We start from the raw sequence: 144179 nt of genomic DNA, 5'->3' as shown, positions 1-144179 counted from the left end.
TTATGTTAGTATCGTACTTATTTAGAGTGCTCAGTAATAGTAGAGCATATATTGTTGCCAGCTACTTTTGTTTCACTAGATTGTGGATTTCGATGTTATTCTAGAGCATATTATGTTATATACAGTGACGAGTTGCAGACCACGCGAGGTGGTACTGAATGTGTGCAAGATATACAGGATATGATGAGTTAAGTATGAGTTATATATGCAGCCGAGGGCTGAGTTGATTAGAATGAAAGAGTATGAGCTATGTTTATAGCTGAATGTTGAATTGATTATATGTTATTTTCCATCGGTCTGGATGACTAGAGATTACTTTTGTAAGTATGCAAAGTGAAGTGAGGCAGACCGTTAATTATGCTGTGAGAGCAAAGAGATTATTATCAAAAGGCTGCCAAGGATATTTATATCATGTGGTGCTAAGTGATGTCACTCCTAGTAGTGTGGAAGAAGTGGGAGTAGTCAAACATTTACCTGACATTTTCCCTGAGAATTTACCTGGATTGCCGCCAGTCAAAGATGTAAAGTTCACTATTGATTTATCTCCAGGTACAAACCTTATATTATAGAATGTTGCCTTTTGAACTAAGAGAATTGGAAATTGGTTGATAAAGGTTTTTATTCAACCTAGTACATTACGTTGGGGGAACCCCAGTTTATTGGTGAGAAAGAAAATAGACGTTAAGGCTGTGCTTTGATTATAAGCAGTTGAATCGAGTAACAATTGAAAACCGTTATTCGTAATCTCACATTGATGGTTGTTTGATCAGCTTCTAGGTGGTTGTATATTTTCTAAGTTTGATTTGAGGTCTGGATATTATTAGTTGAAGATTATCGGTGAGGATGCCCTTATGATAACTTTCAGGATTCGTTAAGGTCATTTCAAGTTTTGGTGATGCCATTCGGAGTGATGAATGCATCTACTACTTTATGAATTTGATGAATAAAGTATTCCAATGATATCTAGACCGATTTGTTGTTGTTGCTATTGAAAAGATTGATAAGACAAGAGCAAAGTATGCTAAACATCTTAAATTGGTATTGCAAAGATCGAGGGAACGTCAATTATATGCTAAGCTTAGCAAATGCCAATGCTGGATGAATCAAGTAGCATTTTTGAGATATGTTATATCTGCTTCAGGTATTCAAGTGAATTCATAAAAGGTAGCAGAAATTGAGAATTTAGAACAACCACGAATCGTGATTGGGATTTGGAGTTATCCTAGCTTAACAAGCTATCATGGACGGTTCGTGAAAGATTTTTCAGTCATTGCTTTGTCATTGACGAGATTGTTGAGAAAAGAGGTTATGTATGAGTGGGAAGGAAATTGTGAGCAAAGGATTCAACAACTGAAGTATTTCCTCACTCATGCACGTATTTTAGTATTCCCAGAGAATAGTGGTAATCATAAATTTTTAGTGATGTTTCTTGAATGGTATTGGATGCATGTTGATGCAAATGTTAGGGTGATTACATACGTTTCACGACAAAAGGAACCTCATGAAATGAATTACCCTACTGGTGATTTGGAAATCATGATTACCATTCTTGCTGTGAAGTTATGAAGACATTATTTGTGGTAAGAATGCAAGATTTTTACGAATCCAAAAAGTCTCCAATATCCATTACTTGGAAGGATTTTGATATGAGGCAGCGAAGGTGGATTGAATTGTTTAATGAACATGATTGTACGACCAGGGTGATCATAAAATTGTTCTAGCTGATGCACTTGGTGAAAAGACAGTGGTAAGAATTAATGTCTGGCACGCTTGCTAAGATTGTCTTCTTGTGGATTGGAAATCAACTGAAGTAAAGTTGAGAATGGAAGTTTGAGAAGAAGTTGTAATTGCTAATTTTCAAGTTAAGTCTTTTTAGTAAGGTCGTACTCAAGACTCAAATGGTTAACGACGAAAATTAAGAATTAACCAAGGTAAAGAAAGAAGGGAAAAAGAAAGATTGCTGAGTTCGAGAATAGGATGGTTATGATTGAACTTGAAGTGATAGTTGATCAATGTACCAAGTTAGTACATTTACTCCAGTGTTGAGTAACAACCACAGTGCAACAGTACTTATATGTTTTATGGAGAAGAGATTTGGGTTACGGAACTGCTGAGTTTCTTAAGTATGTTGGTTGTGCAGTTTCCGATGTAACGCCATAAGGACCATGAAATGTGTCGATTTTTGTTGATTTGTGGAAGAAATGCTTCTGGATAGAGAAGATTCGATCACGAAAGAGTTTTGGTAGGCCCTGAAACTATGGATAAGTCTTCTCAAAGTATTCAGGTGATTAAGTTTAACCTGAGAGTAGCCAAGAATGGCAAAAGAGATTAAGAGTTGAACATGTCACTAATCGAGTGTTTAACGTAGATGATCTTATAATTTTGAAGTTTTCACTTTAGAAAAGAATGATACGGCTTGGAAAGGAAAGCAAATTAAGTCCTAAGTACATCGGACTTTATGTGATCATCGAAGAGTAAGCGAAGTTGCTTGAATTACTTCCAGAGTTATTGTAAGAGCATGATGTGTTTCATGATTCAACATTTTTAGAAATTTCATCACGAAAAGAAATAGTGAGATTTGGAAAGGAGACAAAATAAGTCTTAAACACATCAGACCGTTTTTGACCACTAAAGGAATCGATGAAGTTGCATACAAGTGGTGATGTCTTCAGAATTGACTAAGGTGCATAATGTATTATATTTCGATGTGTTGTCACTAGGTGGCAGATTCGTCACATGGAGTTCCGGTGCAACTATTGAGAATTAATCCGGATTAGACTGGTTGAGGAACCAAGGACGACCTTGGATTGGAAAAAGAATGTATTGAGAATTAAGACAGTGTAATTGGTAAAGAATTTGTGGAGAAATCAGTCAGTCGAGGAAGCTACATGGGAGACAGAAGATCAGACGAGGAATTTGTATTCTAGATTGTTCTTTGACCACTAGGGGTTGTTGATTGGTTGTTTTGAATTTCGGGACGAAATTCTATTAAGGAGGGTAGGTTGTGACATCCCGTCCCGGAAATATCGAAACGTACATTTGAAATTACAAATTTTACCCCTAGTTCGTTATTTTACGTGTAGTTTTGTGTTGTGTGGTGTTGTAGGACCACACACACACTCATACACCCCGTTTCACTCTCCCGTGTTTTCCTCTCCCTCTGTCTCTTTTCTGTCACTTCTCTCTCTCTCTCTCCCAAGCTCCGTTCTTCCTCCTTCTTTCTTCAAAAACGTACGGACAACACACAAATCACCCAAACCTTGATGGATCGAAGAAACTAAGGACACCATCGAACTCGTGAAGCTCGTACGAGTGCAACCATACCATTTTCAGGTGAGAAATCCTTCGTTTTCGTGTCGATTCGAGGTATTCCGATTTCGAGTACTGTTCATGAAAGATTAATCTAGTTAGTTTTTGGACTTTTGAAGCTTGTAGATGTGTTAGTGAGGTCCCAAGGAGCCTCGGAGTACTTCGTTGGAGAAGTTTGGACGTCGGGATCGTCGTGTTCAAAGTTGGCCGGAGCTGTCGGGGCTTTTTCCGGCGAAACCACGGCGAGTTAGGGGTCGAGACAGGTATGGATGTGTTCGTCTCGTCAATACCTTCATTTTGATATATAGTACGTTGAAAATGGTTAAGAAATGAAGAAGTTATGACACTTTGAAATTTACCCAGAAATTCCGGCAAAACACTATTTCCGGCGAAACCAGTCCGGCGACGCGAGGAAGAAGACGCGCGCGTGGGCAGCGCGTGAACAGTGCGCGTGGGGGCGCGTGAGAGCTCCAAATTGAGTTCTGAAAATTGTCACGCGTTCGTGACGTCGTGTAGATCACCGTGGTATATTCATACACCCAAATTGAGTAACGTATGAGAAAGTTATGGACGAATGTTTGGTGTATGCGCGTTAAATAACGTCAATTTGGTTACTTTTTGTATAGGTGAAAATTATACAGAGGAAGAATGTAACCAATCTAGGGGAGGCTCAGGGACCTACGAGACGTCGATGTGATATGTGAGTGGGCAGTTATTTTTCAGTATATATATATATACGTATGCTTGACGTATTTCCCAGAAAACGTATTTTTAAAAGAAATACGAATTAAATATCCTGTCATATATGCATCATATTTTAATATGTGCATTACCATAATTATGCATACTGTTGCATGGTGCTGAGGAGGCCCAGGTAAGTGCCAGGTAAGTGGTATTCATGTTGGTATGCAATATTAGTAGTTGAGATGTTTAGAGAGCTCATAATCTGCACCCCGGTGTTAGTGCTCCCGCCCAGGGCCAGGGCACAGTCCTTCACGTGATGTTCACCAGCACCACACGCTCGCCTTGGATCCAAGTTAGGTGCAAGCCTTGTCGTACAGACCACATTAGGTGGTTCCGACTCGTAGGTGACCCGCGATTATTCGCACAGTCTTCACGTGATCGTAGCACTAGAGCGTATATATTACACCCAGTCTTGTCGTACAGACCACGTTAGGTGGTTCCGACTCGTGTGCAGATTCAGATGATGAGTTGAGATTGGAGCTCTATATGCAGCGGTACATGTCACGTTAGGTGACTCCCGGCTGCCAGATTATATGTTATTGATGTGAATTATGCTTGAGCATTTACATTTGATTATGAGATTCTGTTGTGGCATATTCTCGAGCATGAATGGCATATTGCAAGCATGATTGATATATCTTTGAGCATGACTGGCATATCTATACATACGTATATATGTTTATTTTCTGGGAAACTATATTTGTTTTACGGCGAGGGGTTAGTATATTCAAAGAGAAAAGAAGGTTTTGAATAAGTTCGTTTTGCTGACCCACTCAACTTTGTTTTGCGCCCCTCCAGGTTCAAGAATTGAAAAGGTGTGGTGACTACGAGGAAATTCAACGGTGTTCTGACAGAATGGCCAAAAATTAGGACTCACCTTTGGGTGTTTCATCTTAGAAATTGTATCTTTAAAGCTTCCGTACTGTGCAAATGGTTACGTCACTCTCACGTGACGGCCAGCATGCCCTCCTTCGGGACGGGGTGTGTCATATATTGTATTAAATATGTATTATTGTATTATTCTATATAAATTTAAAACATTTAAATTTTATTTATTTATTAATTTTTATAGTATAGTATAGGCCAAGAGTGATATGAAAATTTATAAAACACACTAAAAGTAAAAATATCAAGTAATTTAAAAATACCAAACACATTACAAATTATAATAATTAATTTACAAGTACGAACGATGTGAAAAAATATGCAAACGCTCGTGATCAATTCTCTACGCTTTAAGTATAGGTACAACATCGTTTAAATTTTTAAAACCATACAAACCTCATGAATAATATTTTAAGAGAGTTCGAAATAAATAAAATTCATAATCATTAATGTACAAGTCTAAAAAATGTGAAAGCATATATAAATGTACAAGGTTTCTCAACCTTGAAACGCAACTTCATTCATTTTACATATTCTTTAACATTTGGTATTTTGTAGTAATATACTAATATTTTTTTCATTATGCTCTTATTTTGGAGAATGTAATACTTGAAAGATAAATTCCTTTTTTTTTTATTTTAATATTTTGAAGTAATATTTACGTGATAGTGTTGTATGCATATAAATATTATGTTTTCCATTTGTTTGGGGTCAAATTATGTTTTTCATTATTTATTGATTTAAAATATATTTTCTTTAACGGGTAACGGGTCGGATCATATTACCTGATAATATTAACGGATCGATTTTGAGTCGGGTCATATTATCCATTTACTTTAATGAGTGTTACAGGATACGATATGTCATGAAAACGACACGAACATGGAAAACACGACATGAATGCCAGATCTGTCTTACTCTTAATCAACAACCACAATTACAAGCTCCAAGATAATCTCAAGCTTCTAGTTCACAAGGTTCAATGACTTCTCATCCATCGGTTTCACTTTCACATGGTCCAAAGTCTTCCCAAGTATCACCTTATCAAGCCCGTTCACAAGCTCAAGGGCCTCCTCAATCTTCAAAGATTAAGCGTCCAAAAAGAAAGGGAAAGAGAAAGGTTGAATGATGCAAAATAGTGCTTGAAAAGTTAAAGCACTATTTTGCATGAACAATTTTATTTTTTTTCAGGCATTTTGATGTTGAAGTTTGTTTGAACTTTAGTTTTAGTTCGGTAAGCTTAACTTTTTCAACTGGGTTGTACTAAAGTAATGTCATAAGGTATTTTGGTGTTGAACTTTATTTCAAGTTGAATTTTAGTTTAGTGATAATGCACTCATTATCCTCCACCTCTCTTCACTTAATGCCAATGTAGATCCAACAATCAATTTGCACTTCAATTCTTCAACAAATATTAACAAAATCAAACTTGAATCAACTTCTCCTTTTCTGTTCATTATCTGACTCTAATGTTGCTACAAAAAAATGCATTTTGCCTTCATACAAATTGATCCTGGCGAGCTCTAGGAAGTAAATGGGGACAAAAATATACCTCCACATGAGGGGCGCCTAACATGTTTTAACGGAAATCTGAATAGAAAATAACGTAGGTGGTAAATTCCAACAATTAAGAGAATTTAGGTGGTAAAAATTTAAAATTGAAAGTTTAGGTGGTATTGGCAAACATGTTTGCGAGTTTAGATGGTACTTGTGCAAAATCCTCATTAATGTAATATAGCACATTTTCTCATTCAAACAATTTTTAGGGGTGTATTGTATCTGGAGTTTGAGGGGCTTTGCTTGATTCTGAAATCCAGATATATTCAATATAAAGTTTTACGGAGTTAATAAAAGTCATCATGTATTGAATAAAGACTTTTTATGACTTATAAAAAGTCTATAAAATTTTTGTGGTACTTAATTATGACTTTTTGTGTGTCTAAAAATTTTAGGTGCATTCAAAATTTTATTCATTGTAAGGATCTAAAAATTCTTGGATTTTGATGGACTTTTAGTGCTTTTATGGTAAGTTTGTTGTCATCATATCAAATTCAACCTCCCCACTAAGATTTTGATGGATTTCATTGTTTCTCAATTTTCTGATGATAAACTTCATTGCCCACCATAATGCAATGACTATTATTATTACTGAAAATATGACTTTAGTCCCTGAAACTTATTTTTCTCCACATAAAACCCGACATAAGTTTTTTACTGGAATAAAACCTATTGACTAGATTCCACATCAGCAAATTTATTAATTATATTTAACTTTACACATTTAAAAAATTTCAATGCCCAAAACACCCCTATTTGAATGTTTGATTTACACAATTAATTCCATACAAATTGTAAGGGAGAATTAATGATTTTACAAAAATAAAAAAATAATAAATTCATTGCATAATATATAATAACAATAAATCATGCCTAATAAATGTAGTAATACATGCTTAGTTAAGTCAATAAAATTATATTGTACATATAAATGTTGGTAAATTATTTCACACACACACATATATATATAACAACAACAAAAAATGTGCATGATATACATAAAAATTCATGCAAAATAATTTACCTACATAATAAAGCAAACCCAAATATATGCAGAATAATATACCTACATAAAAAAAATGTTATTATTTTATTCAATACTAGTTTACCTATTATTTGTACATATAATAATAAAATGTGCCCAATATATATGATGATACAGACAAAATAAAATACCCACATAATGAAGAAATGTTATTTGATTCAAAATTAATTTACTTGCAAAATAAAGCAATTGTATTTCCACTTCCACAACCATCTCGCCAACACTGCCTTACCGTGACCACACCTCCACCCCCACAACCACTACAATGCCAACACCGCCTTAACGTGACCACTCCTCCACCCCTACAACCACCACTATCACCATTGCCACCACCACCATCACTTCCATGAGTATCGTCGCCAACCATATTATAACTAGCATTGACACCACCATCATCATGACGGCCACCTCTACTATCGTCATCACCACCCCATCCCCTAAACCCACATCCCTACTCCTCCACCACCCCCAACAACCCTGCCACCACAATTAGCACCCCTATTGTGATCGCCGCCACTAAAGGCATCAACTTTACTACCAGCTTCTTGTTGATAATCACAACTGACACTTCCACCACTATCATTGCCACCCCCACCTCATAAAACTACTTTGTCATGGTCATCATCTCCATCTCAATAGTAAAAACATAAAAAATAATAATGCTTATTAATAAATTGGTCATTAAAAAGTCCATGACAATCCATTGAATTCTAAAATGTTCTAGCATTAAACTCTCTAAAATTATGGTAAAGTTTATCATTCAAATTCTTTTTTACAAAGTAAAAGTCTATGAAGTTTTAAAACGTTTATAATAGTCAAGTTGAATTTTAGTATAGTGATCATGCTTCTTTTTTTTTTTTTTTTTTTTTTTATCAATTGGGTTGTATTAATGGCATAAAGCATTTAGTTTGTAAATGGTTTGAAACCAAAACCAAAACCGTTTAAAACCGAACCGAACCGCAACTAAATGATTTGGTTACATTTTGCTATTAAAACATATGTAACCTGTAGGGATATTTTTATCAATTAACTTCATGGGGCTGGCAAGAATCAAATTGGCTCTAAGATAAACCGCCTGAGTCAATATGACTCCAAAATTGGGGGTTAATATAGCCCCAATTCTGTAATTCCCTCCACAAGCATTTGAAAAATTAATATTTAAATAATTAATATGAATCACACACTCACTTGCTGACTTGCAAAAAATATCTGGACTCACTGTAAACGAAAGACTAGATTTTTGCATAATTTCTATGCATGATACTTTTCATTCCATAAAACTTAAAAACAACATAAAATACACAATTTTCTACCCAAATCTGAACTCATTACACTCCACCCTCTTCACTTAATGCCAATGTAGATGCTAGCAATCAATTTTCACTTCAATCCTTCAACAACTCTCGACAAAATCAAACTTGAATCTAACTTCACTCTTTCTGTTCATGACCTGATTCTAATGCTGCTACAAAAAAAATGTCTTTTGCCTTTGTACAAATTGATTCCAGCAATCTCTAGGAAATAAATTGACAAATATACATCTCCACAAGACGGGCGCCTGGCATGTTTTAATGAAGGTGGTAGATTCCAACAGTTAAGAGAGAATCTAGGTGGTAAAAATTAAAAATTGAAAGTTTAGGTGGTATTGGTGCACATGCTTGCAAGCTCAGGTGGTACTTGTGCAAAATCCCCATTAGTGTAATATAGCACATTTTCTCATCCAATCAAATTTTATGGGGTGTACTGTATGTGGAGTTTGAGGGAATTTGCTTGACTCTGAAATCTAGGTGCACTCAAAATAGAGTTTTAGTGAGCCAATAAAAGTCATCACGTATTGAATCGAGTTTTGATGGACTTTTAGTGCTTTTATGGTAAATTTTTTGCCATCATAACAAATTCAACCTCTACTCCTAAGATATTGATCGATTTCATTATTTCTCAATTCTCTAATGATAAACTTCACTGCCCACCACTATGCAATAACTATTATTATTACCACTTCCACCACCATCTCGCCAACACCACCTTACCATGACCACTCCTCCACTCCTACAAGCACCACTGTCACCATCTCCACCACCACCGTCACTACTATGAGCATCATTGCCAATTCTACTATGACCACTACCGACACCACCATCACCGTGACCACCGCCTCTACCATCGTCATCACCACCCAATCACCAAACCCATATCCTTACTCCTCCACCACCCCAACAACACCTCGCCACCACAATCAACACCCATATTATGATTAACGCCACTAAAGACACCAACTTTACTACCACCATCTTGCTGATCATCACCACGTGACACTTCCCCCACTATCGTTGTCACCACCACCTCATAAGACTACTTTGTCATGGTCATCATCACCATTTCAATAGTAAAAACTTAGAAAAAATAAAGCTTATCAATAAATTGGTCATTAAAAGTCTATGACAACTAGAATTCTAAAAAGTTCTAGCACTAAACTCTCTAAAATTCTGGTAAAGTCCATCATTTAACTCATTCTTTTCCACAAAAGTAAATCATTAAAGTCTATGAGGTTTTAAAACGTTTATAATAGTCAGTAAAAGTCTACTTAAATCTGTGAATTTATAAAACTCAACAAAAGTCGATATAAATCTTAATAAACTACACCCCCTTAGTCACATAAGTGTCATTGTTCAACAATTATGTGCCACGTGTTATAAAAAAAAAGGGAAAACTAATGAAAATGGCTTGAAAACTTTGAGTTTTAACGATAAAGACAAAATAAAGGGTAAGGTGAATAGTATCAGAATTGACTTTTTAGTGTAAAAATGTGGTTTTTCGTTAAAATGAATAGTACCGAGAGTTTTTCATTAAAGTTTCCTAAAAAAAGTGCATTATTTGTCTAATAGACAATGGCACGTTATAAACTATGACATGAAAGAATCTCTTATCAATATGAAGGAGTTTTTATGTGCATGTACCTTCATATGGCATCAAACTGACTTGGATAAGTCCAACTTATGGTGGGTGAAACCAAATACAAGGGGGTTTGTTGTTTCTATGAGTAGTGCCACACAACACAATCACGTGTTATGGGAGAAAGCAACTTACATTCCATCAATATATTGTCATTGTAGCGTCTTGTGCCAATGATATAATTTTATGTGAAAAAAAACTTACATATTGCGTTTTATTCTTGACATGAAACACTACAATAACTATGTACTCATGTCATATAAGTCATTCTTAACTCGGGTGTTTAATGGTAGAATTTCTCTTTAAGGTGACAAGGTAGCATAACCAAATCCACATTGTTTATTGCACACTGAGAAAAGATTGTAGAAAACATGGAGTAGGTAAGATGTATTGTGTTAAGGGAAGTTTGAGAATCAGAGGGTGAGGATTATTGGATGGAGAGTTTTTCTCATTGAGTCCGATTGATAAAATGAAGGGCCTTGATTCACGGATTCAATCTGATTAAAAGGTTCGATGTATACCAAACTGAAAGCACACATATGCTTCCAAGCAAGCTTATAAAAGTGATTATGAACACTCTTTCACTATCATTTTATAAATAAATAAAAGTACACATCTAAACTAACAATAAGTTTTTCCAATAAGATTTTACTGGATACATGCCGTTCGTGAACCATTGGTTTACGAGTTGTGCTAGTTTGTGAGCACTTGATGCATATTGAGTCATTGAGTTGTGTTAGCTTTCACGTTTCGGACTAAATGTTGATCAGTAATTCATGTTTAACATGTCCATACAGACAAACACTACTTGAATTATATTCACTCATTCATAAACTACTTCACTGTAACCTTCCTTTTCTTACTACTTAATTTATGAAAATAATTTCTTTCTTTGTCAATAAGTTATAATTACAAATGAAGGGGGATATTTCTATTCATTTAAGAAAAAACTTAATGGAATTGGTCATTAGGATTTGGAGAGTTGAATTTCTCTAATCTTATGTGCATCTTAGAATATATGGTCCTAAGCCGTCGGATTAGAACATGATTTCAACAGGGCGTGGTTTGTGCGTATAAGTTGGGCACAGGTCAAAATCTTTTGAAGGACGGACCAGGCAATCAGATGGCCAATGTTGCTCCCAACGATTGACCCAAAAGAGACGGCAAAGTTTCCCATACTTATTTAGAAAGAGTTAAATAGATTGAGTTCATCGTCACGGTGACATTACATTCGTATAACAAGATATCATGTGGTAAGATAACTCAATCAAATTATTGTATTGAAACGTCATCGTAGTGGTGTACCCGTTCATGTTGTACAAATTAGATCTAACAGGGCCCATAGCTAACAAAAAATTAATTAAATAAAAGAGACCACATGGCACCAAATGAGTCCAATTCATGAGATACCCACTATGCATCATGGAACTGTATAATTCTGTCTTCTTTATTTTTCACAAAAAATCGAAATTAATTAAATAAAAGTATGTTTTTTTTGAGAAAATTAAATAAAAGTATTAAACAAGAAAATAAAAATAAAAAGAGGGAGACTTTTCTGAAATAAACCGGAAATTTCCCTTTTATGCGGTAGTGCTTTTGCATTTTGGGTTCTGTAGATTACATTCTGTGACCACCAGAAACAGTAACAGTTGACAGCTTCTACATCACCGTCGGATTACAAAAATTAAGCCACGTGGCTAACATCTGACGGGGCCCTCATTTAACATTTTGCCCTAAATTTAAGGTGAGAGGTTACTGTTGTGATTACCAATGGTAGTGTGACAGGTTATTTTGGAATTTACTATCTTGTATAATAAAGAAACATACTAATATCATCAGCATCATGTCATCGCAATTCACAAACACATAAAATACCAAAAAATTGAGTACAAAATAAAAATCGAAGCGGAATGGTTTTTGATTTCACAATTTTTACCTTTCGCTTTTAATTTTGTTTTCTATTCTCTCTTGATGTAATTCATTTCTCAAACAAAAAGCGAAAGAAATGGAATGAGGAAGAAAATAAAATGTCAAACAGACTCTTTTTGTTTCTTTATTTTTTCGTTTTTTTTTCTTATTGGCTACCGCTTATCTTTTTCCTTATTTTTTCTTATTAATTTTATTTCTCTAGTCAAATTGTTTTTCAAATTTTGTGTGGAAGCAAAGATTTTTATGGCTGTAGTCAACAGGAAATATGCAATAATAATATGTCTTTACTTTTACCCCTCATATCACAACAATTACTGGTTAAAAATAATTAAAACAAAAAGATTTAATTCCTCCTTTTTTTTTTTAACTGGTAATAAAAAGGTTGAAGAAATCTTTCAATGTCCAAAAACAAAAAAAAAAAAAAAAAAAAAAATTTAAGCAAAGAAAAGAAAGCTCAACATTTACTTCATATACAATACAACAACACAAACACACAACTCAACCTCTCTTTCCTCTCTCTCTCTCTCTTTCTCTCTCTCTCACATTTCATCTTCCCTTTTCACAACCATTTATGAGATTCCTGTAATGATCTTTTCTCTTCCATTGGATTGTACAGATTCCCAGCTAAAACCCCATCTAAAAAATCCCTGAATTTTCCTTGTTTTCCATATTTTCTGTGAATTTTTGGGACTAAAAGACATAAAACTCTTCTGGGTCTTTTGGCTTTTGCTTTCTTCTGCAATCTCTCTCTGGGTTTGCTGCAGAAAAGCTCACTGGTATTGTATGCCACCAAAAAAAAGTTGGAGAGAATAATCATCTTATTTTTGTACAAATTTTGATTATTTTTCACTTTTTAGCCCAATAAATTTCCTCTTTTTTTTCTTTCTGTAAAATTTGGTTGAATTTAGTATTTTTTTGAGTTGAGTAAAAGAGAGAGAGACATGGGCAAGCAAGGACCTTGCTATCACTGTGGAGTCACAAGTGAGTTCTTGTTTCTCCATTTTTTCTTTTTGCTCTTTTAATTTTGAGCACTGAAAAAAAATTGGGTTTCATTTCAATTGTTGTTCGGAGCATATATTTTGTAACTGGTTGTTATGCACAGAAATGAATTGGAATCACAGAATAGAAGAGATTAACTTTGCGAAAGCGTGACGAAAAGTGAAAACCTGTTTTGTTTGCCTATGAATTCACTACTTCCAGCATCCTTGTTTATTTGAATTTGCTGTACTGGGTTGAGCTTGATTGTGTTCAATGACATTTTTCAACCCTTTACTTATTTTGATTGGGTTTTGACTCTCACTCGAATTTCGACATGTCCTGCAATGCATATTGAGTTTGTAATCTGTTGTGTAATGAGGAACTATAGAGTAATGTCTGATTTTGTATACTTGCTCATTGCTCTTGAGGTCCTTATGATCCCAAAAATACCCAGTCAGAGCAAATACTTGTGTCTGTAAAATGATTCAGATGTCAACGAATGTACGTTTAGCAATGCCCATGTTTCAGTTTGTTTATCCATTCCGTAAGTTAGCGACAGTGTTGTTTCCCACACTCCTTGTTAACCATGTTTCCAACTATGTAGTAATTGCATTGCTTCTCTAGCTTTCGGTCAAGTTTCCTGTGTAATTGTTCAAAAATGTTCTACAATGCGCTATTTTGTGGAGTCAATCTATTTGAATGCTACTTGTTCTCAAGTTTAAACCTTGAAACTGATAAGTTGCACTTGAAATTATATGTATTGTAATAGAGTTAGTTTCCAGTTGAAGTTGCACCATTCCTTGTCATTCCCGAACGTTTTTGTACCATTTTCTGAACTTAGTTTGTAGTGCATTTGTTGCAAGTGTAGTCGCTGTGACTTCCAAGATTCTTATCTCTTCAAAATTCAACTCCAACAACTCTATTCCGCCTAATAAAATGAATCGTCATCCATGTTTTTTTTTTCTTTCTGAAATGCCATTATCTTTTCTCTGTGACTAAAATCTTTGTTTAGTGTCTTCTATGGTTTAACTTGTAAGGTTCGTGTTCAGTCTTGTCATGTATAATCAGTAGTGTAAACAAGGGCAGTAGCTTTATCATTTTTTGTAGAAGTGAATTTCAGGGCTACTACTCGTACTGAGCACAGGGAAAGGGTGGTGTTGATTGTTGAACGTTACACACTTGTTGTGCCTTGATTAGCCTTTTGAAATTCTGCCAGTATAACTAAAACAGGGTAGCCTTCATTTGTCCGTGGTCACTATCTGTCGTTTGTGAATTATTTAAAGCAATTTGTGTGTGCGTGTTTTTTTTTTTTTTTTTTATCCGTTACATAGATACGACAATTAACTTGGAATAGATATGCTTCGAGAGTAATGGCAAGTGGCAACGAGTAGTTTTTCCATTTTAAGAGAAATAATTAGGCTCATTCAAATATATTTAGCTGCTTTACATCCTGTTTTCATCTGCATTAAGTAATTTTCTGCGCGTTGAATGCTGACAACCGGGCATTGAAACAGGCACTCCTCTTTGGCGCAATGGACCACCCGACAAGCCAGTACTTTGCAATGCTTGTGGATCTCGATGGAGGACTAAGGGAACACTAGTAAATTACACTCCTCTACACGCTCGAGCAGAACCTGATGATATTGAAGATCACAGAGTTTCTAGGGTGAAGAGCATATCTGTAAACAAAAACAAAGAAATAAAACTGGTTAAAAGAAAGCAGAATCCTGAGAGTATGGTGATTGGAGGAGTTAATTCTGATTATTCCCATGGTTTCCGAAAGATAATTGAAGAAGATAAAAGTAATAGATCCAGTTCTGGGTCTGCCGTGTCTAACTCTGAGAGCTGCGCACAATTTGGCAGTGGAGATGCTAGTGATTTGACAGGTTGGATACTTTTGACAGTTAATATTCAATTAAAGATGTTTGAACTTTCCTCTGATTTTTCTATCTATGAAAAATTAGCCTACTTCGATCTTATTAGATTTAAGGTGACAATTACCGAGAACGTGAAAGAAGGATGAAACTCATGCCCAATGTAGTAGATTTTAGTGGTAGAGCACTCGCACGTCCATGATCAGAGATCAACCTTATCCTCCTTTCTAATTAGGCCTCCTTTGAACCACTAAAAGAAAATATTCACTGGTCAAGTGATTTCAGAATCTCTTATTCAGGCAGTTGGCCGCCAATACTTTGTGCACATTGAATTATTTCTAGGATTGGCCTCCAATCCTTCATGAAATTATCTCTCATAACGTAACCTAATAATTCTTAACTGTTCTTAATCGTTTGAGTGATCTTTTCCAGGTCCTGCGCAGTCGATGGTATGGGACTCAATGGTACCTTCTAGGAAAAGGACCTGTATAGGCCGTCTTAAGCCATCTCCTGTGGAAAAGCTCACAAAGGATCTGTATACTATTTTACATGAACAACAGTCTTCCTGCTTCTCCGGGTCTTCTGAAGAGGATCTGCTTTTTGAGAGTGAAACGCCAATGGTTTCTGTTGAGATAGGCCATGGAAGTGTTCTGATTAGGCATCCCAACTCAATAGCACGAGAAGAGGAATCTGAAGCTAGCTCGATCTCGGTTGATAATAAACAGTGCCTTGCAAATGAGGTTTATTCCCGTTCTGCAACCCTTTTTGTACATAATAATAAGGGTGTCAATATGGCCAGTACTGTATCTGGAAGGATGAATAATGTTGCAGGACAAGGAATGCAACATGAACCACTGAAAAGGTAATACTCTCCTGTACTATTTAACAGACTTTGATATGTGTTTTTGTCAATTATATGTCAAAAGGACAAACATGAGTGATATTGCTCAACTACAATGCTTTGTACATGTTGATAGGTGTTTGTAATTATCAAGCTCTGAAAGAAATTTAGGACTTTTGGTTAAGCAACTACCTTAGAAACACAAAGTAACCGACCTTTTTGCGAGTCATGGATCATTTTTAAGTATCTAGTGGTAGCAGGATGGAAATACGGCTTTTTCTGTGATAAATTTGTATATGAAGTATCTGCATGCAGTTAAAAGTAGCAGATACTTTGGAGAAAGAAAGGTGATGTAAAATCGATTTCTCACACCGTAACTAATACTGTTATCGTTTGGATTTGCAGGGATAAGTCTCAACTTGACAACTTTCAAATCTTGGGAAACCATAATTCACCACTGCGTCATGTAGATTTAAATGTAAGTTGAATTGTATGTTACAAAAGAAAGCAGTTCCCTCAAATTCCTTTGTTTTTTGTTACTAAAGAGTAATAAGCCTCATGACAATATTCGCCGTTAAATTTATGTACCCCATATCATATCTCAACAAGTTAATGAAAGCTTAGTGATGTGACTTGTTCCATGTATGTGTAAATTTTCATCCTAACCAGTATTGTGATTTATCAAACATGTTTAGGTTGTAAAACTTACAACTATTTTCCTCTTGGCAACAGCGTCTGGAGTTTCTATTATATTTTCAAGCTCGTAATTCATCTGTTTGAATAGTTGTCCTTCGTTCAATTTTGAGCCCTTATATAGTTTCAGTCCTTGTTTGGTGCAGGATATTTTAACTTTTGAAGAGTTTACGAGGCAATTGACAAATGAGGAACAACAGCAATTACTGAAGCATCTACCTCCAGTTGATGTTGTTAAATTTCCTTATAGGTTAGAAACCTTCTTGTATGATTTAGTAGCATATTTTGTGGTTAACCACTGAAGATCGAAATCCACAAATAGTTTACAAGTATAGCAGTGAACCATATATTATTCCAAAAGAAATTTATCAATGCATGTGACATTGCAAGCTTCATATGGGCTTCCAGATCCCTAAAATATGAACTATCCCATGGTACATGATTAAATCATCACCACATGCTTAAATTAAATTTAATTACTTGTGGAATGTCATTATGGTATGTTTTTGGGACAGATTAGCTACCGAGTTGAAATTTATATTTGAAAATTTAAGAAGTTAGACATATTGACATAATAAACGACATTCATGGTGGTTTGTTTGTTTTTAGTATGTGCAGCCTCAAAAGCATGTTTGATAGCCCTCAATTCAGAGAAAACTTGACTTCCTTTCAGCAATTGCTAGCAGAAGGCGTGTTTGATATCTCCTTCCCGGGGGTAAAAACCGAAGACTGTAAGACTTTGAAAAGGCTTGCATTGTCCAATTCTCCAAAATCTAAATGGGTTGAACGCTATCATCTTCTCAAGGTTTGAGCTTTTCTGAAATTTGAATATCATTACAAAGGAATTTCAAAGTGAATTTACAATAGTTGCTATCTATTGTTTTCCACAGAAATGTAAAACTAGCTCTGGAAAGTCTGTTGTTTCTGGGCTTAACATGGCATCTAGTAATCTTCGACATGTCAAGAGACTGTGGGACAACGAGACTCAAAGTTTCCCAGGTTAGCTGAAAGTTCTCTTTTCTTATATTTAGTTGAATGGTGGAATTCTTGCCTCTATATCTCTTTTCGATACATAAACATTACATAAGATCAAACAAAAGTTAACATCTTAGTAACATAACATTTGCAAGAGATTGTCTACCATGTTTTTAAATTTCCCTTGTTTCTATGCACTCATTTCTTGGGAGGACTGCTGGAATACACAATCCTGAGTTTCACTTTCATTAAACTTCTATAGTTATCATTACGGGGGTTTTGTATTTTTCATGTGCACGAAGTATCATGGGTCCATAAAGTGCTGCTGAACTCTTGGAACTAATTCCAACGAAGGCATGTTTTATAAGATAACAATCGTAGTGTATTAGGGTTCAATAACGCACTTATGCTCACTCCTGTACATTGAATGAACTAAAATGGTACGAAACCTCTCATACTCACATAGCCATGTGCTCGAAGAGCAACTTCACCACTATCTGTACATGCAATTTTCATCATTTTGAAAAATTAGAACTATTCTTAACTATCTTGCATATTTCAGATGCAAAGATTATGAAAAGCCCCAAAAGGATAATTATGAAGGGTAGCTATGAAAACAAGGATCCCATGGACTACGATGGAGGTTCTTGCTTTAGTCCAAAAAGCCTATTTGCATTGCCTACTGATGGGGGTTCTTTCCTAATGGATTCTATGAATTTTGTTGACGAGAGTTCTGACCAGGATCTCCTCCTTGATGTTCCGTCCAATGGCTCTTTTGCCCAAGCAGAGCTCCTTCACCCAGCCATGAGTTTTGGTGCCCCACAGGCAAGCACTAGTAGTAGCTCGATATACCCACATGTACTCCATCCCTGACAAGTTTGGATATGTCATATGCTATGTTGATGAATACAACTATGTAGGAACCGTACACCTTCGGCCAAAAGCCATGACAGGGTTCATGTATTTTGAATGGTCAAGACATGAATGAGGTTCGATGGTTGCTCTCTTTTGCCCCTTCAACTCTTTGAACCTGAAACTCTTAAGGGATGAAATTTGGGTGGGTTTTTTTTGTATAGGTTGACAAACAGGTTGTAATATAACTTATATTGCACAACTGCTAAGTTCCTTAGTTTTTGTATGAATTCTCCACTTTTTTTTTTTTTTTTTTTTTTTTTGGTAATAAGTTAGATGCTATTTTGGTGGCTTTGGTTGTTGTTGCTTATTAGCGTTGCTGATTGAACAAAAAAAAGAAAAAGGGTGAGAGAAAACAAATAACTTTGCGTGGTGCATGTAAAAGGAGTGGACATTTTGCCGGCTTTTATGCCTTTTTCGAATTGTACAATTTTGTTGACTTACACGTTTACGATAAGGTTTTTTTCGTTATCCAACAATTCACTCCACTAAGGTTTGTTAGTTTGCTACTATTCTTAAAGGTTTAAGGGAAGAAACGTTCATGTCATAAGATAGGCATCGAAAATATACAACCGGGAATAACTAAGAAAATTCCAAACTTTGGAAAATTACGATGTGTGACCAAACTTAGCAATATCAAACAAATAGTGCATATTCCAAAACATATGTCAATTCTTTCCAAAAGATGAACCTTTCCAAATTGTGCAACTTCAAAGGAAGAAGACATGGCAAATTTGGCCTTTTAAATAGAAGAAAAGACCAAGAAGGTGAGACATACATGCAATACAAGGAGATGCAAGCCAATACACAAGCAAGATGTTCATACAAAAATGGTTCCATGCGCCCAATGATACACTATACATGAGCAAGATGTTCACACAAAAAGGTTCCACACTTACGACTTCCAAAAGTCCTACCTCAGTTGCCATGCTTCTGTTCTTCAAGGTTGGCCACCTTGTTCAAATCCGAACCCGCCTTTCGGCCACCACACCGGTTGGGGAAAAGTCATGCCTCTGCGCCTACTTATCTCCAAAAAACTACATTTGCCAATCTCATTGTTACCATTATCATCACCGTTTTTCAGAAGTTTCAACACATCCAATATAGACACCTCCTCCTTCCCCTCCTTGCCGTCCATCGCACTCGACCCTGTCTGCCCACTGATCGATGGAGGCAGCTTCCGCCGCATCCACAGCTTGTCCATTCGGCGCAACTCCTCAATAGTCACATTAGGTATCCTCTTCATTATGTCTTCTATGCTTTCCTCTTCCTCACCGTCCGATTCAGATTCTTCGACACAACTCTCACTCTCGTCTTCAGAAGAGTCCAGCTTCCTCACCTCCAATTCTTTCTCGCTCGACTTCTCATTGGCGCCGTCAATTTCAAGACTTTTGCCTGAATTACAGCCGTGACTGTGCGGAACCGTCGCCTGAAACTCCGATTTCCTCAAATCGTCCTCGGAAACCCTCAATTTCTTCAACGGCGACTCCAATTGACCGCGTTCCGAAGCCAATTCTGCTATGAAACCCGTAACCTCGATCGTTTCCGCCTCAGAAAATCCTAGATCCGTGTCCCGCCCCAAATCAACCACACCCGCAGCCGCACCGGCGGGGCCATCTGTAAAACCATCACCGGAGGGGACGGCCACGCCGCGACCGTCTCCGGCATCCTCGTACGGACGATCGTCATCATCGTCGCTCCGATCGACTTCCGCCAGCGGGGTTATACCATCTGAGGCCGGTGGATGCGAGTCTTGGGGCGGGGTCTGGAAGACGTCTTGGAACGCTCTGTTGTTGCTGGTGCTGCCACTGCAGATGGGATCTTCGTCGTCCGAGGTCTCTGGAGGCGAGACCATAATGATTGCGGTGGAGATGACGTCATCAGCGGAGTTCAAGTCAGACGACGAGTCGTCCGGAAACTGGAAGGAATCGTCGTTGTCGTACATGAGGCCGCCTTTCTTTGGGGTGGGTTCGTTCGTCTTCACTCCTGTCATTTTAAAGGGTCTGGAATTTTTCATTTTTATTTATTTTTAAATTTAATATTTGAAGGGTTTTGGTTTAGGAGATTCCCGCCAAAGTTCTGATCGACGGTGGAGGATGACTGATGAGATGGGTTTAGGCGGGTTCACTTTTGGATATTTAAATGTGGCGGACGCTTTAATGCTTAAAGAACGATCTATTTAGGGGACGCAGTAAGTTTGGAATTTAGAGTATTTTAAAATACTATTTATAGCTGACAAATTTTAATGGATTTTATAATTTTATATGGATTTTAACGGATTTATATAAATTTTTGTAATAAATTTCTACAGATTTGTATGAACTTCTTTTATGAATTACATAGGATTTTAAAAGATTTTATAACACCAAAAGAATATATAACAGTGGATATCATACTAGTCCGGACTTCAACAACAACTCAACTCTCTCCAACAAGTTTGAGATATGATGCTTCAATGTCTTGGAAAGATGGGAAATATATTAGAGATGAAATAATAGCCATGCATGTCTTCTTGTTAATAAATTTCTAGGCCTTAAGGTATCGTTTGGTATGCAGACGGGACGGGACGGGACGGGACAGGACGGGACAGGACGGAACGGAACGGAGCGGGAGCAAAGATGCCCTCGGATGGAAACAAGGAGGAAGAAGAAGGAGACGGAGAGGTTATAGTTTTGTGTTCCACGGATGTGGAACGAGTCGTTCCAGGGGGGGTGAGGTGGAACGAAAATTCACCCAAAACTCGTCCCGTGGAATAGCTCGTTCCACCCGTTTTAGGCGCACCAAACGTGGGACGGAACATCTTGTCCCACTCTGTTCCGTCATATCCCACGTACCAAACGGTACTTAATGGAACATGGCATTGATAGTTCTTCTCACGATAGAAACTAGATTGGTTAAGTAAAGTTGGTTATGATGACAAGCAAGGCAATTCACATGAAATCGAAGCTAAGGCTAGTAAAACAATTAGAAAGTTAATGTCAAAATGCATGAACCCAAATTATGCAGATTGGATTACACTTGGACTTGAACTTCTATAACCTATTGTTGATCCGAAAAACTACCAAGCCTACGTGGCACGCATGCCGAGTAATTAATAAGCTAACTACATCATTTGGTTGTGTGTAGGGCGTGCCAACTCATCGACCAAGTTTGGCTGGGGAGTAAAATACGTTGATGTGGTGTTGGGCGCGCTGCTGACTTTTTGATCTTACGACTACGGCCGAGGAAGGACATGTCTCGACCTTCGGGTTCCAAAACCTGAAGACAAGGCTGCTAGTTATGCGAAATTCAATTTCAAATTTGGCTTTTAATGTGCCGAATGTAGTAACTTGGTAACACCTCACTTCGCCGAGAAGGCTAATAAGATGACCTCTACCAATGAGGATGATGCGAGAATTATACGCACACAAATTAAACCCTCTTTTCGTCAAATTGTAGTATATGTATAAGTAGGGATCGTTCTGGACCGGGGATTAGGAGGGATTGTTAACCACTTGGATTTGACTCAAAAACGTAAAATAACAATATGAAACACTATACTAGACTCAAAGAATGCAAAACTAAACTTTAAAACACTAAAACAAACCAAAAGACTCAAAACAACACAAACACACTCAAATCTGCCTAAAAACCACTTTCTGGGCAGATTTGAGCACAAACACAAATTTGGACGAAATTAAGTAATAACTTGACTCAAGAACGTAAAAACACAATATAAAACACTAAACTAACTCAAAGAATGTAAAACTAAACACTTAAAACATTAAAACAAACCAAAAGACTCAAACATCACCCAAAACACTCAAAACTGCCTTAAAATCACTTTCTGGGCAGTTTTGAGCACTTTGGTGAATTTGGACGAAATTGGGAAATAAAATGAATCAAAACACTTATAAACATAAACTAAGACACTTTCTAACTAAATTGGACAATAAAGTAAAGGGGGATTGAGTTTTATACGAAATTAAATAAAATGTACAGATTCGAATTAAAACAGATAGTATATATGAATGTGATGAAATGAATGGATGAATGCTAGCTAGAAAGTTCTTCTCCACACATGTTACACTTGCATAATAAAATGATTTCCAATTGCATTTCAATAAACCATGAATTCTCAACACCCCAAGTTAACCGTGATGCACTAATTAACCTTCAAATCTTCCTAACGTTATTGAATTGGATGGGTTAGCGCATACAACAATTCAAAACATTCCCCACAAGTCCCCTACATGATTGCATAATAGAGATACAAGCAAGAATCATTACGCTCTATGAAAATTATAAGTGTTGACGAGGCATTCGTTACTATGGAATACGCATGAAACTTATGCCAAGAATTCGTTTAACGCGATTGTTTATAAGCAACCTCCACTACTTGTGAATATAAGTTCGTAACTATTAGGTGAAACTCACTTATATTCTAGCGTCATATTCATGCATAAAAATTAAGCGTGCACTCTCAATAAACATACATAAATAAGTTATCAATCAAACGGTTAAACAAATTGAATCACAACTTATGAAACGCAATTAGAAGTAATCAAATCAAAATGCAAGCATAAACATATATTTTGAATTTCCTCATAACTTTGAAATCAAAGAAACACCTAAACATTCCAACAACTCAAACTTGAATTGTATGAACGTTTAGGCACTCTTATCTTCCTCTTCGTTGTAGCACAAGGTCTAGGGATAGTTTGATGGTGTGAATGGTTTGGGGAGTGGTGGAAATGGAAGGATGGTGTTTGGATTGTAAGGGAGACTCACGGCACAAAGATGGTTTGATTTCTGCAATGGATGAGTTTCTGAAATGGAAGTGTGTATGAGAATGAATGCAATGGATGCTTATTTATAGGTGAAATGGGGGGAACATGACAGCTAGGTTGCATGTGCTAATGCTTGTGTGTGCATGTGAAATCTGCCAAGATGCATGTGATTAAAGGGTGGAATGAATGGAATGCAATCTGAAATGCATGTGAATTAAAACTAGAGTGATGATGATGAATGCATGTGCAAAGGAAGTGGATTTTCTGCAAATGCAAGGTGAATGTGCATGGCTGAAAATGCATGTGAAAGCATGTGAATTAAATGGATGTGAGTGGAAATGTGGCTGCAATGATGAAGTGAATGCATGTGAAATGAATGAAATGCAATCTGAAATGGGATAGCATGTGGGTGAATGTGTGGCTGCAATGATGAAGTGAATGCATGTGTTGAATGATTAAAGTGCATGTGCAATGTTTTAAAGGATGGAATGATGGAGGAACAAGTGCATGTGAATGCATGGTGATAGCATGTGCACGGTTTTGGTTGGAATGATGGCAGATTGTGAAAACATGTGAATGCATGTGTTTGATGAATGATAAGTGGTGAATGATATGATAAGTGATAAGTGGTGAATGATAAGATAAGTGATAAGTGGTGAATGATAAGTTAAGTGATAAGTGATGAATGATAAGTGGTGAATGATAAGTGATATGATATGTGATTATGATAAGTAATGGGAGCATGTGAGAGAATGAATAATGAATGCATGTGTATGGTTTTGGGAGAAAGGTGGAGATGCACGGCATAAGGGAATTGGAAAGGTTTAAATGTCCTAAAACTAAAGGGAACAAAGTTCCAACACTTTGGTCTTCAATTTCGTCCAACATTTTGGCGCCAAGCATAAGCTATCCATCCTTAGCCCAAAAGTGCTCCAAAAGTCTCCAAAATGCATCTTTTTGCTCCTTTAGCCCTTTGGACCTACAAACACACGAAAATAGCTTAAAGGACTAAAATAACTAAAGAAACATAACGTAAATGCACGAGAACAAGCCATTTAAGTCGCATGAACAAGCCATTTAATGTCAAAATGCATGAACCCAAATTATGCAGATTGGATTACACTTGGACTTGAACTTCTATAACCTATTGTTGATCCGAAAAACTACCAAGCCTACGTGGCACGCATGCCGAGTAATTAATAAGCTAACTACATCATTTGGTTGTGTGTAGGGCGTGCCAACTCATCGACCAAGTTTGGCTGGGGAGTAAAATACGTTGATGTGGTGTTGGGCGCGCTGCTGACTTTTTGATCTTACGACTACGGGCGAGGAAGGAACATGTCTCGACCTTCGGGTTCCAAAGCCTGAAGACAAGGCTGCTAGTTATGCGAAATTCAATTTCAAATTTGGCTTTTAATGTGCCGAATGTAGTAACTTGGTAACACCTCACTTCGCCGAGAAGGCTAATAAGATGACCTCTACCAATGAGGACTCAAAAATCCTTGTTGACCAAGACTTGGATAAATAACCAGTCGACCTTGAAGAAGTGCTGTCTATCTAAACTGAAGGTGCTCCTCGGTCGGCTGATTCTACGACTCCAGTGCTGTCTATCCGAACTGAAGATGTCGCCGGTTGCCTTCACAGTGCTGTTTATCCAAACTGAAGATGTGTTGGCATGAACAAAGGGGAAGAGGATAAAATATCAAAGGTTGTGGAGAAGCTTTGCACGGGGCAATTTGTGTGTTGATTTGAAGGGGGCCTTTTATGATGTGCATCGCTTTGTATTTATAGAGCTGATGTACTTGCTTGGCGCGGCCTGAATGATAAATAGAGCATTTCAATTGCACATGAAGACTTTGTAATGGAATGTTATGAGAAATAAAATGATGACTATATGCAAATCTGGACGACAAATGGGGACTCTGCATGCTAATCCATTTCATTCCAACTTTGACTTATCTTTTATCCCATCACTGAATTAGTTGGACAATCACACACAGTTCTATTCACTTCCCAAAATAATCACCTTACTTTTCTCAATGCCCATATGCCCCACATGTTGCAGATGCCTATCCAATTTGCTACTGGAATTCATCTCATCTGCAAGTTACCTATACATGCATGAACACCATGCATCCCAACAATTCTGATCGACCCCCATGGTGCTCCAATCCGATGACAAGAATCCCAAACCCATTTGAATCGCACTGCTTGCTTGGAGATATCATTTGCATCCTATTATCCCATTTCAATCCTTTATCCAAAGAATAATAACGAATAATGAATAACAACATGCTAGCATGCGTGATCTTAGGCCTGGTTAGGTGACCTTGGTATCACAAATGTGATTGCATTCGAACACCTTGATATTTTACTCATGCAACGATCTAGAACTCTACTCATTCAACAGTCTCGATTACTTAGACTGATGGTGTAATTTTGGGTCCAAACTAGGGGTGGGCATGGGCCAGGCCGGGCCCAAATTTGGAGGGATCGGATCGGACCTGCTTAAAAAGGAAACAGGTGGGGCCGGGCCGGGCGTTGCAAATCTGATCATTGGAACCGAACCTAACCCGACCCATTTGAAACTAGCCGGTTCGGGCCGGGTACACGGGTCCTCTGTTTTTTTTTTCCCACCTAAACCCTTTGTTGGCAGCGCCGCAGTCCAATTTCCTTTGCTTGTCGACTTTTGAGTAAGATGACGACGACGACGACGGTGACGATGATGATCGATGATCGGACCGCGATGATGAGGACAACGCTGAGTTTTGAACCGGCAGAGACACCACCCAACACCTGCTAGCCATTCAATCCACCATCATAGAAAACCCCTAAATCAGTAACCTTAGGCCCTAAAACAACACAATAGATGCCACGCCCCAACCTCGAAATCACAACACATCAAGAACAACCCAGAAAATCTTAGATAGAAAAGAGGTAGCCTCACTTGAGTTCTAAGAGCTTAAAGCTCTCGGACTCCATGGAAGAACACCTCACAGTGCTCCAATGGTGCATGCAAAACCACCATATAATTCCTTGTGTCCCATAAGTCTCGAAAGTAGAAGTTTAGGGGTTTGATTTGGACAAAAATGGCGTGGGTGATGGTGGTCTCCTTCTCGAAGCTTAGAGAGAGAGTTCAAATGTTACAGAGAAAGAGTGAGGCTGATTGCAGACATAAGGGAAAAATGGTGTGGGTCACGGGTAAGGGAAAGTAACTTGACTTGGGGGCGAGTGAACAAACTACTAATAATGAGAATAGGGAGAAACGGGCCCAGCTGGGGCCCCGTTTTCTCAGGCCTTTGCACCTGCCCCATTTTGTCTTTACAAATTTAAGACCCGTCCCGAACCGCATAGAACCAACTCGCCCCGCGGGCCTAGGGCCCATTTGCCCATCCCTCGTCCAAACACCTATATAAAGAACAATTTGGCACCCAAATTAGGGTTCCTCCTTAAGTAATTAAGCTCGGATTGAAAGTATTGCAGGGACCATGCAAAATAGAGTGGGTTATTATGGGATGGAAGAAATAGCTGGCCTAAACAATCATCACAAATTCGCAAAGTCACAAAATCTGTGATTTGGCCTAAACAATTATCACAAATAAACCAACAGTCATTCCTTACAAACCAACAACAATAACAGTATTCTGTGAAATAATAAAAATAGGACCATACAAGAATTTGGAAGAGAAAATCAATACGTTAAGGGATGACGGAATCAGGAATCAGAAATCAAAGAAAACCAACAATCATTACTCGTGTGTATCTGAGAGAGGAAGACTGTTCTAATTCTAGAGCATGAAAAGAAATCAGAAATCAAAGGGGGAAGGGTTGGATTCTTGATGGCATTTGGTATTTATACCACCATCCTCAAATCCATCAAAATCCTTCACTTATTAAAATCCTAGAAAATCACTGGTATTTTGACTACACCTAGACATTTGTGGATGTTTTTAAAATCCTAATCAACTATCGGTGGATTTGGATGTATTCCTTAAAATCCTGTTAAATCATAATTTGACTACACCATGATTTCAAAGTCTTTTAAAATCTTAATGGACTACACCCAAATTTTAAAATCTATTAAAATCCTAATTTGCCTACACCCCCCTTAAATAGGGTAAATTACAATTTATTACCTCAAATTTGGGATCAATTGCAATATCTTAAAACATCTTTAAAACATTCGATCTTCTACATTTACTTATTATTTATTTCAATTTCATACATCTGTTAGAAAATTTGTTAAGTTAAAAGTTAAGTGATAACGTGACAACAGTTAGTTCTATTTTTTATGCTGATGTGGCTACCAAACTTGTGCCACAAAAAATAATTATTAAAAATTATAAAAAAACGAACATCTTCCTCACCGTCAGGCCACAGCCACCCTTTTCCCAACACTGGCGCACCTCTCTCTCGACCCCACGTGCAATAAAAAATGCTTGTTGAAAACAATTGTAGGAAATAAAATAAAAATAATTACAATGCACGCATTTACAATATTAATCCTTAAAATTGAAAATTAACAAGAAATAGTGAAAATATGGTGGTCGAATATGTAATTTTGGTAAATCATAGATTTGATAAGCAATAGAAAAGCTAATACCTTCTTCCTCTTTATCTTGGCCTTCAAAGGCCTCTCAAACTAGCATCTTTTCTCAACCAAACCAAAACCTAAAGAAAAACCGATCATGATATAACTTTTTTGTAATTGTGCACAAACAAACTCAGTCTTGCGGTGTTTTTTATACATGAAGTGGAAGGCTCTAGAATGACAATTTTGAAAATAAACTGCGGACCTAAATCTGTGTGCATGAGAGTTCAAACACCAAATACATATTTGGGTCCACAGTTTATTTTCAAAACCGTCATTCTAGAGCTTTCCACTTCATGTATTAAAAGAACTCCTAGACTGAATTTGTTTGTGCACAATTACAACAAAGGCAAATCTTGACCTGCTTTGCCTTGGATTTTGGTATCGTTGAGAAAAAGAAGACAGTTTAGAGGCATTTGAAGGCCAAGATGAAGCGGAAGATGGTTCAGAGCACTCTAACGAAAACGGCCTCCATTTGAGGTGGGGGAGAAGGACCAGAGATTTTTTTTTTACCACGGAAAAATTCCAGGGAGAGAGAGAGGGTTGCTCTGACTATATATTGTGAAGAATGTGAGAGTCACAATGTGATTTTATGGCTAAAGAGAATAGGTTGTTTATGGAATGGATTCGGTACGATTTTTCGATTTCTTCGAATTTTCCCCACTTGTTCGTTGTACGATCTACATATGGGAAATCTTAGGCACACATGGAAATGCTACGCTTGCAAAATTTTAAATCACCACCAAAGAATGGAGAGATAAGGATGAGGGAGGAATTTACAAGTGTTTTTCTTTTTTGTTTGTTTGAGTGCAAGGATAGCGGGAGTTACAACTCATTTGGAAGTTTGAAATTATATTAGAATATTAACTATTTTTGTATGTATAGATTCTCCGATCTTCTTGGATTGAAAAGATTTAGGATCGCCTATCAAAAGAAAATTATGCACTTGAATTAAGTGACTAGAATCGTATCTCTGACTTATAAGTGGTGGTGATGGTGGTGGCGGCGGTGATTGTGGTGGTGGTGTTGTTTCTCAAAGAAATCGTAATTATCAATTCAGTAAGAGAAACAGGTGAAAAGAAAAACATATCAGTAAACCGCTTAGTCAATGATACTTCCGAGCCACAAGGCGTCGTCCGCTCACTTCAAGGAAGAGCATGTGATTATTGTTTACCAATTTTAGCAGTCTCACTGATATATTTCCTTAAATAATAAAAATAAATAAATAAAACATAATTATAGCACACTTGAGCAGTTAAATACGATATAACAACTAGTTTTGTTTTATACTAGCCTTTTTTGGTGTATTTATATACGTAAATTGACAAAAGAAAAGTCAAATATTTGAAGTAAATGAATAATATTAGATCATGCTAGAAGAAACCCCTAATAAACCAATTAAAGCATCTGAATCTACATAATAAAATCGGTCTCTATTGAATTTACATTAGAAATAGAGAAAATAATATTTAATAAACAACTGATTGAATCACATTATTATTAGCCCATTGTGAGGCTAAGCTCACCCCCTCCCCCTTAGTGTGGATAATATTCAAAAAATATAAAAATAAAAACAATCATTTGACAACTAATTTAATCACATTATTATTTGCGTGCGAAAGGCCTTTTTTATAACTGGTATTACGCGACTCTTAAGATGTTTTGAACGTGTTTAAAAAATAGAGAAAATAATATTTAATAGACAACTTATTAAATCATATTATTGCTAGCCTATTGTGAGGTACTTAAAAAAACTATACAAAAAAAATTAATTATTAAAAAAAAAATACCGTTAAAATGATGAAAATACCCTTGCCACATTTGATGCATTATTTTGGATTGCTTTTGAAGTTTTTTGTTTGAGGGGCATTTCTATCCAATTATTTTTTGTGAAACTTGTGACAGCAAAAAACACTGTTCATTGGGCCCTTGGCTTTATATATAAGAAGATAAAGATGTAGTTTCATATTGATGGGGTCAAAATATATCGCAAGTCATTAAACCAACGAGCCAAACAACAAGAGGCCATACTCCTAGTCATTGAAAATTTTGGAACAAGATTTTGGCATCCATCTGCTTTCGGAAAAACCCTCCTCAAACAAACACGCTTGCGGGCGCTGCACCACCAATTGGGGCGCGTTCATTGGACTGACTGGCTTAATTTTTGGGTTCCAAAGAAACTGAATTTGTTTAGCTTATGAGATAACCTTAGGTTCTGATAAGCGTTTTCTATCGGCTAACAATCGGGAGTGTTTAGAGTCGCTTGTTGTTGAACGGGTTTAAAAGGTTCGCCCCTGCACCCGAGTTCTTGTTCTGGTCCGAGTCCCCTCCTCCCCCAAGGAGGAGCGAACAAGTATGTTTCGAAAATCTTTTCGATACAGAAAATCATTCAACATGTATAAAAGTTAGAGAAGCTAAACAAGGACCACGCCATTTCGCTACAGAAAAAGTTTGATATTTATGTTTCGAAAATATAGCCAGTACAACCATCCAGTCACCTAATCATACAAAACATTTCACGTTTGTGTGTTCAAGGGGAAAGCCACCATCCGTTCTCCATCACACCCAAACCCACTCCCTTCAACTAGAAAACCGTTGGGCGAAAATTAGAGTTTAATAGCAATTCCCACACAACCACACGAACAAAATCCTCCATCTTTAGCGCATGGAACGAATACAAACTGTAAAATCCTCTCCGAGCACAGATTCGCTTCCCACCCTTCTGCTTCAAAATCAGAGGGTCAAATGGTACTCCACGCATCTTAACCCTCTTGACTTTCATCCTTGACTAGCCTGATCATGTCATCAATTCGGAGAATGGTAATAGCTGCTTCAGTAGCAAACTGCCAAACAAGAAATGTTTCGAGTTAACAAACATTGTAAGGCTGTTATTGAACAAGACTTATCCAAAATTATTACTGATTTGTATCTAGGATTTTGTACCTGAATTATCTTCACTTTACTCATTGCAGGCTCAATGACTCCGGCTTCAAGGTTGTTACGAACTTCTCCCTTTAATAGGTCTAAGCCCATGCTGCAACAATTTTAAAGCAATCCCGATAAGTATGCAGTCACAGAATGTGCAATCTATGCATCCAAGACAGAATAATTTCAGTTGCATGCATGATCACAATGCCATAAAATTCAATATAAAGACACCATAAACAAAGAGGACTACGTAAACCAAAAAGAAAATCAACACTGACAGTAAGCATTCCCCAAAAGAAAAAAAATGTGCAATCGGGAAGAATTGCCATGGCAATAATCAGAATACCTAGAATAATCCTTATCCTTCTTGTCAGTCTTGGTTGTTGCCTTGGTTTGTGCCCTGTGGTGGTTGGCCCGTAGTATTGAAACTAGATCTGTAGAATCCTTGGCAGCATTGACGGCAAGCACCTAAACCAGATAAAAGTCACAATACAAACACCGTTAACAGACAAGAATTGCAGAAAGACCACTAAAACACAACATGCTCTAAGATGTTTAGAACCTTTGGTATAATCAACAAAGCTTCAGCAAACTCAGCAATTGCCAACTGCTCACGTGATCCTAATGTTGTAGCAAAACTCTCCAAATACACAGACAATGCGGACTCAACTGCACCTCCACCTGGTACCACCTGTATGGTAATATACCAATGAATGTAAATAACAAGAAACTCATAAAGAACCCACGATCATCAAGCTTGGTGGTGAAACCTTCCCAGTTTTATCTTTTTCTTTCCGTTGAAAAATACATTTCAAGTTCTCCCACACCTCCCCCACCCAACACACACACACGCACAAACACATGCACTCATGATTCGGAAGAATCTACAAAAAAAAAAATTGCATTGCACAAATCAAGTAAACAGACATAAAATCCATTTATCATGAAAAAGTACCTTATTAATAGCAAATAGCAGCAAAAATAATTTAGTTCAGGAGAGTGAATTTAAAATGTTATGATCCTTTTCTTGTCATTGATGTATTAAATAGATGTTACCATGTGTTATCTCATTGAAAAGCCCAAGTAAAGGGAGGAAAGGGACAAAAACATCAACAATCCAGTTGCTGATATAGGATCTACGATATCTTTTAAAAGAAAAGGACCACAAATACTCAAAGACAATGTATTCCATAAATTTCTTGCAATCATAATAATTAAAGAAAAAAAATAATTAATTTATCACCACTACTAAACAATGCACACCATTAAAAGAAAAGATCACCAACCCATTTTAAACACTGGAGAAAGAACTCAGGAAGTGCCAAATTTTACCATGTTAGATTCTAGAGTCCTCTTGACAATAGACAAAGCATCATGAAGGGCTCTTTCCATCTCATCAAGCATATAGTCATTTGCACCTCTGAGGATCAATGACACCTGAAAATAATATACGATATGATTATAGAAAATGTCATACTCGTGTAACTTCATTACTTCTTGAATAGATTGGTCACGGTCATGCGTAGTTATCTTAAGTCATATCCTACACATAAATGCATAAACTTCACAAAAACTTCAGGAATAAGAACTCAAGTCAAGCAGGGAAAAATGTTAAAAATTTAATTGAACTCACTCACCGCACTGTTATTTTTTGTTCCTTTTATCAAAATCACATCATCATCAGAAATGCGCTCCTCTACAACTTCATCGGCAGATCCAAGAAGTGACGTATCGAATGTTTCCTCCCCTTCCATATCAGCGAAAGTTGAAACCTACAGATAAAAAAACACAAGATGACATAGTTATACAGCATATGGATCTACTTTTTGACAATAAAAAACAAATACAACATGAGTGAACAAGTAGTCCACTGATTGATTGTTTTCAATTAAAAATTGTTTAGTAGTATACCGACGTACTGTTTTCAAGAGTCCAATGATATACTGTTATCAAGTATTCCACCCTAAATTTGGGTTTAGGTTCTTCACAAAAAAAATTTACATATTCATGTATTGTTTTCAATTTATAGGCTGATGATTAGGATATGACACGTGATGATTCCAAAGGAAAATAGAATTGCAAAAGAAACCATTTCCATTGAACACGAGTGATAGCTGAACTCCAAAATGATTCCAAAGGAAAATTACTCTGCAAGACAATTATATTATTCGAGAAGACATGAAGAATATTACCATTGTTGCACCTGTAGCCTTAGCAACATGGCGCATATCTTCTTTCTGAACACGTCTTACAGCGATAGCCCCAGCCTCCACAAAATACTGAAAAAACAATCAAGGATATAAAGTTAATGCAATTGATGAGCTCAATACACCCGGTGCATTGATAAACCACTCATTGTAGATAGATTGCACACTAACAACAGTGAAGCCACATAGAGGACTCTACATATACCCACACCACCAATATATAAATCATATTTCTTTGTATGCCAAAGAACAACAAAGAAGTTAAAATAAAGACAGTACAACTACTCGTTAGTTTCATAACATGGTTACTTTGAGACCTCAAGCTTCTGCATTTTTGTATTAAACAACAGCATATTTTATAGTCATAAAGATGTATTGAAGTGGATAAGAGTAACATATCATAAAGATTACACAATTTTCAAATAAGAGAGGAACCTACAAAAAAAGTATCGCCAAAAACATTAACCGTGAGTGTTGTTCAGCCATTCAAATTTTTGGCCTGGTCCAAAGGTGTATGACCAAGCTAACATTAACCATAATATTAAATTTAAAAAAAAATGATAATAAGGGATCTGCTATTGGCACTCCATCAAAGTCTTCCTGCACTCCTTAGTAACAGACAAAATGAAAGGGGAAGGACTGCAGGATGATCTTTTTGGAGTGCTAATAATCTAGAACTGAAAAATTGAATATCAGTAGTGGCTTATCTAAAATAGTTAGAGAAACAAATACAAAAGAATCTTGCCTTGAGTGCCATGTCGTCAATCCCCTTGGTAGTCAGAATAACATTTGCTCCAGCTTTCAGAAGTTTTTCAATACGCTCTTTTGTCATATCAGCTTCTCTGTAGAGATATACATATCATCAATACATTACCAAACACACAATAAAGCATCAATAGATGGCTTTTTAACATAATGATAATCATCAATACAGAAAAAGTGATTCAAATCCTTTCCCAAGTGTAAGCAATGATCAGTAACATCCTTAACTTCCCAAGCCTATCTATTTTAGGCAGTTACCATTATGTTTGAGGATTCATAGCAGTTTTTGAATCCTAGGTACATTCCATAATTCAATATGGGCCTAACAATTTCAATGATTAAAGGGTGATTGAGCCAAGTCTTTTTAGCGGTATGGACAAAAGGACTACATAATATCACAGCAGAATCACCTATTCTATACCACAGCATGCTAAACTGTGTTCATACCCTCCAACAACATGCTATGGACAGGGTCTGCAAAGCTGGTTAAGTGATATACACATGCAATGATATGATGTATAAATTAAGGTCGATCATCTTATCACCTTTGGCGAATTTTTTCAAGCTCCCTGGGATCACTAACTAAAACTTGGACACCCATTTGCATTTTGGTTTTCTGAAGATTAAAGTCAAGACAGGCAATCTTTGCAGGGGAAACTCTAAGTGGCATTCCTTGTGCAGCACGGCCTGTATTTAGTGCATAACCAGTTAAGAGATAGCTATCTCTTGCACTTTTTCCATGAGCTTTCAAAACATTAATCCCCTGAAAATAAAAAGAGCAACTAAGACAAAGTACTAAAGCAATAACAAAGAAAAGATAGAATAATATAAGGAGGCATATGAGCTTATGATGGAAACTTCATGACCATGTGTATACATAACTACCAAGTACCAACCTTGATTGGGTACTTGACTTCCCCCCGAGCATTGGTCATCTTTACAGCTTGTACTGCATCGACAACCTAGAAAAAGCAATTGTATACTAGGATCGTTAAAACATGCACAGGAAAAAAAAAAAAAAAAAAAAAAAAAACTATGGATTTAACTTCTGCTCCTGAAACCGCAAATAAGATTTGCCAACTATTTAACTTTACATGAGAAAAGGAATTCATATGAGTAACAAATCCAGTAACATTAACCCTTAAGAAAATAAATTCAACTCATGTAAAATTCATTTCTAACGAAATATAAATTCACAATAGCATACCATATTTGCAAAGAAGTCACTGTCACCGCCTATCAACTTTGAGGACATGCTTGTCTTTGCACAATTTACTAGAGAATCTTTTCCAAGCTTGTCAACCTAAGAAAATCAAGGTACAATCAATTAAACAAACAGGAACATTTTTTGTATCAAATGTTTTACAAATGAACCACACATTTCTGTATGTCAAAGCTTAAGGCCTAGAGACAATCAATGACTTATGACTATGAATGTACGAGTAGTAAGCCTTTTTGGCAAGAGTGAATTGAATGTCCAAAACTATTAATTCTTTCCACACTATATGCAATCCTTCCAAACCTCTAAAAAAATTCAGGAAAGAATTCCCACGTATTCTGTACAGCCAAAGTGAAATTTATTCCAATAACAAGAGACCCTTTTACTGCACACATTGAAAGAAGAATTTACTGGAGGAACCTTACCTTCACAGCTAATTTTTCCTCAACATATTTGCATGCTTCCCTCATAGCAAGCTGCACAGAGGGTGATACGGTCAGACATAAGCGGTTCAAATACAAAAGAACAGCACCATGTTATATGCCACAAAATATTTTACAAGCATAGGCTGTTGCTAAATATTGAATCAAAAATAGAAAAAGAAACAAGAAGAGGCGCTCACTCTGTAACCACTGATTATGGATGTTGGGTGAATCTTATTCCTTACAAGATCATTTGCTCTCTGCAGAATTAGAAGCAAATCGTCGATTACCCAGTTAAAAAAAAAAAAAAAAAAAAAAAATTCCTTTAGAACATAATATTGCTTCTAGAAAAGCATGTGGGGCCACCTTAAGCAACTCTGCAGCTACAATCACCACTGATGTCGTCCCATCTCCAACTTCTCGATCTTGGAGCTCAGCCAACTCCACAAGCACCTACACATGTATAAATGCATAGTCAGACATGTATAAACGCATCTATATTATCATATTTGCAAGAAATAACCAACTCTCACACACCTTGGCAGCAGGATGCTCAACTTCTAACATCTTGAGTATAGTAGCTCCATCATTAGTAATAGTCACATCACCAATATCATCGACAAGCATCTGAAATGACCAATCAATAAACATAGTAAACTAGCTGAAACCCATGCATACATAATTTATAATATTACACAATTAGGCATACGAATTCACTAGTGATTTTAAGCATCGACTCCACTATGAGGGGCCCGCTCAACTAGCTGAAACCCTTCCATTAGACAAACATCAACTCCACCATTGATTTTTAAGCATACAAATTCACCATAAGGACAACAACTAAAAGAATGAAACTCCATACCCTTGTGGGGACCCCGTTTAGGAGTGATTAGGGCGAGCCAAATCACTAATAGAGTGCTTAGAAAAAATTGAAGAGTGATTTATATAAGAATTAAATAACTTTAAGTAATTATATGAAGAAGCACGAGCAAGTTGCTTCTCCTTGGAAGTGAATTTTTTTAGAAAAATAAGGGAATGTCATAGGGTTTCAATAAAAATTTTGAAATTACCAAAATCACTAATGAGTAAAAGCACTTCTACGGAAGAACTATTGATGACAAATCAAACATTGACTAAAAATTTTGAAGCTTTTAAGTAGTAAAGTACACCAAACAACGTTACAAGAAGTATAAAGTAGTAATAGCCCAACTGAAACCTTAAACGCACATAACATCTCAGACTCATACAAATATATATATATATAGAGAGAGAGAGAGAGAGAGAGAGAGAGAGAGAGAGACCTTGTCGAGGCCAACGGGGCCGAGTGAAGATTTGACAATGTTTGCAACAGCTTGGCAGGCCATCACTGTGTTCAACAAAACAAAGTCGGACAAAATTAGCAGCATTTCAGTACGAAACCCTAAAATGGAAAACCCAGATGGGAGAGAGAGGCAGAACCATTTTGAGTGCGGACGTCCTGACCGTACTGACGGTCGCCCAAGATATCGGGGGTCTGAGAGGACATGGTCATAGAAGAGAGAGAGAGAGATGGAGCAGAAACCCTAGATAAACCCTAGATCGGATCTTTGGAGGAAGAACGGAAGAAAACGAGAGGGTTGTAGAAGGTGCTTACTGTAAAAGTGCAAGTGCGCGTAAAATTTGGCTTCGGCAGCCCAAAACCGACTGCGCTAAATCGGAAGGGTTTCGTTCGCTACGACGTCGTTTTAATCTCACTGCCAAAACACCAAAGAGAGTCCAGTCCAGTCCACCTTAAACCAAGAACAAAAAGCCCGCTATTCTATATGGGGCTCACTCTTTTGAGATTGTTATTTTATTTTATATTTTTGGAAAGAGGAGATAACTGGTTTCAAGCCATTCATTTCGGACCTGGAGAGTCTATGCGGAATTTCACCATGTCCTTGACCACAGTCAAACATGCTCATCATTTCGGAGTATCAAACCCAGGACCTCCCACATTTTTTTGTTTATTGGAGAGTCGTAGTCCGTACCCTTATCAGAATTAAGGAAAAAAGAGAGGCACATTTCATGATGTCAACCCAACTGTAACTTGGAAACAAAAAGAAGTCCTCAGCAGAAATTGAGAAACTCCATCTCACCACGAATAGAAGAAAAGAAAGAAGAGCAAAGGGTCTAGGCTTGGAGGAGTTTGAGTTGCTGCAAACAAAATCAGACCATGAGGAGGTGGTATGGGATACAAGGATGTTCGGGGCTTCCATCTTTCCATTTCAAAACCTTGAGTTCCTAGCTTCCCAAATTGTGCAACTTAACAGAAAAAAGAGGTTGAAATTTGGGGATGATTTGTGGAACATGGACACGGATACGGCGATGCGATACTGTACAACCCGGTGATACGAAAAATCTCTAAAAAGTAACATATGATACGCGATAGATACTGCAATTAAAATTATATAATAACAAACAAAGATAAAAATATATAATTTAGAACATATTTTGATAAAATAAAAATATATAACTTAGAACATATTTTGATAACACAAGATCATCCAAATTCAAGTTCATTTGATTTGTTGGAGAAGAAAAGTTAGAAATCTAATTCCCTTGGTCTATATAAAAGAAGGGTGACAGTTGTATTCATAGTTTCAATTAGAGGTTGGCTCTTCTTAATTCATATTTATTGATTTCAAATAAAGCTCCGTCTCTTATTAATTTTTTCTTTTTAATTTCTAATATGGAAGTGTAAAAGTAAAAGCATGATACTTGTATTCCAAATGTGGGATATGTGTATCCGTCAAGTCAAAGTGTGTTTCTTAATTATGATATGTATTTGACGAGTATTCGAGAGTATCCAGCAACTATCATATTCGAAAAGGATCGAATACAGGATACGCAACCAAGGTAAAGTATTCGTGCATCATAGGGGATGATAGTTCCTCAAACAAAGATGTAGAGGAGATCTATTCAATTGTTTTGGTTTTTCTATGTAAATGGGTTTTGGACGTTGAGGGCATTTAGGTCTATTCATGTGAATTTTTTGTTGTTTTTGATTTTTTTTTATTTTTTTATAAAAAGTGACATTTATGAAAGTGAGTGTTAAATTTTGGCTATTATTGATAAATTATCTTTGTATGAAGCAAAATATTTATCCATACCATTGGTAGAGTTTGTAAGACCACGAGTGATCATGAAAGCAACGAATGGAAAAAGCAGCATGTCATATTAATGGATAATTATGAGAATAAAAAAAAAAGAAGATATTTGGTCGAGTGAATAAATGGGTAGAGCCCTACTATGGTTCCAAGTATATATCCTCGGAAACATACAATACTCTACTTCATTTAATATTTCAAAGATCAGGAGTAATTGAAAAAGAAAAAATTAGATCCAGTACAATATGTATCCCGAAGAATCCTGAATCTGATATTAATAATATAATAATTGTACTAGTAAGCTTTAAATACCATTTTGATTTGATATCCAAATGATTTGTTATTGAGAACCATAAACGCATATGAATTGAACATAATTTGACGTCAACTGAACCATATAATTTTAATAATAAATTTAAGTAGATTTGTACCAAACCGAACGTTTGAAGGTGAAATCGGGCCAAATCGAGGAAGATCTATAACTTAAAAAAATAAAATTCATGATTATTTATATAATGACATATGGTGTATCACCTCGTGTGCCGATAATACCGAAAAATCTCCCTTGGGATTTGGCAAAATTTTGTTTTGCTGCGTGAAGAATGGAACCGGAAGTCTGGAATGGGTTGAACCCGTTGAAAGTCGAACCAGTTTGCTTACGTCACACTGGATTCAGTACGCAGATGGATAATTGATTTTCTTTCTTCTTCCTCCAACTTCAAATATAAAATATATAAAAAAGAAATAAAAGAAAAAGAAAAGAAATAGTTTTCTTCTTCCTTTCGTCTCTCTCTGTCTCTGTCGACGTCTGCGAGGGTGTTGGTGAAAAGCTAGAAGATGAAGCTCGGCTTTGAAGAATCGAAAGCGGTGTTTGGACTGCTCAGAGCAGAGCAGCGCCCGATCGAAGAGATCGTCTCTGAGTTCAACTCCCTTTTCTCCCATGGCCGCCAATTCATTCCCTGCTTCTCTCTCTCCCTTCTTTTACAGGTCTGTCTCTCTGTCTCTCTGTCTCTCTGTCTCTCTCTGTCTCTCTATCTCTCTCTCTCTCTCTCTCCCCCTCCCTCGTGGCGCCTGCTTTAGGACAAGCATTGAGAGGTGCCCAATTTCATTTCTTTACAGAATTGAAAGAAAAACCCTAGATCCCTTGCCATCATGTTGCTAGGGTGTTATGTGCAATGGCGTATCAATTATGGGGTTTTTATAATTTGAATGTATGATTATGAATACCCAAAGTGAAGACATATATTGATATTAACTGAAAATTTTTTTGTGTTAAAAAAATGTTGGGTTTTGTGATGTGGGATTCTAACTAGCTGGTGCTATGCTTCGCAGGACAAGAAGATGCTGAACTCCACTCAACGTTTGATTGCGTTCACTATTCTTCAGCAGGCATATTCGTCCCAGAAACCTTCTGCAAATCCATTCTTTAGTTTACTTATAAACGTAAGCATTGCGCATTTGTCTTTCAAGAATCGGCAGTCTTGGTTGCTTTAGGGTTCACAAACAATGATCGGTATCTGATTGAAATCAGTTTCTTGGTATCTATTTGCTAGGCATGTTGCACCAATATGCATAAAGTTGTAAGGAACCTCACTTCTCTCTGAAAAGGCTCTTTTGAATCATTTACCATGATATCAACCTCATCCTCGATATTGAACATTATCACACCTAAGATATGAAACATATAACTGAGAATATACCTACATGTATGCTATCTGCCTCATTGTTTAAGACTCAGTCAAGTACTAATTTAAATTATGAACAAAACTGATTGTCGTTTCCTTTGTTTTTCCCCTGTGTACAACGGTTTTATAATCTCTGAAATAGATCTCTTGCTGATCTTTCACCTTTTTGATTATTGAATCACTTGAATTGTTCAGTTTATTATATTCTTATCAATTAAATGACCCAAAACAAAAAGAAATACTATTAGGATATATGCAAAAGAAAGGACTCAACTCAACTAAGACACTGGCTATAACTGAATAAATTGGTTTGAAGGCCACACTTTCAAGATTCTTAGGTTTGGTTGGTCTAATAACCTACATGACCATTTAGATCAAGTCTGGGCTGATAACTCTACTATCAGTTTCAGATTTCTATATGAAGAAATTATCACAGTAAACAATGAGAATGTAAATATGGAAGTATGAAAAGTTTGATGAGCTTGTGGTTTCAAATTATTTATCATTAATTTTCATCTCAATACTTCTACTGTTTATGATTCTGTTACCAATTTGAAGCCGTTGGGGTTTTTTCCAACCCATGATAAGTTGTCCCAAGTCTTTTGGGAATTAATAGTCTTAGAGGATTAAATTGTTTTCTCAATTGGAGAAGGATTCATAACTAGATTCCAATTAGGATTAGTAATCCTTATTGAAGAAGACCTTTATTATGTCTATATAAAGGGGCTATTGTACTAGTTTTGAGGAGGGAGCAAAACAATAAATTGTATACCACTCAAGGGATTAGAGTGAGAGAATATTGTAAAGTGTGTGCGAGAGAAAAGAAAAGAAATAGTGTATTTCTTGTTCTTGTTCTTTCAGGTTTATCGTCAAGTCCTAGTTCTAGAGATTTGGCAAGATTATTGGTTGTACTCATTATTGATATAGTGAAAGATTGTTGTTGCTGTCCCGTGGACGGAGGCACATATTGCCGAACCACGTAAATTCTTGGTGTTATTTATCTTGGTTATTTGTTTTTCGATTTCCGGTGTTTGTTCTTCTTTTTCCCATTCTTAAAAGCGATATTCTCAACAAGTGGTATCAGAGCCTGATTTGGCTGATATCTGTTTAGAATGGAGGGTGCAACCCGCTTTAATTGGGTTACATGGAAATCAAGAGGAGGACATGCTTTACTGAAGTTGTTAAGAGCAAGCCAGCAAGTATGTCTGATGCTGATTGGACCAAGATGACGATAAGTGATGTTTTCTGGCAAAGAGGTCTTTAATTGCCTTTGCCAATGACGATGGGTATTGCGATCAGGGGGAGCCTAGTCAAGAGAAGTCTAATCAAGAGGGTCTTGGTTAATGAGTAGTTCGATCAGGGGGAGCTTGGTTATGGGTAATTCTATCAGGGGGAGTCTGGTCATGAAAAGTTCGATCAATGGGAGTTTGGTCAAGAGGAGCAATCCTATTTCGGTATACCTTCCTTATGGTCTGGAGGGGGAGATTGTTCGGTTTTTTCCAGCCCATGATAAGTTGTCCTAAGTCTATTGGGAATTAATAGTCTTAGAGGATTAAATTGTTTTCTCAAATGGAGAAGGATTCATAACTAGATTCCAATTAGGATTAGTAATCCTTATTGAAGAAGACCTTTATTATGTCAATATAAAGGGGCTATTGTACTAGTTTTGAGGAGGGAGCAAAACAATAAATTGTAAGCCACTCAAGGGATTAGAGTGAGAAAATATTGTAAAGTGTGTGTGAGAGAAAAGAAAAGAAATAGTGTAGTTCTTGTTCTTGTTCTTTCAGGTTTATCGTCAAGGTTTATTGTCAAGTCCTAGTTCTAGAGATTTGGTAAGATTATTGGTTGTACTCATTATTGATATAGTGAAAGATTGTTGTTGCTGTCCCGTGGACGTAGGCACATATTGCCGAACCACTTAAATTCTTGGTGTTATTTATCTTGGTTATTTGTTTTTCGATTCCCGAAGTTTGTTCTTGTTTTTCCCATTCTTAAGCGCGATATTCTCAACATAAGCAATAGTTAAACAAGCGACAGACCATTGTTTGAAGTGATATGGGGTTGAATCTATGCTTAACAGTTTATTTGGCACTTAAGTTGCTTTCTTGATGCTTTAGTACAATAACATTGTAAACTGCTTTCTTATTAAAAAAAAAAAAAAAAAAAATCAATTTGTTGATGTGAGCTTTTATGCTTGGGGTGCAGGCTGCATGTGATGTTGAAGCCGAAAAGTATGAGAGGGCACTTGTTCTGCAGCTATTACAACTATTTGGATCTGATGGCTCTAGTGGTGGCAAAGAGGTTCTCCATTATTGTTTAGCCTTTTAATTCGTTAATCTAAATTATGTTGTTGATTTAGTTTCTACAAACTTTTACTTTTATGTTTGTACCTGTGACACAAAACTGCCAACCAATATGAAATTTTTTATTTTCTTCTTTTCCCCTAGGAATGTTGCTAAATTAGCATTACAAATTTACAATGAATCCGACTTAACCTGTTGGATGTGTGTGCTTATTAGGGGCATTTAGCAGCTAATTATGAGTTATGGTTAGCATTGATGTCTGTTAGTGTCGAGTAAATTGTTAACTTCAGAACCTTTCTAATACATTACTTTGAATTGTAACCCGCAAAATTTTCATGCTTCCTATCTTGGACAATAGTAACAGCTTGGTTACAAAAGAATAACCCTTTGGGTTTCATGCTTCCTCTCTTGGACAGTAGTAACAGCTTGGTTACAAAACAATAATCCCTGTGAGTTTCATGCTTCCTTTCTTGGACGGTAGTAACAGCTTTGGTTACAAAAGAAATAACCCTTTTGGAAGCCCAAGACTATGCCAATGCCCAGGTCAAAGCATAAGGCCTGTTTGGTCCGAAGATATTGCACGTGGCATATGATGTTCAATAGAAAGAAGATAAAATAAGAAAGGGTGAATCTATTGTTAGTGTATTAAGAGTCATTTAGAAAAACTTTTTAAGTTTTATAATTCCTCATTGTAATGAGTCTTTATTTTTTATTTTTTATTTTAAGGTCTTTTTATTTTATTTTAATTAAGCTTGTAAGTATTTTTTGAAGCCACCGAGTTCTTTTTGTAAAGCAAATCAAAATTTGGATGTCTGAATTTGAAGTTTTATCTTGCAGCTGTTGGCTCATCAAGTTTTGATAAAAAAACACATCTTGTGTTCGTTCCTATATTGGTTATTGTTGTAAGATTCTTGTTGTAGATTCTTCTCTCGAAATTACAAATTTTGTCGGATAGAGAACTGATTTTCCTATATCTCAGCAAGCATTCATACCAGCTTTCATTTTCTCAACAACTCCACAAGGAAATAAAAACCCCACCAGGAGACTGAATTCTTGTTTATTATCTGTTCAAGTTTGTCAACCTTGGTTGTTTTTATTTGCAGGATGCATTGTTTTATAATTAGTTGTCATTGATATTTGTAGTATACGTAAATGAAACGTTAGTATCAGAAACCATTTTAACTACACCAGTGTGAACTGTAACCAGCAGCTGTATTACTTTGTTTTGTTACTTCCTCATCTTATCTTGAATCCTTTTTGGCAAGATTATGTTTATCTGAAGGAGAATCGTCTTTTTCAGATACTTAAACAAACTGCTACAGAGTACATCAAAAGTTTTGATCCTTCAGTACATGTAAGTTACGTAGACCTATGTATATTTTACTATTAAATACACTCATAATTAGTAAACTTTCAAGCCTACGTAGGATCCACCTGCATTCAGGGATTTTGTTACACAGTGTGTTGAGAAACATTCTCAGTCTATGAAACGTTCTCAGTCTATGTCTATAATAAATATTTTTCAATTGTCCTCTCTCTCAGGCATTCCCGCAACAAGAACAGTTGCAGCAGCAGTATGCCGATAAAGTCCATCCAGACCGATTTATTTCTCCATTCAAGGATGGTTCTGTCAGAAATGTGGTCGCAGACCCTGATGTTCCTCGTGGTTGTGATGTTAACTCATTAGAGTAAGACCTTTAACAATGGATATCTATTTTTGTCTTCTTTGCTCTTTCTCCAAATGACATTAGGATTCATGTTCTAGGTTTGATCTACAAACTGGAACAAAACCTAAAATTGGATCTGGAGATAGAGACGAGACAGTGCTTGGCTTGCTATCCAATTTAGCGCTGGAAGGGTTAGGTCCACACTGGAAAAGGCCTATTCCACCAAGGCTCCCAGTTCAGGATGATGAAGTAAGACGTAAGGGTATATTTATTGATTATTTGTAAGGGAATACTTGTTCACTTGATTTCGCTTGTCAAACATGTTTCAGCTAGTGTGGCTCAACCCTGTTGACAATCATGAACTTTTATGGGATGATGGCATGTGTATTGACACTAGCAGAGGGGCAGCTGTCAGGGACTTGATTGCAAAAGCATTAAAAGGACCACTTGCGCCTGCACAACAAGAGGTGTCGACATGTATATACAGTATACCCTTCATAATATTTAATATATCTTAATCAATATAATCATGTTTAATATAAAAATGCCTTTATACTTCTATGTATCAGTCCAAATGTTGAATGATTGAATATTTTCATATCATTTAGTCAAGTCAAACATTTTGTGTTTCGCCTTTGGGTGATGTGGGTCCTAGGATTTAGTGTATGAACCATTGTCGGGCTGGGCCTAATAAAAAAAGAGAGCGGGGGAGGGGGGGATAATATTGATGAACCATCTTTACACCTTCTCAGCCCATTCTAGTGATTTGGAAGGCTAAGGTACCTTGTAAGGTTCATACTTTGCCTTGACGATTGTTCATGGCAAGAGTATAATAAAGATGTTGATTAACAAACAGGCGTAATGCTTATACCTGACCTTCTTGTGTTATGGCCAAAAAGAGAGTGAAGCATATTGATCATCCTTTCCTTTGTAGCCCAAATGTGGATTCAATGTGGAATAACCTTTTTAAGGGGAGATTGAATTGGGCACTCTGGCTTCTTAAGAAATAGTGAAATACTGTGCTGGTGGAAAAAGGACATAAGCTCTGTGGACTTATTGTATTTAGCTATTCTTATATTTATTTGGTTGGGAAGAAATGTTAGAGTTTCCAAAGGAGGAGGAGATGGGTTTTTCATTATGGGAGAGATTACCTTGTCTGCCTGCACGCTTGTCTAGATTTTGAAGAGAAAGGATAGCCCGTATTAAATGTTGTGACGAGGTAAAGTAAATTCGATAGTTATAGAAGTGGGAGGAAGCAGTGCGGAACAGGACCTGAAAAAAGATTTAAGTACAACAAGACTCTGAAGCAATACTGAGATTGAGCATCAGAAACCCCAAACAGTGGGCAGGGTTAGAACGTAGGTCACCCAATCCAGCCATGGAATTACTTATTATTGTTACTTTTTATAGGATTTTGGCCAGGCTAAAAGTCACAGTGACGCCTATCCTCAAAACAAAACGCTGAAACTTGAAAGGAGGCCCTTCTTGTTTGGACCCCAAGGTTTATATGTAAAGATCCGCTGAAGCTTAATTAGTGTAAGGACCTTGGAGTTTTGGAGTCAATTAGAAATGATACTTTGTAAGCATCTTTGACTTTAGTCTTATGCTTGAACCTGGGGATAAAGATGTGGCTAGGGTATACTCTAGTTAGTAGTTGCACGTCTGCTAAAGTGATGGCCCTAAGGTCTCATTCTCCCTCCCCCGAATATTATTCTTGCTAAAATAAATTATTTATGATAAAGGGTTTCTGACGGCCTCATTTTACTGAAAAGTTCATGTTATTTGATAAACTGTTACGTCAGTAATTTTGAAGGAAGAGATGACGTAATGCTTGCCCTTTCCTTGTTCAGCAAGTCTTTTCGGAGTTGGCAAATGACCTGAAACTTGTATATCACTGTGGGCTGACACCAAGAAAGCTACCGGTAATTGTTGTCACATAACTATCAGTCATCAACATAAATATGATTTAATCTAACACTTGTATTATTCCTCAATTATTGTTTTCAGGAATTGGTGGAAAATAATCCCCTAATTGCAGTTGAAGTCCTCACCAAGCTGATAAATTCCCCTGAAATAGCGGAGTATGTTTTTGGTCTCTATGATTTACTTTGTGTCAAAATATACAGAGAATCAGAAATTATTTTTTAAGCCTGTTCTTATTATTTTTATTTGGTTTGTAAACTTTTAAGCCTGTTCACTTCCTCATTTTCAAGGCTTTTATGCTTTGTAAAACTTTTATATGTGGCCACAGATACTTTACAGTGCTTGTCAATATGGACATGAGTCTGCACTCTATGGAAGTGGTGAACAGGCTTACTACAGCAGTCGATCTTCCTTCTGAGTTCATACACCTGTACATAACAAATTGTATATCATCCTGTGAGAACATCAAGGTACTTGCTTACACCTTGCCTGTGGACTCTGCTTATCGGTATTCTGAGATTCAAAGGCACAGTTCAAGTCTTGATTTAGACTATATGTGGTGAAATATTTCATGCAAGGGTTTTAACTTGAAAAATAATTAGGAGCCTGCTTGAACACAAGGAAATTCTGCGCTCTTTCTTTAAAAAATATACAAATATATAGCATCCTGCTTCCCCCTATTCTTTGTTGAAGATGTTCAAATGAGGGCTTATCTATTTAAGGTTCGTTTTAAGGCCTAGCATTTTTAGGAAAGTTAAGCAAATCAATGTGTTAGTGTTTGCTGATTGAACCTCAATAGTATAGGTTGGTTTGGTTTCCTAAGTTGAAGGAACGAACAGTTACGTGTGTCTCTCTTTCTTCAATTAGGCTGGCTTTTACTGTGGTGTAAACTATTACTTGTTAAAGTTGCCGTGGTTTTATTTGGTATTCACTTATACGCTTGAAACAATATTACTAGTAGGGTCACCATATGCTTGCTTCACCAACTATTTTGATTATAATTCTTTCTTCCTCTGTCACTCTGTGTGAGAGGGTATTAAGACGATGGTTTTTGGTCATTACCAAACTCTTATTTTGTAAACTTGTTAAGCAGTTTAAATTTTTTTACTACCAGGATAAATACATGCAGAACAGGCTTGTGAGACTAGTTTGCGTGTTTCTTCAGAGCCTTATCCGAAACAACATTATCAATGGTCAGCGCCACACTCTACTTGCAATTTAATGTTATCTTGGTCATTTGATTCGGATTGAACACGCATGCTTAATGTAGAAACAGTAAATGGGATGCAAAGTACACTAGTTGTAAGAACAATTGAAGCAACACGTGAACAATTTTTAATCTCAACGTTATGTTGCTTACTTTTATTAATGGTTGTCCTTGCAGTTAAGGATCTTTTCATCGAAGTCCAAGCTTTTTGCATAGAGTTCTCGCGGATTAGGGAAGCAGCGGCGCTCTTCAGGCTCCTAAAGTCCTTGGAATGAATATGTTGGTTTTTGCTTCGCAAGATTGCTACTCTTCTATGCTTAGCAATTATTTTCTGTATGTTTTGCTCTGCCTATTTTCCGCTCAGCATGTAGATAATGTCTTCATTTAGATTTTAGAGGTCAATTAATGAAATTTTCTCCTTTATGCTGGCAGTGTTGCTATTTTTTCGCTTAAGTACGATAAAAACAGAGTAATGTTATTTAGATACACAAACCTAACGCTCAAATATAAGCGGGACTTGAATTAAAAAAAGATTAAAATGAACGCGCGCTCTTTCTCCAAACCCTTATCTGTCACCGTCGTCTCCTTGAAATTGCTGATTCTGGTGGTTTTCAGGCTGTTCCTCACCCAAGTTCTCTACCCAACTCTCAGGATTATTGCCGATCGATCATTTTGAAAAGTCTGGATGATTTTGTGCAAATAAACCAGATCTGGTACAAATTCTAGGAGATGTTCTCTCATGGCCTAATACTTGCAAGGAAGTGGTTCTTACAAAATGTGTGTAAAAAAACTGGCGGCATGTCGTCTGATATATGTGTGTGTGTGTGTGTATACAAAGCCTTTTAACAGGAGTATGCACACGTCTTTTAACAAGAGGGTTCCTCATTTTTCTAAAAAATTTGGAACATTCTCTTGACCGTTGGATTGACTTTAATGAAATTGTATGGTTGAGATTAAATCACAGGCCACACAATCTTAACCACACAATTTCATTAAAATTAAATCCAACGGTCAAAAGGGTATCCCAATTTTTTTAGAAAAATGGGGATCCCTCTTGTTAAAAGATTAATATATATATATATATATATATATATATGTATATATATCTATTCTATTAAGAGAAGAGAGCTTGTCAACTTTTTGCCCCCTTATCTTCCAATTTTGCTCACTTTTGAATATACAATGTTGACATGAGGGCAAAATAGTAATTTTGTATCTTTTGAACTTTTTTCCCCTTTTTTTCTCTTTTCCCCTTACTTTTGATACATAATATTTACATAAGGAGGGGAAAATAGTAATTTTATATCAAAATATTTACATAAGATAAAAAATATGCACTTATTAAGAGAAATTGTCCTATCAACATTTTTTCATACACGTAAGTGAAATCATGATGTTTTTTAGATAGTTTGAATGAACTGAAGCAGTTGCGCTTGAAGAGAACGTGCAAGGAGGTGAGCGGTTGTTTACACATACAAAATGTTTGCTCTTTGCTAGTGTGTGTGTGTGTGTGTGTGTGTAAACTATCGCTACATGATGAGCAATCATCGGCCCATAGCAGTGACTTGGTAATCAAAGGCTTATTACATGGTGGGAAAAAAAAAAAAATTTATAGCTTTTGAAGATGAGTATTTACCATCAACAATCCGTATAATTTTTTTTTTTGGAAATGTTAACCACACATCCTTTCTTTTTTTTTTTGTACATTGTATAAAATTGTCTATTATTTTGTTTGATTATTTAATTTAATTGTCAAAAATAAAGGAGCGTGGGTAGAGAGAAAGAGAGAGCAAAACAAGTGTAATTATCATTTGTGTATTGTGAAATTTCTCTTCCTAATATTCAATTTGATAATTTTTTTTCCTTTTCCCTTTTCATTTTCGCATAACTAATGGTGCAAACTAGATCTTTGTATCATTTTTTTTAAAAAGAAGTACGATATTCATTGAAGATTGAAATACGTATAAATCGAAAATAAGGTGCTTACATTGGGTCTCAATAAAAACCTTGCCGGGGGCTTTCAACTCGATCGAAGGGAAAAAAAGTGTCCCGCACCAAAATTAACTACTAGTACTATCTTCCAATAATAAATCGGAAATTACATCGGGAGACTCTTTGAACCAAGAAATTGGGTGATCAATAGTTAGACTAAACCTCGCAAGGCGATGAGCCACCTTATTCATCTCTCTTCGACCAAATGTAATTTTCCATTGCTTGAAATATTGTAGGAGGTGCCTTGTATCCACCAAACAGATGCCCGTAATGACCACTATACGCTCGACCTGCATTCTGAATTGTAGAAATCACCTACAACGCATCCCCTTCCACCTCGACCTGTTCCGTGACCCATCTGCTCAAGAACAGCGTTGCTACACGTGCAGCATCAGCCTCTGCTTGTAATGCTGATCGCGCGACTTCCCCCCTGCTTACTTGTGCCGCCACAAAACCTTCTTCCGAGTTTCTAACTACCATCCCAAATCCTCCAATCGACCCCTTTTCATCCCATGTTGCATCAAAATTACACTTTATCCACCCAGAAGCCGGAGAGTGCCATTTATATATTCTTGGTGTAGCATCATTCCATTTTTTAAATTCGACCAGCCACATTTGTGCTTTGATTTGGGTATCCAACGGAGAGACATCAACACTAATCCAAATAAAATCATTACGTACCTTCCAAATATTCCAAACTAGGAAATGTATCAGCTCAAAGCTTTCCTTAGATACATTCTACGCCATATACTCCAGCCACCCTCTGAACCCTTCCTTACTTCTATGAAACGAACAAAGTCCCAACGGACTTCCAAACCAAACAGCTGCCACTCTAGGACACAACAATAATGCATGTGCTACTGTCTCCGCTTCTTTATCACAGAAATCACAAGTATCCTCCGTAAGTACGCGTCTGTTCTTCAAATTCACTTTGGAAGGCAACGCATTCATATACCCATGCCATACACAAATTTTCACTTTCCCTGGAACTTTGGCTTGCCACAACGCTTTCCATAAGAAAATTGTGTCCACATTAACCACTGATCTCGTAGGCTCATCACCATCCATTCCCTGACACAATCTTGCCACAAAGTACGCACTCTTAGTTGTGAAGAACCCCTTGGGTTCTTTTGCCTAAATCATAGAAACAGCGGGGTAAAATAAACTTAAGGGTATGCTCAAAATCAAATCTGCTTCCTCCTCCAAGAACCAGCTACGAACTAAATTCGAATTCCAACGAACCCCATCATCCTCCACCATCAATGATCTCACCGTAAGATATGGGTGCACCCCCATCGGTCTGGGTTGAGAACTTTATAGAAATGCTCTTGTGGCAGCCATCTATCCCCCCAAATGTGTATTTGTAGACCATCCCCCCCCCCTCAATCTCACACCTCAAAAAATAATTATTTGAGATGCTGCCACACTGCGCCAATAGTAAAGGTTTGACTGGAGCTTGCAAGAACTCTGATGTAGGGTAGTATTGGGCTTTGAAAATTCTTGCAACAAGAGAATTAGGCTACTGTAGTAGTCTCCACCCTTGTTTCGCAAGCAAAGCAAAATTGAACGCAAATAAATTGTTAAATCCTAAACCACCTTCACTTTTTGGTTTACACAATCGCTGCCATTTCACCCAATGTATTCTACGTTTACCTGCTTCCCTTCCTCACCAAAATTGCGCCACCATTTGGTTTAGCTCTTCACAGAAGGATTTAGGCAACAAGAATGTCTGCATTGTATACAATGGCATTGCCTGTGCAACCATTTTTATCAAGATTTCTTGACCCGCACTACTCAACAAAGATCCACGCCACCCATTCAACTTTTTCCACAACTGATCTTTAATATAAGCAAATGTATCTTTCTTGGACCTACCAATAAGCACCGGTAGACCAAGATACCGGTCATGGTACTCTACACGCTCTATCTCTGTGAGATTACGACTAAATGCAACATTACTTTTGGCACCGTTTTCCCAGAGGCCCGTTCATAAGTACGTAATAATTCCTTCAATTGCAAACACTCCTGAAAAGAACTCATGGCAAATATGAAGCTATCATCCGCAAATAGAAAATGATGAACACTTGGGGCCTCGTTACATACCTGAACCACTTGGATTTAGCCTTGTGCTTCCCACGAATCAAATAAAGCCGATAAACCCTCCGCACATAAAACAAATAAGAACGGTGACAATGTATCGCCTTGACAAATTCTCCGTTTTGGATATACTAGCCCCACATGCTCCCTATTCAGTTTGAACGAGTAAGACATCGTAGAAACACACATCATTATCCAGTGCATCCATTCCTCCGCAAATCCTAGCCTTTTCATAATTTGGTCAAAGAAGTTCCATTCAATACGATCATAAGCCTTACTGATCTCCAACTTCACTGCCATCACCTGATTCCACCCATTATTCTTCCTATGCATATAATGTGCAATCTCTGAAGCTACCAAACAATTATTAGAAATTAACCTTCTAGGTATAAACGCACTTTGCGAGGGTGAAATAATTTCCGGGAGAACGACTTTCAATTGGTTAGTAAGAACCTTGGAGCAAATCTTATAAATCACATTACAAAGACTTATCGGCTGAAGTTGAGTTATTGTTGTGGGATCAAGTTTCTTTGGAATCAAAGTGACATGGGTATAATTGATTTTCGTAAGCATATGACCAGATGAAAGAAGATGCCTTACCTCATCACACACATCTTGGCCGACAGTCTCCTAATGCTTTTGATAGAAACTCGGTGACATACCGTCACGTCCTGGAGCTTTTGTCGAATGCATTTGAAACACTGCATCTTTAATTTCATCATTCGAAACCTACCGTATAAGCTCTTATTTCATCTTTGCCGAAATTTTGGGAGTCATTACCAGCATAATTTTCGACACATCCGTTGCACCCTAAGAGTCAAATAACTTCGAAAAATAATCTACAATCACCACTTCCATACCCCTTTTGTCTTCATGCCACACCTTGACCTCATCAAATAACCCTAGTAAAGCATTCCTTCATTGTCTTCCATTAGCCTTCTAGTGAAAATTTTTTGTATTTTGATCCCTAATCTTTAACCAATTTTCCTTTGACTTCTGCCTCCAGAACGCTTCTTCCTGTGCCAATAAGGATTGCAACCGAGTATTTAATTCATGCTGTTGTGCTATAGTGGTTTCAGTAAAAGGCCTTCCAAATAATGCATTCAACTTATCCTCCGTTTCTGAGATCTCCCTCGGAATTGAACGCTTTGTTGTTTTTGCCCAATTAGCCAATTGTATTCGTGTTGCCTTAATCTTCTTCGTAACTCTAAACATTGGTGAGTCATGAAACTTTGTCGCCCACCCTTGTTGTATTGCAGCTCCACAACCCTTTTCCACCGACCACCCTTCCTCATACTTGAAGGTTTTCTTGAATCTAACTTGGTTCTTTGGTATCCATTCTAACAGTATAGGTATATGGTTTGAAGAGTTTGGTTTCAAATGAGAAACTTGAAACCCAAAAAACACATCCATCCAATTCTATGTTGCTACAACTCTATCTAATCTTACTTCGATTCCCCCACACCTGGTAGTGACCCAAGTAAATTTATTTCCGACGAACCCCAAATCTTGTAATTGGCAGCTTGTAAGGGCATTCCGAAAACCTTCCATTGACATTCACTTCGTCTATCACTTCCTACCTGCTCTTCTGCACACAAAATCTCATTAAAGTCCCCCATACAACACCACGGCAGCTCTGAATTGTCATGCAGCCTTTGAAGTAAACTCCAAGTTTTGTGTTTATCCGTCTCTATCAGAAAACCATAAAAGAAAGTAAGTCTCCATTGATAATCATCTCCTATTCCTCCAACTTCCAAATCAATATGATTAGACGAATACGACCTTAGCAAAAGGTTAGCATTTGCTTTCCAAATAGCATATAAACCCTTGAACTTTCCCGAACTTGGAACTGTAAACACAAAATCAAATTTCAAATGTGATTTTAACCTCTCCATATGCTTCTTCGAGCTTTTTGTTTTGCATAGAAAAATCAACATGGAATCTTTAAAGAGAATAACTCTTTTAAGTGCTCGAATTGCCCAGAGGTTCCCAAGCCCCTGACAATTTCAGCTAATACAACGCATTGGACTCGGTGGGGCTGATCTTCGTCAGCCTCCACCGCTGTAGAACTCATTCAAATAGAAGCAACATGCTTCTTTGTGACCGGGAGCAGCCCCTTCTCTTCCTTCTCAAGCTGTTATCTTTTTTCCAACTCCGAAGGGGGGGATAAAACGTTCGATTTTTGACTGCCTAGTTTTGTTCCTGCGAGATATCCTTCCTCCTGATCGATAGCCATGTTCAGAGCCCATGCCAAAGATAAACGGATCCAAATTGAAAGGGTTGGAATCCATGGCCTGGGGAGATTCACCCCTGGCCTTCGCCTGCTCTCCAGTATCCCCGCTCGCCAAAGATAGAACTAAAGTCCCTACACCACCTCCGTGCGCCTCCTGACCGACTCCCTCATCTCCTATAGTTGATTCAATCTCGGACCTAAACAACATTAAGGGCTGCCTCATACCTGTCATTATCCCCTCCCTCCTATCATCCATAAGCTCCGGGTATTGTCTACCCTGTTCCCTCGGCATAAATGGTATCACAGCCATATTATTGACCTTGGTGTCCTGATCGTAGACTATTTCATTCAAATCAGGTATTGAGACATTGCCCCAGTGTCATCATCTTCTTCCTCATCTATTGGTTCATCCACCTCATTCGATGGCGGAGCCTTCGTTTCCTAGCCACCCTTTGCATCTAAACCGAATCGTCTCCCTGCGGGACGTCTATAATCCTTATCAAGCACATCTATTTGGAACCATCTACCATACGGTTTTGCCTTATCGTCTAATTGTTGTCCTTCGTAGCACTCACATTAGTCTTCAACATGGTCCATCATTCCACATAGGAAGCAAGTGAGTGGTAATTTCTCATACCTAGCATCAATTTGCATATGTGTGCCTTCGAATTGTATGTTCACAAACCTTCTTAACGGCCTCCTCACATCTAGTCACACCCACACTCTAAGAATACTACCATACTGTTCCTTCTTTCGACTTTGGTCCGTTAGGATTTATTCTCCTAGCAAGTTCCCCAAAAACTTCCCCATAGGCTGTGGGATAGTCCCTTAAATTGCACCCAAAATTCCTGAAAGCAAAGTAGGATCCTAGATGGGTAAGCCAGATTATCAGCCTCGCCAAGCACCAATAGATATTGCTTATTATATAACCAAGGCCCTACTCGAAGAATGGTCTTACGTTCTTGCATGGAATTAAATCCAAATGCAAAACAATCCAAAAATTAGCCATGTCCTAAAAATTAGGTTTAATTACAATAAGTTTAATAGGTTTAATTACAAATTATACATGTCCTAAAAAAAATTAGGAATTATACATTCCATTGCAGTTTTTCATCATTTAGATTAAAAAATTAGCCCCTAAGTTAATTAATAGTTTTTATTAAAATTCTAAGCAAATTGTGGCTGGACATTCCACCCATTATATTATGCTCACTAAACCCAATCTCCAATGGCTGGCTAAATGGAAAATGGCCAATTTCTCTTCCTATTCTTTTATGATTCGGCTGTCTCGGCTCTTCCCTTCCAGATTCCAAGTTGGAATTGAACTCAGAGTTGTCATACATTGCAAAATTGGTCGACAAATTTTACAAGATGACAGAAAATGCAAAGAAAGCAGATAAAGTGGTGAGACATAAAACTCAATGCACGCCATTTATTAACACGTGAAGCTAAGGATAAGAAGTGTAGTATCACGTCGACAAAATCTCATCGAAAATCTAGAGAGTTGCTCTCGAGCCGACATGTTTCATTTGAAAACCATATTTGAGAAATGATTAAGATTCATAAGTGCCACGCACACTAAAAGCTTATTTTAAATATAGGCTCTAAAGATATATAATTTTGATGTACATGTATTTCCATTTTTTTGGGTAACAATATACATTCCAAATATACTGAAAAATAATACAATATTGAGAAGGCCAAAGTATAGCTCAGAATAACTGAATTAAAAAAAAATTTAGCTTTACAATATTCAAGGCTAAAATGACACGAGCTATATTTAGCTCCAATGGCGAAGATGACTCAAGTATTGTCAAAAGAAAGGAAGTCAGTTTACCTACAGCAGTTCCGAATATATATACCGAATATATATATATATATATATATATATAATTTTTTTTTTTTTGGGACAAGCAACAATAGATTGATATTTTATTAATCATCTCAAACAATACATAGGTGTCAATTGGGTATAAAACTCCAGTGATTAAGAAAATGGTCTGGAGGTGAATTTGCTCAAACAAGACAATATAGTAAACCCCTAAGCAGCTAGCACACGTATGTAAACTTCACAAACCATCCATGCAAAACTGTCATAAGACGATAGGTATAATAGACTTGTATCAGCAATTGTAAAAAGGTCACCATTGAATAACGAGGCCACATAAAGTCATCACGGAAGTGAGACCACATAAAGTCATCGTAGGTAAATGAGACCACATAACACATCGCTCAATGCGAAAACCATATCCAGCTATTGTTGCAGTGAGGCCACAACACTCGCTAGGCAAGACGACATAACTAACTAAGCAAAACTAAATTAAACTATGCTAAATCAAACTAAACCAGACTACTCCAAACAACTACAGACTACTCTGAGAGCGGAAAAACATGTCGATTAATTCGTGGAGGGATACGAAACTCATACAAAAGCCACCTGCAATGGCATAAAATGGGTCTGCACCCTCAACAATTCAAAACAAACGGCAATTCCGAATCAATTTCTACATTCAAAGGAGTATGTCTGTTAAACCAGAAATGCATAGAAGGAAAGATTAAAAAATTCAAATTCGGAAAGCAGAAACAGACAATACTCCTTTTTTGGTAATGAGAATGCATTTCATTTAACAACCCAATAAAGTATAAATACAAAAAACAAACTTTGTTTATAAAGGAGCTTAATCATATATTCAAGGACCGAAAAGGTGGAACTTTATTCATTCATATTATATCCTCACCAACTGAAGGTACACAATTCCCACAAATTCTTGGCAAACCAAAGCTAAGTGCACTGCTGCCTAACCAGCATCATACAATATTTAATACTTCTAATTATTTTAAACTTGTAATTAATTTAATGCCCTCCTAATCGAGCTGAATGTCTGACGGATATGCAGCCCCAGCCTCCCAATCAGCAGGGATGACTTTGGTTGCCTGCATCCAGTCCACCTCTGCAGTTGCCCTGCCACTCACTATTTGGAACCTCAAGGAAAGGGCACCAGTTGGTGGGTTTTGGAGGTCCCACACTGCTCCATATACTCTCCTCATTGGCCTCCATTGCTGGCGATCCTCCTGCCCCAACAAAGGAAAAACTTGTTCGTCATCACGTGTGTAATGTTACACAAATCACATTCACGAAATAATTTTACTTTCAGACAGTTTGTCAAAAGAACGTCGCTATTCATTTTTGAATCACGTTGTATATCATATATTCCTCATTCGTACTAATAATAGAGGTGCGAATGATCAATCACTTGAATTAGCGAGTCTCACCTGTTTTAGAGATGGGATTTACAATATGACGTGTAAATACAGTTGAAATAGTGTATGCATATGTGCTATATTAACACCATGGTAATTTGCATTTCAAATATTGAGTTGGCCTTGAATTTTTACCTGCCAAACCTCAACTGCTGTGATGTCATATATCCCAGGTACATACAGAATGACTAAGGCAAAGTAAAATGGATATTTACTGCCTTCATGGACTTTGAACACAACAAGTCCGTGACCAGAGAACCTGCAAGCGACCCTTCTGTATTCGATTTCAACGACACCGGAAGCAAATAAAACTTCAGATGAATCTGGACTGTTTGCCAACTTTGCATAAGATCTTGGGCTGAAGATGAAGTCAGTTCTGTCGCCTTCGCCGTGGTCTGTCACCACCGTAGTTACCCCATCACTGTTGCAATGCTGAGGGATCTTGCACCTCACCTGATAAAGCCACACTCAAAATTAACTACTATACTTAACAAAGCAAGTTAATTATACTTTAATGAAGGCAGCAGGCGTGATTAATTGTTTATTCTTAGTGCTAATCCGCATGATTATCACTTGTTCACATACTAAATTATTGAAATTTTTTGAGGAAGTCGATGTACCTGGTAGCATGCACCACAGCCAGTTCCATTCCTGTACAGCCTAGAAACTGCGGATACGTGACCGTCGTTGACCTTTCTTCCATATTCTCCATACCCACAAGCTCCAGCTGCAACAGTATACCGTCGTGAATATATACCATAATGCAAAAATACTATAGTGCATGCATGCAAATGTTCTGTTCTTAGGCTATCAAACAAATTAACCAACGTGGACATGTTGATGGACAGTGAATCTAAACCATTAATCATGTTGAAGTTATTTAGAATGTGAGTGTGAGTACGCTCACATCCTAGCAACGTCAACATGTTTCTGTTAATACAAGTCTGGTAAGAGAATATTATCCTACTGTATACGTTCAATATATTTCTATTTCATGATAAGCTGACATGTTATTTTATCACACCATCAATCAAAATCATATGCTCAAACACGATTCTACTCGATTAATGCTCTAGCAACATAACTACGATACATACACACATATAGATATAATATATATAGTGAGTAGGCTATACATACTTGGGTTCCCATAGCAATCTGGGCTACCATAATAGGTTGCCCTAGAGGATACATATGTGTATTGGGAGGTACATAGAGCAGGCAAGAGTACCATGATACAAAGAAACCAAGTTATGTGCTTAAGGAAAAACTCCATGTTTCTGTATGAAACAGTTTTTTCCTAAACAATGCAAGTTAATTACGAAAAGTAAGGCGATAATCAGATAGATTAAGCAAATGAGTTTAGGAGGGTTGTGAGAGCAAAGGTATCGTACTACCAATATTTATAGTCGAGGCAGGGGGAGGGTGCATGCTGAGTTGGTACATACCTTTTTCTTCCACTTTGGAACTACAGCGTGCAAAAGAAATAAGAGAGCTCTGGAGTTTTGGATTAGATTGATAACGTGTACTTGAACGTGGGAGTTGTGACCTTCGATATTGATCTTTTTTGGTGGCCGGAAATGACACCAGTCTCATTCTACATGAGATATTTTCTCTTACAATTAAGATATAGTTTTAATTGTGACACATGCTTAATAAATGGTGTTGCATGTTCTAAAGTGAACCACTAGTCTAATATACGTTTGCCATGTAGTAAATTAGTAACAAGAGTATCTCTTGCCCAACAGTCTCACTCTGAAAAGGAGACTTGCCTCATTTTCAGAGTGAGACATCTGCCTAATGTAATAAGCCTCGTCTTATCATTATTAAGTTCATCTGCCTAATGTATGGGACATCTGCCTAATGTAATAAGCCTCGTCTTTATCATTATTAAGTTCATCAAACATGAAATACGAACAATTTAAATAGTGTTGTCCTGTCTAGTCAGCCTTGGTCTTAGCATAAAGGATGTATAAAAACATACTACTATGTGTTAGTGGAGGGAATATTATAGATTCACAAATAGCCTAGCTGAACTTTTTCTCTCGTTCCTTGAATCTGCAAGTTTAATTAAGGTGTTCTTAAACTATCATTACATTTGGGACCATTCTCCCTAGTTGTGTAGGTTGGCCGAAAACCAATAATTTTGCAACTTGTGTGCGAATTATTAGAAATTTAATAGTGTAATTGATCACCTCTATATGGTTGTAATTAATCGCGTAATGAGAGAGATAATTTACAATCATTGGTGGTGAGAGAAAAAAAACCAAAGCTTCCCAAGAGGGGAAGGATTGTTTCTAAATTTTGTAGCAGCAAATAACAAGTATGTTGTGATGACATAGTTTGAACTATGCTTAATTTTCAATACACAATCACCTCTATTTTGCTCATCCCTCGTTCCAACCCTTCTCTGTTCTCTAAGTTTTTTGTTTCCTCTAGCTTTATTTCTAGCGCCGATTTGGAGAACTTCAATGTGATACTTGCTCATTTATTTTTGGGAGAAGAATTCTCTCTCCTCCAAATTCCTCTCTTCTCCATTCCCCTCCTATTTAAATGGTCACAATTTAAGCCATGTCAACATCTTGTGTTGACTTCTTTATAGAGAAAGAAAAAGAAGAAAGTGAGAGAGGAGGGGGTTGGAGGGGAGGGGATTTGGAGGGAGAGAATCTCACTCCTTATTTTTGGCCAACTTTGTCGACAACTAATCACTATTACGCGACTCTTTTTTGCTATTATGTGGAGTTGAATAATTGGGGATTGACTTTTCTCTACATCCTTCCTTTGTTCTATATGTTCTTCACGGCTAGATGTGATGCGTTCAATGGATGCGTGGCTTCAATTTGTGGTGATGGTTATGATTTAAGGTTATGAATTCATTTAGGGTTTTGGGCTATGCAGGGTCATGTGGTTTATGCTAGATTTTGGTATTTTGGATATATTTTTTTAGTTGTTTAGCTTAGTCTTTTCGAGTTATTGCTTTTGCAGTTATGTTGGAAACTGTGGTATCACTCTCCAAAGTATGCCACATGCAAATCACGTGACCTAAATTGATGGAAAATTGAATAAAATGGTTTTGAATCTTAAAATAGAAAAATTAACAATTTTTAATCAATTTAACGATTTATATTTTCAAAAAAAAAAGTTGAAAAACTTAATTTTCATTCGGATAATAACTCGAGTGGTCAATTTCAATTGGAAACTAGTACATGATCCAAGAGAATGTAATTGGCGTTTTGGGTCAAATACCGGGAGCTATGGGATACAAATACGTGGATTAATTGAAACCCACCAAAGCCATCATCATGTTTGGTTGTAACGCACTGCCGGCTGGCAGGTCTATCAGATTCAGACCGACTCTCCAGTGACCAATTGCGTGTCAAAGTTTAAGATTAGAGAAGGAGCACTTATATTTCCCATAGCAAATTGCGTTTAAGATTTTGACCCGTTTGGCCTCAACCAACCAATACAAGACAACTTTATTTGAAAATGTTGATGAAATGAAGAGAATCCATCTCCGCGTTGGAGTCGAGTGGCGAGAAGAATAGGGTTTCGAGTTTGATTTTTTCTGATTTGAAATTATGATATGGTAATAAGTTAATAACAAAAGGTGAGGAGAGGTGAGGCAATAGCATATGGGATTAGGTGATCCTTCATCCTTGCCATCCATTTGCCTTGTTCCAGGCACACCAGACACCGTTTCTGTGTGCTGTGTTTGTGAGCACTTTAACATGTGTAACGTGTTTAAAGTATGTAAAATGAGATTAGTTGTTAATCATTTCCTTCATTAACTTAAACCATTAATCGTAATTAAACATGCTACCTTCATACGTGCGATGCAGATGATTAAAGAAAGAGTATTTTTCTTCGTCGAAAATTTGGTTTTCATTTAATCAGAAATCGACCAACATCTTTAACAACACCAACACCGAGTGTACATAAAAATTAAAAAGCAAAACACTTGCCTCATGTTTTTCAACTGGTTCTACACATGCTTCTTTGTGCTCGATACAATTTAAGCTATGTATTATGCATTCCTTTGCTGCACTGAAAAATGTGTTACCACTTGGAAGCTGGATGCTCAGATTTTCCCGTGCATGGTGCGACTCTTGCCCGAGCATTCTCGAAGACAATCACCGAATAAACTTCAATCTGAAAAAGTTGATCTGAAATCACAAGTTTAAATGCACAACACACAATGAGACATACAATCGTCAACACAAATTTAGAACATGTAAACTTACCTGCATGAACAGAGTTCATTGACATCAACTAGTCTTTGATTAAAGTATTTAGCATTTGCTGCATGGATATGGGCAATTTGTGCTGTTTTGACAACAGCTACTTTTTAATTAGCACCTTAGACAAAAGCATAGTCTCTGACCTAAGCTCGTTGATCCAGAATTTTTAACACAATTACGTAACAATGGGCAAGACAAAATTCACAAACCCACTAATAACAGATTTGTACCTCAATTACAATGACGCAAACTTTCTAAACACGTATTAACTAATTTGTTCACAATGATTACATCATGGCTCCAGAAGGGAGTTCCAACTCAAAGAAAGTGACTTTCACAATAAATTGGGCTAAAAATGGACATTACTAGCATAAATGGGGCAGCCACTGAGAGCAAATAATGGAAAAGAAACTGTAGATACAATCCACTAAAATATGTGTACGCGTACGGTTCATATCCCCAGATCTTCTACTTCCTAACATCTCTCTCTTACACTTGTAAATTGGGTTCAAGGGGAAAGGGCAAAAAGGTGATGCTGTCAGAGATGAAACCAAAATTACAAGCAATGAAAGATACTGTCCACAAAATCCTCACATCAGTCATCTTCACTCCCAAATTTACCAATAAACAAACAAAAAAAGGCAAATATAAACTGTAAAGCAAGCGTCAACCCACAACTTTAGCCAGCACCTCTGCCAAGTGTCTCCTTACTGAATCTTACGGAGAAATAGTGGTAAAGGTGGTATGGATATGAAAAGAACAAGCAATTACTTTGCAATTCCAGAACCAACTTGTCCTCAGACTAGAACAACGGAGTGATTGAGAATTGAAACCGGGAGAGATTGTGAGTAGTGAAATTTTGAAAAGGCATAGAAATGATACCAGAGAGAGAAATTTCCTAGTCAACAAAAAGTATCGATCCAAAAACCCAGTTACTCTTCCATACTACGATTTTCAGATTATTATGGCCATCGCACCATAACATATGAGGCGGTTCCATCTTAGCTAAAAAGAGAACTAAAATGCCGATGTTGTGGTACGATGTTATATGGTATCATCCAAGAACATGGAGTTTTCCAACCTCACCAGGGGTTGGTGTGGCTGAGGGAAAGGGGAGTACTTTATCAAATAACCAGAACTTAACATGTAAAAAGTCTACTAATCATAAGCATCGTTAATAAGTCCAGAAAGCTTAGGACAATTGCTGACTACAGTACAATGGAACTTTGAGATTCATACTCCAACATTAGCATATGGTAAATAAATTTCAATGTAATGAAAAAACAGAAATGAATCATCCCATAACATACAATCTGACAGTAGCTTGTTATTGCCCTGTACCTTAATATTCCCTCTGATAAGAATTCCAAGTCTTCCTATGGAATAAGTTGTGCTTTTTTAAGGTCTGAGACAACTCCCCTGTCTTCAGTACTCCTTTCATTGTACAGTACCTGGAAATTAATTTGAAAATGGATGACATAAGTTTGTTATGAGTTAGACTAAAATGTATAAACTCATTCTATTTGAAATACCTTGTCAATGATGCCATATTCAACTGCCTCACTTGGACTAAAATATTTTGGACGCCTAATGTCTGCTTCAATTTGCTCGGTTGACTTTCCAACATGCTTTGCGAAGAGCTTAACCTAAAGCATAAATCAGACAAAAAAAACAGTGAGTTGATAGGTGACCTAATGCACTTCTTTTGTTGGTATGTAAGTCAATTTCTACGCTCAAATGCAAAGTTCCATACAATTTGTCACTTCTATACTCACAAAACATACCACAATTAGTCATTTGTGTACTCACTTCAAGAATAACATTTTACAATAAGTTAACTTTAAAAGGAAAAAGGGGGCTCCTTGCCATGTAGAAGATTGTGTTAGTTCTTTCTCTTTTGATCGATAGATTTGTTCCATCCCTCCATGTCAATTTCTACTTTCAGGGGTGTGCAGTGTCTAACACTGGAATGGACATGACTTGCGTAGGACATGAAACAATACGTATTTTGGAATGTCCTTTGATTTTATTGACCATTTGCTTCTGGATACAGCTGGGACACGGTTAGGATACAGTTGTCAGTTTGTAATTATTTGAAAACTACATGGGTCAAATCTTAGTTTTGAAAACTGCAGTGTCAAATTATAGTATTAAAAAGATATGTTAAAGACCCAACCATCTCCCTATTCTTTCTCTCTGTATGAAAACCAAACAGGGACCTAGCGTTTTTTTACTTTGTTGTGGAACTAGATGAGAAAGCCTGAGAAAGCTCCTAGAACAGAATGAGATGAGGAGACTAGAAGAGTGTACTGTAACTGACTCTATTCACCTTCTTTCTTACATTTGCTGCACCAGCACCTTCTATCTATATTATTTTGTGTCATTTATTATATTTAAGCTATATTATTGTTAATTTATGATTATTGTTATTTAAGAGTTTATTACCGTCCTTGCTGTATCCATGTCCAAATTTTTGGAAATTATCCCTGTCGTATCCCGGAACCCATAGATGAGGACTGTGAAGTAGAAGCTGGAATTAATTAAGTCTTTCGTTTTCGTCTTTTCGTTTAAATTCCCATAAATTATTACACCTGAGCTATTTTTTGAACTTGTACACAGAGTAAACTAATTCCTTGTTTAATATAAAATTCCAAAAATCAATACACATCCAAGATAGAAAACATATCACACCTGCTACAGAAAAGAGAAAATGGAAGAATAGAAATGAACTGAGCTAAAGGAAAATCTCTACCATTTGTTGAAAATTATGAGAAATCATAAACATCTAACCAGCAATTAAACTAGTCAATGAGAACAGAGTGAAGAATGGGAAGAAATATGTTTGTGACCACTAATCTTACCAACTCGTCTTTAACATTCCTCACTTCCCTTCTTGCGAGTTCAATATCTGTTGCTTGGCCTTGAAACCTTGCAATCGGCTACAGAGATATAAAGAAAGAAGAGAAAAGTTCAGGGAAGAATTTAATACATGTATAAGTTCCACTGAACCAGATAAAAAGTACAAATCCCAGCCTTCACAGTAAAAATCAGGAAACACATTAGATAATACACCGTCATGAAACTCAACAAATTAGTGCTAAAGATCAAACCTGCTTCATCATGATTGTTGATGAGGGTAAAGCAGAACGGTTTCCCTTTGCACCAGCAGCTAAAAGTAAGGCAGCTTCTCCCCAAGCATTACCGACACAAAGAGTAAATATAGGTGGCTTGACATACCTGCAGTGAATAGAAATTAAGTTTAACCATTAGGGCAAAAATTCAGATCATGTTTAATTTTCAGTGAATACAAACTAGGAACTGATCAACACGATAATATATTCAAAATGTATGAAATACAGAAGAACATAAGATGGATAACCTCATGACATCATATATTGCAAAAGCCTCTGTTTCATAACCCAACTTCTCACCGCCCTGAAGAATACAAGATAAGAGTCATATAAAATGAACATCTTTATATGGAATAAAAGAAGAAAAACAAACAAGGTGCCATTTTTGAAAATCTTCATTGTTCACAGTCAATGCACCCTTGTTTCGGTCAAAGTAGAAAGCGGAAGAAAAAGGGATTACAACTCAAGTAGCAAGTTATCTATCCTAAGACAACTACTGTCAAATTGATTAAACAGCATGGCTACCGCAAAAGAACTTGAATTATAATTACAGTTACAACAGAGGAAGAAGTCATGCAAAAGCAACCCAAAATTATAAAGGATAAGAGAAAATTGAAACTGTAGTTACAAGTTACACATTATTTAACTACAGTCTTCTTTCTAAAGAAGATTATTGGATGATAATACTGCTGCCACCAACGAAGACATTACCATACAATCTCACAAACACCATAGTTACACCACAAACCTTCTCCTTTGCAACCACCATAAGTTGGCATCGCCTATGATCGTATCAGAACTACCATTTTAATATATTGGAAATTTGAAAAAATCCCATTAATGCTACTACAACTAAATCTAGCACCAACACCAAACATCTAAGCAACTGCTGGCTTGAGATATATCAGTACTACTACCAAACTCCCACACAAGTTATTTTCCTGTATTCACCGATAAATACACTCTCTAATTACTACCAACTGATGGACTGACCCATACCATACGAATAGGAGAAAAACATGGACATCCCAACAAAAGTTACAACAGAGGTGATACCATTTTGTCATACGACCCTCCCCATACCTACCTTTTTACAATCAACGAACATCGGACCAGTCATATTCCAATTATCTCCTAATATCAAGACTTAATATTTAAAGTACGGGTGTGCACTATTAACTTTGGTTGTGCTTCAAAGATGCCAATGTGTGAACAAGCAGGCAATAAAACTAAAGCTAGCGGAAAATAAATGAAGGGTCTCGACTGCTGACCTTGGTTGTTCCAGTGGAATTTATGTACAAGTAAATGGGCTTCGTGTCGTCTTCGTACTGAAGGTAGAGAAACTCGGCAAGTATCAACTCCGTCACCGAAGGAACAAGTGACATGCCCAAGTACACTATTCGATTTTTGTACAGATATGATGCCAGGTCCGGAGGCGGCTGCTCCCATGCACTTCCTCTTTGAAATGGAATAACCTAAACACACAAATTTCAATTCGATTCCAAAATTCAAACTTCACTCACCCAATAATCGAAACCAACATCACCCAAAATCTCAAATTCCATCCAGATAAATTTGGATTGAAAATTTTCTTCTAAATCGAAAGAATCAGTAATATGAGAGTGAAAAGGTAATTGGGGGGAGTACCATGGTGACGACGCCGCGTTTGGGTTTGGAGCCACGAAACGACGCCGGATTGAGGGAGGAAGGACGGAGCTTGTGGCCGGAGAAGTCGGAGGAGAGGCTGTTGCCGGCGAAGGGAGAGAGGAAGCTGGTGGAGAGGGAAGCTCTGGGAAGGGAACGAGACGACGTCGGATGGGGGCGGGTGGTGTTTAGGGCTCGGGGAATGGTTGGCGTTGCTAACATGCGCGTGTGGAGCGCGAAGCTGGAAGCTGTGGTGGCCACCTCCATTGATGGTTTTCCAGCGGTCGTTCGTTAACCAAATGGAAGAGGAAGATATCGAAACCAATATGGAGTGGGCTCGTTTGGTTTTTGGGTTCTAAATTGTTTAGCCCATTGCATAGGAAATTCGAACCCAATAATTTTTTGGCCTGCTTGGATTATTAGTCTCTGTCTTGATAAGGTAGTTGAAAGATTGCCCTCGTGATGAAGTCTGTTACAGTTTAGGCTAATTGAAAATTTCGTCAACTCTACGTTAATTATTAGCACGTGAGCCATACATATTAGGTTAAAACAAAGTCTATGTTAATTGTTAGCACCTGGGGCTACATGTGAGGCTAACTTTATCTTTTTAATCTCACATGCGAGCCTTTATCTATTAACAAATAATGGAGAGTTGACAAAATTTCAGTTTTGGGCTTAAATCCTAACAGACTTCACAACACTTAAATCCTAATTTTTTATTTTTTACCACAAGGGTTATCAAATTAAGCTTTTTTAATATACAAGTATATATTTACTCAAAAAAGTGATAAAATAAATTGATATTAAATTTACACTCATTATCCACGAAATCAGAACCTAAGACCTTCTACTTACAAATAAAAAGGAAAAAAAATATTAAGTACGAGAAGCGGTAAAAGTCCAACTGTTTGGCTATAATCATCATGAAGATATCAATCACCAAATTCTAAATAACATTTGGCTACGGAGGCTCTTTATATGACGGTGTAACATAATCACTATGATATTTGACTCAAGTTTCATAGCCTTGATTTTAGACGTAAGCTTCATCTTGATGGCTATAATGTTGAAAGAAAACTCAAATTCGATTCCTTCCTCACTGATTTAAATAAAATTAGATTTTAGGGAAATAATTATTTCATATTTTTGCTATAGATTAGTGGCCATTTTTTTTTAGCTCAGATAAATATAAATAATTCTCTTCTTCAATGACCCCTAATCTATAGCAAAAATATGGAATGATTATTACCCTAAAATCTAAATTTTATTTAAATCAGTGAGGAGGAAATCAAATTTGAGTTCTCTTTCAATATTATAGCCATCAAGATGAAGCTTATGTCTAAAATCAAAGCTATGAAACTCAAGCCAAATATCATAGTGATTTTCATTGCTCTAGTTTTCTCTAATTTTTTTTTAATTTTTTTTTGACAGGAAAAGAGAAAATTGCAGTCAAATTTGTATGTGTGGTGAAAATCCAAAATAGTTTCTTTTTTCAGAACCCTTGAAACTTGAACAAATATCCAAAAAAGACTTGACTGAATCGTCCAGTGATTTCCACACAACTATTTTCTCGCCTTGTACACCCTGACTTATTTATGGCATTTAAATTGAGTACATCAAACGAGAATTCATTGACAAAAATAAGCAAGGACTTACAGAAGGAGAAAAGATGTGTGTAGAAATCTTTTCGCTTCGAAAATGCTTGCAAGGTTTCAAACAGTACAAAGAGGTATTTCACTTTCAACCGAACTTGTAATTAGACATGCTGGAAGGTTAAGAAAAGGAAAATATACAAATTTCAGACCAAAAACAGTGTATTTTATTTTGGCCAAAGGAAAAAGTTAGCTAATACCTCCAAGTCCAACAGAGAAGGGCTAGAAATTACCCTTTGTATAATATTTTCCAGTGTTGGTCCTATCTCAATACAAGCTAACAACCCTTCAAGTCCCTCCATCTTAGGTACAGTAGACCAGCTCGGTAGTGAGTGTAAGCTGCTGCCACAACCAAAATATGGAAAAGCTGGTGGCTGTGGCCAGCAATATCAAACTTCCCCGGTCTCCACCGCTCTGGTACCCTTGTAGCATAAATCAATGCCCCTAGTCCATAAAGAACCCCCATTAACACCTCATAGCCGGTAGTCTGGATGGCCTCTGGCTGATTCCTGAACACTATGAGCTTATGAACTAAAGGCACGACACCTGACACACCCATCACAAAGAAGAGAGAAGCACGATAGACACGAAACTTGGGTCCTTGAAAAAATGGGAGGAGGGAGAAAATAATGGTGGTGATACCTAGCACTGTTATGAAACTTAAGTAGAGGTTACGAAAGAAGGGGTTGCACATGAAGGAGTAGTAGACAGGAGGGTAAAATGAGGTTGTGATGAGTGCAGCGATGCCTGCATAATCACATCTGAGCACTATATAGGAAAGGCCCGCCGAATGGCAAGCAAGGAGATGGCATGTACTGCTGGCTAGCAAGCAGAACATGGCTCCACCTAGGAATGCAAAGAAGGGCCACCTTGTTATGGATCGATTCATAAGGGGGGCCACCATGTTCATCACGTCATCTGTTACTCCATGCTGCAATTATTGAACAAATAGCAAACATAAGGCTGGGAAACATGAAAACAAAAGGATTTCCAACTAAAAATTATTTTATCGTAGGGTATGTAGACCGAATTTTATTGAAAAGATTTCAAAGAAAAAATATGTATACCAGATAACTCGGTAAAAATTTCATGCATATAAAGGGAAGGAAAAGCGTGCAATAGCATTTGAAAACCTCGAAAAGACATCTTTGCATCAGAGTTGCATTTTTTAATCAAAGAGCAGGATAATACCAGAACAGAATTCTCTGTTTGATTGGTGTGGGAGAACCGGTCAGGCAAGCAATTGGCGAGAAGTTCCCTTATATTCCCTGAAACTGAGGAGAGAAAATCCATAGATGGAAAAGCTAGTGAAGGGAGGCAATTCAACAATTCTGGATGAATTTTGTGCAAATCGGCTCTTCTAATCATGTCAGACAAACGTTGCAGGGAAGACAGATCCATGAGGTCTGGAGCTTTTGTTGCTGTGTATATTGTTAGGAAAAGGAAAAGGAAGAACCCGATCAAATGCCTACAAAAAATGTGAAAAATGATTAAAAGCAACGGTCTTAAATTTCTCAGCAAACAATGTTATTTAAAATGAGACATGCAGCTTCAGAAAACAAAATAACCATTGGATTGTATACTGGTAATAAGTTTTAGGCACTAGAGTACTTACGTCCAGACATTAAGAGTCTCATTATGAATGGAGAAGATGCTTAGAAACACCTGCTTCAATGGCCATTCTGATCGGTAATAACCCAGAATGAACTCGTTGTCCCTTAAAAAACCAGGCAATGAATGGTATTCAATAAGCTGATACCTAACTTTCTTCCATAGTCTCTTTCCCTTCGCTTCCTTTAAACATGCTTCATTTACATCTTCACAGTCAAATTGATTATCTAATGATCTCGTTTCTGCAATGAAAGAAACATTGAGCAGCATTTTCATGCTAAACACATACAAGATTACAACTGAAGGTCTGACAAAAACAAAGTCCAACTGAAGGGAACATGCATAGTATGCACAAAATCTATAACCGTTTCACTCTTAGTTTTTAGTTTTTAGTTTTCACCTTTTTGGTAGGAATAGAGGAGAAATACAAAGGAGAAAAAACGGATGAACGAAAGTGGAGGAAGGGTGGTGGAAGGAAATGAAACAGATGTATAAGCAAAGTGAAAACTAAAAACTGGAAACAAGAAATAGCTTTTTTTTTTCTCTTCTAGTTTTTGTTTCCTACATTCTCTTTCATTTCTCGACCCCTCTCCATATACATTCCTTCTTGTCTCTATCAAACAGGTCCTAAGTAAATACAAGTGGGGTTCCCTTGATCACTGATATGCAGGCCATCCACATTCTTGCTTTCCTCCGGGGTACATATGGCCGGCCCTTCGGGTGTCCCGGCAACACAAACATTGTTTCAAAGGTCCACGGCATAATTTTTTCCAATGCAATAAAGTTACATTGTGTCTATTTTTCATTGATAAAGGGGTATTTCCAAGGGTTTGCCTTTGTGTTTGCTCTAATATTGACATGATTATCCAAACCATATTGTTGGCTTTACAAGCAAGCATGATCCTTTTAATTTTACATGAGATTATCCAAACCAAGATTTTTCTTGTGAAACTTAATGCCTTTTTCTCTTTTCTCCTCACCCATAACTACTAATTTTAAGATTAGCATTTCTAATCACAAGGATTATTCTAATCTTAAAGACATTACAAATTCTTTTGACATTTTCTCAGCACATTGATAGGATTCCCATGAAAATATACAAACAGAAAAACCAGGCCACAATTCAATCATTCATATGACATGACTAAAATCCACAGCCGATAATCAAAGCATTAATATTTGAGACGAAAATTTATTACCTGATAATGGAGAATCACCACCCATGATCAAGATTCACAACTCAAAAGAGTTTTCTTAATTTTGTTTGGTTTTGGCGTCGATGGAAACAGTGGATATTTTCTCGGGAAATGTTCTACTTTCCTGGGAAAGTTGTCCACGGAAAGAAAATTCCCCAAGAAAGTATAAAATTCTGACGTTGAAATAGTTTGGTGAGATAAGGCCCCTCACGGGTTTGTCTCGCCAAGTGGCCACCTGCTAAAACACAAGGGACTATTGGTATCTTCTAATTTAATTTGAGATGTAAAAATTCTACATCCTATTTTACAATTTTAAGAAAGTAATGATATTTACACCCATTTTTGTTTCAATTATATTTAGAACACGAATATGATTGTGTAAATCTAGTGTATTTAGGGATATTTTGGAATATTCTCCTTAGTAGATTTTATCCTATTAGGGTAAGGATTTAACATATCATACCACTACAAATAAAGGCACAATGGACTAATACAACACACACCTCATAATTAAATCTCTCTCTTCCCTCTCTTGCCGCCGGCCTCTCTCTCTCTCTAGTCCTAAATACAGTTCAGTCAAATAGGCTTAACACGTTATCAGCATGCTCTTGCTAGAAGCTGAGAAACTAAAGGATTGTAGGAGGATGCTTTCATCTACAAAATTCAAAGGTTTTTATTTGTTTTCTGCTAATCAGATGCGCTTAAAATAAATAAGATATTTGAAACGTTCACGAAGCATGAAAGCATTCTCCATGATGTATGAACCCCTTATATTTATATTTTCTTTCCGATAGATATATTGTATATGATTCATATATTTGTTAATACACACACACACACACACACGTTTCATGCATTATGCAATTATTATTTTTCTATGTGAAATTTGTGAGTCAAAGCATATAAATAAATTAGAAGCAATTTGGGGTTTTCACAAACCCTAGAAAAGTCAAAAAAAAAAAAAAAAAAAAAACAAAAAAAAATATGGGAATTATGCTGCATGGCTGTGGCTCGCCGCCATTGACACCATCGCTGACCACCACAGTTGGCTTGTAGCCCAGCAATGTGTAGCACGCCACCAGGACGACGTCGTCTCGACGTCGGGACCATGGCAGCAACCCTTTGGGCTTTGTTGCGCCTACACGGACGCGCCAAGCCTTTGGCTTGGTAGGGTTACATGAGCCTACAGCTCAGCCGAACTCTTAAGAAGGTCTGAAGCTCTTCTTGGACCCGTCTACGTGTCCCCAGCCCAACCTATCAGTAGCCTTATGCTACTGGGCTTGCCCCGTCCCTTGTTTTTGGCCCAAACCAGCAGCTTTTGCTGTTGGGCTCACCCAGACCACACGCCCCAGAGGCTTGCAACCCTCCCACAACCCGACCCCACATCACAGCCAGCCCACTTTTGGTTGGGCTGTGTTATTTTTTTTGACTTAATGCCAATTTTTGGCATCCTCACATTCTAAATCAACAACAACAAAGCCTTTTCCCACTAAGTAGGGTCAGTTATATGAATCCTAGAATCTCATTGCGCTTAGTTATGTGTCACGTCTTCCGTTAGATACAAGTACTCTAAGTCTTTTCTTAGAGTCTCTTCCAAAGTCATTGTAAGTCTTCCTTTACCCTTTAGGCCCTAAACCTCTATCCTTATTCGCATCTTCTAACCAGAGCGTCAGTAGGCCTTCGTTTCACATGTCTAAACCACCATAACTGATTTTCTCTCATCTTTCCTACAATTTCAGCTACTCCTACTTTACCTCGGATATTCTCATTCCTAATCTTATCATTTCTCGTGTGCCCACACATCCAACGAAGCGTTCTCATCTCCTCTACACCCATTTTATGTATGTGTTGATGCTTCACTACCCAACATTTCGTGCCATAAAGCATGGTCGGCCTATAAAATTTTTCCTTGAGCTTCAGTGGCATACGACGGTCACACAACACGCCGGATGCACTTTTCCACTTCATCCATCCAGCTTGTATTCTATGGTTGAGGTTTATATCCAGCTCTTTGTTCTTTTGCAAGATAGATCCTAGGTAGGGAAAGTGGTTGCTCTTTGGTATCTTTACCCCCAACTCATTTGAGCCTCCGTTTGCACTGAACTTGCACTCCATATACTATGTCCTTGACTGACTTAGGTGAAGACCTTTAGATTCCAACACTTCTCTCCAAGGGTTAAGCTTCGCATTTACTCCTTCATGAGTTTCATCTATCAACACTATATCGTCTACGAAAATCATACACCAAGGAATATCATCTTGAATATAACCCCACATTCTAAATCATGCCCAAATATTTTTTTGGGATACCTTGATTTACGCTAATTAATTCTAATTTAATTATCACTTGGTTTACTGCCAACCAAAGCTAATATGACCCGTTTGTCATTATTTTGCTTCCACGATCGACCTCATTTGGTCTCGATCTATTGAATTAATTAAAACTGACATGTAGTCCATTAATCTGATAATTAATCCAAAATTATTGACCTGGAGATCACTTTTGAACATTAACGATTCAATAATTTATTTTTCTACTTTGAACTGTTGACATCCTTTCATAGTCTCCAATCTCTCACACTTGAGTTCCCGAAGCAACTCAAATCCACTAAACTTAAATCAACATATTGCATTATGTGTTCTTGCAGGAACCTCTCATTTATGAACTAATTGTTCGTAAAACTAAATTGAACCTGTAGTTTCATATTTAGTGCCTTTGAAACCTGAAGTTTTCATTCAAAATTTACCAATGAAACTTGTAGCTTTCATGTTTAAATTAAACCAATACATGTATATAGAACCCGAATGTTCTATGATGTATGTTTATGGCTTTCCATATGACTAACCACATTTTATTGTACCCTCCGTTTTAGGGACAAGTCAAACTTGAACAAGCTCGATTTTACCGCTTTGGAAGTATCAAGAAGAAATTACCCAAAGTGGGTTTAAGACATGAAACTCTATCTTACTGCAAAAGGTATTAGAGCCACCATTGAGGAACCTACCGATGCCAATCCTGTCCATGAAGCTTAGAAAGCTACTGTAATGATCTTCATTCGAAGACATATCCATGATGCACTACAGACTGAGTACCTTTCCTGAGGAGGACCAACGCACCCTCTGGCTTGCTCTGGTCAATCGTTTCGATCACCAGAAAGACATTTTCTTGCATGAAGCAAAACACGACTGACAACATCTATACTTCCAAGACTATAAGTCTGTGAATGAATACAACTGTGAAAAAAATATACACCCAATTGTCCTATATATAAGGGTCAATTGCTTCCTAATGCTATAAGGGAAATACATACCCAAATAGCAAAAGGAAAATCAAAACAAGGAAGCACATTCCAACCAAAAGAAGGAAGCAAATTCCAAGCAAAAAGTGGCAAGTTTCAGCCAATCTGCACAAGCAAGACATTGTTTGTGATAATTCAACTTTCCTAAGGAGTTTTGATACAAGACCAATTGGAGAAGGAAGCTAAGTGGCCGAGGATCGTTGTGTCCAAATTTCATAATTTTCCCTAAGCCAAACGTTCTAGTTTTCAAAGTTATTCCCGCAGAAGTTGTTTTCCTATCAGAATTGCGCAGCTGTAGGAAAATACAAAGTTGAAGGCTTTCCCGATTTTTCCTAGTAGCATGCGATATATGCCTGAAAAGACAAGGGATAAGGCCACGTTTCCCATATTTTTACAGAATTTTCCAGAGGAGAAATCAATCTCAAACCTGGCGTGCAAATCAGATGACATGTTTCCCAAAACAAAACAAAGAAAAGGAAAAATACCTCTTTGATGTGGGGAAATCAAAAGGGGAAAGAAAAACTCCTTCCTCGTCATGGGAAATAAAAAAAAGGGGAAAGAAAGTTGTCCTCGTTGCCATGGAAATCAAAACAAGGAACAAAACATCTCCTTCCTTGTCGTGGGAAAAGAAAAGAGGAAACAAAAAGAATTCCTCCTTGCCTTGGGGAAGAAAGAAGGAGAGAAAAATGCACATCCTACTTACCCAAGGACAAGCATTAAGTCTTTCCAAAACCTTGAAGGAAATCACCAAAGCTTTCCAACACTTTGAAGGGAGTCACCCTCGTTACCAAACTTAAAGAGGATTCTTATCAAAGGAAGAAAAACTTTTTTGTTTTCCTACAACCACAAGGAAAAATTCAAAATGCGCCGAATATATTTTGTCAAAGATTATGGGAAATCAAATACACACAATTAGTATGTGCCGATTTATCCATTTTCAAAATTTCTTTCAAGATCAAGCCTCTACGGCCCTTGAAGAAACAAATTTCATTTCTTTCAAGATCACGCCTCAACAGCCCTTGAAGAAAATTTTCATTTCATTCAAGATCAAGCCTCAACAGGCCTTGAAGAAATGTTTCGTTCAAGAAATACACCTCAATGGCCCTTGACAAAATTCATCACCTTTATTCAAGACCAAGCCTCAATGGCCCTTGAAGAATTGTTTTGTTCGAGAAATACGCCTCAAGCCCCTTGATGAAATTCATCATTCCAATTCAAGAAATACACCTCTACGGCCCTTGAAGAAGCAATCTAATTCAAGATCAAGTCTCAACAACCCTTGAATTAGAACATTCACATGGCAAGACTTCAAAACACATTTCCTACATGTGACAAGCACATGCCTACAACGCGCCTTGAAGTGGGGGCATTTTTAGAAATGTAAATTTCATTGCATACAAAAAGTGCATCACAAAGGTCCACGTGGCATATGACTCATCACAAATGGACAAGTCATCAATGACATGTGGCACAAGTCAAGCAAAGGAAGTATAAAACTTCCCCAAAATTCGGCAATAAGGGAGAATTCCCCTTAAATTCGGCTAGGGAATCCAAATTGATCCTAAAACTGGAAAGAAAGCTAAAGCATCTTCATAAAACAAGTAAAAATTGAAGATTGCTCACAAAATAGGCAACAAGATCCTTAAATTCGGCCAAGGGAGTAAAGTGGCTGAAATTAAGACACAAAACATGCCTAAAATCATCCCAAAGGCAAGCTTTGAGAAGCCTATAAATACAAGGTCCTCCCACAAGCGTTGGAGTGGAAAAAACTCTACACAGAAGAACCTCTGCCAAACCTTTGAAGACTAATACGCTGCCAAAGTTCTCTTCGAAGAACATTCAACCAAAGCCGAAGCTTTCTCTTCACCAAAGCCGAAGCACTCCCTTGAAGAATCAACAAGCACTCGTGCCAATTCCTTCAAGACTTTGTTGCAAGCTTATAAATTTGTAGTAACGTTTGTTTCAAGATCAAGTCGCCAAGACCCTTGAAGCAACGAAATCCCGCATCAAACACTACCTTTGCTGCACCCTTAAGGTGAAGATCATCCACGAGTTGTTTTCAAGCTCAAAACTTGAAGCAATTGTTCAACCGTTTGTCCGAGATCAAGTCATTGCGACCCTTGGATCAACAATCATGCATCTACATCAAATTAGAAGACTGAATTAGAGGAAAGTTGTAAACATTGATTGTAACCTACAAATTCAAATCAATACAAATCTACTACTTGTACACGTGTTCTCGTTTCATTTATTATAGAATTTTCATGTTTACAACCTTATTTGTCAACCAAAAGAGAGTGAAAATACTATTTAGTTTTCTTCCACAACAAAAAAGTTAAGACAGTAACGTAATTTCATACCATAAAATTTTGCTGTTTTTTGTTTAAAACTCACATACAAGTGATTTAACATATCTAATTTTAAAAAAAAAATAAAGAATAAATCTCTCTCCCTATCTCCCAACTCTTACGTTTTCTCTCACCCTCACCCTCTTCCTCTTTCCTTCAATTTTATTTAAAAAAAAAAAAAAAAAAAAAAATTAAACACACACTTTGTGGAATGTGTGTGGGCATATACTAGTTTTTATAAATTAAACACTTTTCAACTTGTATTTTCATAACAAAAATACTGCAGAAAATACAAATTTTGCCCATTTGGAATTTGGGCAATTCTAAGGCTGAGGAGTGAGTGAGGAAGGAGGATAGCCCAAGAAAAAGAAGAGCTACCATGTTGTGATTAGCAGCAGCAACCAACACCCCCTCCCTCCCCTTTTGCTGCAAATCAATCCAAACAATGTCCATTTCCATGGCCTTGCTTTCTCCCACAACCCATCTCCCAACACTCTCACCTTCCTCATCACACTTCAAACCCCTCCTGACCCACAAGCCTTTTCTCTCTCTCAGACCCAAGAACCACCCTCTCTTCACCATCAGAGCCTCGGCTGAGAATGGAGCTGGAGCTCTCGGCTCAGTTGCCACAGCCGTGGAGCCCAAAGCAGAGCCCGAGGTCCCCGTGCCCGCCGCTGAGGCTGTTCCGGTGAAGAGTGAGAGCTCTGCCGGGGCTAATGGATCACCTGGAACAGCTGAGGAGGTAAGCGTGGTGAATTTATTTGAAGATGGGAGATGGGTCAATGGGACTTGGGATTTGAAGCAGTTTGAGAAAAATGGAAAAACCGATTGGGATGCTGTTATTGATGCTGGTAAGTTCTGGGTTTCTTTCCTTCTGATCTGTAATTGTCTATTTCTTCACTTGTTCTTGTTTAGCTCTGATTGCAACTGTTTGAGTTGGCATGGGATTTTGATTTTTCATATTGATTGTTTTTTCCGTGTTAAACTTTGAGATCAGAATTTTCATTTGTTTGCCCTGCTCCATAAGGAACATTGAATAGTAGTTGAAGTATTGAGTTGAGGGTGTTTTTGTAGAATGTGGGGGATATCTGCTGAATTTGCAAGTCCCAAGTGGTTAATCTGACTTCTGAACTTGCATGTTGATTTTAGAGCTAATAAACTCATGGGTTTTCTTCCCCAAATGTTTTGAAACTTAAATGAAGAAATTTCTATGAAGTTGCCAAGTCTTTTGTTGATTCTTTTTTGCAGAAGAGCATCAATTTCCAAATAGAATAGGATTGAAGGAACATCTGTTAGATGTTTTTACACCCTTGTATTTACCTGAACAATTTTGTGAAGTTCCAAGGGCTTCATTTTACAAAGAATCTGTGATTCATTTGATTTAAAGCATATCTTTGACAAATAACTTGTTATCTGAACTTGTTATCTTTCCTTATAATTCAAAAAATACTTGTTTTCTAATGCATCACCTTGCATTGCCATTTTCAGAGGCCAGGAGGAGAAAATGGCTCCAGGACAACCCGGAATCATCCAGTAATGGGAACCCTGTGTCTTTTGACACGTCCATTGTACCTTGGTGGGCATGGATAAAGAGATACCATTTACCTGAAGCTGAAATACTTAACGGTTTGTTCGGATCCACTTATTTTAACATAAGCGTAATGAGGGAAGAGGAAATACTCAAAACTAATTTATTTTCTGCTATTTTATGAGTTTCCTGCAGGTCGTGCTGCTATGATAGGTTTTTTCATGGCGTATTTTGTTGATAGCTTGACTGGAGTAGGCCTAGTCGACCAAATGGGCAATTTCTTCTGCAAAACGTTATTGTTCATAGCTGTAGGGGGAGTGCTTCTGATCCGCAAGAACGAGGATGTTGAAAACCTAAAGAAACTACTCGAAGAGACGACGTTTTATGATAAGCAATGGCAAGCAACCTGGCAAGAAGAGACACCGGCTAGCAGTAGCAAGAAGAAATAGTTGAATTGTTGATGTTGAGTTTGGACTTTTGAATTTAGGTTGTTTCTTCTTTATTCCTTTGGGTTACTATGTAATTTCTGTGTGATGGTGGAGAATGAAGTTCTATTTTCAGCCATTGTGCGTTTACATTGATAAGTTAACTTTGAAATTTTGGGTAAATCTGATTTCCTTGTTAAATAGAGTGGCGTTCCCCAAGAGGAAAATGAGATTGTATTGTTGGGAATGAGCCCTTATCACAGAAGAAAGAATGCTTTTCAATAATATTATTTCATCTCAAAACAAAGGTATATATACAGCGCTATACAACCATATACAATCCTATCAGAATAAAGGAAAGAATAATTACATCCTAAACTAGGAAACCAAATATGGTAGGAATCCCACAATTATAGGAATTTTAATATAAGTCAACACTCCCCCTCAAGTTGGTGCATAGATGTTGCACATGCACAACTTGTCTAGAAATCTGGAGAACTTGTCACTAGAAAACACCTTAGTGAGAATATTTGTTACTTGGTCATTCGTTCCTATGGGAGGAACCTCAATGACTTTGCTATCTAGCTTCTCTTTAATAAAGAACTTGTCAACCTCTACATGCTTGGTTCTATCATGTTGCACTGGATTATGAGCAATATCACGAGCAACTTTATTGTCACAAAATAACTTCATCGGCTAACCATGTTTGATCCCCACATCTTGTAACAGAAACTTAAGCCACAAGAGTTCACAAATACCGAGTGCCATACCTCTAAATTCGGCTTCTGCGCTTGATCTTGATACAACAAATGGCTTCTTGCTTCTCCACATTACTAGATTTCCCCCAACAAAGGTAAAGTACCCGGATGTCGAGCGCCTATCATCCGTTGATCCTGCCCAGTCAGCATCCGTATATCACTCAATTCTAAAATGTCCATTTTTTGGGAATAAAATTCCTTTGCTAGGGCTTCCTTTCAAATAACTCAATATTCTCATAACTGCACTCATATGTTGTTCTCCTAGATTATGCATGTATTGACTAATTACGCTTAGGGCATGAGCAAGATCCGGCCTAGTGTGAGCCAAATACATCAATCTTCCTACTAATCTTTGATACCTCCCTTTATCAATTGGTACTTGGTTTTGATCGATACCCAACTTTCCCTCGGCCAACGGAGTAGACACCGGCTTGCATGCCATCATACCGGTTTCTTTTAACAGGTCAAGAACATACTTCCTTTGTGATAGACATATCCCGAACTTGCATCGCGACACTTTAATCCCAAGGAAATATTTCAAAGAACCAAGATCTTTCATTTCAAATTCTGTGGACAAATATTTTTTTCAAGGCTGCTTGCTCAATAGGATCATTACCAGTAACCACCATATCATCCACATATACGATGAAAGTTGTAACCTTTCCATTCCGGCGTTTCAGGAATAATGTGTGATCCCAATTACTCTACATATACCCGAATGCGCTCATGGACTTGGTAAATCTACCAAACCATGCTCTCAGAGACTGCTTCAACCCATACAATGATTTTTTTAGTCTACATACCTTTTGTTTCCGTATGTTCGGATCACTCCAGCTTGGTGGAAGGTCCATTTAAATCTCCTCAGTTAGATCTCCATGGAGGAATGCATTTTTTACATTGAACTGTTGTAAAGGCTAATCTAGATTCGCTGCTAAGGACAGTAGAACACGAACTGTATTGATCTTTGCCACTGGTGCGAACGTATCAGTGTAGTCGATGCCATATTTCTGTGTATACCCCTTTGCTTCCAATCTTGCTTTAAAGCGATCTACCATTCCATCTGCTTTGTATTTCATTGTATAAATCCATTTGCATCCCACATATTTCTTTCCGGCTGGCAAGTCAGTTATTTCCTAGGTAGCAATCTTCTTCAACGATCTCAATTCCTCGTTCATTGCATCTTTCTAGCGGGAATCTACTAAGGCCTCTTGCACACAGTAGATAATTGATATACAAATGACTTATTTGATTCTGACAGGTGACAGGTAGACACATAATTGTTTAATGGGTATCTCACTCTTGAATCGGAATTTGGCTCACTCACAGAATACTTGTGTTTACACTTAGGATCTGCCTCATAAGTGGGTTTGGGAATATCTCGATTAATACGCTCTGGAAGACAACGGAGTAGAGGTGTATCCGGTGGAGGAGACAATTGGTTATGAGAATTAACAGAAGACGAGTTCATACTTGGACCTGATATAACATTAGGAGGCAGTTGCTGCTCGGTTCGATGGTAAATAGTGGGCTGCAGTTCATCATCAAGCCCAAACCTCGTGGGCTGCAGTTCATCATCAAGCCCAAACCTTGTGGGACCCGTGGGCTGCTCTTCCTCCTGCAATGTTTGCTGCTCGTCAGTGAGCTGCTCAGTGGGCCGCTCAATGGGCTGATGACCAAAGCACACGGGCTGCTGCCCGTCTCCAGATGCCATGGGCTGATCACCATAACACGTGGACTGCTGCCCTTTTCCAGGTGCCGTGTACTCCAGGCGTGATGACTGCAATGGTTGCTGCTCATTTCTAGCCACGGGAGAGTAATCAAATTTCAAAACTTCACTATTATCTCGGGTCAGAACTTCACTATTTCGGTACTCCCCTTGAAGTGAAGACGCGGATGATCCAAAAAACATTTCATTCTCATGGAAAATCACATCCTGAGTAATAAACATTTTTTGACTCGAAGGATGATAACAACGATATCCTTTCTGGGTAGTAGCGTAACCTAAAAAAACACAACGAATGTCTCGAGGCTCAAGTTTGTTATGCCGTTGAGGGGGATGGAGGTGAACAAAAGCAACACACCCCAAGACTCGTGGGGGAAGATTGGGAGGCGGTGGACTGCTAGTCTGAGATGTGAGAGCCTGAAATGGTGTATGGAAGTTGATAGTACGAGAAGGAAGACGATTAATAAGATAAGCTGCGGATGTAAGTGCCTCTCCCCAATAGTGTAGAGGCAGATGGGCCGCAATGAGTGAAGCACGAACCATTTCTAACAGGTGTCTATTTTTGCGTTCAACAACCCCATTTTGTTGAGGAGTATATGGGTACGTGGTCTGATGAACAATACCATGCAGCTCCAGGAAGGAACGAAGCTCTGTATTAACATATTCACCACCATTATCACTTCGAAGAACTTGGATATTCCTATTGTATTGCTCAACAACCATTTTATGGAACTGTTGAAAGGCTGAACTAACCTCGTTTTTCGACTTTAACAAAATAACCCAAGTCATTCTAGTACAATCGTCAATAAAAGTAACAAACCAGTGAGCACCACCAAGAGTAGCTATTTTTTACGGTCCCCGTACATCAAAATGCACAATCATAAAAGGAACGGTACTTTTATTGAAACTGGGAGGAAAAGAAGTTCGATGGCTCTTAGCCATTTCACAAACATCACACTTAAACTGAGAAATATCAGTCTTGACAAATAAACTAGGAAATAACTTATGCAGATAACTAAATGAAGCATGCCCAAGACGCCTGTGCCACATCCAGATGTCTGACACTTTATTAATATCCCCTTGAGAATCATCAACGGAAAGAGCTTGAGTCAGCAAGCTAGAACTACTGGTGGTCAACTCCAAGTAATAAAGTTTTCCTCTTCTAATACCATAACCAATCGTCTTCCGCGTCCGGATGTCCTTAAAAACACAAAAATAGGGCCAAAAAATAACTAAACAATGTAAGGCAAGGGTTATTTGAGCAACGGACAACAAATTATAATTTAGAGAGGGAACCACAAGAACAGTGTCAAGTTTTATGGTATCAGAATAGGAAACAGTGCCTTCCCCAATAATAGGGACGACATTACCATTAACAACATTGACCTCGGTTTGTGTGGATGTTTTTAATAATGGAACCTGTCTAGAATCACAAGTCATATGTTCAGTAGCTCCGGAATCCATGTATTATTCATAACAGAAGTAGAAGTACTTAGTGCCTTACCATCACTACATGCCGCAGCAATCATGGTAGATGCCTTTTCAGCTATTTGGTCCAAATCATTCTTGGTTTCTGTAACGGAGGCTCGAGATTTGTTACACCGAGGATCACGGGTCTTATCCTAGTTCTCGAGATATCCAATCAGCTCAAAACAGTGACTCTTGGAGTGTCCTATCATGCCACAGTGTGGGCATTTACCTTGGGGACGATCTCGGCTTGTTTGGCTAAGCCGAGTTTGTCTTGGCCAGTTTTGTGACCCTTCTCGGTTCGACCCAAAAGATGATCCATGAGCCTTTGCTACCATGGTAGCGGGTTCACTCTTGTCAACCTCCGTCTTCATTGCTTCCTTCCGATCGGCTTCTCCACAAACATATGCATAAGAAACCTGAAGGCCAAATGGGGGGGTCCTTTTGTAGCACTTCTCCACGCACCTGGTTAAACCCATCATCGAGACCACCAAGAAACACATGGACTCGTTATCTCTCAGTGGATTTTTGAAACACTTTGATGTTGTTTTCACACTCCATGGATACTATATTAAAATGATCCAATTCTTGGAAAATCTCAGTTAGCTCCCCAAAATAGGTAGCCAAAGATCGGCCATTCTAACGAAGATGTGATGCCTTTTGATTCAATGAATAAATTCTAGCCTCGTCATTCTCATCAAAGTATGCGGCCTTAAGGGAGTCCCAAATTTCCTTCGATGTAGACAACTGAATGTACCGTTTCATAATCTCAGGCTTCATTGAAGACAAAAGCCAACTCTTAATTTTTTGATCTTCAGAGAACCACTCATCATATTTAGGATCATCTTCGTTAGGTGCCTTGATAGACCCACGAAGATATCCCATCTTCTTCCTTCCAGCAATATGGATTTGAATGAGAGGAGCCCATAAATCATAGTTCTTTTCATCCAAAACCATACCAATATTAAAGCTTGAATTCTTTGACTGCATCATAATTGGAGCAGATGCTGGAACAATCTTAGAACCTGTCCCTTTTTCTTCAGCCATCTCTCTTGTCGGTATAGCCTAAAAACTGCAACTTGGTAATTGAATAATAAAAATTGGGCAGAAAAACTTGCGGCGTTGATGGGACTCCGGAATAGTTCGAACAAACTGACAAAACAGGGGGCAACAACAATTTCACAATTGCTCGCTGCAATCGATCAAGAACACGGGCAGCAACAACTCCTCTAAGTTGCTTGCTGTAATTGATCAGGGACACGGCATGAAAAAAAAAATAGTTAGGGTTCGGTGTTTTCCTTTTCTAACCCGGCTCTGGTGCCAAGAAGAAAGAATGCTTTTCAATAATATTATTTCATCTCAAAACAAAGGTATATATACAACCCTATACAACCCTATACAACCATATACAATCCTATCAGAATAAAGGAAAGAATAATTACATCCTAAACTAGGAAACCAAATATGGTAGGAATCCCACAATTATAGGAATTTTAATATAAGTCAACAATCATGAAATTAAGTTACCGTGATAAGCTTGCGATACTGTCATCGTGATGTTCTAGTTGAATGTAAAATTCTGTCGACATTAAGCGAAGATGACAATGATCAATTACGAAAGCACATCAATATTCATTTGATTCGGTTTAGCAAAATTCTGCCATCGTCTGCGAAAAGTTTTTGGTTTCAATATAAGAGAAAATAGCCAATACAAGATAGTATTACGAGTCTCCATTGAAGACCCTTTGAGTTAAGGAACAAATGCCTTTCTGCCTGCCTTGAAGCATCCACCAACCAACCATATTCCTACTACTAGACTCCAACCCAAGTTCTATGTAGATGCCATTAGGCATTGGTGCAGGAATGTATTGCCCTAATAAGGGAACAGTCTTTGTCAATTACCAAATAGAAGAAAACTGTCATATATCCACCAGACTAATGATTGTACAATTCTAGTATAGGATAATGTACGAGTATGGATGGACTGGGCAGTATTTGACGAATCCGGATCCTCTTTGTGAGGATTCCGAGGATCCGTGAATCATATCCATTCATCGTACATCGTGAGGTCAGAAATCATTTTAAATATTTTTATTTAAAATTAAATACAAACAGTACCTGACAAAAACTAATCGCACGATGTACGATGAATGGACACGATTTACGGATTCCCAAGATCCTCACCAAAAATATTCGGAGAGGATCTTATTGGGTATTTGACATATTTTACTATATGACATGGTTCAATAAAAAAAAAAATCATCTATTTCTTATTTTTACAAGGCGAAGAAAAACAAATAACATCTTTACTGTTATCTCTACTAATTAATAAAACACTCATTGTCAATCAAAACCCTATGAAATTACCAGTTTAACCCTCTAATTAAAATAGAACATGAACAAGAAATATGGGGCAGAAACATAATTTCACACAACGAAATTTTGCTGTTATTTTTTCAAGCCTCACCTACATGTAATCTTAACATATCTCTAATTTTTTTTTTTTTTAAAAAAAAAAAAAAACACTTCTCGCTCCCATATTCTCTATCACTCTCTTCATCTCTCCTTCTATTTCAAAAACAAAAATAAAAATTTTTCTCAAACACTTTGTGTGTGCCTATATGCTAGTTTAAATGAATAAAACGTGTTTAAGTATCATTGAGCCACATTACAAAGTATATGTCGGTACTTAAGTATTATCCTAAACTATATTACGTTAAAGAATCTCTTATCATACTTCCTATTTTTAAGTTAAATTTTAGGATTAATCTCAGTTTATTACTTTAAAGTTTCTTAGTTTTCAACATTTGGTACATGAAGTTGTTTTTTTCATTCCAAAGTGGTACATAAAGTTATAATTTTGGGACACTTTCATACATTTGTTAAGGTTGCTGTTAAATTTGCCGTTAACTGCAATGACTAAATGCCACGTCGATATTAAAATAAATAAATAAAAAAAAAGTAATAAAAAAAATTATTTTAAAAAAAATTAAAAAAAGCCTTTTGGATGTCTTCTCCCTCACCCCTTCTGACCCCCCTCCCTTCTCTCCTCTACACCCACCCTTCCCCCTCCCTTTTCGACTCCACCTACTCCATCTCTCTCTCTCTCTCTCTCTCTCTCTCTCTCTCTCTCTCTCTCCCTCCCTCCCACATCCGAAAACCCTTCCTTCCCTCATTTGGTCTTCCTCTGTTTTCCCGCATCATCCAACAGTTGGACTCGGCGCCTCTTTCTTTCTACCCCCTCTTCGCCTTCTCGACCAAACCCTAACCCCCAAATTCCAACCTCCCACCATTCAATCCAACCTTAATCCCCCCCCTCTAAATTGAACCCTAACTCGACCCTGTTCACCTCCAATTGCCTCCAATTCCACTCTGCCCCGACTCATTTCTTTAAAATTCCAACCATGCCCAAGACTCTCGAAGCTTTGTGGGATTAATAATATAATGATCGAATCGTTGAAGCACTGTACAAATTAATTTTATGGGTTTGAGCAATGTCGAAGCTTCGCAGAGGAGCACGTCGAGGCCGTGCTAGGGTAGCAAGCAAGCCCTCCGACCTACCGCATCAACTGCGGAGGACTGGTGCCATCGTCGCCCGAGAAGCCGTCACCGAGGCCGTGATGAGGGGGTGAAGGAGGGAGAGAGAGAGAGAGAGAGAGAGAGAGAGAGAGAGAGAGAGAGAAATGGAGTGGGTGGAGTCGAAGAGGGTGGGGGAAGGGTAGGTGCAGTGGTGAGGCCTAGACGCCCAAAAGCTTTTATTTTTTTATTTTTTTATCTTTTAATATCCACGTGGCGCCTGGTCATTGTCCAAGTGGATGCCACGTCATCAATTAATGGAAAATTTAACAGCAACCTTTACGGATATATGAAAGTGTCCCAAAATTATAATTTTATGTACCACTCTGGGATGAAAAAAAATAACTTCATGTACTAAATGTTGAAAACAAAGAAACTTTAGGATAATAAAGTGAGCTTAACCCTAAATTTTAACTAAAAAGACTACAAAGTTATTTACGAGGGCTTCTCTCCTCTCTTTTTTTCCCTCCCCTCCTATTTTAACGGTCACGGTTAAACCAAGTTAACATCTTAAATTAATTTTTTATAGAAAGAGAAAGATAAAATAGAGAATGTAAAAGGAGGAGATGGAAGGAGATGGAAAGAGGAGAGGAGAGAATTCTAGTATTTGAGGGCCTACAGATGAGCAGGGATTGATGACTGGTCCAAATTGTCCATGGACGGGAAAAAGGGTCTCCAAGCAGCAAGAAAATAATTTGAAGCAAACACGAGAGGAATACATTGATAAATCTTATTATCATAAACAACTACATGAAAATTTCGAAAGTTCAGAACTTCCGGCGATTAGGATAAATGTGCTGGGATTGATGGCTGCTTCAAATTGTCCATGGAGGAAGGGAAAAGGCGTCTCCAAGCAGCAAGCATATACCAGGTGGTCGTACTAGTGAAGAAAACAAAAGAAACTGGATTTTAGATGTCAGCTGGAAAGATGTAACTGCTTCCAGTACAGAAAAGTCAGCTAAACCTTCAGAATCATTCACCAACAAATCGCCATTCAAGTTCGTTTTTTGTTTTTGTTTTAGGCATAGAGGTTGAACCCTCATATTTTGGCATAAGCCAGCTTTCCCGTTTCACCTAAAAACTAGCACGATGATATATTCGTGAATGATGATTAATTCTTGACGAGTAATCCATTTCTTTTTTGGTTGAAATGAATTAAGCATACACCTCTGCTGCATACAGCACCGATATCTAGCATGAAACTGGCTAACCCTTGCATTGAACGGAAAAACTGCTTCATGAGGCACTAGAATTCTTAAACCTGCATTCAGTAAAGCTAGTCACGGTAGCCGAAGCCGAAGCCAAAGGCTTCCCAAACTTATGGACACACTTCACATAAACGAAGATAAGTTTCACTTCGTTTACTGCTTTGTAATGACTAGTAAGAGAAGCATCTGATGGGCAAACGAAGACTTGATTCATGCTTCCCAACCCCTCAAGAGTGTAGCAAGTACTACTCGGTTCACCCCGAGAGTAAAAGCTCCCATTCGCAAGCTGCGTTCATGAGTTTGACACAATGCCTTGATGTCAAGGAAGGCCTTGTGCATGTACTTTTAAGCTCACAGTTAACCTTGTCTTCTTCCCATATAAATCCTTGAATATTCTGCAGACAAGAGACAAGACTATTTAAAGACTCAGTAATTTAGATAATAGGCATATATCACACACCGCAATAGCTTCCTTTTACCTGAACCCATTCGAAGTAGCTCACCGTCACACTGCCAACATTTGCATATATGTCGGGGAGAATAACAACTCCCTTCTGGGACGAAATCTGCAGAAGAGGGATTTTGTACCAAAGTAGGAGATTTCAGCAACCAGTATGCTAATTTAAGTTAAGAAATTATTATTACCTCGTCTGCTTCCGGGTCAGTTGGATGATTTGCAGCTTCTATTATGAATTTTGCCTTCACATCAGCTGCATTTTCCCTTAAATATAAAAAATGAATAAATTATCATCAAACAATAAGAAAATAAAAGGAAAATAGCAGTGAGGGGAAAAAATATAAAACAATTTTGACACGAAATTCTGCTTCTGACAGAGCCTGTTTATGACGTTAAGGAAGCAGAGTACATACTTGTTGATGACTCCCCTTAAGGCACATGGAACGAGAACATCACATTCATGAATAAGCAAGTCATTTGGGTCCATTGCATCTCCACCTTGGAATTCCTTCAAACTTCTATGGTTTCCTTGTGCTTCAGAAGAGCTGGGATGTCGATTCCAGCAGGATTTCTAATTGCACCTGTGATGTCACTAACAGCAATGACATGACCCTCTCTATCATGGATCAACTTGGCTGCCCATGAGCCCACATTTCCGAAACCCTAAAATGTATCAACAAAGTTAGAAAAACACATATTCATGTCATCACGCATATGGCCTTGGAAAAATAAATTTTTATCATGATTTAGGACCTGTATAACAAACTTCATACCAGAAATTGACTTTCCGTATTCACCAAGTAAAGACTCGGTTGCAAAAACCACCCGAGTCCAGTCACAGACTCCCTTCCAAGCGAACCCTCAAGATCCTTAAATGGAAACACGACGAGTAAGAAATAAAATTCTAGTTTCTTTTAGAATTATGGATCATTTGATTCCATTTAGTGGACATAATCATAAACCGTCTGTGGGTGTGCGGTACTTACAACAGGTTTTCCTGTCACAACTGCAGGTGAATGCCCATGAAACTTTGAGTACTCATCAAAAATCCAAGCCATTGTCTGCACAATTTGAAGAATTAAGCAAGTCTAGTTTATAAACTTTATACCAAAGATAACAATGTATTTATCATTTTTGACCAACAAAGACCGTACTCTTAATTTAGTTTGACGGGAAACAGGATACCTGGGAATTAGTTCCCATGTCAGGGGCAGGAACATCCCTGTGAATTCCAATGAGATCATGGATCCTCTGAGTGAAAACACGAGTTAAACATTCTAACTCACTGATACTCGGGTCCCTTGGGTTGCAGCCAATCCCACCCTTAGCTCCACCATAAGGAATGTTCACTACGGCTGTCTTCCACATCATCAACTGAGCTATAGCATTCACTTCATCTGGATCAACCTTGCACCATTGAATATTTGATACTTCAGTACCAATGGATATTAAGAAAGCTTCAATGCAGAAATTACTAGAATCTGTATACGCAGAATTAACTTCACAGAAGCATCAATGGTAAATAATTACGCAACACGTGCTATAGCCAGTTGAATATTTTTCTGAAAATAAAACTGTTACGGTGACCTGTATGTGTGGGTTTGAAGACATGTAGAGAAAACTATTAACCAGAATTGTATGTTTCAAGTTCTTATTGCAGTTACTGCTAACAGCAGCACCTTCTTTGTTTGGTGCCCAAGTAAAATTTTTTATTTTTTATTTTTGTTCAAAGTAGAATTTTATTAACGCTGATAAAAGTAGCACTTGTTAAGGACATCTTTTTGCAATCTAATTACTCTGTCAATTAGCTGACAATAATTGAACATACCAAGTACTAGAACTACAAACAAAATGAGTTGCTATAAAAATTGGAACTCACCATGGGCACAGACTAGGTAATATATCCAGCACTCGCTATCTCACTCAGGTTTCCCCTTCCAAATGTTGCATACTCCTAGAGGTTCTATATATTTATGGTGTGCCCAACTCAAAAGGGAAACGGATGATCTACGGTTACACAATAATAAATCAACAAGACGATAACCAAAGACGTCTGCAATGGTCTCACAATCATCCACAAATCACCATTGATGTTTGGGCTTCACATTATACATCCAATCAATGCCGTTACATAAGGCGTTTATAACCAATCAATCATTATACATAAAACCAATTCTACGTAACACAATTGTCATTCATCAAGCAACTTAAAGGCATTTTCCGGAATTTGGAGAAAATACTTTTCGCTCTATAGAAAAAACATCAATTTTGGCAAAAACCAATCAAACACACAAGTAATATTGCCCATGTCCCCTTCACAGGTTTTCTAGTTAATGAAGGGAGAATGCAACCTCATTTCTAAGAAACCGCTCTTTATTATATCAAACATCTTGAAGCACACGGATATACTCATAAAAAAAATAAAAATAAATAAATAATAAAAAACGGAAACACGGGTTTGGCAGACGAAATGTGAGGCAAACATCGACAGTGGAACCGAGAATCCAATTTAAAATTTCCCCAGTGATTGGGAGCATGTATCCATCAAGGTTAAGCTAATTATAAATATAACCAAAAGATAAAAAAACGAGATGAATAAATGCGATATGCAATAAAGACCATAAATTGGAATCATAATATCAACAGGTTAAGGGGGTGTATTCAACTGGGAACTTGAGAGATTTTAATGAATTTATAAATCTATAGATTTTTATGGAGTTTAACTGATTTATAAAAATTCTATGTAAAATTTTAATTCAATTCCCTCGAAATCCCATGGAAAGAGGTGAGATTTGTGGATGCTTAAAATACACTGCAAAATCTCTCCAATTCCCTCTAATTGCTCAACTTTTTCAAATTCTCTAAATTCTAATTCTAATTGAATACACCTAGAATGTTATAAACTTCTTTAAAATTCTAATTGAATACACCTGGATTTCTAAGGATTTTAATAAACTATCTTAAAATCTTGATTGAATACACATTGAATTTCAGATAATTACTTAAAATCCTGATTGAATACCCCTAGATTCATTAAAAGAATTAAAATCCCTCAAAATCCCAATTGAATACACCCCCCTTAATCTGTTGATATTATGATTCCAATTTATGGTCTTTACAGGGCCTGCCCTAAGATTTCAGGGCCCTGTGCGAAAGTGAATTGGAGGTCCTAAAAAGCACTAAGAATTGTATTTTTTTTTATTTTTTTGTTCAAAAAAATAATTTTAGTTTTTTTCCTTAACTATTTAGAGGGTCAAGGTTCGAATTTTCATGTTATTGTGTGAAATTTTTATATTATTTTATGGAAGCTTATGCATTTAATAAAAATAAACTGAAAAGATGATGGAGACGAGTTTCGAACCCATTTCCTAGGCCGCTATAAATAAGCAATAATACCACTTGCGCTCAGACTCAAGTTTGTAATATTCTACACATACTACTATATATACGTAAATGCATGCAAATTTGAAAAATCGGAAGCCCTTCTGATTTGGGAGCCCTATGCGGTGGTACCTATTGCACCCCCTCAGGGCCGGCATTGGGTCTTTATTGCATATCACATTCATTCATCTCGTTTTTTTTATCTTTTGGTTATATTTATAATTAGCTTAACCTTGATGAATACATGCTCTCAATCATTGGGGAAAATTTGAATTGGATTCAATTTAAAATAATTAACTTTTTAGCACATATATCCCACTATTTGTATAATGACATGTGATATACCATCTCGTGTACCGGTCACATTGAAAAATCTCTCCAACAATGGGTAGTGAGTAACCCTTAACTTTAATTACTCAAGATCAAGAAAAGATGAGGTGGTCTTGTTTTAATTGAGGTAGATAGGAGACAAACCATAGGCTTATTGAGCATCTCAAATGAAGAGATACAAATTTAATATGTAAAACTCATATTTACATCTCGGGAATATATAAATATAAGCTATACTTCAATAAGAGAGATGAAAATTTAGAATCTCATTTATTTTTGGGAACTTTAACGAAAAATTTTCGGTACTGTTCACTTTTAATGAAAAACCACATTTTCATATTAAAAAGTCAATTCTGGTACAATTCACTTTACCCTTTATTTTGTCCTTATCGTTAAAACTCAAAATTTTTAAACCGTTTTTATTAGTTTTCCTTTTATTTTTTTTCTTTTTGACTAACGGAGCCCGCCTTCTAAAGATGTAAAAAAAGTGTAAATATACATTTTTGTTTCATCTTTTGGAGAAGATGGATAATTTAATTCCACCATTAGAGAGCTTTCCAAAATCAATATAAATGCTCATTTCAAGACATTTTGCTTGATGCTCTACTTAACTTAAAAGAAAAGATACATGTCTACTTACATTAATAAGTCATTAATTCTCATTTGCCAATCTTAGCTTGACATGACGAAGGTTTTGCATAAAAGTGTGTCATGAAACAAAAATATTACTCTTATTATCTAGATATATCGTCATTTGTACTATATCTCTAATAGAGATAAGATCCACATGTGTTGGCGGGCCTTATATCTATTAATAGTACAAATAGTAGTATAACTAGATGGTAAATGTAGTATTACCCGTCATGAAAATGTCTTTAGAGGCAAGGGGTCAAGGGTTGTTAATTTACGAAGTGATTTTCCTAGTGATGTGTAATTGTCTATCCCCCTCCTATAGAGATTTACATATTTAGGAAGGCCCCATGTCGTCTTCGGGTCATACGCGGCCTCTAAGCATAACATGCATGCGTAGGAGAGAATTTCAATCCGGAGATTCGAATAGTCCTTCCTCAATTTAAAGTATAAAAAAACTTGATATAAACATCCTCATAAGATCTCCTATTTCTCTCTTTAGAAATCTGCACACCTAATTTGATTGTATGCTAGGGTTGTTTTTCCCTGCTTTTGCAAGGTTTTGGTCTTTCCTTTAGTCAGTTCTAGGCCCTTACATTCTTCGTGCGCAACTAATCCTTACATTTATCGTGCTTTTAACTCTATGTGATGTGAGTTTAGGTAGATAATATAAAAGAATTCAAGTAAATTTGGACGGCAATAAAGGAATGTAAAAGAGACTTTGCCATCACAGACAAGACAACATAATAAGTTTCACCGATATTGTCGACGTTTGGATTAATTAATTTATATAAAATGCATCTAAGACCGGGTTCTAACATATACAATTAAACAGACTTCGTTCCAACCAAAGAAGTGATGTGAGAATTCACTTTTGGCCTTCTCTGTTTGGCCTCACATCTTTGCCAACATCTCCCACCTACACAAAGTTTATAAATCCCTCTTACCACCAAACAATGAACCTCTCTCCCTCACACAGACACAGACACGGACACAAACACACAAACTCTCTCTCTCTCTCTCTCTCTCTCAAACGCCAGCCAAAATGGTAACAAACAATATATGCTTGGTACAGATTAGTACGTGCTTGATATGGTATGGTAGTTTAGTTAACTGATCAGTTGATTTTTTTTTTTTCAGGGAACATGGAGCAAAGAGAAAGGGGTGCTGGTGAGCGTGTACGTAGAGAAGCCGAAGAGGCACCACCACCACAACCACCATCATATTCATCACGCCGTCAAACGAGAGATAATTCATTACAGGCAGGGTGCCGGTGGAAAAGGGTACATAATTAGCAGGAGAGCAGAGCTGCTTCAGTACTCCCAATACCTTCGTCAATCTGCTCGATCAGCACCGCCATCCACACCCTCGTCAAGGCCAAACATCACCAGTAGTCAACAGCCTCATACCCACCAGGTACCTTAAATTCCTTTTGTATGAGTGCTAGTGTGTTAATACAACTGTCAACTGCGTTAACTAATACAAAGTTTTAGGAAGGAATTTCGCATTAGGAACAACAAATTAACATCATAATATCACCCTTGGACTTTGAGCCGTTGTATTGCCGGACACTCTTCATCGTCCGACGAGTCAAACATCAACGCTTATTATATATTCTTGCTTGGTTCATGCTCCCATTTTCTTTCCCCTACACCCCTTTTTTAAGCTTTAAATTGAATAAATCAAAGGAGAAGTGATGAAAATTATTAGAAGTGTGCAAACATAGAAAACGAATTGTGGAAATTATTTCCATATTTCTTTCTGCCACTCTCTCTCCTTTTCCTCCTCCATGAGTTTTAGAAAATAAAAATCCATTTGTAGAAACTTGGTGTCACGTGTCAATTGGAAGAAGCCATGGCAAGCAATTAAAAATGTAATATTAGATTGGCTAATAAAGTTGTTGATAGGTAGTGGGTGTGCGCAGAAAGCCGAACAAGAGTTCAAGTTCAAAAGCTCCAACCTGCTTTGGCAACTGGAAATTACCGAACGTTTTTGGAATTTTCCAAGCTAAGAAAGGGAGGAAGACAAGGAAGATGCCTTGGGGTAACAGTAGAACCACCACCAGTAAAATAAAAGCTGCTGTAAAAAGCCTAAAGGTAACTGAAATTTTACTTTGCAGTCTTCATTAATTCATTTATTTCTCTCGTAGTTTTTTTGTTAATTGGTTTAAAGCAAAAAGTAGGGTAAAGCATAAAATCGAGCGCAATAGCATTTTAGGATTTATATAACGAATCTCATTTAGTGGGATAAAGATTTATTGTTGTTGTTGGTTTAAAGTAAAATGTAAAAAACTGCAATCCTTGCAGGTGCAAAAGCAGCGGAGCCTTTTTTCCAAAGTTTTCTCAGCACCAACAAAGCGATAGTGAAACACTAGCAACCCATGTCATTTTTTACAGATACCAGTTTGTGATATTTATTGCTGAAGAAATAATTTTCGTCATGACGACGGATGCAAATTTCAATTCATTTGAAAACAATCTAACTAGTGATGCTTAGCTTAAAAGAAATTGAATTTGAGTTGGACATTTGATGTACAAAGCACCTGGTTTCGTTAGGGGTAATCCATCACCGAGAGCTACATATTGCTCGCATCTACATTGCTAAAAACTGGGAAGCAGGCACATATTATAATCATGTGAAAATGATGTTTGAGAATTACGTCTATAGCATATTTCAGCTAATGATACAACAACCTCTGAATTCCATGCTGCAAAATTGGCTGTTCAAAAGCTGCTGCTCATGTCTTGGGTTTAGAACGTTTCTCGTGTATAGCCAAGCCAACACAGAAAGTGTGGTGCTTAAAAATTAAAAGCCATTGCCTATCGGGATGATCTCTGCTGTCGAGTATACTCCCACAGAGCAATGGCACCGCTGACATGAACATTTAGAGATCTAACAACTCCCAGCTGTGGAATCTCAATGCAAGTATCCAGAATACGGATGATATCCACCGGTATACCTTCCTTTTCACGCCCAAGGACCAGTACCTATTCCATGGGTTGGATGAAAAATGAGTGAAGCTACAATGTCAGCAGCACTTTCCCAAATCCAATCACCATTGCCAAATTGAAAATTAAAGACTGGATTCACAGAGTAACGCACCGTCGTTTTAGGAAAGCTATAAGAACACAAAATATGGTCATGCAAAACCTAATTGGGAATAAATACAGGGATTTAAAAATTTGCTCGAGGGCAGTTACTAACTACATTCTCTTAAAATGAGGTTTTGGCGTTGTTATTATTAATATTGTTGATACTTGGACCTTATAGCCCTCAGCATGTTGTCGATAAACATATATTCTTCGGAAGTCTTCTATATATATCATATAAACATATATGAATGATAATTGGATAATTCTTAAAAATAAAAAAAATAGAAGTTTCGATCATTGGACCACATCTCAAGATTGGTCAACGACAATGCTTACTAAAAAAATAAACCAATGTTCCAAAGAAATCAACAGTTTATCGTTCACCAGAAAACGTATGTTCTCTTCCCAAAGTCCAAATTTTGGTACGGCCCAAAACTCCCAAATTCACATACTCACTCACTCACGGAGGAACACTGAATAAACATAACTCATATATCTCCAGATCTCTCCCACTTCCTGGCAGTCACAACAGACTCACAATGAATCGCGCTTTGGTCATCTTTTTCACCACTCTAAGTACCAAAGTCAACCATTTAGTTTAGGAATGTAATCCTATAATTGATTCCTTGTATAATTGGGATTCTTATTTCCTATTATGTGGGATATTGTACAACTATATATTTACCTCTTAAAGAGAAGAATAAACATACAATTAAAATCCTAAACACTTTTATCTTGGTATTGATAACTAAAGAGAAATCATGATTTCCAAGAAGATTGAGAATAAAAAAAAATGAAGAACTGAGTAAAATGAAGGCAAGAAAGAGAGAAGCTTGTAGAGCATGATGAATATTTCAGTGTAATGATTGATACAAATACAAGCGGTTGAGCTACTATTTATAGCTAAAAACCAGCTGTCAAACTTAGTAACTAAGCTAACTAAAAGCCTACATGTACAATCTAACAAAGTAACGGAAAATATTACATTATGTTAATACTCCCCCTTAATCTCAGCTGGGATATCCCAGTCTGAGATTGGAACAATGCTGAACAAATAAAGGACTGTGTAATCCCTTTGTTAGTATATCAGCAATCTGAGCCTCTGTTGGAATATACTGGACTTTCAAATCTCCTTTTTGCACTCTCTCCCTAAGAAAATGAAAATCAGTATCTAAGTGTTTAATCTTGGTATGAAATACAAGATTAGAACACAAAGCCAGTGTGGAAAGACTATCACAATGCAGCAATGGTGCAGAAGGAAGAAACAAATGAAGATCTTTCAAAACCAATCTTATCCAGGCAATATCAGCCGCTGCATTGGCTAAAGCTTTATATTCAACCTCGGTTGAACTTTGAGAAACACTTCCTTGCTTCTTTGATTGCCAGGAAATAGGATTAGGCCCCAGAAATATGACATATCCAGTTGTGGATCTCCTTGTATTTATATCAGCCGCCTAGTCAACATCACTGTATGCAAAGAGTTCCAAAACCTTAGCACTAGAATATGTAATTCCACAAGTTAATGTACTTTTTAAGTACCTTAGAATCCTCTTCACCAGACAAAAATGAGCTTCAGTAGGAGTAGTCATAAACTGACATGCATAATTGATAACATATGCAATATCTGGCCTTGTAAAGGTTAGATATTGCAATGCACCCACTAAACTCCTATACATAGTAGGATCAACCAATGGTTCTCCCTCATCTTTCAATAACTGAGTATGTGGTTTACTAGGAGTGGAATAAGGTCAACAATTCACCATACCTGCCTGGTTAAGAAGATTAGTCACATATTTGGACCGATTAAGAAAAATAGCTCCATTGTCTCTGTAAGTGACTTGAAGTCCAAGAAAATAAGTCTGTTTCCCTATGTCTTTCATGTCAAACACGTGTGCCAAGTCATCTATTACTTCATGTACTAACTTGGAACAAGAATCGGTAATTATGATATCATCGACATAGAGTAATAAGATCACTACATCACCGCCATTGACTTTCACAAATGAACTTGGATCTGAGTGAAAGGTTTGAAACTCCAAAGTTGGAAGATAGCTAGTGAATTTTGCATTCTAGGCTCATGGAGCCTGTTTCAATCCATACAGAGATTTAAGAAACTTACACACATGATGAGGGTATTTAGAGTCTTGAAAGCCTGGAGGTTGTTTCATAAAGACCTCTTCTTGTAACTCTCCATGGAAAAATACATTTTTTTACATCCAACTACCTTAATTCCCATTTGTACATTATTGTAAGTGACAGAACAAGTTTAACAGTTGTATGTCTAATTGGACCGAATGTTTCTTCATAGTCTTTGTTCTTGATTGTACCTTTGTGCAACTAGTCTAGCTTTGTATCTAGACACTTTTCCTTCTTGATCTTTCTTGATCTCATACACCCATTTGCTCCCTATGACATTTCGATTTGCTGGAGGAGGTACCAACTCCTAAGTACCTTGTTTCTGAAGTGCATTAAACTCCTCTATCATAGCATTTCTCCATGATTCAGACATGACAACTTGTTTATAATGTGAAGGCTCAGAGGGCTCATGAATATCAAGCACAACAGTAAAACCACTAAAAACTACATCATCATTATATGGTATGAGATTTACTTCTGTACTAGATAGAGGAACATGATAAGCTGCATAATCCCTTCTTTGAATTGTGCCACTTTTCAACCTTGTGATCATATTATGCTCAGAAGAAACAATTGGTGCAATACTTGGAGTTACAAAACTAGACATATCATGAGCAACATCTAAATGAATTGGAACACCACAAGATATATTAGAAGTACGAGATAACTCATCAGAGGAAAGAGGTACCTAAGTCTGGGAACTAGCATGGACATGCAACATATGAAAGGAAGAAGAATTTAATAGTGGAGTAGTAGCTTGAGTAGTAGCTTGTGATGTTACCTTCTCTTGATTTACATGCATACTTGAACTTTGAGATGGCAAGGATGACACTTCGATGCTCTGACTATTCACATTATTTTCTTGTAGCTGTTTCGTAGACATAGTTCAAGCTCTAGATAAAATAATAGCCACTATTGTAGATACCAATCTCTGAGAAGGTAGATTAACCAAAAATGAACTAGTGGTTGTCTCAGAAGATGTTGTAAAAGGAAAAACACCTTCATCATGTACTACATGTCTAGACAACAATAATATTTTTGTAGCTCTATTATAACATAAAACCCCTTTATAGCCTACTAAATACCCCAAAAATACACATTGATCACTCCTGGGCTGCAACTTATTAGCACTATAATGTCTCAAGTAAGGGTAAATAGCAGTACCAAAGACCTTAAGGTTTGTTAAAGATGGAGATTGTCTAAACAACTTGGCATAAGGGGATGACATCCTTAAATTTTGACATGGCATTATATTGATAAGAAAGATAACATGATTACAAGCATGAAACCAAAATTGTTGAGGTAAAGAAGCAGCAGTAAGGAGAGTCATAACAGTCTTAACAACATGCCTATTCTTCCCCTCTGCTAACCCATTTTGCTGGGGTGTATATGGACATGATACAAGGTGTAATATGCCATGTGAATCCAGAAATTTCTTAAACAAACCACTCATATATTCTCCTCCCTCATCTGATTGTAAAAACTTAATTGTTGTCTTAAATTGATTCACAACAAGAGCATGAAATTTAAGAAACACTGCATACACATTTGATTTATTCACAAGAGGGAAAATTCAAGTAAACCTTGTGTATTCATCAACAAAGATTACATAGTATTTGTAACCTTCAATAGAAATAGTGGGTGAAGGTCCTCATACATCCAGGGGCGGATCTATTAAAGGACCAGGATGGTCCTGGGACCACCCGAAAACTTAAATAAATAGCTGTGAGGATCTTCAAGGACCACCCAAGTTTGGGCAGTGGTGGAGAAGAACAGCAGCCATGGCGGAGGAACCTCTTTGTTCCAACGAAGAAGACGATGTAAAGCAACCTTTTGTCTTTGTTTGTAATCAATCTCCAATAAGGCTGCTCCACTTGGCGCACTCATTAATAAGAAATTCATGAAATAGGACGTGGTTTCGATGTTGACAAAAGTAAGATAATATCAGAAGGTGTGGTGCCTTCAAATGTAAGACCTTTTTGACTTCTTTTGCAATTGGTGGCCAATGAGGCTGCCCTACCTGTCCCATAAATTAAAATAATAAACCAAATTTCTAATATAAGTATAACTTTTTTAGATTGATACCATGCCCACCTCTTTGTTTTATCTTTTTGCTCATCATATATTTACACTCACCATTAAAAAAAAATAAAAAGAACATTTTACTATGATAGAGCACCAGCACTCACCATCTTTTATAGAATAGTCAGATTCTTTCAATTAAATTCACTTTACCAAAATCAAGTCATTAAAAAAATTAAAAAAAAACCTTCACATGATACTGTGATACTGTGTAAAAGAATAAAGTTTGGGGGTAAAAATCTAAAGGTGTGTGTGAAAGTAAAGACTTTTGGACACCAATGTTTTATGTTGTCTTGTAAAATCTCTATAAAAGAGATATCTATGTACGTTTGTAATCAATTTCATTCTAGCAATAAGAAAAGAAAGTGTTTTTGTTATCAGAAGAAACTTGCTACCATTGGTAAGGAGAAACTTGCAGCAAGCTTTTAGAAAAACAGTATGAAAGTTTTTCTTACTTTTAGCAGCAAGTTTCTTCTGGTTACAAAAACATTTTCTTTTCTTATTTAAGGAATGTGATCGATTACAAACGTACATAATAGGATTTTTTTTTATTTAAAAAAAAAAAATCCTTTTTCGTGCATAATTTTTGTTGTTTGTAGCTACTTCTCAATTCAATAGTGAGATTTGATCTTAATTTCCTTCTTACTTTCGAGAAATCTAAGCATAACGAAGTTCTTTTCATTATCTCTGTAATGCAAAGAACAACTACTCATGAGCATAATAATAGTTCGTTTCATTATCTATGTAATGTAAAGAACAACTACTCTACACGAGGAATGAAAATTTAGTATTTCTAGCTTGTTTAGCACAAAGATTATGAATGAAAATTTTGTAGTTTGCCATTTATTTGTCTAATGATATTTTGGAGCTTTTATATTGGGACCATCCTATGTTAAAATCCCAGATCCGCAACTACATACATCGGTATGCACTTTTTCAAATGGAATACTTGACTTATTACTACTAGAAGAAAATGGTAATCTAGACATTTTTCCCTTTATACATGCTGAACACATTTGAGGATGAACATCTAAACTCACAGAAATAGCAGAACCCTTAAGCATTTTGTTTTGAACTTCATTTGTTGGATGACTAAGCCTATGATGCCATATAGAAGTCTTCACAAGTTGACCCAAGAAAGCTTGTGGTGAAGTATCCAAGAGCTGAGAATATTTGAAGAATTGCTACTGAGGAATGTAATACAAGCCACTACTACTACTCCTTCCTCTTAATATGATTTTCTTTGTTGCCTTGTCCTGCACCCAAAAACCAAACTCATCAAGAATAACATAACAATTGTTATCTTTACAAAGTATATACGCAGACAAAAGACTAGCAGCCAATTGAGGAACATGTAAAATCATTTGTAATGTTAAAAGTTTAGAAGGAGTGTAAGTTGAACTCAAACCAGTGTTAGTAATAGGAAGCCCTTCACCATTGCCCACTATAATTCTATCATTGCCATCAAAAGGTGTCACCAAAGTCAAATTATCTAGATCAACAGTCATATGGTGTGTAGCACCGGTGTCTAGCACTCAATTTGGTTGTGAAGAAGAAGCAAAACTTGATGGAGCTTGTGCAGTAAGGGTAGTACGAGATGCTGGAGGCAATGAACCTTGATATGCATAATTACTACGATGGTAACAATTAAGAGCAGTATGCCCCTTCCCACAAATTTGACACTCTGGAATTGGAGGTGCAGTGCTAGTACTTGCATTATATCGAGACTAGCAATTTGGTGCAGTGTGGCCTCGCTTATTGCATATTTGATACTTAGGAATCAATGTAGTTTTTGATCCATTGTTGCCATTCCAGTGCTGCCAAGTAGAACCTCATTTTGAGCCAAAACTAGAACCTCCATTATTACTTGAACTTCCAGAAAAATAGTTTGAATTCCCAGAGAACCTCTCAGAATTACTAGCATTATACCTTGGTCTGTTATTGAACCTTCCATTATTTCCACCATAGTTTTGATAACTTCTTTGATTCTGAAAGTTACCATTGCCTTGTTGATGAAATTGAGGCAAATTTGCCTGAGACATGGTACCACCAATTGGTCTTAAAGCATGAATATGAGACTCATTATTTTGTTCACTGACAAAACCATATCCACCAGTAAAATATTGAGAAGACCCTTGAGAATTTGGAGGAGCATTGAATGATTCACCTTGACAGTACATGGCTGACATATGAAAGGTCATTGTAGACTGTGATTCTTCAGCTGTTCTTTCAGCAGCCAACAATTGTGCTCTGAATTCTTTTAAAGAGATTGGAGTTTCTCAAGCAACAATGACAGTGTGAATCATGTTAAACTCTGTAGGTAAACTAGCCAAATCAGCCACAATGAGATCATTATCAGACACAACTTCCCCAGCTACAGTGAGTTAATCTTTAAGAGCCTTGAGTATGAGCATATATTTTTCCACGCTATCAGCACCTTTCTTGGTAGTATGCAATTATGTTTTTAAATGGTTAATCCAAGCTCTAGAGACAGTGGCATAACGGTCTTGGAGATTAGTCCATGTTTCATGGGTAGCCTTGCAACCTACAACATAGTCCACATCTTCATCTCCCAATGTAGCCAGTAACAAACTAATAAAAGCTCTATCTTGTTTAATCCATTCATTGTAAGCTTGTGTTAGCTCAGTAGTAATCCCACTCGTTTTAGTGAATACGAATTTAGGAGGACACATTGAAGAACCACTTCACAAAATTATCATTTTAAAGTCTCATAGTCAACATCCCCAGTAAGCTATCCAACTTAACAAAATTCATAGCCATGGCTTTGATTATGACAACCACACCACGAGTAATCAACCACAAGCTTTTACTTCTTCAGAGAGCTTCGTGCTCAAATATTATCAATAATAGGTTTTGTGCCAAAAAACAACAATCAACTACTGACTTCGTGCCAAATACTCAGAACAATCCACATAAGCTCATATTTCAACAAATTTTCACCTCACACATACAAAGTCTAAGACAAATTGTTTATATCAGAGAGCTCCGTGCTAAAAAATCTCAGATCAATTGCAATCTCAACAATCAATTAAAGGCTTCATGCCTAGAAAATCACCAAATCAATCTTCATTTCATACTGTAACACATTTTCACCATACACAAATACAAATTCGTAGAAAAATTGTATATATCAAAGAGCTTTGTGCTCCAATTTCTCCAATATAAGAAAATCTCAATAGTCGATTGAAGGCTTTGTGCCCTAGAAAATTACCATATCAATCTTCATACAGTAGCTAGATTCATCAACACAAGAAAACAGAGACCTCCAACAATTCCACAAAGATCGATCATAATTACAAAGAACAATCAGAGGGACTTGAACCTGATTCGATGAAACAAAGCTTCAATTCATCGATGAAAAATGAAAATTTTGACCCAAGCAGCTATCAAAGCCGCGCAACGGGTTCTTCCACTACTTGATGAGCAAACCAGGATCCGCTGTTAGAGTCACCGAACCTAAGCTCTTGATACCATGATAATTAAGGAGAAATCATGATTTCTAAGAAGATTGAGAATAAAAAAAAATGAAGAACTAAATAAAATGAAGAGCAAGAAAGAGATAAGCTTGTAGAGCACCATGAATATTTCAGTGTAATGAATGATACAAATACAAGTGGTTGAGTTATTATTTATAGCTAAACACCAGATGTCAAACTTAGTAACTAAGCTAACTAAAAAGCCCACGTGTACAATCTAACAAAGTAAAGGAAAATATTACATTATGTTAATTGGTATTAGAGTAGGTTTTGGCCTATCTCTTCCCAAGCCCTAGAACAAGTTTAACTAATCCGTGCAATCTGCAACAAAGATTGCATAAAAAAAATTAAAAAAACCTACCCTGGTGTTCTTGAAATCTGGACCCAGAAACCTAAATATCTTTATGGCTTTGTAATCATCAAAGCTACAACATTTAACCGATCACATCACAACAAACTTAGTGCGATGGCAGAAGAAAGAAAGTCTGGAGAGTTGTTTACCATGCACGACCAACATCAGTGGCATTTCGTTTGGAATTCGATTGAATGATATAACTTATGAAGTTTGGTTGAAGATGATGGGGGTCCATTCCTCAGGTATCGACACACTGGAGAAGACAATACCTGGAATGAGTGCTGTGCCAGCAGGCCAAAATGGGCCCAAACCCGAACCAGAGGATGGCGCTGCTGGAATTGGAAGATTGCTATTGCAGCGAGCCAAATTGGGTCTAAGACAAATATCTCAATCCATAGTTCAGGAGGAAAATCAGCTGCTGCACCGAGTAAGGATACAGGTTCAATGCCATCTTTAATCAAAGAGATTTTAATGAATGATGGTTAAGACGATCGAAGTAAAATTGCACTGCATTCACAACATCCACTAAATGAGATTCTGGCTAGATAATTGACTCTGGGGCTACATACCATATGACATATGATGAATCCCTATTTCACTACTTAACCGTGCCACCCAAGGAGAGTGTTATCACAGCAAACAGTGAAATTGCTCTAGTTATAGGAGCGGGTTCCATCGCTCTTACTTCCTCTCTATCTCTGCATAACACTCTTCTTGTTCCTTCATTGTCGAATCATTTAGTTTCTGTTGGTCAAGTTACAAAACAATTAGATTGTATTGTACTCATGTTTCCCACTTTTTGCCTACTACAGGATATCCAAACACGGGCGATCATTAGGCGTGGTACTAAGGGGAGAGGGTTATATTATATGGATAATGTGGTACTAGGCCAAGTTAACCAAGTGAGCAGTGGTCACAATAACAAGGTTAAGTGAATCTGGTTATGGCATCGTCGACTAGGACGTGCATCTTTTGGTTATTTAAGAAAATTACTTCCGTTTTTATTCAATGGCATTTTAGACTTTGATTTTCAGTGTCATGATTGCATTCTTGCAAAAAAATCATCGTACTTCTTACCATTTGAGTTTCAATAAAAGATCAGTGCCTTTTGAGTTAATTCACTCTGATGTATGGGGTCCCTCACCAATAGTGACGTGCCACAGTAATGGGGTCCCTTATCAAAGTTCTTAAATATGATAATGGTGAAAAATATCTTAATTTTGAATTAGCACAATTTTTCACAAAGCACGACATACTTCACGAGACTACTTGTCTTCAAACTCCTCAACAAAATGGTGTGGCTGAGCGTAAGAACATACATATCTTGGAAACTACACAGGCTCTTCTAATTGGGGCTTATGTTCCTCATGCCTATTAGGCAGATGCAATTATGTATTCCATTTATCTTCTTAATTGAATGCCTTCTCGAGTTCATAACTTCTGAACTCCCATGGAGGTCTTAACGAATTATGTCACTCTACCATCTTCTCTTCAATTATCACCTCTCATATTTGGATGTATGGCTTATGTGCATCTTCACCAGAATCAATGCAGTAAATTAGATCTGTGTGCTGCTCGTTGTGTATGTCTGGGATTTAATAGCTAACAAAAGGGATATCGATGTTACCATCCACCCATTAAGCATTTCTATGTCAATATGGATGTCGCGTTTTTCGAAAACGAGATGTTTTCATCTTTGATCAAACTCACTCTACTCTTTAGGGGGAGTTGAATAGTAAAGATGAAGATTAGGTTTGATCTTCCACATGAACGAGACAGTTGGCATGGTCCCAGCAGTACATGCGAGATTGAGACTAAAGACTTAGGTTTTATGAGCAACCCACATGACCGCTCCTTACTAGAGGGTCGTGACATATCAATTCAAAGCCCAACAGTAGGCCATGACATAGCATTTTAGAGCCTGGTAGTGGCCCACGACACAACAAGCCAAAGCCCGGTGGATCTTGACGGTGAAATCCCTGACTGAGAGACAGTTAATGCAGCATGGAATAGTGGGCCTACACCGTTTATGGATTAAATAGAAAGTAATGGGTCTGCGAGTGATACCAAGACTGTGCAAATTGAAAATAACCCTTATTCTCTTCCACTAATACACGCTCATGTCCCCGCGGATATCCAAGAGGTACGTTCTCATACTCTAGATATTGTTGAAAATTCCTATATTTTACCTTCTAGGCAAAACCGTGGGAAACCACCTGACAGCTTTTCTCCGAAATGAAAAGTGAGATATGCAATCGCACAATATATATCCCCTCATCGACTATCACCCAAGTACGAAGCCATGGTGAATCAAATGGCTGAGATTAAAATTCCAACAAAAGTGGAAGAGGCTTTGCGAGATCCCCGTTGGGTAGAACCCATGAGAGTAGAAATGGAAGCCTTACAAAGAAATGGAATATAGTGTCACTACCACAAAGGAAAAGACTGGTGGGATGTAAATGGGTGTTCACCATAAAGCACAAAGCGGATGGATCCATTGGCAAATACAAGGTAAGATTGGTAGCTAAAGGGTACACATAGACATTTAGAGTTGACTACTAAAGTATTCGAGTCTTTTTATCTTTAACAACTAACCTAGACTGGCCTTTGAAACATTTCGATGTGAAGAATGCTTTCTTACATGGAGATTTGGAAGAAGAAGTATATATGAATTTTCCACCAGGATATAAAACACCGAAGGAAGTAGGAAAAATATGTAAACTCTGAAGGGCTCTTTACAAACTTAAACAATCACCTAGAGTATGGTTTCAAAGGTTCACTGAAGCAATGAAAAGTACAGCTAGACAGGGAAATGCAGACCACACCCTGTTCATCAAATGCATGGAAGGTAAAGTTACTTTGTTGATTATCTATGTGGTTGATATGGTAGTTACTGGTGATGACAGAAGAGATAAAAAAGCTATAGGGATATCTTTCATCAGAAATTGAGATGAATCATCTAAGAGGCTTGAAATACTTCTTGGACATTGAAGTTGCTCGTTCGTTCTCGTGATGGTATTTACTTGTCTCAGCGGAAGTATGTTCTTGATTTTCTCTCTGAAACTGTAATGTTGGCTTGTAAACCAATTGAAACTCCCATTGTGTAGAATCATCACCTAGTGCTATACTAGGATCAAGTTCTTATCAATAAAGAAAGATGTCAGAGATTGGTAAGACGATTGATTTATCTATCATTTAAACGTCCGGATATTGCGTATGCAGTCAGTGTTGTAAGTCAGTTTATGCATGTTCCTAGTCAGGATCACATGGCAGCAATGATGCGTATACTGAGTTGTTTGAAAGGTGCACTGAGTAGAGGATTGATCTTCAGGAAACATGGATAGATGGAGGTAAATGGGTATACTGATGCTGATTGGTTGGGAAACATTACTGATCGTCGCTCCACATAAGGCTACTTCACATTCGTAGCAAGAAATCTGGTAACTTGGAGAAGCAAGAAGCAAAATGTAGTGGCTAGATCCACGGCAGAGGCATAGTACAGAGGGATGACACATGGAATTTGTGAGTTGTCATGGCTTAGGATTCTTCTCACTGAGATTGGGTTTAGGCCTCAGGAAGTTATATTATTATACTGTGACATTCAAGCTGCTAGAGAAATAGCTAATAATCTCGTTTAGCATGATCGTACAAAGCATGTGGAGGTAAATAGACACTTCATCAAGGAGAAATTAGATGTCAAATTGATTGATATTCCATACGTCAGGTCTGAAAAACAATTAGCAGATGTGTTAACTCATGCTATTTCAGCAAGCGTGTTTCAAGACTCACTTGACAAGTTGGGCTGAAGAAATATCTACGCACCTACTTGAGGGGGAGTGTTAGCGTAAGTCAACCATTTAGTTTAGGAATGTAATCCTATAATTGATTCCTTGTATAATTGGGATTCTTATTTCTTATTATGTGAGATATTGTACAACTATATTTTTACCTCCTAGAGAGAAGGATAAACATACAATTCAAATCCTAAACACTTTTAGCTCCCAACCCAACTTCTGATTCTTTATCTATTTCATATGTTTGGTTACCAGGAAAATGCAGAGAAAATGAGAATGAAAGTTGAAATGAGCTTGATTGACTAGTGTCTTAGTAGTCTAACTAATTTTCTTACTTGGATTTTCCTTCTTTGATCAATAATACAATATCCTGTAGCCAATTAAACGAATAATTAGGTTTTCAAACTCTGTAGTGATGGAGCTTCTCAATCTTGAACCTTTTCTTTTTCAGGCTTGATCAAAATGGCAGCAGCTGATTAGGGTTTTTGCTCTTCTACTTCAATGGTTGACTCGGGTGTGGACTCGAAGCATTTGTATTGGAAGGTCACCAATCCCACACTTTTTGCTTCCTATCTTCAAGGTCGATATATAAAGATTTTGCATTTTAGTTGGGATTGTATTTGGGTAATTGTGATGGTGGATTTTATTAGTTGTGATTAGTTTGGACATAATCCGAAGCATGGAGCATTGTTCAGATGGTGAAGTTTAGGATACACAACTCCAGAAGTAGCTTCTTTAGGAATCAAATGGAACAACAAACTGAAATGTATAAAAATGATGAATAAAAACATACAATGCTTCTGATAACCAAAGCTTTAAGAAAATTTTGCTCTTTATGCAAGCAATTAGTTTGCATTTACTTTTATAGATTAAAGCCAATTTGTAAAATGTGGATAGTTGGATGGCTAGTTCTTTTACTTCTTTGTTTCTTTATGAAGTTTTCCATTTCATTTCCGTTTTAAATAGTATTGCGTAGTTGGATTATGTCTGTCTCCTTTAGCTTGTTTCTTGGAGCGTTAATTGCTTTTTACAACGAAATTGCAAGGTAAGGAATAGATCATGCAGTTCATTGGATGCTTTGTGACTATTGAAGTGGCAAGTGGTTTCTTATAGTCTGTTGGATACAGGGTAGGAAAATGATAATTAGCAATCAAACATACCTAAATTTGCAAATTTTATCGTTCTTATGTTTGTGATTCAGTTGGAGCTAACATAAGACATTAAGATTCATTTTGTTTTCTATTTTGTTTATTGATTGTGTAACATCCAAAATGCCGCTAATGGAAGTTTAACGATTAATTGAGGTTTATTTGGGCTCTTTCTTCTCAAACTTGCCATGATTCACACGCAGTGTTTACAAATGAGACCATGCTTTAATAACACCAGAAAGTCATGTATCCTTTACCCGAGTGGGACTTTTGACGCTGCATTATGATATATTGTTAGAACGGTTCCTCTTCACTGGTATTGTAATGTAGATTTTGTCTAACAGGACTATGACATCGGGAGCCTATTTAATAACGCCGGCGATGGGTTCACACTTTGTAATGTACCTGGCAAAGATGCAAGGTTAGATATATAGAAACTCAAGACTTTCTCTGAAAGCTTTTCTTAGAGACTAAGAAAAGTATGATTCTCATTAATTAACAAATGAAGAATACAACCACTAATATTAGCCTTTGACTATTCTCTCTCTAATTAACCAAAACAGATTCTCTCTCTAACAAACCAAAACATAATACTTTACAACACACTTTATAACAAACTAATAACCATATGTTGTTATGACTTGTCATCTTCATCTTTACACCCCCTCAAGCCAAATTTGGAAGAAGGCAAGATTCCAAGTGAGAGCTTAGATTGTAGAAACTAAAATATGGATTTAGACAAGGACTTTGTATGAATATCAGCAATTTGATCCTGACTGCACACATATTGGACTTTGATTAAGTTGGTAAGAACCAATTCCCGGATATAGTGATAATCTATTTCAACGTTCTTAGTACAAGAATGAAAAATAGGATTAGAAGCAAGAGATATGGCTAAAATGTTATCACACCAGAAAGTGGGTTTAGCAGTCACGGGAAAATCAAAATCTTTCAACACTTTGCATATTCATGTAATCTCTGCTGCAGTTTGAGCCAAAGACCTATACTATACCTCAGTGGATGAACAAGCCATTGTGGTTTGTTTCTTTGCACACTAATTAATCAAGTTATAACCCAAAAAGACAAAAAACCCACTAGTGGATCTTCTATCAAATGTGTAGCCAGCCCAATCGGCATCCGAGTAGGCAGAATGATGTAAAGAACTTTGTTTGAACAAAAGACCTTGAGATATAGTGCCCTTGAGGAATCTTAAAATCCTCTTGGCTGCTTGCATATGTGTAACTGTTGGGGCATGCATAAACTGGCACACCTGATTTATAGTAAAAGAAATATCAGGTTTGGTCCAAGTGAAGTATTGCAGACCACCAACTATAGATCGATATTCAGTGGGATTAGGTAACAATTCACCACTGTGATCCAACTTTGCAGAATTGAGGGGTGTACAACAGGGTTTAGCTCTATCCATATTAGTCTTTTGTAAGAGATCAAGTAAGTACTTGCCTTGATGCAGAAAAAAGACTGTCTTTGGTTTTGTGAACTTCCAAGCCCAAAAAATATTGTAAGGTCCTAAGTTTTTAACTAGAAATAAGGTACTCAATTGTTGAATAAGTTGTTGGTAGAGAGAAGCATTAGGACCATTGATGAGAATATCATCAACATAAACCAGTATAATGACCTAATGACTAAGGTTGGAACTTTAAGAACAAATAGAGAGGCATCAGAAGATTATTGAGTAAAACCAAGAGATTTGAGATCCTGAAACAACTTATCAAACCATGCCCTCGGGGCTTGTTTAAGACCATACAAAGATTAATTGAGCTTACACACATGATATGGAAGATATGGATCTTGAAACCCAGGAGGCTGCACCATAAACACTTCTTCTTTTAAATCCCCATGAACAAAAGCATTGCTAATATCTAACTGATTAAGAAACCAGTGGAATTGCACATAAAATGTTAATAAGATTCTAATGGTGACATGTTTAGCTATAGGGCTGAAAGTTTGTTTATAATATAAACCTTCATTTTGATGAAAACCTTTGGCAACAAGCCAGGCTTTTATCTTTCAATGGAGCCATCAAGGTTCTTTTTAATTCTAAATACCCATTTGCAGCCAACAACATTCTGAGAGGATGTATGAGGGACAAAAGTCGAAGTACTTATAGACCAAAGAGCATTAAATTCATTTTGCATTGCTAATATCCAATTTATAGATTTTGAAGCTTGCAGATATTTTGTAGGAATCACTTCGATGGAAGAAGGAAGAGGATGTTTAGTTGCACTGAATGCCTTTGGTTTGTAAATGCCATTCTTAGACCTTGTGATCATAGGGTGTATATTTTGAACTTCCTGCATATGTGGAAAGTGTTGCATAGAAAGATGATTACATTTTGTGGTATCACTTAGCACAGTTGAAGCAGTGGAGGTAGGTTCAACACAAACTAGAGGAAGAGTTGAAGCACAAGATGAAACATTAGGTGAAATGTATGAGGATAAAGAAAACTCTAAATCAATAAGCTGGGATGTAAGGGTAGAAGCAGAAGGCACAGGGTGATAATAATCATGAAAGGGAAAATGTAGTCTCATTAAATACTACATGTCTTGAAATATAAACCCTTTGTGTTTCTACATCCAGACATCTATCACCTTTATGTTGTAGGCTATATCCCAAAAAAATACATCTTTTGCTTTTTCCATCAAGTTTGAAAGACACATAAGGTTTTAACCATGGAAAACACAAACAACCAAAGACTTTGAGCCTTGAGTAATTTGGAACTGTATGAAATAATAACTCTCAAGGTGATTGTGAAATCCCGGAAATTTGCTAATGAGATAGAGTGCAGTAGTGAAGGCTTCAACCTAGAATTGGCGAGGAACATGGGATTGAACCAATAGAGTTTTAACTGTCTCAACTAGATGGCAATGTTTCCTTTCCACACAAACATTTTGTTCTGGTGTGTGTGGACAGTTTAATTGATAAAGAATGCCATGAGTTTAAAGATAAGATTTAAAAGATAGACTTGTAAATTCACCCCCTGAATCAGAACGTTTGTGTTTTCTACACAGTTTTGATTGTATTTCCATTTGTGTTTTCTACATAGTTTTTGAAGAGTACAAAAGTAGAATACACTTGAGACTTGACCTTTAAAGGAAATATCCAACTATACTTGCTAAAAACATCAACTATGAGGAAATAATGCTTAAATCCACTCACTAAAGTTACAGGAACAGGACCCCACAAATCATACTATAACAATTCTAAGCTATGAGTAGTTGATGATGTGGAAGAACCAAAGGGTAACTTGTGATTCTTTGCTATAGCATACTTAGAGCAAAAGAAATCCACAGTTGTTGTTCTTTTGACTGCAAGTTTATTAGTAGATAGTAGTCTGCGAAATATAGAATAAGAGGGATGGCTTAGCCGATTGTGCCAGAGCCTGATAGAAGCTTGAACACTCACCAGAGCATAAGAAGCGCTAGAGAAGGATAAACTAAGGGAAGAAGAGCTTTGCAAAGGATAAAAACCATCATTAACTGGACCCTGCAAAAACGTCTTCCCCGTAGAACGATCTTTTACAATGGATCCATCAGAATCAAGAGTCAATGCACAATAGTTATCTTTAACAAACTCATAAGCAGATAACAGATTATGCTTCATTTTTGGAACATGAAGAACATTGCACAATTTAAAGGCAGCATTAGAGGTATGCAATGAAGAAGAACCAATATGCTGTATGGACAGACCTTTACCATCACCAATGTAGACTTTGTCCTTTCCAGTGTATGGTGTAGGTGAAGTGATGTTGTCAATGTCATTTATGATATGAGAAGTGGCACCAAAGTTAATGAGCCAAGAATAGGATGGTTTGGAGTTGTAATGTGCATACATGGTTGCGAGCTTTGCAGGTGGAATTCTTCCAAAAATGTCAAGATTCGTGCGATTGAAGCAATTAATGGCTTCATGATTGGTGGAACCACAGATGATATGATTTCCAGAAAAATTAGAACCACGAAACCCTTGATTGTGACCTCGATTTGAAGAATTTTCATGAAATTACCCCGAGAACCACGATTATGATAAAGACAATTGTTGTTGGTGAAATGATACCCTCGATTTCTATTTCTTCCACAATTAAAGTGAAATCGAGAAGAATTTTGATGTGAAAATTGATTCTAAGCGACAAATGCTTGAGGGGGTAGAGTGGGAAGCAAAGGTGCTTGTGATTGCACAGAGAACACCTGAAACAGTTCAACAGTGGATGAGAGCTTCTTATGACGAGACATGGAGAGTTCTTTTGTGAAAAGAAGGATACACCAATATGTTGCTCAAGCTTGATCCAGAGATCGCGAAAGGAAGATACACCAATAGTAAAGGGAATTACATCTTCAGAAAGTGTAGAATTCAAGCAGATCAGAAGATTCTGATCTTTCTCATACTAGAGCTTAAAGGTAAGGTTGACAGAGCGATCTGGGAAAAAGGGAGGTGGACACACCTCAGTTCCATCAACAATTCCAATAAGCTTGTAAAGGTGGAGAATCGTTGTAAACAGTGCACGCCATGGAAGGTAGTTAGAGAGTTTAAGCTTGATTGGCACCATACTCCCAATTTTCTAAATCGTAAGAGATGCATACGAATTTGACAAATTTCTGAAATTAGGGTTTTGAGAAGAGGAATTGGGGATAGGATGTTGAAGCGATTCATGTTGAGATGATGAATTAGAAGGAGAAGCCATGGCAAAGGAGATAAAAATTTCTTGAAGATAATTAAGAAATCAGAGATGCGAAGCAAAGATGATAAAGATCGAGAAGGCTGGAAGGCAGGAGGCAAAGGATACCATATAGAAACTTAAGACTTTCTCTAAAAGCTTATCTTAGAGACTAAGAAAAGTATGTTTCTCATTAATTAACAAATGAAGAATACAACCACTAATATATAGCCTTTGACTATTCTCTCTCTAACAAACCAAAATATTACAACACACCTATAACAGACTAATAACCATATGTTGTTATGACTTGTCATCTTCATCTTTAAGATACACTACTACGGTGAATTGTTTTTTCAAATGCTTACACACACACACACATACTTTACCTATGTACAGAAAACTTGTTATGACTTGTCATCTTCATCTTTAAGATACATTGCTCCGGTCACTTGTTTTTTCAAAAGCTGATACACACACACACACACACACATACTTTACCTATGTGCAGAAAACTCACTATCTGGAGTCCCCCCAAAAGATGTTGAAAGGTGTAGGCATCTTCTTTTTCTCATTTTTCTGTTTTACTATACGATAGCTAATCTCTTGTGCTTTAAAGAAAGATTTATTTACTTCAGGCATTTGATTTTCTTCAAAAGTTTGTTACTTTCTCTTGTTCCTACTAGATTCATATTTGTGGTCTAGGGTGCTATCACTCTCACTAATGTTTTTGGTATTAGCTACAAATTAATGGTAAGAAAGCTCGATATGTTTTTAGTGTGAGACTGCTGGTTCTGATGGTTAATAAATTCAAATTACTCATTATTAATTTAGCACATTTGTACTATTTGTGTATTATACATTATTTTAAGTTCCCTAGTTTTTAGGAGTAATTTTGTTTTGATCTATGACCTTCATGATATGTAAACTTGGGTAATTGGTTTTTGGTGTTGGGATTTTTAAGTCCAATGTAAACTGCTAGAAGTTTGATATATAATTGAATTGTGTGAAAGAGAGCATATCAATTTATGCAAGACCAACCAATTATAATTACAATAGAAACTAGAGAGAAATGTTTAACATAATTATTTTTATAAATAAGGTGAACGATACAAATGTGTATGTACTACATCGAGCAAGGACTCTGGACTACCTGATAGAATTACTACTTTGCTTCTAGTGCTCTTTTTCTTCTTTCTGTACATGCTTCCAGTGCTTTTAGTTATGATATTTCAAGTATTTATCTTTTGTGGTAGAACAATTACTTCTCTAATTATCTGTTATGTGGTGGTGTTGTGAACTTAAGTTGAAAAGAAGTCTGATTTGGTTCACATATGAAACACATGTGAACTCATATGCTTATCTACCTCTGAATGTTGATCATTCCTTCAGATGTGATGCATCTCCCGCTCTTGGGGTATTCGAGAGAAGGTTGTTTCCTTAATATATTATGATTCCCTGAATTTCCTGTCTCTCATTCTTTTAGATCTTTTGTTGTCATCATGGCACGCTTAGCATCAGAGTGCACTCAAAATCACCATTCACACTATTTCAAATGTAGTTAAAGACTTTGTTCAAGATAGTTTCTTGATAATGAAACACTGGTGAAAGTGAAACCAGTGATATATTTCCCTAGGAATGAGAGATTTAGTCCTCTTCAAGTGGCTAAAGTGCTTTTTGATGCTTCTATATAGGCATGTTTCTCTGGAAAATCAATCTACTAAGTTGATTATTGGTTCAACAGATGAGCAGCCACTCCTAGAAACTCCAGGCGAGGTAAGTAGTGACTTTCATACAAGGTTTATTTATATTTGGTATACCATAACCACCTATGAAAGTTATCGTGGTTGTCTAAGAGTCAATTCTTTTGATGAGGAACATCTCTCCCCTAGATGTATCTTTCTTTGTTCCTCCTTATTGTTTAACTTTTAGTTTGGTTTAGTCTCGACGATGGATTTAAGATTTTCTAGTCTATTTTTCACTTTTTCTTCTTTATTCATTATCAGATCTTCCAATTAAGGAGCTTATTCCAACATCTATATCCTAGATTTCCATATCCATGTAAGTAATCATTTACTTATCTGTCCAATCTTAGTATTCATTTTAGTGGCCGTCTCTGATAGTATTTACCATTTTTTTCGACACTGCCTGCAAATTATGGACTTTCAGCTTGGGGAGTATCTTCATGTGAAGGTATTAGTCTCTTCCTTACTGGTTGAGCCTATCTTTTTGAGTTCCATGGTTTACATTCTGAAACTTTAATTTGGGTTTTAAGTTGATTGGAATTAGTTTTAGTTGAGGTGTGCAGACCCTTGTGACTTTGGTTTGGTCACTCCGAGAAAAAAACTTAAAAGATATTGAAGCTTAAGGCCATTCGTTGTCCAGAGAATCTTTTGTGATGATGTATCCATCGCGTATTAGGCCATCTCTAACCGAGGGCTGGCCAAAGGGCTCGTTTTAGCCCTCTGGCCCTTCAAGATATTAATATTTTAATGAACAGTACAGGGTCATATTTGCCTCCGTCTCCAACCGAGGGCCAAAGGGCTCTAAGGCCAAACATAATTTATTATTTAAAAATTACAACTTAAATTCAAATCCAACGGCTAAGTGACATCAGCATGACGTCAGCTAGCCGTTGGATTTGAATTTTTTTTGCTATAAATAGGGTGGATATTAGGCTATAATTCACACAACTTTGAATTCAATCTATTTGAATTCATTCTCTTCCAATTCAATATTTTTCAATTCAAGTTTGCAATGAATTCCAACTTTGGATCCTCTTTGGATTCCAACTGGGGGTCCTCATCCAATTCCAAATTGGAAGCGAAATGGGCGCAAATGAGACGAGAAGATGAGGAGTCTGATGAAGAAGTTCAAGTAAGGCGCAACAAGCAAAACAGAGCAGCAGCCATGGCTGCGATCATAGTGTGTCAGCCAACTGAGGAACAACCTTAATGGCATGGCTCTATTACTGGTCACTCTTACAAACCACAAAACAGAGCGATCACGTATGCCGATTTGATGAACAACTACTTCAACCCCAACTCGGTGTACACATAAGAAGATTTCAAACGTCGCTTCTGGATGAGGCATCATGTCTTTGAGCGTTTACTTCGTGATGTCCAGCAAGTCAATCCATACTTTCGACAGAAGTGGGACAGAGCAGGCCGCCTTGGTTTCTCACCTCATCAGAAGGTTATTATTGCACCCCGAATGATGGCCTATAGCTCCCCAGCTGATTCGATGGATGAAACCCATGGTATGTCTAAGTCTACTTGCCTTCATACTCTTGAACAATTCTGTGACACAATTGTTTAGGTTTACAAAGACGAGTACCTCCACAAGCCAAATCAAGAAGATATGAATCGGCTCATTCGCAAAACTGAAAACCGTGCATTTCCAGGCATGATATGATCATTAGACTGCATGCTTTGGGATTGGAAGAATTGTCCCACCGGATGGCAATGAGGCTTTAGCAGAAGGTCAAGAAAGCCAATTGTGTTAGAGGCGGTTTTCTCATATGACACATGGATCTGGCATGCTTTCTTTGGAGTCCCTGGATCCCAAAATGACATTACAGTTCTTGGGTGTTCACCCTTCTTCAATAACTTGACGGAAGGTAAAGCACCTCAACTTGACTACTACATCAACAGTCATCAATACAATATAGGGTATTACTTGGCAGATGACATCTACCCAAAGTGGGTGACACTTGTCCAAGCAATTCGAAACCCTAGGAATGACACAGAAAAGTTGTTTACCATATGCCAAGAGGCATACCAGAAAGATGTTGAGAGAGCTTTAGGTATTCTACAAGCACGGTGGAAGATCATTAGCGAACCGGTAATAGGGTGGAGTCAAGAAAATTTGGACTCCATCATGATGTCTTGCATCATATTACACAATATGATAGTGGAGGATGAGCGAGATGGGTATATTGATGGAGAGTCTGATGACGACCAAGAAGATCCAAATAGGTCAAGAAGGGCTTGTGCAAAAATATATGATGAGCCTAATTTGCCTTTCAATCCAAGAACTGGTAGTATCTCTATAAATGAGTACATGAGGTGCTATAGAACGATACTTTCTCATGCCACAAATAAGTACCTACAACAGGATCTTGTTGCACATCTTTGGGCCAAAAGAAGCATGGAGTAGGCGTTTAAATTTTATATTGTTAAATGTTTTTAAAAATGTTGTTTAAGTTTCATGTTGTTAAATGTTTCTTTTATGTTGTATAATTTGTATGTTGGTTAATATTATTTAATGTTGTTTGATATTGTTTAATGTTGTTTCATGTTACTTAATTTAATTTAATGTTGTATAATGGCTTAGGAAATTATAGGGAAAAAATATAATTTAAGAAAAATATGAAACAAATTTTGTGATATAGAAGTTATAGGAAAAAAAATATAATTTAAAAAAATATGAAACAAATTTTGTGAAATAGAAGTTATAGGAAAAAAATAGAATTTAAAATAAAATGAAACAGATTTTGTGAAATAGAAGTTATAGGAAGAAATGGAATTAAAAAAAAAATATGAAACAAATTTTGTAAAATAAAAGTTATAGGAAAACAAATAGAATTTAAAAAAAATGAAAAATAGAAGTTATAGGAAAAAATTTGTAAATAAAAAATAATAATAATACTATATAAAAAAAAAAAAATTCAAATGGAACGGCTAGCTGACGTCAGCTAGCCGTTGCATTTGAATTTTAGCTTAAGCATTCCTGTCGATTATAGCCGACATGATTAATGTTTTTTCTGGCCAGCCCCGGGCAACCAGCCCTCCAACCCTTTGGCCCTTTCAGATTCCATGGGGCCCTCTCAGATTCCATGAGCCCTTTGGCCTAGCCCTCGGTTGGAGACGGTTTTCAGGCTATTTTGGGCCCTCTGGCCCTTTGGACCCTTCGGTTGGAGATGACCTTAGTATTGGAGTGTTTAGCTAATAAGCATGATTTTGTTCTTGTTGTTTGTCTCAACTGATCGAGAGACTCCAATTGCCCACTTAGTGAGGAAGCTTTTGTTGTTTTTGAACAGTCATTCAATTGATTTGTGGATCACTACATAGACTTTGGAAAGCTTTGTTATGTACTTGTCGAATTTGTTGTGCTTGAAAAGTCTTTCCTCTCAAACATTGGTTGTCTATTATGCTATGTCTTTGTGGTTTTTTTATTTTGCAGGAGGTCGATGACAATCAGCATGGTTTGTTCCTTCTGGAGGGGCAGGATATTTACCGTTTGGGTGATAGCTGGTACGAGTTCCATTCACTGTTGAGACTGCATAAGATTTGACATCGATTAATTGCTTGTGAGTTATTTAGGACATGGCTATAGTATTTGTTAATTGTTATTCATATGCTATTTGTGCATTAGAGTCTCTTACCATGCCGATATCAAATGGAATCATCGAGTCTTAATGTATAAATCATTGCAGAAACTGCTCTTTTTGCTGGTGTGTTGTGTAGATTAACTAAAAGATTGCACTCATAAGATGACACATCCCTTACAATAACACCCTTCAACTCTGCAGGCAGAATAGTTGCCCATGATATCATTCATAGATTCTACTTCTTATGCATGAAATCTGTCCCTCAAAACAAGATGACGGCATTTAAGTTTTTACCCATTACCGATCACAATTCGGAGATATCATGTCTTTCTCTGCTAGTGAGTCTAGAAACTAAACGATAGTGTTCTATGTACTGTTCTGAGCCCTACATTGTTTTTCATTGAATTTTTTGTTAATTATTCTGGAAATAGGTACCCTGTTCAAGCAGGCGATGTCATTTGGATGGCACCATTTGTGCCTCAATGGTGAGTGATGAAAGAACGTAGAATTCTAACTCTCCATTTGATATTACAAGGATTTTGTTTTCCTATCTCCACATTTTAGTGTTGCCAAATCAAATACATTTCTCTTGCAAATTTGCAACTTCTACAGGTATGCGGCATTAGGTAAAAGCCGGACGCGATATTTTCTGTACAAAGATGTAAATTGGAATCCACTCTAGTTTCACTTGTATCGTTAAGATGTCGATGACACTGTTAAAAAAGGAACTATCTCAACCATTCCTGGTGACTAACCCTTGAAGTCATACAGAGACCAGGGAAGAGGTTGGCCTAGAAGCTTCCTCTCCGACCTGCACTATCCATTCTAGTGCGCCTAGGACTCTGTTGACTGAAGCTTTCAAACTCCTAGTGAGTGGAGACGGTGAATGCTCTTACTCAACTAAACTAGAACCCCTTGAACCTTACAAATGGATAACAGTAAATTTTATATGCATAAGTTTTGACAGAACCAGAAATTTTCGGGTGGGCAGTCGCATACTCTTTCACGATTCCATGTTACATAGATTCTCTCATTCACGAAAGAAGCTTTCGGATACTAGACTCTAGTCATGTCGTGAGAGAAATAGAGGATTATCTTGCACTCCTTTCATGAAAGAAATGTCTATGTAAGAACGGAATGGTTCTGTTAGGTTTGAAGTGGTTTATAGAAGTGCAAACCACGGTTGAACTCGACCAATACTGTTTGCTTCTGTTTTAAGATTCCTTGTTGGTTTGCAAAATGAGGGGTATTCAACAAGAGGACTTCTCAAGATGTCACACATCCTAATACTATTATAACTCAAATTCGATTAACTTCGGAACTTTAATGGGATATGTTCTAAGATTCCTTGGTTTATTGATGATCAAAGTGAAATCAAACAGCCCGCTATAATTTGGATCGGCCGTTTCGGAAGATTCGACCAGTTTGATGCCTACCTTAGTTCCTATAAAGAGAGGACGTTCTACAGTGAAGATTTTATCATTTTTCTTGTGCTACGAATCTTGTCATAAATTTGAAATGTGTGACTTCAAATCTAAGGATTACAATAAGTGTAATTAACTGTACAAGAACATCAAATGACAACTGCATTCAAGTCAGTTCAGATTCAACATATTACATTGTTTGTACTTTGTAGTCCTTTTAAATCTATTGCATTTTTTGTCCTATAACTCGTAGGTAAAATATATTAGGTACGACTTATTCCTCACTCTCTCAGTATAACTCATAAGTGCTGCCACCCCACGACTATGGTTTTGTTGTCATAATATTTTCTTTTAAATCGCTCCATTAGCAAAGATCAAGAGTTGGTAAAGCACTAAGGATCATTCCTCGATCACATCAACTAGAATCAGTATTAAGTTAAATTATCCAAATACCATCATCAACTATTCGCATCTAAACCTTTCCATGGCCAAAACCCTCGTAGCCCAACGTGGCAGCTGCTGGACTTGTTAGGTTTTAATGAATAAAATTTGGTCCCGCGCGCATTTAGAATGTGATGAGAGAGAGAGAGAGAGAGAGAGCACCATGACCACCACCACTACTTTCTCCAAATTTCCATTAATCTTCTGTGAGATACCCTCGATCCAAATCAGCGTTTCCCGAATGGGAATATTGTGGCAAAAAAACATTATCTGCTCTTTTACCAAAGAAAATCATTATTTTTTAATACAACTTGTCATCCTCGAAGATGAATGGAAGGATAACTGGTATCCAACTTGTCATCTACGAAATTCGAACCTAAAACATTTTAGTTACAAATAAAGATAAATACTACTAAACCGTAGTACTAAATCGCAAAAAAGACAAAAAAAAAAAAAAAAAAAAAAAAAAACTGTCTTCTAAAAATGACAACTTCGTCTAAAGGTAATATTATCTTGTTACAACCAGACCGTAGTACTAAATCCAAAAAAAAAAAAAAAACACAGAATTTCTTTCTTCTAATTAAAAAAAGCAACTTCGTCTAAAGTTGTTATTATGATAACATTATCTTGTTACAATTCCCTCCTATAGGTTTCCTCTTGCACTACTAGAAAATGGGGCAATATCCACTTGTTTTCCCTGCTACATGAAATTCCCTAGCATTCATTTTCCTCTTCATCAAATCTTTTTGGTCGATAAGAAAACGAATTCATGGAACAACCAAGTATACCTGATTCCTGCAGGGTGCTTTTGTCAAGAAGACAGTCAGCATTGTATTTCATGTCTGCTAAATCGTATTACGTAAAGCCTCGTTTCGTGTTTACACATGATTTATGGCCTCATAATAAATACACCAATTAACAGTTTGAAACGCACGCGGATAACTGACGCTAGATCAAATAGATAAGTTTGAAGAAGGGATGATCTATCGGAAAAGCTCTCTTTGTAAACCCTCATCATGTCAACATTGGCGCTAAACCTATTCTATCTTCTAGCTTCATAATTCATGTCTTAAATGAAGATTTGCAAAAGTTTTATATATAATATATATGGACTCTATACATTTGCAAAATGCATGCCCAGCTAGGTAGGGTATTGTTTATTGCATTAAAATCTTGAAAAAAGCAAAAGATTGATGGTTAGTTCAGGGCATGATACACACCCAAAACCCTACTTTGTGCAAAATATTGAAAAATATATATGCAAATAAGGCAAATAGAACACTTTCGATGGGTGATCCTACGCATGGGATAAAGAAAATATTAGATTTTGTGTGGTGTGGATCATGACAACACTATTTTAACAAAGCTCTTTGGTTTTTACTTATTTTTTTATTTATTTTTTATTTTTGGTTGTTTTGATGTCGAAAGTAAATGTGCTTTTGTCTCGTAAGTTGAATGGATGGTTTCTTTTAGTGGCAGACCAAATTGATAAATCAGATTGTTCTTTGCATGTTACCAATTTAAAGCAATATCTTGATAGATTTTCTTTTTCTAGTGTCATTTTTTGCCTTCTATATTTGCCGGAGAACTGTTTTCTTTTGTTTTCATATGACAATTCCTTACTACCGTTAACAAACATCATTTTCAGTGCCGGTCTTGAGATTTTTGGAATCTAGAGTGAAAGTTTAAAATGTGTATTTTTAATACATAAACATATATTAAAGAAGGTTAGAACCCAGTTGAAGTTAGGGCTGGTTTGGTATTACTGTGCTTTGAAAAAAAATTGCTTCTATTGTGCTGTGAGAATAAGCTCATTTTTGCTGCTTCATGTTTTCAGCTTATTTTCACCCAAAACTGTGAAAATAAGTTGTTTTTAATTGTTTACCAAATATCTTTTTGAGCTCCGCTTTTTTTAATATCCACTTTTTATAAAAGCACATCAGTACCAAATCAATACTTAGGGGATTAGGCCATCACACCCATATTATATTATTAGAAGAAAAAACATACAACCACTCCAAGCAAAACTCCTTGAAATTTCAACATTTAAGAAATCGTCTTCTTGCATTTTTTGGAAACAAAATCATCAATTATATCATCTTACTCCAATACATAAGATTGCTAATCCATTTAGCCTATTTTGAGTCATAGTGGTCCGCAAGTAAGAGTTTAATCATTTTAGTTTTGAAAATTTTCTTTTTGCAGATGTGACAGTCACAGGTATAATCAACAATACATGATAAGCAATCACCATTATTTTCATGATCATGAGACTCATCACCAACATCATGTAACTCTTCACCAACATCACTTTCTATCAAATTTTCAATCGACTCATTCATTTTAGGAAATTTTATTGAGAGATCCTCTTAAAGTTTTGGCAATTTCTTTCTCATTTGCCTTTTTTTTTTTTTTTTTTTTAATATTATCAGAGATTTGTTCCCTAAGACCATCTCCAATGCTTAGGTTAAAACCTAAAATTTTTAACCCAGAAAATTTAGCTTTTAACCCATAAACATGTTTTTTGTTCCAACCCTTCTGGGTTAAATTTTTATTCCTCGATTATTAAAGAATGAATTTAGGATTGTTAAAGTAACATTTAAAAAAAAAATTATGTAGACTCTCCTAATTTAATTTTATGAATATTTTAACCTCAAAATATTTAGTTCAGCTAAATATTTAAAAATCACTAAATCGGCACCAAGAAACTCGTGGAACATTATGAAAGAATATGAAACACTTGAAATTTTTTTTTTATAATTATTTTAGTAGTTGGATTTAAATTTTGACCTTACATTTTTTTTTATCGTTAGATTTGATCATATTATATCTTAGCCATTGGATTCAATCAATTTATACATATAAAACAAAAAAAAAATACACATACATGGTGGGCCAACCCACTAACTAGAGGGAATTATAGGCTAAATTTGCCCCAAAAATGAGTTTTCAGTTCAAACTCGTATTTGGCCTACGGGTTGAATTAAGTTGGGATAGGTTTAAAATCTTAAATTTGAGTTTTACTTCAAGAGTTGAAATAGGTCTAAAAGGCATACTTCAATAATTTCTTTCGAAAAAATCACCTACATAATAAAAAATTCCAATTTAAATAATCAACCAAAATATAATATATATCTCTATATATAAAGCCAACATTGCGGTGAACAGTGTTTTTTGGTGTCACAAGCTTCACAAAAAAAGGTGGACAGAAATGCCCCCAAACAAAAAGTTCAAAAGCAATCCAATATAATGCAGGGGTATTTTTGTCATATAAACAGTGTTTTTTAATAATTAATTATTTTGTACAGTTTGTTTTTGGTACAGTTTTTTTATTTTTATAATTAGTACCTCACAATAGGCTAATAATGTGATTCAATCAGTTGTTTATTAAATATTATTTTCTCTATTTTTAAACACGTTCAAAACATCTTAAGAGGTGCATAGTGCCGGTTATAAAAAAGGTCTTTCGCACACGCATGATAATGTGATTCAATTAGTTGTCCAATGATTTTTTTTTTTTTTTTTTTTTTTTGAACAAACAATATTATCTACACTAAAGGGGATGGGGTGGGCTTAACCTTACAATGGGCTAGCAATAATATGATTTAGTCTGTTGTTTATTAAATGTTATTTTCTCTATTTTTAAACACATTTAAAACATCTTAAGAGATGCGTAGTACTGATTATAAAAAAAGGTCTTTCGCACACACATAATAATGTGTTTCAATTAGTTGTCAAATGATTGTTTTTTTTTTTCCTTTCGAACAAACGATATTAACTACACTAAGGGGGAGGGGGCGGGTTTAGCCACATAATGGGCTAACAATATATGATTTAATCAATTGTTTATTAAATATTTTTTTCTCTATTCTTAATGTAAATTCAATAGAATGTAGATGGAAATTGAAAGATCGATTTTATTATGTGGATTCAACTGCTTTCATTGGTTTATGAAGGGTTTCTTCTAGCATGTTCGAATATTATTCATTTACTTCAAATATTTAACTTTCTTTTTGTCATAAAATAAAATTATTGCAGCAATTAACGCAGATAAATACTTTTAAAACATGTAAGTCGAACATAGCACGTCGTGATTCAAAAAATGCATTCTGGACGTGCTCATGTGCGTGCATGAAGGCTAGTACTACCTAAAACTAACCTACCATGCTAACATATATATATATATATATATATATATATATATTATAAAAAAAAATTACTAACACACAACATATCATTAAACAACAACAACAAAGCATTTTCCCACTAAGTGGGGTCGGCTATATAAATCCTAGAATGCCATTGCGCTTGGTTCTGTGTCATGTCCTCCGTTAGATCTAAGTACTCTAAGTCTTTTCTTAGAGTCTCTTCCAAAGTTTTCCTAAGTCTTCCTCTACCCCTTCAACCCTGGACCTTTGTCCCGTAGTCGCATCTTGTAACCGGAGCGTCAGTAGGCCTTCTTTGCACATGTCCAAACCACCGTAACCGATTTTCTCTCATCTTTCCTTCAATTTCGGCTACTCCTACTTTACCTCGAATATCCTCATTCATGATCTTGTCCTTTCTCGTGTGCCCACACATCCAACAAAGCATCATCATCTTCGCTACACCTATTTTGTGTACGTGTTGATGCTTCACCGCCCAACATTCCATGCCATACAGCATCGCCGACCTTATTACCATCCTATAAAATTTTCCCTTGAGCTTCAGTGGCATACGGCGGTTACACAACCCGCCGGATGCACTCTTCCACTTCATCCATCCAGCTTGTATTTTATGGTTGAGGTCTCTATCTAATTCTCTGTTCTTTTGCAAGATAGATCCTAAGTAGCGAAAGCGGTCGCTCTTTAGTACAAGGACTATGCCTGCTCCCGAGCTTTTGTAGTTGGATACGTCGTCGACATGTAAATGCTAGAAATCTCCATTGAGGGAGCAGGTGCAGCTAAGGTGTGCTCGGCTGCCTTTGGGGTGCCGTTAGGCTGCTCTGTTGCATTGCCTAGGCTAGGCGTAAAGGTGTGATAGGGAGCCATGGAGCTGGGGCCATGTTACAAGTAGCATGAGATGCTCAATTGCCGGTATTGGGCCACTCTAGAGCTGAATTATGGAGCAAGGGTCGGTTAGGGCCTTGTGACGCGCAACAGGAGGAGGTGCTCAACTGCTGGTACATGTTGCTCCTTTGTAGAATCTTTTGGGGCGACGAGGACAAAACTTGCTTCTGAGTATGTCCTTCTAGTGTTCGTCTGCCCTTAGCACACCTTTTAGGCTGAGTTGTTGCATTTGTCAGAAAACTTTGCATCCACCAGTGTCTGCGCCTTTATCATCGGGCATCTAGATTGAGCAAAATAGTGCATCATGAGGATGACTGCGTGTGTATGAAGGTATAACTTGAGCCTTCGGGTTGCAAAAAACGTTGCCAAAGTTAACTTTTGAATTTTTGGTAGTTGGTTTCCACATCGAGGAAAGCTTTTGAACTGTGGAATGCAGGTAGTCGAGCCCCCAACTTTTCTCGTATGAGGGTAGAGCTTATTGCTGCTTCAGATACTGTCAAGCATGTAAATAAGTCATCTACTGCTTCTAGCTTGGTTTTGTTGTATTCGAGGCTGCTCGGGTGCCTTGTCTGCTTACCGAGCCTCGTCCTAAAGTGCATGATTCTCTATCAAAGCGAAAGAGTCTGCCAGAGTTAAGTTTTCTTTCATAATCAATTCTACGAACAATAGATGGTATGCTGGGAGCCCTTTTTGGAAGGCTCCACCTGCTATCGAATCGTCACATCCAACTATCTTCGCCTTCTCTGCTTTGAACTTTTTCACATAGTCGCGGAGCGACTCTTTTAGGTTCTTCTTCACATTAAACAAGTGGTCAGACTTTTTCTTGATCGAGCGGTAGGATGAGTATTTTAGTGAAAACCAAGGAAAAATCGTCAAAACTCCGGATGGATCGTGGCGGCAGGGTGTGGAACTAATAATGCGCCTTGTCTTACAAGGTGATGGCGAATATCTTGCATATGAGAACATTGTTGTTCTGATATAGAGCCATCGTACTTTGCTAGTGCTTAAGATGTCTCTTCAGATCTCCATCTCGTTTGAAAGATGTGAAATGTGGCATGCTGAACTTACATAGAGGCTCTGTCTACTTGATCTTGTCCTTGAAGAGTGATGATGATCTGCTCATGTTGATCATGTCTCGTTGTAGTGCTTCATCGACCACTTCGTTGGGTTGGAAATCACGCAATTGCTTGTTTATGAGCATCTCTACTTCTTCCTGAATTTGCCTTTGTTGAGGTAGCGGAGCTCTCGGCTAGCCCCGGTCTTAACCTGCTGGTCTAGGCTGCTCTTCTATATGCTCGGCTCATCTATGCCGCGGTAACGGTGCATGTGGTCTATTATTGGCAAACGAGGGAATTATTCGTAGGCTACCGGTTGAACTTGAGCCGGATTGAGTGACTACTTCTCTCCGTCCGTCATGCTGCCTACTCCGATGTGAGGTGAAGAATGTTCCTTACGGGCTTAGCTGCGAATGAACACTTCGCTTGGAAGGTTGCTCATGTTGACTATCGAAGTGTAGTCTCAACCGTGAGCGTATGCTCGTCCGTGGGCCTAACCGAGAGTACACGCTCCTCCACGCTCTAAGACAGGAGTATACACTATCTTGGGGGCCCAATCGGGAGTGTACACTGCCGGAACGTTCGGTTCCTGGCTGGTCAAGTGGTTACTTGCCAGGACACTGTTGGAAAGGTTCTTTATCTGCCCTTGTCCTTCTTTGGGACACCTCGTCCGGGGCACGTTGCATCTTGGTGCGCTACAATAGCTAATTCACCAAGGTTATCTGCTGTGCAAGGGCGCTCGTCAACTCTATGACTTGTTGAGACAAGTGTTGTTCTCTATTTGGGTTAGAAGAGCTTGGAAGAAATGTGTCTCCTTGAGCAATGGAAGGGTGGTAGACTCCAAACGTGTGATTTGAGTTAGGAAATGTCAAATCCGCAGGGAAATATGGTGAAAATGCCCCCAGCTCGATGGCAGATCAGAATGGTTGAGATAATCTTGGGCTGACTTGGGCTTCTTGGAAGGTCACGGGAGTAAACTGAGCCATGAGACTAGGCTGCTCGGCGTGTGACACACGTGGGTGGGAGGCTAGGGCTCGGTTTGGTAACGCGTTGGGTTTGGGCGGCATGGGCCGGTTTGCCTTGGGCCTAGAATGACACAGCTAGGGTCGTGGCCTTAGTGTCGTGGTCTTTGCATGGCAAGGAAAGCTTGGATGACACAGCTTGGGCCGTGGTAGTGGCGCCATGGACCTCGCCGTGGGTGGCTATCGTGGTGGCCACCGTAGTGGTTGCCCTGGTGGAGCCATGTGGTGGGGGTGCCACTCCACTTATTCTCATGTTTAGCCTCATGGATCGTTATGGTCCCATTTCTTAAACATTGGAATTTTCGTTCGTTGAAGTTTCCAAATTTCTTGCCATTGTACTTTTCTTTTACATTTTACCAAAGAATTTTTGCAAATAAAAAAATTCTAAAAATAAGAACATACGAAAAGTCTACAAATGGACAAGAAAATAGAAAACCTTGGATGCGAGAGTCTTCTCCGAGTGTTGGACTCAACTCTCAATGAAAACACCAATTTGTGGATGCAAATATCTTCCTCCTTGATCTTGGACAAAATTGCACCTACAAAACAAATAACACCTTAGGTTAAGGCCAAGAGCCTCACACACCCACGATGAATTTGGGGGGAGGGGGGGTGGCTTTGGCCAAAGAACCTCCGATGCCAAAGTTAGAATTTTGAGGGAAAAGTGTTTGGAGAATTTAGAGAATTTAGCAAGAGAAGTGGAAGTGATTTTTGGAGAGAATGATGGTGTTTATATAGGGGTGTGGCCGACCTCCTTGGGTGAGAGAGGACCAGCCACTTGGCTCTTTTTGTGGGCTAGGTTCTTGATTTGTGTTTAATTGGGCATAATTGAATAATTAACTAATTCATTAGCCAATTAATAGAATAATTGCCTAATTGATTAGCTAATTAGTATAATAAAAAGGGAAAGATTTGGGAGTTACCTTGTGGAAAGGATTTGACGAGGATTGATGAAATAGGTTTTGAATTGTTACCTATTTTGGGCACTTTTGACTTGGTTGAAGGATTGCCCACTACTCGCACGCAGGAATCATGGTGTGCCTCGAGGGTAATTTTATCCTTTTCACCTAAAAATCCACATGTCACCTCTTGATTATTTTTGGCTCCACATCGATGACATGAAACTCATCAGAACTCCTGCAGAGCTTGAGGAAATTGTCGCGCACTTGAAATCGAAATTTGAGATGAAAGATCTTGGGAAAACTTGATATTTTCTCAGCCTAGAGATCGAGCATTGTTCAGATGAAATCCTAGTACATCAATCGAAGTACACCCAAAAGGTGTTGCGATGTTTTAATAAGGATAAAACGAAGCCTTCGAGTACTCTTGTGGTCGTTCGGACTCTAGATGCTAAACGAGATCCCTTCTGTCCCAAGGAGTATAAGGAAGAGATTTTGGAGACTGAAGTTCCATACCTAAGTGCAATTGGTGCTTTATTGTACTTAGCTCAATGCACTACACCCGACATCTCATTCGCTGTTAATCTTTTGGCTAGATATAGCAACGCGACTAATTGGGGCTTGTTTTACACCCATGAATCCTCGAGAGAAGCTACCGCCCCCTTCGGTCCTTGGGTTGATTCCTACCTCGTTGGTTATGCAGATGCTGGGTATCTGTCTGACCCACATAAGGCACATTCTTAAATGGGTTATGTCTTTACCGTTGGAGACATCGCAATACCTTGGAGGTCTACCAAGCAAACGCTAGTTGCGACTTTTTTAAACCATGCTAAGATTCTCGCCCTGCATGAAGCCTCGCGATAGTGCTTTTGGTTGAAAGCAGTTATGGAACATATTTGAAGCACTAGTAGTATTTCTTCCGTCGTTGACCTTCCTACGACGATCTTTGAAGACAATGCAGCATGTATCAAGTAATTAAGAAGGGATACATCAAGGGAGACAACACCAAAAACATCAGAACATTGAAGTCAAACAAATCTGTTCCCAGGACAACCTGGCCGATCTCTTTATGAAGTCATTGTCCAAGTCTACTTTTAAGAAGCTCGTCCAAGGAATTGGTATGCGTAAATTATCTGAGTTGAATTGCTTGCAGTTCTCTTATTTGGAAGTTATGTCTAATTCAGGGGGAGTAGCCTGAAGCATACTTACTTGATCTTAATGTACTCTTTTTCCTACGATTAGGAGCATTTTTCTCACTGGGTTTTTGCTACCTAACGAGGTTTTGATGAGGCACCCATCCTGGGATGATCATACTTCTTTGAGTTCACTACATTCGTCCTGTTTGACATTTGTTTTAGACATTATGCATACTTCTTACTTTTCTCCTTAGTCTATAGGTTTTCCCCATGCCTTAGGTTTTTCCATAGCAATGTTCTGTGAGTTTTACTACCCATGCATACTTGCTTTCTTATATCTAAGACTGACATTCACCCGTTGTGCCGACGATTTCATCAACTGTTCTACGTCATCTACTGAAGATTTGATGCGACGTTTTGTTTGAGTATTTACACACTCAAGGGATAGTGTTGCAGTCCTATTCGATTAGGATTGTGATTGTGTAAATCATAGTGTATCTGGGAGTATCTTGTACATTCCCTTTAGTAGTTTAATTCCTATTAGAGATGTAATCCTATTAGGGTAAGGATTCTACATATCCTACTACTATAAATAAAGGCATAAGGGGGTGATACAACACACACCTCATAATTACATATCTCTTCTCTCTCTCTTTATTGCCGTCGGCCCCTCTCCCTCTCTATCCTTTATACAGTTCAGTCAAATAGGCCTACAACACTTACAAAATTATTAAGTATTGGGAGTGACTTTATTTGCCTCTATTTGCAATTATTAAGGGCATTTATTGTAAATTTATGCCCCTAAAATTAAGGATGTATGAATAAATTATTCGGTCTTAAAACAAGTGTTGCTAATACTATTAAAGGCATATATTTTCATAAAACAGCCCCTACTATTTTTACATCCAACCGTAGTGTTTTGCTTGACACGCTGAAAATTAGGGCATTAAAGGTAGAAGGTTCGCCCGTTCTTGTATCTAAACTATACCTATTAACAAAACTCTCTTTGTCAATCAAAAGAGGATGAAAAAATTAAATTATTCCTACCAACAAAAGTAAAGAAACATAACAAAAGTAAACGTATGAGCAATATAAAACATGCATAACATGTGTACTAATGTTTTTTTTTTTTTTTTTGAACAACAATATTATCTACACTAAGGAGGTGGGGATTGAGCTAAAAATGGGCTAGTAATAATCCTTTGGCGAGAATCGAACTTAAGACATCTCACTTACAAGCTGAGAAAAATCACTAGACCGTAACATGTGTACTTAGTTTTTATAACTATAATATAAAATTACAATTTCATCAGCCATTATTGCATTTTGAGAATTGTTTCTAATTGAAAAAAAAAAAACCATTCCGCAATTAATACTAGCAATCCCGAAGGGGAAAGAAAAAGCTATTACCAGCAAAAGTAAAAAAAAATTCAGATTTCATTTCATGAGATACAAAACAGACAAATGAACATGATAGATATTTGGAGGAAATACATATCCAATGGTGTACATAAGGCACATAAAACCTAAATCTAATGAATACCCATCCTCTAATCCGAACATACAACTGATGCAGATTACATGTTTGTGTCTTTCATCATCCTTATAGATTTGCAACACAAACATGTAATAAATTCTCAATAAAACTTATACACACTAAACTCAGCTAAAAAGATGCAATATTAAATAACAATATGTAAACAGAACTCACAAAACAAAAAAAATAATGATAATAAATAAAAGGAGCAAACGCTGTCAGTCACCCTTCCCAAATGAAATACCAATCAAAACCTGCAAACGAAAACACATGAAAATGTCCAATCCCGAATAATTTGGGTTTGATCGTTTTCATTAATAACAAACAAAATATATACAATATGAAATATTAACAAATAAATAAGTAAACAAAAATAGTGGAAATTTGTTACCTTGATGAACCTTGCAGAAAACGAGAAAATAAACAAAGAACTCGTAAATTAAAATTCTAAAATTTCAGAAACCCTAAATCATCTCGCAATCTTCGATTCAATCAAGTAGCCTGGACCAGAAAAAAAAAATTTAAGGAAGAAAGAACGAAAAGAAAGCAGACAAAAAAAAGAATGTAGTGGAGGAAGTGAAGCAACATGGTTGAGAAAAGAAAGAAATGGATTGGACAGCACATGAGAGAAGAAAAATTAACTGGATACAAGAAAGAATATAGATCTGACTTATGTCCAGTTTGGAATTGTTGTGCTTTTGGAACGAAAAAAAAAAAATAACAAAAAAAAAAAAACAAAAAAATAAAAAAAATAAAAAATAAAACTGCTTCTATTGTGTTTTAAGAATAATCAACTGAACAATAAAGCAATTGAGCATTTGATAAACTGTATTTTTCTTCTTTCCTGGGCTGTTTCCAATTTAAAAGCATTCATAAATTTCAATGTAAAAGTAATATAATTATATATAATGACAAAAATAGAAATAGTAGTGGGCGTGGTGGCAACGACAGTGTTGTCGAGGGTAGTTAGCGGTGATGGCATTGACAATGGTGAAGTTGTGGTGGTGGTGCCAATAATAAGGTGTAGTAGTTAAGGGTGTGATTATGGATAATATTTACTAAATTATTTAGTGAAGAAATCAATATTTACTAAATTATTTTATACATCAAATATTTAGTGAAGAAATTAATATTTACTAAATTATTATGCGTCAATTGAATGAATATATTTTTATATTGACGAAGATGGATATAACCGTTAACCGATGGGTAATCCGTTACACGGTGGGTATGATTATGGAAAATACCCGATGATTAATTTGCGTTTATGGATATGATTAATTTTCGTGGTTATGAGGATAAATATAGCATTTCCATCCCCAAACCGAATCGTTACCATCCCTAGTAGTGCCAATAGTGGGTATGGTGGTATAGGCAATGGCAACAATGGTGGCAGTGGCGGTGGTGACAATTATAGCAACAGTAATGACAACAATGGTGGTTGTAATGGAAATTGTCATAATAGTGGTGGTGGGTGTGGATTGGGTTGGGGTGGTGGTGACGATTGTGCACTAGTAGGAAAAACTATTTGCGTGACAGATGTTTGGGTGACAAAGCAAAATTTGTCGCGCAAGTGCATTTTGCACAACAAAACAACAGCTTTGCCATGCAAGAATGGTGCTACTTTGCACGACGCACACCTTTGTCGCACAATATTGTATGCACGACAGCAAAAAAAAAATACTCATCACGCAAAGTCAGTACAAAAACCACGGCTAAGTGTTTTTTTTTTTTGGTGCGAAAAAAATGTGCGATGAAGTTTTTCCCGCAGAAACCTTGGGCAACAAAGGCTTCGTCACGCAAAGTTCATTCAGTTTTTGGGTCAAAGTATTCAGTGCATGCGAATCAACGGAACACTTGCACGATAAAGACTTCGTCGCGCAAAGTCTTGTCAGTTTTTGAGTCAGAGCATTCAGTGCATGTGAATCAGAGGAATCAATAATTTATTTGGTGTAGATGTTTGTGCAACAAAGGCTTCGTCGCGCACAATCCCTTACCTTCCTATAAATATACGCTTCTGCTCTCCTTATTCTTCACAATTTTGTTCGTGCTTGAATGGAAGATAAAAACCCGAAGGAGAGCATGTTGTTCAAGCCCTATGATATGAACCAATATGTGGAGTTTATCCATGCGATTGATGTAGCAATGCAAAATAATTGTCCTACTGCTGAGTGGTGTTCTTGTTAATATGTGCCCGAGAATGTGAAGAAGGCGGTGATGAATCAATTATTAGTAAGTGTGACAAATGTTGAAAATAATTAATTTTGTGAAATTTTTTGTTATATGTTGCAATTAAGTATTTGCATATATGTGTAACAATGTAACTATACTCTTGATGATACGAATGAAGAGTTGATGAAGTTGATGGAGGAGGCGTTATGACGTGGAGAGGAATGGAGGACCAACGAAACCGTAGTTTTAATTTTATATTTTTTAGGACAATATTTAATTTTAAGGTTTTTTTTATAGGTTATGTATTTGGACTTAATTAGGCTTTAATTCATGTTTTGTTGTTTAAATAATTGCATGGATGAATTTATTTAAGTTTTTAATTATTTTTAGAATAAATATTATAACTGAATATTTGTTTGTAATTATGAAGTTTACGTAAATATAGATACTAAAGATCTATGTTTACGTAAACTTCATAATTACAAGCAGTTACGTTCGTCGCGTAAAGGGCACAATAAATGCGGTTAACTTTACCGCCATATTTCGAATCTATATGTTTTGCATGACAAAACATTCGTCGCGTTAGGTGATAAAACCTTTCACAACAAATGCTTCGTCACTCAAAGGTCATTCAGTTTTTGGGTCAGAGCATTCAATGCATGTGAATCAGAGAAATGAAAACCGTATTTGGTGCAGATGTTTGCACGACTTAGGTTCCGTCGTGCAAAGTCTCTAACCTTCCTATAAATATGCATTTCTGCTCTCCTTATTCTTCACAATTCGTTTCGGAAACGCTTTACAATTTTGCAGATTATAAACAATTTGTTCCTTGATTGTTGGTACGATGTCCTACAGTGGTGTGCGCTCTTCAAAGATAATGGTTAGCGAAGGTTCCAGAAAATGTTTGCGTTGTAAATTTTGCATTTTGTATAAAGTTTTTATTTAGCTTCAGCATTATGAATATATATTTTGTTGATAGACAAGAAGAAAAGAACTACGGTACAGATTCAACACACTTATGGTAGGAGCCGTTTCCGAATCACTGCTGACGAATTAATGGGGCTTTTGAAGTCAACTATATGCACCAGCTTTTGGTCTGACAAATGTGCTACGGATTGGGAGTTTTGGAGAGCCATCCCCAAGGAGCTGAAGATGCACTTGATTGATGAGTTAGCTATATGTGTTAAGTTATTAGTTAAATAACAATTATGTTTGTTAAAATTGATATAATAGTGAGATTTTACTTTATTAATTTTTGCATGACAGCCTAATTGAGATATTGACAAAAGTAACCCAAATCTGATGAAGGCAATCGACAACATGTTCAAGTCTTGTTTCTGGAAGTGGAAGTTTGATAATCAACGTGTGGCAGAACTACAGCGAGAACCAAAACTACCAAGGGAAGAGTAGAATAATGTTTTTTTATTTTAATTTTAGTGCTTATTTAATAATGAGATATGAATTAGAAGTTTTTTATTGTGAACATTTAATTAAATATGTACTTAATGTTTATTTTGAATAAAATTAATGCATTTTAATAAATATTTATATTAATTAAATAAAATAATGTACTTTACTAAATATTTATATTAATTAATTATGAAAAAATGGTTTAATGAGATAAGTTCTTGATTTATGAAGTATTTATGAGGTTTAAAAAAAATTGAAGACTAAATGGAAAATTTTCAATTTTTTTAAAAAAAAAAAAACAAAAAAACAAAAAAAGGTAATACGTGATGAATTATGGTTCGTCGCGCAAAGTGTTATAAAAAAACGCGGCAAATCTTATTTGGATGGCGCCAAAAGTGGAAGCACCATGTTTTGCGCAACGAAAGTCTTTTCACTTTACTGAATTTAACTAGAATGCAGGAAGACAGAAGCTGCAAAACAATTGCGGCAGCTTATTTCTTACTGGAATTTCCAGCCGTTGTAGTCGTGTTGCCGTTAATCTCGGAGGCATATTTTCTTAACTAACTTATTTAATTTCCATTCATTTAAATTGTGTTGAATATAGTTTATAATTGTTGTGAGTTTATGTATTTGTATGCAACATTTTTGTATGGATGTACAAAAAAAATGGTTTGCAATGTTCATATGAGCTTAGTTTCTCGTTGGAGAATTAGTTAGATTTCGCAAATGGATGCGAAAGCATGACTGCAGTCTAATTAATTCTTGAATTGTCCCAAAATTTTGGACAGTTTTAGAATGCACAATTACATGTTGTATTTTGCGGTTCACGCGTTAGAGTTTGAACGTGGGAAATTTGGTAGCATCTCTTTGCATTCTTCTGGTGCATCGTAGTTTTTTGTATCTACGTCGTGCACTTGAGGACTTGCAAAGATATGTTGCCGAAATCTTTCCACGATCGAACTCTAATGTGTTGGAACCTTAAATTACAGCACGTAATTTTGCATTATAGAATGAGATAGGACCCATACCGGAGGCATAAGGTGGCATGTCATAATTGAAGTTGTAACCATTGTAAATTTTGTATGTTTGTAGGTGATATGGACAAATAGTGGATGCATAATCCTAACAAATGTGCTGATGATTATTTGGATGGAATAAATCAGTTCATTGATTTTGCAATTGCAAACCACCAAGGTTCAACTCAATTTTGGTGTCCCTATAGAAAGTGTAACAACTTAATTATTGAATATTTTGAAACCGTTTGATACCATTTAATCAAAAAATGGGATGATGGAGACCTCTACTACGTGGAATCATCATGGAGAACAAATACAACATGCTTCATCCTCACACATTACCCGAGCACTGGAGACAGTTGAATCTGTTGTGGACCTAAATGAACAAATTATGGACATTATCAATGATGTTTTTCCAAACGCCAATTTGAATTCGCATGATAAAGGAGAAGGTGATGTCTCTCCCACCATGAATAGTGAAGCATTTGAAAAATATGAAAACCTATTAAAAAGTGCCAAGCAAGAATTATACCCCGGTTGTGAAGGATTTTCAGTGCTCACGGTCATTGTTGAGTTGATGCATGACAAAATAAAGTTTCATATGTTGAACGAGTGTTTTGATTGCTTTTTGGGGGTTTTCAAGAGGATACTTCCAAAGGACAATTGCTTGCCCAAAGATCATAAAAGTGCAACAAAGGTGCTGAGTGGTCTTGGATTGGGATATGAAAAAATTCATGCATATAAAAATAATTACATTTTGTTCTACAAAGAGAATAAGGCGTTGGATAAATGCCCTGTACGTAATGAGTCACGGTTTAAAATGACCTTTCAGAATAGAACAACGAAGATTCCACAAAAAGTTATGCGTTATCTCCCATTAAAGCCCAGGTTGCAGCGATTGTATATGTTGACGCACACTGCAAGTGACATGGAGTGGCAAAAAGACAGACGAGTGGATGGCAATGTTATGAGACATCTTGCAGATGGAGACGCATGGAAAGAGTTTGATCGGCTTTACCCCGATTTTGCACGTGAGCCTCAAAATGTTAAATTGGGACTTGCGACAGATGGGTTTAATCCGTCCAGGGTGCTAAACCAAAACCACAGCACTTGGCCAATCTTCGCATTTCCGTATAATTTCCCACCTTGGAAGTGCATGAAAAAAAATATATGATGATGACATTGTTGATAAGCACAGATATGAGCATGTTTATTGATGTTTATTTACAACCGTTGGTCAATGAGCTAAAAGAATTATGGGAAAATGGTGTTCCCATGTACGATAAATCTACCGAGAAGATGTTCACTTTGAGAGTATTAGTGATGTGGACTATAAACGATTTTTCTATGTATGTTATAATGTCTAGGTGGAGCACTAAGGGTTATTACGCATGCCCAATTTGCAAAGAGAACACAACGTTTGGTTGACACTTAAAGGAAATAATGAGGTTTATAGTGGGATTTCTAGTGACTAGCATGCATATACAATTCTAAATTTATGTACATAAGCAACAGAAGCATATTATCACATATTATCAAAGCTATAGCTAAGCAAATCCCCTTCAACAAGCATAGGTTCACATATGATGCATCTAACAAAATATTGAAGGACAAAGTGAAGGTTGAGTTTTATACCTCTTGATCGAGACTTTAGACCAAGGATGGACCACCTCCAAGCTCTTTGTTCTTGGAACTCCTTGAGTCTACCCTCCCTCCTTGATTCCCCCACCTTGATAGATTTGGAACTCCTTTGATTCTCCTCTAGTCTCCAAAGTAGAAGACCTCTAAAGATCCACACCTACTAATGCAGTGAGATGGATGTTAGAATAACCAAAAGGAGAAGAGATGATTAGCTATATCTCCCTTTGGTAGCCGGCTATTTAAGTGTGTAAAGAGAGAGAGAGAGAGAGAGAGAGAGAGACTTGCTTTTCTCTTGTTGAAGAGTTCACACAAAAAGCCCTAATGAAACTTTTTCATTAAACTCCCTTTATAAAGGTAAAAGAAGTCGGTCAACTAATTGACTCTTTCTCTCTCTTCTTTCCTCATCTTTGGCCAGCCCCTTAGTGTTGATTTGGGCTTTGGGTTTTTAACATTTCAAGTCATCCTATGCTTGAATAAAAAGCCCAATGGGTTTGGGCCCGTTGGGCCCGAATGAACCTGAACTTTTCTTTAAGCCCGAAACAATCTTTCATCGCTTTTATGATTTCTTTAGACTTTCTAATTAATCATAACACTTAATTAATCCAATTAATTAATTCCATCATCCTTTAGTTGTCTCATCTCAAGAGTGTATCGGTGTACAATCGTTTTAGGTTCTAATTAGCGAGGCAGTGAGGTGATTGGTACCAATCCAATTAATTAGTATTTATCCAATCACTTAGTGAATTAAAACTTACTTTTAATTCTCCTTCTTCTTTGATGACTACTTATTTAATCATCTAGAAGAATCCACAAGCCATAAGTGACATCTAACCATATATCATGGCTACCCAAGCTAATGTAGAATTTGGTCGGAGAATCTATTCAGTTGGAATTACAATGTAATTCGATCCTTCTTTAATACAATACTCATGATCACATTACTAGGGTATGGATACTTAATGTCAACCCCCTAATCCGATTATATCAAGTTATATGATTCAATTGAGTCATATAGGAATACCTTCCATCATTACGCTCGATACTTCAGCCGAAGATTCCCGAATCATATCTTAGAGTATTCTTCCTCTCTTAACAAGGATTAGAGATCCCTTGTTGATCATTCACATGCCTCTGAGAATAAATTACTGACCCCAATAATGCATAGAACACATCCAAGATGAGATGTGGTCATATCTCATTATCAAATGATCAGCAACATATCCCCAAGACAACTATGATGTCTTAGGCCAAATGATTACTTACATTATTCCAACCAGTAGAGTTACTTGCTTGACATGTGAGTAGACCTCCATGCAAGTACTCTTGTTTGATTGTATTCAGTTAACTCATTCCCTTAATGAGCACCTACGTACTTGTCTTAGTGTTACTACATGAATGGCTTGAGACTTTCTATCCTTCCCATTAGAAGCAGACATAGTACGTACTAGTCTATCTAGATTGTCAGCGTCCCTCTAACAATCCTATGATAGGACCCTTTTGGACATTATGGTTATGTGAAGAAGGTCTCTATAATTTAACATCTTTAGATTACTTCTTCCATCGATCCATTGTCCATGGACTCACTAATTTTGGACGTATATCGTTCATTGAGATAGTCCTAATAAGTGACCTTGCTTTTGTTGTATTAGAGTTATCTATATATACAGACATTGTCCTGAAAGGTTTCTTCCAAATATTGACTTTCAGGGCATAACTCGAACAGGCACGCGAGAAAAGTTTGTTACCTAGAGCATTGTAGATGGTTATCGTGGGACCCCGAGTGGCATCAGAACGACACAACCTTCTTCAACGGCAAAGAGATTCGGCTAAGACACAGAGAATGGTCTAGAGATGAAATTTTGGCCTAGGTGAATCTTTTTTATTTTGCTCCGTTGGGCAAATCCATAAATAGGACAAGACCAAACCCACATCTGAAGTAGACACACAAGTCGAAGTTGTTCAAGCTCCCGTACTGGTCCATATTAAAATTGAGAAACAATATCGACGTAATGCATGTTAAGAAAAATGTGTTTGATACACTGATCTGAACTATACTAGACATCAAGGGAAAACAAAGGACACAATAAAAGCTCGAATCAATCTTGAAAAAATGAGCATTAGGCTAGGTTTATGGATGACGAAGGACATAGACATAGCTAGAAAGAAGCTTGCATCGTTTTCCATGAAACCGAATCAGAGGAAAGAGTTTTTGCAGTTTTGTATCTTCTGTACAGTTTCTAGATGGGTATGCTTCAAACATCGGTCGTTACACAAACGTGGATGGAGTCAAATTTTCAAGCCTCAAGAATCATGATTGTCATGTTATACCTCAACGCCTTCTCCTATTGGGAATTCGACACCTCTTGCCCGAAGATGTGGTGAAGCCGATTATGTTGTTGGCGAGATATTTTTCTCAATTAACTGCAAGATCTTTGCGCAATTCTGATGTTAAACAGAATATTATTGAAGTGCCATACAAGTTTGAACAAATATTTCCTCCAGCTTTCTTCACAAGCATGATCCATGTTATGATTCACTTGCCGGAGCAGGCACTTCTAGCCAAACCCGTCAACTATCGATGGATGTATATGATAGAAAGGTATTTAATCACCATAAATACTTTAGTTCGTGATGTATGTACGATTTGACTAAGTTTACAAGTTATTTTGTTTATTGATGCAGACTACTGGGTGAATTAAAAAAGAGTGTATAGAACAGGGCAAAGCCTGAATGATCAATCATGGAGGCATGGGTCGCATTTGAGTCACTTAAATTTTTTGCAATGTACCTACAAGACGTTAAGATTACGTTCAACCAACAACAACACAATAATGACGGTGGTGTGAGAAGTGAAAAACTTTCTGTTTTTGCCCAAATTGCACGATCCTTTGACGAACCAATCAGAGGAAAGTCTTTTAACAAAATGGACATGGAGGTAGCAAATTGGTTTGTACTTAACAATTGTGACAAGACAATTACCTACCTAGATGAGTATGAAGAGTTGATGAAGCGGGATCATCCATCACATTTATATGCTAAGAAGCACCATAAATTGTTTCCTCGTTGATTTCGTGAAAATGTAAGTGGGTCGTGTTTTGGGTTATTTGCATAATTGTAAATGGTAAACTAACACGTCAACTTTTTATCATTAATTTAGGTGAAGAAATTGAAGGACATGAATTCGCTTGCTTACACTGAAGAATTGTACAACTTGGCTATTGGGCCCCTAAGCATAGAATTGTACTCCGGTCATCATGTAAATGGCATCAAGTTCTTGGCAATTGATCACGATGACAAGTTGTGTACGCAAAATAGTGGGGTATATGTCCCGGGTACGAGCGACATTGCAGACATTGATTTCTATTAAAAACTGACAAGTGTTGTGCAATTGCTTTACAAAGACCACTGTCAATTTATCCTGTTTAAGAGTCACTGGTTGGATACAAACCCAAGTGATAGGAGCATATTCATGCGACTTAATTAGCTTGTTCTCGTGCATTTATGTTGTGTTTACTTAGTTATTTTAGTGTTTAAGGCCACTTTTGTGTATTTTCAGATTATAAGGCCAAAGTGTGCAAGAATATGCAAATTGGAGTCTTTTGGAGCGAAAGAGGAATGAATGAGTTGAAGACTTGAAGAAACGACGAATTCCTACTCAAACAAGGATTCCTACTTGAAGTAGGAAGGTTAACCCTAGGTTTCCCGTTTTGGTAACCTTTCCTAAACTTAAACGTCCGTATTTTCTAGCCACTTTGAAGGCCTTGTAGGCACTTTAGGACACAAAACAATGGCCCTAGCCCAATTACACAACCTTGCCGTGGGTTTTTCCCTTCTCCCCTTCCCTTGCCGTGCAAGGGGGGGTATTTTAGGCCCATTCTATGCACCTAGACCCTAATATTTTTCCTTGCAGCCACCTTGCCCTTTTATTTGTGAATTAAACCTATTTCCTTCCCCTAATTCCAGCCATCTTCCACACCTTTCCAACCTAGCCGCACCCTACATGCATTAATTAGTCATTCTTTTCATATTGCAGCCACCATCATACATATTCCCCTTCCATTCCATACACTTTCCACCAACCTAGCCGCACCCTTTAATCATTCACCCTAGCTGTTACTCCCATTCTCTCCCATTAATTAATTCAGCCACCATCATACGTATATTCTCCCATTCACTCTTCATGAGTGACACAACCATCACAAAAGAACCATTCAATCCGTGCATTCCCCTTTCATTCCAGCCATCTTTCACACCTTTTCCACCATTGCCGCAGCCATCCCCACCCTTCCATCCACCATACAAACCTTCCTCCATCACTCCACCACCTTGCCGCACCACCACACTTCCATAAATCCATCCCAAAACCAGAAAATCATCCAAAAACACCATTTAACCTCACTGCCGCAGCAAGGAGAAGAAGAAAGAGGGACTTAGACGCGCAGAAATTCAAGTGGATTCGTTGGGCATTCTAGGTGTAATCAATCCTTTGTGCTTTATGTTTAAATTCAATTGTATTTCTCTTTCTGTGAACATGAGAGGCTAAATCCCTAATTAGCTAGGGGGTGATTCGAAACCATGTTTATGCTTGCAATATGAATTGATTACCTTTGGTTGGAATTTCATGAATGGTGAATTCAATTTGTTTAACTGCTTGATCGATAACTTATTTGTGTATGTTTGTTGAGAGTGCACGCTTAATTTTCATGCATGAATATGACGCTAGAATATAAGTGAATTTCACCTTATAGTTATGAACTTATATTCACAAGTAGTGGAGGTTGCTTATAAACAATCGCGTTAAATGAATTCCTGGTAAGAGTATCATGCTTTTCATAGTTACAAATGCCTTGTCGATGCTTCTGATTTCCAAAGAACGTAATGATTCTAACTTGTATCTTTATCATGTTGTTCATATAGAGAACTTGTTAGGAATAATTTGGTTGCGATGCATATTCATCTAATTCAATGATTCTAGGGAAATCTGAAGGTTAATTTAAGCGGACCTAATTAACTTGGAGTGTCGAGGTTCATAATTCATCGAAAGACCAACTGAAAATCAAATTGTATGCAAGTGTGACATGTGTGGAGAAGAACCTTCTAGCTAGCATTCATCCATATTTTCATCACATTCATATTTACATTCTGCCTTTAAATTACAATCTGTGCATTTTTTTAATTTCGTCAAAAACTCAATTCCCCTTTACTTTGGTGTCCAATTTAGTTAGAAAGTGTCTTAGTTTGTGTTTTTAAGTGTTTTGATTCAAGTTTTTACCCAAATTCGTCCAAATTCACCAAAGTGCTCAAAACTGCCCAGAAAGTGTTTTTAAGGCAGTTTTGAGTGTTTTGGTGCTGTTTTGAGTCTTTTGATTTGTTTTAGTGTTTTTATTGTTTAGTTTTGCATTCTTTGAGTCTAGTTTAGTGTTTTAACCTTTGTTTTACGTTTTTGAGTCAGTTTCCAAGTGATTTTGCAATCCCTCCTAATCCCCGGTTAAGAACGATCCCTACTTATACTTATACCACAATTGTCACAAGAGGGTTTTAATTTGTGTGCTTATTTAATTCGCATCACCAAGTAGGTTGGAGATGTTAAGAGAGACGATGGTTTGCTATCGGTCAACACTAACAGATGTTGGTATAACGACAACCCCTACATTTTGGAAACGATGGCCAAACAAATTTTCTATACAGATGACCCTAAAGGTTGGAGAGGATGGAAAGTAGTTCAAAAGATTGAGTACAGAGGGCTGTATGATATTCCAAATTGAGATCCTGCTGACGATGACAATTATGGTGATGTTGCTGACGAACAACTGGAGACGTCAACGGAACTTGGTGTAAATACACTGCGGGATATGACTATTGTACAAGAACCGTATCAAGTAGCTGGAGATCCTGAAATTGAAATACCGATCGACTCCATTATGATTGACCTCAGGGATCTACCGCGATACAATGCACTTGAGCGTGCGAACGACGATGTTAACGTGCTTACAAATGAGGAGGAATGAGAGACTGAATCTGATGAAAATGATGATATTTATTCTAGTTCAGACAAGGATTAATGATAATTTGTGATGTAAATGTAATGATATTTATTGAATGGTATTTATTTTATATACAAACAAAAGTTTTCTTCAAAATTTGTAAAAAATTAATTATACAAAAAAATTAATTAAATTTACAAATATCCGCGACGACATTTTGGAAATGTTTATCATGCAAACATGTTAAAATTTGGTTTTTTTTTTTTTTTTTTTTTTTTGCCAAAATTGGGCGCGTTTTTATTTTGGCGCCTTCACTCTTCTATCTATCTCTCTCTCATTCTCTGCATGCGAAGCTCAATCTTATCTCTCTCTTTCTCTCAATTATGTTCGAACTCACTTTCCTCTCTCTTTCTCTCGATTCTCTCCAGTCTCTCCCTCTCTCACTCTCATCATTCACTATCTCAGTCTCTCCCTCTCTCCCTCTCTCCCTTTCTCACTCTCTCTCGGTTTCTCTATCTCTCTATCACTCTCCCTCCCGCATCCGCCGCACTCCAACGCCACACCATATCCCCGCCGCCGCAACATTACTAGGTAAGTACCCAGTATCTCTTAATTCACTCTCCCTTAATTCAATTATTTAGTAGTGCACTTTTTCATTTTTTTTCTGTTGAATTGTTTTAATTAGAACATTTAGGGATTTAGGGTTCGAATTGGGAATCCCGGGGATTAGAGATTTAGGGTTCAAATTGGGAATCTTGGGTTAGGGTTTTTTAATTGAGAATATTGGGTTATGGTTTTTGAATTGACAATATTGGGTGATGGTTTTTGAATTGACAATATTGGGTGATGGTTTTCGAATTGGGCAGGATGCAGGGTAAATCTAGTTGCTTTTTATGGAAGTAGGTCTAATATGTAAAATATATGGAGTTTATATATATGTGCATGATATACACGAAACTACCACCTACAGCGTTGAAATTCAGATATTTGGTAAGGTCAGTGTGAATGAATTTTCCATTGAAGCTAAGAGAAATCGAAGGCTGCAAGTTTTTCATCCAGCTTATGAGTCACTTGTATCCTTACTAAGTTCTTTTTCTTAGAAGCTTTAAAAATTGTAATTCGTGACATCAATTTCAAACACCTATTAATAATATCTGCATGTAATGTGTGTTGTTTTCTGAATGTAATGGTACCACTACATATTGAATTGTTCTCATGATAATTAAGTGATTTTACCAAGCTAATAGTTTAGTTTGTTAACCTAGGATTCATCTAAAGAGAATCACATTCGTTCTTTAGGGTTGTTGATATTTGTATATGTGTTCTGCTTAGTGGTTCTCCAGAGAAATGATTATCTGATATAGGATGATTACCGTTTGTAACATAAATTAAATGGGTGTGCAGATATTGGGGAATTAAGATTCTCATATATCATAAAAAATACATTATTATGGGGAAATGGTCAATTATCCTAAAACTAAGCTTCAACTTAATGAAATACCATATCACATGCATTTTTACATTCTTTTATTGTACTAAACTTTGAGAAACTGAAACTATTGATAGGTAAGCTTTCGGATTCAATATCCTCAAGATTAT

At 37.1% G+C, this 144179-nt stretch overlaps 7 protein-coding genes and 2 pseudogenes across 9 annotated transcripts; 4 read left to right on the top strand and 5 right to left on the bottom strand.

Moving 5' to 3' along the window:
* Positions 1-12919: 12919 nt before the first annotated feature.
* On the top strand, positions 12920-19272 carry LOC137711296 (GATA transcription factor 26-like). Of its 2 annotated transcripts, none has more exons than XM_068450525.1 (8): positions 12920-13402; positions 14914-15285; positions 15706-16135; positions 16520-16592; positions 16954-17057; positions 17426-17612; positions 17698-17806; positions 18345-19272. In XM_068450525.1, the coding sequence occupies exons 1-8, from the start codon at positions 13363-13365 to the stop codon at positions 18653-18655; spliced, it is 1626 nt and encodes a 541-aa protein (XP_068306626.1). In that variant the 5' UTR covers positions 12920-13362; the 3' UTR covers positions 18656-19272. The 2 variants fall into 2 exon arrangements, with proteins under 2 accessions (XP_068306626.1, XP_068306625.1); XM_068450524.1 differs by having other exon boundaries at positions 17417-17612; positions 18345-19268.
* An 11221-nt stretch (positions 19273-30493) lies between these two features.
* Positions 30494-37280, bottom strand: LOC137710326 (T-complex protein 1 subunit alpha). Its single transcript, XM_068449273.1, has 17 exons — positions 37051-37280; positions 36894-36958; positions 36130-36219; positions 35959-36045; positions 35793-35852; positions 35596-35646; positions 35159-35254; positions 34848-34913; positions 34497-34714; positions 33935-34031; positions 33175-33261; positions 32620-32754; positions 32315-32419; positions 31545-31673; positions 31329-31450; positions 30998-31088; positions 30494-30897 (listed from the first exon to the last, which is right to left on the bottom strand). The coding sequence occupies exons 1-17, from the start codon at positions 37121-37123 to the stop codon at positions 30817-30819; spliced, it is 1653 nt and encodes a 550-aa protein (XP_068305374.1). The 5' UTR covers positions 37124-37280; the 3' UTR covers positions 30494-30816.
* A 2121-nt stretch (positions 37281-39401) lies between these two features.
* On the top strand, positions 39402-47928 carry LOC137711388 (uncharacterized). Its single transcript, XM_068450624.1, has 12 exons — positions 39402-39707; positions 40053-40163; positions 42611-42706; positions 44009-44062; positions 44251-44396; positions 44474-44624; positions 44705-44842; positions 46226-46297; positions 46383-46456; positions 46627-46768; positions 47413-47491; positions 47683-47928. The coding sequence occupies exons 1-12, from the start codon at positions 39558-39560 to the stop codon at positions 47778-47780; spliced, it is 1311 nt and encodes a 436-aa protein (XP_068306725.1). The 5' UTR covers positions 39402-39557; the 3' UTR covers positions 47781-47928.
* An 8588-nt stretch (positions 47929-56516) lies between these two features.
* On the bottom strand, positions 56517-58470 carry LOC137711264 (expansin-like B1). The gene is made up of 4 exons (XM_068450496.1): positions 58229-58470; positions 57709-57815; positions 57224-57541; positions 56517-56899 (listed from the first exon to the last, which is right to left on the bottom strand). Exons 1-4 carry the CDS (start codon positions 58362-58364, stop codon positions 56693-56695), a joined length of 768 nt encoding a protein of 255 aa, XP_068306597.1. The 5' UTR covers positions 58365-58470; the 3' UTR covers positions 56517-56692.
* A 2475-nt stretch (positions 58471-60945) lies between these two features.
* LOC137710740 (ATP-dependent Clp protease proteolytic subunit-related protein 4, chloroplastic-like) lies at positions 60946-66408 on the bottom strand. Of its 2 annotated transcripts, none has more exons than XM_068449850.1 (8): positions 66105-66408; positions 65729-65932; positions 64706-64761; positions 64437-64563; positions 64188-64265; positions 62859-62972; positions 62668-62777; positions 60946-61251 (listed from the first exon to the last, which is right to left on the bottom strand). In XM_068449850.1, exons 1-7 carry the CDS (start codon positions 66366-66368, stop codon positions 62703-62705), a joined length of 918 nt encoding a protein of 305 aa, XP_068305951.1. In that variant the 5' UTR covers positions 66369-66408; the 3' UTR covers positions 60946-61251; positions 62668-62702. The 2 variants fall into 2 exon arrangements, with proteins under 2 accessions (XP_068305951.1, XP_068305952.1); XM_068449851.1 differs by having other exon boundaries at positions 60946-61237.
* Positions 66409-67635: 1227 nt separating this feature from the next.
* Positions 67636-70732, bottom strand: LOC137711276 (heptahelical transmembrane protein 4-like). The gene is made up of 4 exons (XM_068450507.1): positions 70564-70732; positions 69369-69606; positions 68945-69221; positions 67636-68684 (listed from the first exon to the last, which is right to left on the bottom strand). Exons 1-4 carry the CDS (start codon positions 70586-70588, stop codon positions 68031-68033), a joined length of 1194 nt encoding a protein of 397 aa, XP_068306608.1. The 5' UTR covers positions 70589-70732; the 3' UTR covers positions 67636-68030.
* Positions 70733-76512: 5780 nt separating this feature from the next.
* On the top strand, positions 76513-78295 carry LOC137711007 (light-harvesting complex-like protein 3 isotype 2, chloroplastic). Its single transcript, XM_068450196.1, has 3 exons — positions 76513-77058; positions 77696-77833; positions 77931-78295. Exons 1-3 carry the CDS (start codon positions 76653-76655, stop codon positions 78182-78184), a joined length of 798 nt encoding a protein of 265 aa, XP_068306297.1. The 5' UTR covers positions 76513-76652; the 3' UTR covers positions 78185-78295.
* An 8807-nt stretch (positions 78296-87102) lies between these two features.
* LOC137709944 (glutamate dehydrogenase 2-like) lies at positions 87103-101201 on the bottom strand (annotated as a pseudogene).
* A 4438-nt stretch (positions 101202-105639) lies between these two features.
* LOC137709943 ((S)-ureidoglycine aminohydrolase-like) lies at positions 105640-118477 on the top strand (annotated as a pseudogene).
* The last annotated feature ends 25702 nt before the right edge of the window (positions 118478-144179 follow it).

This window comes from Pyrus communis, chromosome 12 (genome assembly GCF_963583255.1).
Source record: "Pyrus communis chromosome 12, drPyrComm1.1, whole genome shotgun sequence".
In the NCBI taxonomy this organism is placed as follows: Eukaryota; Viridiplantae; Streptophyta; class Magnoliopsida; order Rosales; family Rosaceae; genus Pyrus; species Pyrus communis.
This window is presented reverse-complemented; position numbering and strand designations above follow the sequence as displayed.

Coding starts and splice junctions, on each gene's coding strand:
- LOC137711296 (XM_068450524.1), top strand. CDS start 13,363: ATGGGCAAGCAAGGACCTTGCTATCACTGTGGAGTCACAA. Junction 13,403..14,913: donor CTATCACTGTGGAGTCACAA/GTGAGTTCTTGT, acceptor GCATTGAAACAG/GCACTCCTCTTTGGCGCAAT. Junction 17,058..17,416: donor GTTGTTAAATTTCCTTATAG/GTTAGAAACCTT, acceptor GTTTGTTTTTAG/TATGTGCAGCCTCAAAAGCA.
- LOC137710326 (XM_068449273.1), bottom strand. CDS start 37,123: ATGACCATGTCCTCTCAGACCCCCGATATCTTGGGCGACCGTCAGTAC. Junction 34,914..35,158: donor GTGACTTCTTTGCAAATATG/GTATGCTATTGT, acceptor TGCTTTTTCTAG/GTTGTCGATGCAGTACAAGC. Junction 31,089..31,328: donor AAGGATAAGGATTATTCTAG/GTATTCTGATTA, acceptor AAATTGTTGCAG/CATGGGCTTAGACCTATTAA.
- LOC137711388 (XM_068450624.1), top strand. CDS start 39,558: ATGAAGCTCGGCTTTGAAGAATCGAAAGCGGTGTTTGGACTGCTCAGA. Junction 42,707..44,008: donor GCTCTAGTGGTGGCAAAGAG/GTTCTCCATTAT, acceptor CGTCTTTTTCAG/ATACTTAAACAAACTGCTAC. Junction 44,063..44,250: donor GTTTTGATCCTTCAGTACAT/GTAAGTTACGTA, acceptor CCTCTCTCTCAG/GCATTCCCGCAACAAGAACA.
- LOC137711264 (XM_068450496.1), bottom strand. CDS start 58,364: ATGGAGTTTTTCCTTAAGCACATAACTTGGTTTCTTTGTATCATGGTA. Junction 57,542..57,708: donor GCTGTGGTGCATGCTACCAG/GTACATCGACTT, acceptor TGGCTTTATCAG/GTGAGGTGCAAGATCCCTCA. Junction 56,900..57,223: donor CAGCAGTTGAGGTTTGGCAG/GTAAAAATTCAA, acceptor TTGTTGGGGCAG/GAGGATCGCCAGCAATGGAG.
- LOC137710740 (XM_068449850.1), bottom strand. CDS start 66,368: ATGGAGGTGGCCACCACAGCTTCCAGCTTCGCGCTCCACACGCGCATG. Junction 64,564..64,705: donor GCAATATATGATGTCATGAG/GTTATCCATCTT, acceptor TATTCACTGCAG/GTATGTCAAGCCACCTATAT. Junction 62,973..64,187: donor GGAATGTTAAAGACGAGTTG/GTAAGATTAGTG, acceptor TTTATGCTTTAG/GTTAAGCTCTTCGCAAAGCA.
- LOC137711276 (XM_068450507.1), bottom strand. CDS start 70,588: ATGGGTGGTGATTCTCCATTATCAG. Junction 69,607..70,563: donor TGGTGATTCTCCATTATCAG/GTAATAAATTTT, acceptor CTTTCATTGCAG/AAACGAGATCATTAGATAAT. Junction 69,222..69,368: donor GAGACTCTTAATGTCTGGAC/GTAAGTACTCTA, acceptor CATTTTTTGTAG/GCATTTGATCGGGTTCTTCC.
- LOC137711007 (XM_068450196.1), top strand. CDS start 76,653: ATGTCCATTTCCATGGCCTTGCTTTCTCCCACAACCCATCTCCCAACA. Junction 77,059..77,695: donor GGATGCTGTTATTGATGCTG/GTAAGTTCTGGG, acceptor TGCCATTTTCAG/AGGCCAGGAGGAGAAAATGG. Junction 77,834..77,930: donor TGAAGCTGAAATACTTAACG/GTTTGTTCGGAT, acceptor AGTTTCCTGCAG/GTCGTGCTGCTATGATAGGT.